Raw genomic sequence first — 110,496 nt, 5'->3', positions numbered from 1 at the left:
ACAAGCAGGCTCCATGCAGGGAGCCTGACGGGGAACTCGATCCCAGGTCTCCAGGATCATGCCCCGGGCCCAAGGCAGGCGCCAAACCGCTGAGCCACCCAGGGATCCCCACCGTGTGCGTGTTTTAAATTGCAGAAATAAGGTCTCCGCCCCGCAGGGAGCGCCCAGGGTCCTGGGTGTCACTTAGTAAACGGGCCCTCCGTGGCTTGGTGCGGCTGCCTCATCACAGAGCACCCAGGGCAGGGGGCGGTAGGAGCAGCGGGCCGCGATCACTGGCGATTCCGGCCGCCTGGGCTCAGCCGGGCTGCAGAGGCTCACCTCACGGCTCGGCCACGCTGCATGGCTGGGCGCAGTGGGAGTCCCTCGGGTGCCCCTCAGGTGCCCCTGGGGTGTGGCTACGGGGAGTGAGTCCCCCCCCACCGTGGCCCCGCAGGCCAGGGCCCACTCACCTGGAAGGGCGATGGCCCAGATTTTCTGGGGACATCGCAGGCTTCCCAACAACCCAGGTGGGCGGAGATGTTAACATGAGGCCAAGAGGACAAAATACGGGGCCATTGTGACAGTGACCTGAAGTCACTGGTTCCTCCTTTATTTTTATATTTTTTTAAGATATTAATTTATTTATTCATGAGACACAGAGAGAGGCAGAGACACAGGCAGAGAGAGAAGCAGGCTCCACGCAGGGACCCCAATGTGGGACTCAATCCCGGGACTCCGGGGTCACACCCTGGGCCGAGGCAGACACTCAGCCCCTGAGCTACCCAAGCACCCGGGAAACAATTTTTTAAAAAGAAGGTTAAAAAAAAAAAAAAGAAAAAGAAAGTTAAGAGGGGGCTCCGGGGCATTCATCTCAGAAACGAAATGTCCTGTCATAGGAAACCTGGTCCCATGTACTCGCAGCAGCTTTACCTGTGGCCGCCGACCGTGGACACAGCTCGGGTGTCCTACAGACCAACCGTCCACGCCACAGGACGCCACTCAGCGGTGGACACTTGTGGGCGCCCTGTCCACACCCTGCCCTGCAGACACGGCAGATCTCCCGGGATCACGTAGGACACAAAGAGGAGACCCCCGAAGGATGTCCCCCGCCAACAGGGGAACATGGGAATGGAGAAGAGGTTAGGGGCGCCAGGCAAGGGTGCAGGGCTGGTGAGGAGGGACACCCCCCCCCATATAATGAAATGGGGAAATGCAGACCAGGAGGGTGCATTGCCTCGGTGTCCATGTGGGAGAGTCGTACAATTTTGCAAGACGTCACTGCAGGGGGAACCCCGGTGAAGTTGCGTATCAGGATTTACTGTGACCTCAGAAACGCCCAGTTAAAGGCTTAAAAGGGATGTTCCAGAAGAGGGGTCCCCGGAGCCCATTGGGCTGGACCGGGTTTCTGGAGCCCCTCCAGGTGCCGGGCTCTGCACTGCGGCTGGGCCTCGGCAGTGCCACGAGCAGCCTGGTCTCCCACGGAAGGGGGCAAACTACCTGGAGAGATGTGAGGGGACGGTGGTGAAGGGGGTTCTCAAAGGGACCTCTGTGCCCTGTGCCAGTAACTGGGAGCCTGACCTCGGTCGGGGGCGAGTCCGGTAAGGCTTCCTGGAGCAGGTGAGTGTGAGAGATGTGAGCGGAGCGTGGAGGTGGAGGGACAGCACAGGGACGGCGGGCACAGGCAGTGCAAAGGCCCTCAGGCAGGCTAGTGCTGGGTTGGAGGAATGAACGGGCAGAAGGCCTGTGGGGCCAGAGGAGCGGGAGGTGGGAGGGCTCTGCAGGGGCGAGTCGGGCCTGTCCTGAGGGTGGTGGGAGCCATGGTGACCTCTAAGCCAGGAGACACGTGGCCCCAGGTAGGGGGAGATTTTTCCAGTTTGTCTCCTGACCACCATCCCCTTACTTTGAGGGCTGCCGGGACCAGGCACCCGCAGGTGCAGTGCACCTGCGAGGGGGTGGGACGCCCCAGGGCCGCCCAACGGGGATGAACCCTGGGGCCCGGCCTGGAGGGAGGGGGCTCATTTCAGTCCCAGGTAAACAATGAAAACGTATTAGTATAAGGAGGTCCCGGGCAATATGCGGGACGCCCCTAAAACCTGGCCGCGAGCCCCGTATTTACGGAGGAATTCTGCGTGGAGCCTCAGCAGGAACGACGGAGGAGAAAATGCACCCCTCGGGCCTCAGTCTCCCCATATGGCCCCGGCAACTCGTTTCCAGGTGACTCGGCGCCACCTGGCGGCCGCTGTGGGAGTCACGGCGCCCCGGGCTCGCCCCCGCCCGGCCTGCAGCCCCGCAGGTGCCCGGCAGGTGGTGCTCGCAGCCCACCAAGGAGTCCGGGGCGGGGGCTCACCTGGACCCCTCCCTGGATCGCGGCCTGGACCTACCTGGAGCCCTACTTGGACCCCAGCCTGGACCCCTACCTGGACCCCTACCTGGGCCCTGGCCTGGACCCCATCTGGACCCCAACATGGACCCTAACTTGACCCCTCCCTGGATCCCTACCTGGACTCCAGTCTGGACCCCAGCCTGCACCCCAACCTGGACCCTAACCTGACCCCTCCCTGGATCCCTACCTGGACTCCAGTCTGGACTCCAGCCTGGACCCCTACCTGACCCCAAACTGGACTTCCCTAGACCCCTACCTGGACCCCAGCCTGGACCCCTACCTGGCCCCCTACCTGGACTGCGGCCTGGACCCCAGCCTGCACCCAAACCTGACCCCTACCTGGACCCAGCCTGGCCCCCTGACCCAACCACATTATGAATTTTCCGGGTCCTCATCACTTTTGTCTCAAGGGATCTTGTCCATTAAAAAATATTAAATGTGACATTTTACAAGTATGTGGATAAACTAGTTCAGGGGCGCCTGGGAGGCTCAGGTCATGATGGGGGTGCCCCCCCGCAACCCCCCGCCCCCCCCCCCCCCCCCCCCCCGGCAACATATCCGTCCATCTCTCACATAAATAAACATCTTTAAAAAAACAAACTACGGGATCCCTGGGTGGCGCAGCGGTTTAGCGCCGCCTTCAGCCCAGGGCGTGATCCTGGAGTCCCAGGATCAAGTCCCACGTCGGGCTCCCTGCATGGAGCCTGCTTCTCCCCCTGCCTGTGGCGCTCTCTCTCTCTCTCTCTCTCTCTCTCTGTGACTGTCATAAAACAACAAAACCACTGCTGTAACTCAGGCTGGATTTAGGATCGTGTGTCTCTTACTAGTATATTCGCTTCTTTCTTTCTATTTTAAAAGTTGCTAAAGTTGCATTTTCGTGGATCTGTGGATCCCGGCTCCAAGGGACCGTCTATCTGGAGCCCTGGTGAGGGTGACAGGGGACCCCCCCCCCCAGGCTGGCTCGGTTTGGGGTTTGGAAATCAAGATGGTGATGGCTCCGTGTGGCCCAGACAAGACACCAATGATCCTGCGGGCGGAGGGAAGGAGCACAGGAGTCACCCCCTCAGCCGGCACTTACCGAGCACCCAGTGTGTGCCGCGCTGCCTGGGCTGGAGCCCGCGCCAAGCACGGTCCAAGCAGGTTAGATGAATAAAGATGTTTGGAAACAAGTGCTTGGATGAAGATAAGACGGGTGACAGGCTGGGGGGCCCCCGTGACCCTGCCAGGTCAGGGAGGGCCCCTCTGAGGAGCTGAGGCCCGCTCGAGAGAGGGCGCAGGCCTCCGGGTGCCCAGGTCGGGGCCTCAGGCAGGGCGGCCGTGGAGCAAGGCCCAGGAGGAGGAGCACCACGGGGGGGGGGGGGGGGGGAGGCGGCAGGGGGTCTGGGTGAATTCTCAAGAGGGTGCCCCCACCCAGCCCCGTGTGGGGAGGCGCCTCCCAAACCCACAGGGGCCCCGCAACACGGGCTGGCCCAGAAACCTTCCAGGACCTGTCTCTGGACCCACTTCCCGGCTTGAGAAACAGCAGGAAGTGGAATCCGTGGCCGGTGGGGGACCTGGGCCTGCTGCCCACCCCGCGGGCCCCCAGGCTGCGCCTCAGGTCCCCCTCCCTCCCTCCTGTGGCTAAAAATAGGATCCCTCTGGCTGGAGGCAGCTGGGAATCCCGCAGCCCCTCACCCTCTGGGCTGGGCACCCTAGGGAAGCCCGGGCAGCAGCTTTCCCCTGGCAGTGGGGGAGGGGCAGCACCCCACCTGCCCCTGCGGGTACCCCCGCCCCCCCTTCTGAACAGAAGGAGGCATAATCCTCAGAACCACGCCACAGGGACTCCTTTCACGGGGGGAAACTGAGGTACGGAGACCCCCCGCCCTCCACGGCTCTAACGGGAGTGGGGCAGGGGGTGCTTTCAGACCCGTTTGGCTCTTCCGAGGGGAAGAGGCTTTCCTGCTCTTTGCAGAGGGGGGCCTGGGGCCGCGGCCCTCTAGGGCCATCTCACCTGGGTCTCTCCAAACTTCGCCTCCCGGGGCAGGTGTCTGCCCCTCCCCCCGGGGGTGGGGGCGGCGAGGCCCGCAGCTGGGACTGGGTGTTTAATCGCCTGCAGGTGGAGGCTCCGCCACCTGCGTGCAGTAGGCTACGGAGGCCCTGGGGCTGGTGGGCAGGACTGCGGCCTGCCGGGTGGGGGAGCCGCCCCGCACCCATCCCCCTGGCTTGGGAATCCCCACCCCCACCCCACCCCCACCCCCCAGAGCAGGAAACCTGCAATTTGCGGGGAGGCTGGATGTCCTGCAAAGGTGTCAGCGCCTCAGGGCACTGGGAGGGGGCTGCGCTCCAGCTCCACCCCAGGGCCCGGGAGAGGTGCCCCCCACGCGGCTCCCCTCGCCCCCCATCTGCGCTGGAGCCTGCGCCCCTGCACTGGGCCCCCAGGGGGCGCTCGGGGCCTCGGGCCCCCCAGCAGGGGCGCGCCCCACTCTGTGCCTCAGCCTTCCTGTCTTTGAAATGGGGGCGTGAAGAGCCGTGGGCACCGCGACGGCCGCCGCAGCTCGGAAGAGGACCAGGACCGTTCTTATTACTACCAGGGACATCAGGTGACCTGTCCTTGGGGGGGGGTGGCAGTCCCGTGGGGGGTCGGGGTCATCGCGATCTCACTGGGAATGTTCCGGGGCGCAGCACGCCCTCCGCCGCCCCGACCCCCCTCGCTCCCCCCTCCCGCCGCCATCCCCTCCCAAGCCGCCCCCCCCACCTGCAGCGCCCCCATCGCACGGCCCTGGCCGCCCTCCCGATCCCCGGGCCTGCGCCCATTTCCCGTCCCTGCAGCTCGAGTCATTACCGGGTGTTTAATCCCCATTTTACAGATGTGGCAACCGAGGCTGCGCTGGGGGTGGGGCGGGTGGAGGGCTAAGTCGCTAGAGCCCCGCGGCTAGAGTAGGGCACAGGGTGAAACTCCGAGCTCGGCAGGGCCAGGCCCATCCTCGGTGGCGGGTGAGGCGGCGGAGGGGTCCCCCACCCGGCCGGGTCCCTCCAGCCCTCCCGCGCCGAGGGCCGCCCCGCTCCCCTCCCCTCCCGTCCCCTCCCCTCCCCCTCGGACGCTCCTGCCGGCCCCTGTGCGCTCGCGGCCTCGGCGCGCACTTTGCCCACCGTCCCTAGGCAGGGGGCGGGGCCTCCCCGTCGCTGTTCCCCTTCCCATTTTATTATTTATTATCATTTAAAGGGGCCGTGACCCGAAAATTTCTGGCCACCGTCTCCCCCTCCCCACGACCCGGGGCTGGCGGCGCGGCCTCGGACCGAGCGCGGGGGCCGAGGGGGCGTCCGGGAGGGGGGAGGGGGCCTCACGAGACCCCTCCCCGCGTCCCGGGCCGCGGCGCTGAATCACCGGCGAGGTATTTGCATCTGAGAGCGATTTGTCACCCGGTGATTTGTCTGCGGGGCGGTGAGCGCGCGGGGGGAGGGGCGGGGCGGGGGAGGCCGCGCGCGGGGAGACTCTTACCAATCGGGTCGGATGGGGGTGTAGACGCGGACTCGGCTGGCGGCTCGGTGAGTCGGCGCGCGGCACAAACCCGGCGGAGCGCGGCTCGGGCCCGGCCGGAGGCCAGCGCGGTCGCGCGGGGCAGGGCAGGGCAGGGCGGGAGGCCGGGCGCGGGGCAGGCGCCCCCCGAGCGGGCCCCGCGGGGTGAGGCCCGGGGCGCGGGGGCCGGGGGCGGCGGGCGAGCGGGGCCGTGCGCCGGGAAGCCCACCCGGGGTCTCCAGAGTGGGGCAGGGCGCGCGGGGGGCGGCCCCGCGGGTCGGGGTCGGGTCGGGTCGGGGTCGGGGTCGGGGTGGCCCTCCTGGCGCCCCCCTCGAGACCCCTCCCGGCTCCGCAGGGCGCGAGGGCGCCGGGGGTCGCGGGCGCGCGCGGGCCCCCCGGGGCGGCAGGAAGTGGCCCCGTGCGCGGGGGGCTGCGCCCCGGCCCTCGTGCGCCTCGGCCCGCGGGGTCCCCGGGGTCCCCAGGGCGCGGGGTGGGGGCGGGGCTGGGGCGCGCTCCCCGCGCGGGCGGCGGAGCCAGGAAGTCCCCCCGGAGCGGACCCGCCGCCCGCGCCCGCGCCGGTGCTGCGGGGATCCCCGGGGAGCCCCCCGCGCCCCGGTGCCCCCGGACACAAAAGCGGGCGCAGGAAGCGCGGGGAGCGCTTTGCCAACCCAACGCTCGGCGCCCGACCCGGGCGGCGGATTTGTCAATAACCTTCCGTTTTGGGTCGCCGGCCGGACGGCGCCCCCCCACCCCACCCCCACCCCACCCCACCCCCACCCCCACCCCATGCAAATCGGTCGCTTTCCAAGAAGCCTTTGAAATCCGGGCTGGGGTTTTTGTCGTCTTATTTCTTCTCTTTCTTCGGTTTTTCTTTTCTCACTTCCTCCGGGCCGCCCCCTCCCGCCCCCAGCCCCCTGCCCAGCGCGCTGCCCCACCCCACCCCCTTCCCTGCCCGAGTGAGGGGCCCCTTTCGCCACCCGCGGGCCCCAGCCTTGCACAACTCTTTAAATAACCGTGTTTTGCAAGGCCCCGGCCGAGCGGGTGACCTCTCTCCGGGAGGCACTGGGGGGAGGGTGTGGCCCCGGGGCCCTCTGGCCCCTGGCGGTCCCCGGCGACCACCCGGCACCCCCCACCCCTGCCTGCTCCCTGCCCGGGAATGCCTCTGCCTTGGGGTTGTCATAAAGTGGGGGTAGGGGCCGAGGACAAAGGGCTCCTGGGGGAGGGGTCTGGAGGGGGGTGGGCGTCGCCAGCTTGGGGTTAATGGCGGCCTGGGGGCCCCAGGCTGGGCCCAGGGGAGCTCTGGGGTTCCCACCTGCCCCCTCCACCAGCCCCAACGTGGAGGCCTGCCCTGCGCCCCTCCCCCACCGGGCGACCCGGAAGGGTCATTAAACCCAGCAGGCCTGGGGGTGGGAGGCTGGGGGGGGAGTGGCTTCCTCTGGCCTCTTCCTTCTGCCCCCCAAAGGGGAGGGGGGACGAGGCCTGGAGCGTTTCCGTGCAGGGGGGGGCTCGTCTTGAAGTTGTCAAATGTGGGGGAGGGGCAGTGGCCCAGACTGGACGGTGGGCCTGAAGTGTCCCCTCAGCACTTCTTGGGGCGGGTGGGGGGTGACCCCCGTCCTGGGAGGGAGGGGAGGCAGGGTGGGGGGCTGGGGGCTGCCCCGCTGCCTCTGAGGACCGACTGCATGGTCACCCCCCAGCACTGTGGGCCCGGAGAGGGTCTTTGTACCCTGAGAGCCCTGCCTCTGCTGGACACCGGGGTCCTCCCCAGACGTGTCCCACCCCCACTTCCCACAGGGGCTGCCCCCGCCCCCCTGCCCTTCCAGCCATCCAGATGGAAGCCCCGGGGTGGTGGGGTCTGGGGAGAAGGCAGCTCCTGGGGCTCTGCCTGGGGAGGTGGGGGGCCCTATGCTGAAGGCTCCCCTGAGGGGGGTCAGTGTCAGCTCAGGGGGTCACCGTGGGGGTCAGGAGGGTGGCCAGCCTGCTGATGGGGCATCCACCAGCTACTCCTGGGGGGTGGGTTCCTGTCTGCCCCAGCAGTAGCTGGGGTCCCTTTGCTGGGTTGGGGCAGCTCCTGTCCCCCCCCCACCCCACCCCCGCCACATCCCAGTGTCCCGTCCCCTTTCCCTGTGATGTGCCATCTGGGGTGTCACGGCCAGGCCTGTTGGGTTCCGCCTGGTTTACTTTACTGTTTTACTGGCGGCCTGGGCGGGTGGGGGTGTGGCCTGGGCTGGGGGGGGGCGGGACGCGTCCTTCTGTCCTGGTGGGGCCCTGCTGCCCCTGAGACCCTGGCCCTCAGGGTTGGTGGTGCTCTGAGGGGACCCCAGGCTGGGGCACAGCTCCTGCACTCTGGGATGTTGGGCCCAGGGGCGTCCCCAGGGGCAGAGGTCATGTGCGGAGGGGAGTGAGGCCGCGACGCCTCCCAGGCCCCAGTTCCCGTCGCAGCCCTGCCTGGAACCCGCTCTGTGCGTCGGCCTCTGACGGCCCATCTGTGGGCCTCAGTTTTTCCTACGTGTAGCATGGGGACCGCCCAGCGCCCCCGTCCCTATGGGGACACGGTGCCTGCCATTGCCGTCACAGGCTTGCTTCACCCCTGCTTGAGCACAGGGGCTGGGTAGGGTCAGGACCCCATCTCCCTTTGGGGCAAAGGCCCAGAGAGGTTGGGGCGCAGGGGTGAGCAGGGTTAGCTGAGGACCTGGATGTGGGGGGCTGGAGGGTCAGTGCAGGGCTGCGGCAGGGGGGTGCGAGCAGCGCCTGGAACTCAGAACCGGAACCCAGAACCCACCTGGTGGCGGGCTGCAGCCAATCGGAGGCCGGGCGCCCGGGCCCCCTGCTCTGTGAAGCAACAATGCAGGGTCTCCGGGGTGTGGGCCGCCCTGCTGTTGGTCTGGGTCGGGACCCCTGGGAGCTCAGGGCAGGCTGACCGCGCTGTGGGGCCTGCTGGAGGGCAGACGGAGGGGGCGGATGGGGACAGCACCGGCTCCCGCCTCCGGGGAGGTGTCCAGGTTTGCCCCCGACGGCAGTGGACGGGAGGGATTTCCCAGAGGCCTGCGTGGGCTGCGCCCCACGGGGAGCCGGGCGGGGTCTGACGGTGTCTCCCGCTGCCCGCAGGCTTCGGCAACCCCGTGGATGAGCCCGCCCGCCGCTGCGAGCCGGCGCCCGGCGTGAGAGGCCGCACCGCTGGCATGCCCTCGGCCTGAGCCCGGCGCCGCCGCCCCCGCCACCCTGCACCGGCCCGGCTCCCCCGAGGCCCCCACGCTGCAGTGCGGCCGGGCCCCCTCCCCGCAGGGGCCGCCCCCGCCGCCCACGTCTGGTGCCCGGGGCGGCCCGGCCCGCAGGGCCATGAAGCTGCAGGCCGTGATGGAGACGCTCCTGCAGCGGCAGCAGCGGGCCCGCCAGGAGCTGGAGGCCCGGCAGCCCCCGGCACCCCCGCCGCCCGCGCCCGCCGAGCTCCCCGCCGGCCCCCCGGCCCGCGCCAGGGCCGCCCCCGACGAGGACAGGGAGCCGGAGAAGGCCCGGATGCAGCGGGCCCAGATGGCCGCCTTGGCCGCGATGCGGGCAGCCGCCGCGGGCCTCGGACCGGCGCCCAGCCCCGGCGGCTCGGAGGACGGGCCCCCCGGCCTGGAGGACGAGGACACGGCCCGGGAAGGCGCTCCGGGCTCACCGGCTGCCGCCGGCCGAGGCAGGGACGCGCCGGGACACGGCGAAGGCGACGGGCACTTTGAGGACGTGGGCTCCGACGGTGACCTGTGAGTCGGGGTCCTAGGGGGCGGCTCTGGGCGCTGACCCCGCCCTCCCGAGGGCCGTGGAGCAGCACGGCCCCTTAGAACTTTCTAGAGGGTGGTGGGCAGGCGAGGGGGTGGTCTGGGTTTCTGGCTTCATTCCGTCCTTAGTGGACGGCCAGGCGTGGCCACGAGCCCTGGTGCCCGGTGGCCCCGGGGAGCCTGCGGGGTGGGCGCTGGCCGGCTCACTGCTGGGCCTCGGGCTGAGAGCTGGCGGGACCCCAGCGGGGTGGTCCTGGGAGGACGTTTAGCCAGCAGAGAAGCGGGCGGTTGTGGGTTGTGATGGAGAAACAGAGAGGTCTGCATGTGTGGGGGTGTCTGGGGCCGCGAACAGCGAGCCTGGCAGCAGGAACAGCTGGTGCAAAGGCCCTGAGGCAGGAACCAGCTAGGCCCCGACTAGGCCCACCAAGGAAGCCTGTGCGGCAGAGGGCAGGGAGGGGTCAGCAGGTGGACGGGGGCTCCGGGCTGCTGGGAGACCGTGTCGAGGGTGGCCCATGTCCCTCACAGCACGTGTTGAGAGGGGGAAACTGAGGCTCTGGCCAGGAGCAGACTCTGCCCCGGGGCTGCAGCCAGCTGGCGCCATCTCCCCTGACCTGTGCCCCTTGCCTGCCCCAGGAAACCCAAATGGGAGGAGGAGGAGGAGGAGGAGGAGGAGCTGGAGGAAGACCTGGAGGAGGACGAGGACGAGGACGAGGAGGAGGAGGACTACGAGGACGAGGAGGGGCTGGGGCCCCTGGGCTCCCCCGGCCTGGGCCCCGCAGCCCTCGTGCCCCGCAGGGCCCCGCCGTCCCAGGCCTTCCGCGGCGACAGTGGGCCGCGGGCGCTGGGGGGCCAGGAGCGTCAGGGAGCCAGCCTGGCCCACACTGGCGGGACAGCCCACGTGGCACCCCCGCTGCAGCCGCCCGACCACGGGGACTGGACGTATGAGGAGCAGTTCAAGCAGGTGTGTGCGCTGTCGGGGGGCGCCCCGCGGAGACGCTGCGCGGGGCAGGAGGCCTGAGTGCCCCAGGGGCGCAGGTGGGGGATGCGAGCCGGGCGGCGAGTTCGGGGGTGCGCGCCGTCTGCGCCTGGAGGACCCAGACCCGCACGACGGGGCTCCAGGCTGGGGAGCTGCCCAGACGGAGGCCACGCGGCCGGACCCGGCTTGGCGTGGGCTGCGGGTGAGCGTGAGGCGCCGCGGGGCGCGAGGGGCAGGGGTGTGGCGAGGGGCAGGGGTGTGGCGGCGCCATCGGAGGTCGTGGAGCAGGGTGGCCTCGGCTTGGTGTGGCTCGGTGCGCCTGCAGGCGGCTCCCGGGGCTGCGGGGGGCGGGGAGGAAGCAGGGCCGTCCCCCGTCCGGGTGCCGTCCCCGCGGGCGGTGCTGTCCCTGCGGGCGGCCGGGGCAGAGGAAGTGGCCGGGCGGGGGACCCTTTGAAGTTGGGCCGAGCCGGGCAGGGCAGATGGAAACCAGATGGCGTCCGGCCGGGCTCACATTCCAGGCTGCGGCCAGCTGGGCCCTGCCCCGACCTCCGGGAGTGGCCGGCGGGGACCCGGCCTCCCCAGCCCCGCGCCCAGCGTCCAGGGCTCCCTGGGCTGCGGACAGGGCTGGGCCGAGAGCCGGGCAGGGGCTGTGGTGCCCCGGGCCAGCCCTGTCGGGGTGGCCGCCTCCCGGAACTGGCTCTGGGCCCCTTGGGGGGCGCTTGAGGCTGCCCGGCGGGGCCTGGGGGCTGGGCTGGGGGCGCAGGACGGAGGGCGCGGGATTCCCCACTCGCCTCGCTTGGGGCACGGCGCCGCGGCCCCGGCAGCCCTGAGAGGTGGGAGCAGGCTGGGAGGACTGGGCTGGCCGCCGGGGGCGGGGGGCGGGGGGGCAGCGCCGAGCTGGCCGGAGGGAGGGACGGCCCTGGTGGCTCGGCTGGGGCGGTGCCAGGGCTGGGTGACAGCCAGCAGACATGGCCTCCTCCGGGCGTGGTGGGCACCCTGCACCCCCTCCTGCTGGACGCTCTGCCCCTGCGTGGGGACCCCGGGCTGAGTGCGGGCGCCCAGACACGGCCCCACCCTGCTCCCTGCCTCAGTGTCCCTCCTCCAGAAGGGGGCACCCGCGGAGCTGGGTCCCCGCTCATCGTACTTTGTGGGTGGGAGACCTGAACCGTGGCACCGAGGGGCGGTCTCCAGTGCCTCGCCCTGCGTGTGGCCCCGGGTCAATGTAGCACGTGGGGCGCGGGGCCAAGTTACAGTGACCAGGTCCCTGAATGTTTACGGGGGGGCCCAGGGTCGCGGGGTCGGAGCTGGTTGGGATCCCTGACCTCCCAGGCCTGCTCTGTGGCTGCAGCTCCTGGGGTCCGGGAGGGTCCGGCCAGGGTCAGGAACCCCTGTGCCGTGGGGTCTTGGGGTCCCCCCAGCACCTCCTGGGGACGTGGCACCCGGCAGCCGCGGGGCAGAGGCATCAGGGACCCGGCTGCAGGGGGCGGTGGGGGCGGCCTCCTGGGTGTGCCACGTGGGTCGCGCGTCGCAGGGGTCGGGGGGGGGGGGGCTGCGCCTGGCACAGAAAGCATCTGGGCAAAGGCCCTGAGGCAGGACTGAGTCGGGCGCGTGTGGAGGCCCGGGGACGGGACGCGGGGGCCCAGGGCCTGTGGGCGGTGGGGGGCCTGCTCTGCGGTGCCCGCGGGATCTCCTTCCTGCCCGCTCGGGGCCGTCCAGCTGCCGTCGCCGCCCCCCCCCCCCCCCCCGCCCAGCTGGCCGAGCACCTGCGTGGCGGCTGTCCACGGGCCCCGTGTTGACTCTGGCGCCTGCCCCGCAGCCTTCCTGGCACGTGGCAGCCCCGCCGGCCGGCCGCCCACTTGGCACCGTCGCTGCCTCTTCCTCCCCAGTCTTGGCAGGGCCCGGGCCCGACTTCCCGCAGACCCCGGTGGCCGGCAGGTTCCGCCGTGGCCCACGGGCCCTGGGCCGGCAGGCTGCTGGCCACGGAAGCTTCCGTGGGTCCCCGGGGACGCGCGCGGACGGAGGCCAACACGCCTGCCGCCTGCAGCCAGCGGGGGCGGTGCTGGGGACCTCGGCCTCCTGGCGTCTGACCTGGCGCCCTGGGGACAGCCCGGTGGCCTCCCGTCACCGCGCCCGGGCTCCAGGGGCGCCGCCGGCCCGCGCGGCCGGGACCTGTGGGATCCTGGGTCTCAGCAGGTCGATGCCGGGAGGGTTTTCAACAGTTTCGTTGGCATCAGACGCACGTGTGCGTAGTTCAGGCGCCGAAGCGGGCGGCTCGGTGGTTTTCACGTCTTCACTGACTTCCGCAGGCGACTCCGGTTTATCTTAGGGCGGTTTTGTCGCCTCAGACGTGAAGCTTTGTGAACGTGCCCATTGCCCATCACCCACCCCCCGGCACCCATGGGCCCCCCACCCTGAGCTCCCGCCCGTCCTGCACGTGTCGCACGCGTGGGCTCACACCCCACAGGGCCTCCTGTGTCGGGTTCCCTCCCTGAGCGCGTGGGCTGGGGTCTGTCCCCGGGTGGCGTGGGCGCTTCGCTCCTGCTCCGGGCGGATGGGCGCGTGGCTATTTACTCACCTGGAGACGACACTTGCTTGTTTACACCCTGGGCGCCGTGAGTCGGTGAGCAGGTGTGCACGCGTCTGCATACACGTGTGTTCTTGGGTCTCGTGGGCCCCTACGCCGGGAGCGGGTCCGCCGGGACGGGCGGTGGCTCCGGGCTTGGCCTCGGGGGGCCCGTCGCCTGCCTGCGTCCCGCGGTGGCCACCCAAGGCTCCCACTCCTCCGCGTCCTCGCCAGCGCTTGTGATCGCGACCGTCCCGCCGTCACGGTGGCACCTCACCGAGGTTTTCGTTTGTGATCGTGTCGGGACGTTTTCCTCATGCCCTTCAAGGTGGCGTCCGTGGCCATGTGCCTCGTGAAGGAGCTCGAGGGCGTGGAGGGGACTGCGGGAAGCGGACCGAGCGAGAGGCCGAGTCCAGGGGCTCCCTCAGGGCGACCACGGGCTCTGCCGCTGCACCCAGGGGCGTGGGAGTCACGGCCGGGATGTGGCCCTGGGGTGCCGAGGGGCAGGCCTGGTGCAGGGACCCGCTGGCTCTAGGGATTGGGGCACGGGGGCCCTTGGCCTCTGGCTGCTTGGTCTGCCGCAAGCCGGTGGGTCCAGGGCCCCGACACGCGGGCGCTTAGCTGGGGACGGTCACCGCGGCCTCCGTCCTTGCGGGGACCCCATCTGGCTCGAGGTGTCGTCTCCCCGCAGCAGCATAGCCCGTGTGGAGGCGACACGGGAGCCTCAGATGCCTTCGCAGCAGGACGCTGGTCCCGTGCGGGGCGTGTTTTGGTCCTTTCAGGGCTGTGGGTGTTTCAGCCACGGGACCAACACAGCTGTGCCTCCTTAAGTCTCCTTTTGATTCCAGAAGTGACGCCGTTGTCACGGGAGGGGAACCCGAGGCGCTGGCCTTCCTCTGGCCGCCTGCGCCCAGGAACGTGCCGGGAGGCGTCGGGGTGCGATGCTCTGGGAGGTGTCACGCCGCGGGTCCGGGTGCCCCCTGCCACCTGGGTTCCCCGCGGGGTGGCCTGCAGCGCGCCCGTCTGTCTCCCCGTTGCCCTGCTGGAAATGACACCACAGTGGACGCCTCTGGGCTCCTGGGGGCTGGGCCCCGGAGGTGGAGGTGGAGGTGGGGGGGAATCGCTGGGGCCCGGGGCTCAGGGCCGGCAGGCGTTCCTTCATCCTCCCTGGAGCCCCCGACGCCCCCAGGCTGCGGACACAGGCACTCCCAGGCCTCAGGGGCCCCGGCTGGGCTGGGGCAAGGAGGCACCGGCTTTGGGGCTGGGGCTTTGCAGGATGTGTAGGAGTGTGCCACACGGTCAGCACGGGCTGACGCCTGCACCCCGGGACAGTGCAGCTGGGACATAAGGGGGGGTCGGGGTGGGCAGACCCGAGGGCAGAGGAAAGCTGGGCTCCGGGGGGGCCTCAGCGGGGTCTGGAGCCGGAGGATGCTTCGGGGCCTGTGACCTGGGCAGGACCAGGGAGGCCGGGGGAAGGGGTTTTCCTGGGGGAAGAGGGTGTTCTGAGCAGAGGGCACGGCCTGGGCACAGGTTCAGAGGTCAGACCTGAGGTCCTGAACCCGGCGACGTGTGTCCCGTGTGCTTGGGCCAGGGGCCAGCTGTGGCGCGGGGCATCCTGCGGGGGCACTTGGGGGACAGGGGTGTTGGGGAGCCCCGGGAACTCCTGCCCGCCCCCCCCCCCGGCAGTGCCCGCCTCATCAAAGCTGCTGCGGCTGCTGGCGCGGAGCCAGAGGGCCGTGGCGGGCTGGGAGGCTGGGAGGGTGCACGGCCGCCAGCCCCTGGCACCATGCCCCCGCCCGTGCCAGCCCTGGGACCGCACTGACTCAGCCGGAAGCACCTTATCTGGCCCCTGCGCCGCCACCAGCCGCCCAGTCACCGCCGCGGGGTCACGGCCGCCGGGGCCTGGCCCCACGCCCACCATCCGCTCCCCACCCGGCGGCTGCTGCCAAGCGCCCGGCCCGCCCCACGCTTTCTAATAACACACGCAGCCGCCGGGGAGGGGTGCCCGCGGGCGGGGCGGCCTCGGTCGTCGGCATCCCGTCGGGGGGCGTGGCTGAGCCACTCGGGCTCCAGGCTGCTGCCACTGCGTGCGGGCGAGGGGGACCCGGGGTGGGCGGGCGCGTGGCCCCGTGTTTCCTGGGGTCTGTGCCCCGCTGGGCCGGGCCGTCCGGGTGTCTGGAGGCTGCGGCCTTCCGTCCTTCCGTCGCCGTAGCAGCCTGTGTGTGCGCCCATGGACGTGTGCACGAGCACCGCGTGTCAGTCCCCACCTCCCGTGGGCGCGTCGGCGTGTGTCCTGGGGCCTGGATGCGAGTGCGTGCCTGGGTGCCCCGCCCCGTGAAGCCTGAGGTCGAGGGGACCCGTCGCCCTCAGCCAGACTCGCCGTGGGGTCCGTGGTTTGCCTGGTTGGCTCCGGGCGAGCTGGGCCTCCGCGCCTGCCCATCCAGGGACCCCGAGGGGCTGCGGGGGAGGGGGAGGGGGCTCTTCCCTCGGGCACCGGGGGTCTGCCGGGGGCGTGCTCTGATCCAGAGGGGCCCTCGGGGACATGCTGGCAGGGCCTGGCCCTGTGCCTCGGTTTCCCTACCTGGGTCAGAGACCCCCACCCTCTGAGTTTCCGGGTTCCTGGGGCCAGCACCCCCACGGCGACGTGTCCGGGCTCCTTCCCATTTTGGACGCGGCCACTGAGCCGGGTTGTGCTCTGTGCTGGGTCAGGGGGCAGCTGGGGCGCGGGTGGGTGGGCACGCGCGGGGGCGGGGCGCGGACCGCCCCTTCTCCAAGCGCCGGGCTGCACGCGGCCAGAGGACAATTGGGGGTCACGGGGTTAAACGGTAACCAGTCTGCCTATTGAAGGCCCAGCGTGGACGCGGCCTTGCCCCGCTGCCCGGGCTGGCAGGGGTCCTGTGGGGCCGGGGGGCATGTGGGGGGCACGGGGGGGCACGGGGGGGCACAGGGGGGACACAGACCTGGCACCGCCCCCCGCCCCGCGGCCCTGCCGGCACCTCACTGCCCGCCCCGACCGGGAGAGCAGGGCACGGAGGACCCAGGCTCCCGGAGGGAAGGTGCCGCGTGCAGGTGTCGTCGTGGGTTCACCGCCGTAGCGCCCTGACCCGATGCAGGTGTCCCCTGAGACACAGGCCGGTGGGCGCAGGACGAGGTGGGGGGTCTGGGACCAGGGACGCGACGGTCCCTCCGAGGGGCAGAAGGGCCCGGCCGTGACCCCCGAGGTGCACCCAGGCCGGGTCCTCTCTGGGCACCGGTGCCCGGCGAGCGGAGCGGCAGACGGGCCGGGCCGGCCCAGGGCGCGGGCGGGTGTCTGGGGCCATTATCTGCCAGCGAGCGAGGGTGTGTCTGTGTTTGTGTGTCTGGCTGGACGGGCGTGTCCATGCTGTGCGGGGACCTCGTCGGGGTGGCCGGGCCGTCATGCCGTGGGGAGGGCCACGCTGCAGGCGAGGCCGGGCGGGCAGGGGCAGCGTGTGTCCAGGCGGAGCGGCCAGGCTGTGTGCCCGCCCCGGGGTGGACGTGGCCCCGGCCGTGTGGAGGTCCAGGTCCGGGGCCCTGTGGGGGTGTCTGCGTGGGGCCTGGGGTCTCGGGGTTTCCCTCCAGGTAGGGCTGTCCATGGGCGTGGGCCTCGCGTGTCCGTCCAGCTGCAGGGGCAGGGAGTGGCTGTGGCCAGGCTGTGGTGTTGGTTCCCCTGCTTGGTGACGCTGCACAGACGTGTCCCCAGGACTCGGCGGGACCTGACCTGGGTCCCCGGGCTCTGGGGGGGTCTCTGGTGGCCCCACACCCCCGTCTGCCCCGCCCGGCCCCCAGCACCCTCTCACCCACCGCTTCTCCCAGCGCCGTGTTCCCGGGGGCAGCAGGTGCCCCCTGCCCGTGCAGCCTGGGGACGGCGCACACGCTCGCCACCGAGTGCCCGATTCCGGGAAGGGAAGTGTTGCCGGAAGCGACTCATTTCCTTGCCCCCCGCCCCCCGGGACTGGAGTGCCCAGCAGAGCCACCAGGGTGGCTGCGGCCGTGCCCCCCCAGCCTGTTTCCCTGCCTGTAAAACTGGGTCACGTCAGAGCGAGCGCTGGCCATTGCCGGCCTTCGTCAGCGCTCCCGGGAGTCGGGGGCCGCTCGTGTGCCCGTGCCCGCGGCTTGGGGTGTGGCCAGGCCTCCCGACAGCGGGCAGGGGTGCAGGCCGGCCCGGGGTGGCTGTGCTGTGACCGGAGAGCCCGGGCAGGTGTCTGCGAGCGTCCCCAGGCCGGGAGGCTGTCCCCGCGCCCCCCAGGCTGCTCGGGGCTCCTGTGGGCGAAGGCGGACGGTCCCTTTCAGAGAAAACCGCACGACGGGATTTAAGTTCCCGGGAGCCAGGCCCCGGCTGCACTTTGTGCGGTGACCCTCGTACCAGATGCCCCCAGGCCGCCACCAACGTTGGATCTGTAATTGCTTGGGTTTTGGGAGAAGGTTCTGGATTTTTTTTAGAATAATTTTAAAAAATATATTTATTTATTTATTTATGAGAGACACAGAGAGAGACAAAGGCAGAGGCAGAGGGAGAAGCAGGCTCCATGCAGGGAGCCCGATGCGGGACTCAATCCCGGGACCCCGGGGTCACGCCCTGAGCCGAGGGCTCACCCGCTGAGCCCCCAGGTGCCCCAGATTCTGGAGTTTTGTCTGTGTGGCCTGAAGCACTTGCCCAGAGGACCCGGGTGCTTGAGGGCGGGGTCGCCCCCAACCCGAGAGGCCCTCGCGGCCTGTCCAGAGGTGCTGGGTCCTGGGTCCCGGGTTCCGGTGTCGCTCTGCAGCCTTAGGTCAGTGCCTCTGTCTCCCGGTGACGTGGCTCCACGGGGACAGTGCTCGTCTGCAGGGGGCCAGGCCTGCGGGCGAGGGGCTCCCACGGCAGATGTGTGGTCCCTGGGCCACTGCTTCCGTGTCCTGCCCTTGTCCTGGGATTGTCCTTCGGCCGCCGGCCTTCCTGGGTGCGCTCTCGGCACTGGACCTGCAGGCCTGGGGTCCTCAGTTTCCCCAGCTGTGACACCACCAGCCCCGTGTGGCCCCGAGGGCGGTCCCCCGAGGTATGTCCTGCACCGCGGGCGCCCTCGCCCACTCCTCGGGGACAATACGGAGCCCTGTCCCACAGGAGGCCGGGGAGGGGACCGCGGTCTGGTGGCGGGCACTTGCCGGGCCCTCGCCGTCATCCGGGAAGCAGCACCTTTAAGCTTCAGCTGCGCGTGGGGCTTTGTGACTCGTTTCTGGAGCTTTTTATTACCCTGTGCCGTGGGCGGCGTGCTGCTGCGTCTTTTCGGGAGGGACCGCGGCCGGCCGGGGGTGCGTGGCCGAGCGGACAGATGTCGCGGCCCTGCCCAGAATCACTTCCCCAATTTCCCGCGAGCCCAGCGGTGCGGCCGCATCTGTGTGGAGGCCGCGCTGACGGGAAGTGACAGGCCGCGGGCCGGGCGGTGCCCAGGGCAGGTGCGCGGGGCCGGCGTGGGCAGCCCGCTCCGTGACCTTCCGTCCCCGCCGCCCGGGCCCGGGGAGGGCGGCCCGCACCCCGTGTCCAGCGCTGGCCCCGCCGCAGGGGCGCCCGCCCCTTTCCGAGCTGCGTCCTGGGAGTTTCCAGGACAGACTTTGTCACCTGCAAACTCCCCGGTGCCCACGGCTCCCAGGCCCGGCGCCCGGCCTCCGCTTCCCGCTCGCCCCAGTGACCCGCACACCGAGGCTCCCCGCCGACGGCAGCCGTCCAGTCCCTGCGCCGCCCTCCCCCGCCTCCCCCCGAGGTGCCCGCTGGGCCTCGTCCATCCGTCCGTCTGTCCATCTGCTCTGAGGTCGCTGTGGGGAGCGGGTGAGAGTGGAGCTTTGCCGTCTGGGGGGCTGTGTGCCCTCGGGGGAGGACCGCGGGCTCCGGGCGTCCGCCTCCCGCCTCGTGTGGCTCTGGGACCGGACGGATAAAGCCCGGGCTGTGGGTGCCCACAAACACCCGCCTCAGTTTCTCCAGGTGCACCGTGGGTGGAGGCCGTGGGGGGTGCCAGCCCGCCCGCCCCGCCCCCGCCCGGCAGCTGTGGGGTTTCTGTGCAGGGGGAAGGCTGGGGTGGCCCCCAGGGACTCTGTGCCCGGCCCACCTGGGGCCCCAGCAACAACGGCCGCGCCTGCTGAGTCATCTCTGTCGGGAGGGGCTCCTGGGGGCTGGGGCGGGGGGGCCGGGGGGCGAGACCCCAGTGAGCCTTGTCTCCTGCCTGCCTCCATGAGTGGCCACCTGCTGTATACCGAGCGCCATGCCCTGCACCCCAGCTGCCGGTGCTGCCCTCGGGGCCTGGTGTGGGTGGGAGATGGCAGGGAAGCAGCCGGCGCAGGACAAGCTCAGGGTCGGCCACCACGTGAGGGTGCGGGGGGGCCTCCCTGGACGGGCTGCCCGGGCCTGGGGTCAGGAGGGGGAGCCCAGCCAGTGCACAGGCCCCGGGGCGAGGCCTGGGGCGCAGCAGAGCGATGCCGGGGAGGATGACCCGGGGGTGCTGGACGGGGAGCAGCCCCCGGGGCCTGCACCCGACGGCAGGACCCTGGGCTGTGTCCTGAGACCAGTAGGAGCCGCGGTCAGCTCTGGGGCAGGAGACACGCGACGGCGTCTGCATGTAGAGATGAAACCTCCTCGGACACCCCCGGGCGGCTGCAGGGCGGACGTGGCGTCTGGTTTACTGTTCTGCTCGCTCTCGGGGCTTTTCACTCGGCTTTCAGGGGTTTCTATGGTGGAGGCAACCCTGGCGCCCATCAGCAGGAGGACGGGCAAACACAACACGTCCCCCACGCACGGCCACATCCCTGGGCCGCCGGCAGGAGCGAGGTGCCCACGCGCCACGCTGGGGACCTACCCCGAGCCCCCGACACTCAGGGAGGGAACCAGACGCAGGAGGCCCCACAGGTGTGAGTCCACGTGTGTGACACGTGCAGGACGGGCTCGTCCACGAGCGGGGAGGGGGTTCGTGGGGGCCGGGCTGGGGGGCTGGGGTTGTTTGCAGTGATGGAATGTTCTGGAATCACACAGGTGGCGGCTGCAGGTCCGCGAACACGCTCAATGCTGCTGAAACGTTCACTTGAAAATGGTGAATTCTGTGTCACGCGACCCTCCCCTCCATGAATAAGTTTTTCTCCCGATCCAGGGGGAAAGTGGGTGGATTTAAAGCCCCGGGTCGCTGGGCAGCCCTGCTCCGAGAGCGTCGGGCCCTGGGCCTTGGACCCGCTGCCCTCCCCCAGGGCTCCTCCGCGCGCCCCCTGCCCGGCCCTCCCGGCTTCGTTGACATCCCCTGATTTTGGTTGGCGTCTCCAGCTGGTCAGGGCAGCGGCCGCCTCCTCCCGGCGGAGCCCTGGACTTTGGAGCCACCCGGGTGGCAGGAGGGGGCCTGAGCAGACACCGTTAAAGGGGCAAAGGTCGTCCTGGGGGCCCCGCAGGCGGGCGCTTGCTTTCCAGTGGGGGCCCTCGGCCTTGGGCCGGACGCGGGGGCCGCTGGGAGCCGCACAGCGGTGCCCGGGGCGGGGGGGCTGGCGGCGTGACCTTCTGGGGGCCCAGTCGTGCCCTCCCCACGTGGACGCGCCGCCGAGCCGGGTCCCTCCGTCGGGGCTGTGCTGGTGGCCGTGGCGCCGCCTCCCGCCGTCCGTGCGGGGGTCTGGGTGGGCTCCGGGCCCGGGTCTGCGTCTCCGCAGGGGGCTGCAGGGTGAGCGCCCCCACCCCACCCTGGCCTGCACCCGACCCGGGCCGCCAGGAGATTGCCCGCGGCCCAGACAAAAATGCTCCTCCCGCCGCAAACAAGAATTTCCTGTTTGCCCTCCTGCTCTGGGAGGGTGGGAGGCGGTTATCTGGCCTCGGCCACTACCTGAGCCTTATCTGCGGCCGCTCACATGGGCTGGGGGGCTGCCCCTCGGGGCGCAGCGGGGGGAGGGGGCGGCCGCCCGAGGGGTCAGGTCCTCGCGGGGGCAGGAGGGCGACGGGACACGGGAGCCGGGGCTGCCGGGCAGGGGACGCGCTCAGGCTGCCGGGAAAGCCCCTGTGGCTGTCAAGTGCGGTGACTGCGGCCTTGGGGTTACCCACTCTGTGCCTCAGTTTCCTTTTCTGTGAAGCGGGAGGCGCTGGCTGGGGGAGGAGCGACACACGTCGGCCCAGCTGTGGCTGTGAGGCCCCTGACGTTGTGCATCGTGCCCGAGGGGCAGAGGGGCCTGCAGGGGCGCCCCCCGGGGCCAGGGAGGGACACGGTTGCCCCCCTGCTCCTGCAGGAAAGCTGGGGCCTCCCACCCAGGCTTGCACGCCCGATGCCCATCCTCGAGGTCCTGTGCCCGTTCCACGGGTGAGCAGACCGGCGTGGCGGCGGCCGGGTGGACGCAGGGCGGGTCGCGCAGGTGGCGGCCTCCAGCCCCCCGGCCTCGCCCAGAGCGGCTGCGCATGACGGATTTGGGACAGGACGAGGGCCCATCCCCGTGGTGCCCCCAGAAGCCTAAAGTGAGCTGAGCGCCACTGCTTTTTCTTTTTTTTTCAAAGATTTTATTCATTTATTCATGACAGACACAGAGTGAGGCAGAGACACGGGCAGAGGGAGCAGCAGGCTCCACGCAGGGAGCCCGGGTCTCCAGGATCAGCCCTGGGCCGAAAGCGGCGCTAAACCCTGGGCCACCGGGGCTCCCATGCTTTTTTTTTTTTTTTTTTTAAGATTTTTTTTTTTTATTTGGGAGACACAGAAAGGGAGAGAGACAGGGAGAGAGACAGAGGGAGAAAGAGGGGGAGATGCAGACGCCCCGAGGAGCAGGGAGCCCGATGCAGGACTCGATCCCAGGACCCCAGGATCATGACCCGAGCCACAGGCAGACGCTCCACCCCTGAGCCCCCAGGCGCCCCGTCCACTCCTTTATTAACCACCTGCTGTGTGCCCAGTTCTAGACGTTGGGAGCGGAGCACATGGAACCTCTGACGTGCTCCTGGGGATCCTGCGGGTCCTGGGGCTCATGGGGGCCCGTGGGCGGGCAGGCCGGTGACCAGGCCGGTGTGTCCACCATGCACGTGAGAAATGGCCCGCCGCCCATGCACAGGTTCCACGCGAGAGCCGTGAGAGCCACGGGGTGGGCGGGGCCGTGACGCCCGCTGGGCAGGTGTGGCGCTCCAGGTGGGAGGGACACCAGGTCCCCCAGAGATGGGGCCGCGGCGCCCGTCAGGTTCTAGAAGCAGAAAGAGGTCTGGGCAGAGGGTCTGACGGGCACAGGTGGGTGCGGGTGGGCATGGGGGGCTGGGGGCGCCTGGTGTCATGAGGTCAGGCAGGAGCCGGAGCAAAAGCCCGTGACTGTGATCGGAGGGCCCCGCACGCAACCCAGGGAAATCAGGCTGCGGGGTCAGGGAGTGGGGTGGCCCGGGGGCGGGGGGCTTCCGGAGGTTTCTGGGTCGCCAGCCTGGGTTCGTGGCTGTGGCAGGCGACCAGTGTCAGCCTGAGAACTCTGGCCGGATGGAGGCCGGGACGACCTGGAGCCCCCAGGGGCAGGACAGCGGCCCGCCGGCCTACGGGGAGTCTGGATGCTGTCCCCCGTGCCCCGGGGCCACTGGCCAGGGCGGGACACCTCCTGCAGGGAAGCGGAACTGAGGGCCGGGGCCCCATAAAGCTGGGGTGGCCTTTACTGCCCGTCTTTGTTGTCGGCTGCCCAGGGCGACAGCCTCCCGGGCCACACAGCCCCCTTTATGGCCTCAGACAATACCCTGCCCCACGGGGCTCTGTCCACCCGCCATTTGGCCGGGGGGTTAACACCTCTGCCCCGAGCCAGGTGCTCCCGCTGCCGGGTCTCCGTCCTGTGCCTCAGTCTCCCCCTGGAACGTCGGGTTCAGGACGCCTCCGGGAGCTCAGGGTGAAGATGTTGTGTTAAAGCACCGACCCGACCCGATAGCAGGAAAGCTGGGGCTGGGGCGGGCACTGAGCCCAGGGAAGGTTCCGGAAGGGTGGACCTCCTCCACTGCCGAGCCCCCCGAGCTGGGATCTCAAGAGAGGCGTTGCCCTGTCAGGGGGGCCTGTGTCCACTGACCCCTGGCGAGTGTCCCGGGGCAGCCGCACGACCACCGCAGGGGGGGGGGGCGAGGGGGCCGTTCCTGGGGCCGCAGGGAGCATCCTCATCCCCTGGTCCTCACGTGGTCCTTGGTGGCTATGTCTCTTCTCCCACAAGGACATGGGTCATCGGGTGGGGGGGGGGGCGCCTGCGAAGACCCCGATTCCAGATAAGGTCTGGGCCCGGGGTCGGGGAGGCGGGCTCCAGGGCACCTGCCGCCTCTGATCCCTCGGCCCAGCCTGGACCCCACTCAAGTCCTGGGGTTCGCCCAACGACTATTTATTAAGCAGCTGCTAGTACTTGACCCCTTCTGGACGCTGGTGACCAATGGCGAGGTCCCTCGCGTTCCGGGGGGCGGGGGGCGTGGTGCTGGACGGGCGGGGGGGCGGGTGGGCCGTGTGGGCAGGAGCAGCCCGGCGCGGGGCAGGGGCGGGTGGACGCCCCCGGGAAGGTCCACCTGCAGGCCACACACCCCGAGGCGGGGGCATCGGGGCCTCCCTGACCACCATAAATCAGCGCAGGAATGCGGCCGGCCAGCCTGGCCGGGGCAGGGCAGGGACAGAGCCCCGACCACCCGGCAGGCCCGCGGCCCCGCTTTGTCTCCAGGCCGCGGGTGGGGGGACCCAGAGCCGCCCCACGGACCCTGCCTCCCTGGGTGTGGGGTCGTGCGGGCGGCAGGAGCCGGGTGTCCGCGTGCTCTTGGGCCCGAACAGCCCGGTGTTTGGTGGTTTCAAGGCCCCCCCCTGCTGCCCATCCTCTAGGCTCCTTCCCCAGGGCTTAATTTAAAGGTTGCTGTTTGCTGCGTGTCCCCCCCTGGCCCCGCCCGCCTGCCCCTGGGAGCTGAGGGTCACTGGGTCGTGGGCCCCCCACCCCCAGAGCAGCGACGGGCCAACCCCAGCCACCGTGCCCAGGGCAGGGGGCCCCACGCGCCCTGGCTCTGGGTTCGTGCCCCCCTCCGGGCCTGTGTCCTCACCCACAGCACGCAGCCCCCTCCCGGGAGCGGGAGCAAGTGTGTGACTCAGGGGACAGCCCCCGCCGCGCCCGCTGCTTGGCAGTTACCTGCCCGGGCGCTGTTTGTCTCTGCTGAGCCCCGTCCCCTGGGTGGCTCCGGGGACCCGTGAACGAGGCCTCGCTCTGGACGGGGTCTCTGCGGACGCCGCTGGCTGGGAGCTCGCAGGCGGTGGCGGGTCCCGCAGGACGGAAGGAAGCGTGCGAGGCGGGGGCGGACGCCGGCCCCAGTGGGGGGAGCGGGGACACCGCCCCGGAGCCCCCGGGAGCTCGGCCCCACGGGCCCTCCAGAGCCGCGGGACAAGAAGGCCGCGTTCCCGTGGCCGCGGTGGTGACGCTCGCGGGGATCCCAGTCGTTGCGGGAGGTGGGGATGGGCTCCCCGGGCTTGGCGGGGCCTCAGCGTCCTCGCTGCCTGTGTGCGGCAGCCCTGCCCTGGGGACACGGCGCCCGCACCCCAGCTCTGGCGCTAACTGCCCCGTCCCCCCGACCCCGCAGCTCTACGAACTGGACGGGGACCCCAAGAGGAAGGAGTTCCTGGACGACCTGTTCAGCTTCATGCAGAAGCGAGGTGAGGCCCGCCCACCTGGTCCCGGTCGGTCCCCGCGGCGGGAGGGCGGGTCCTTGGGTCCCGGCGGTGTCTGCTGCCCAGGCCCAGCTCCAGGGTCCCGAGGGCCGCCCGGACGGCAGGGGCCGCCCTCGTGGCCTAGAGACTGGAGCTCCCGCGGCTGGTGGTGCCACGTGCGGCCCCAGACCCCCTGCGCCCCCTGCGGTCCCCCTCCGGGCGGCTCCCCGACTATGCTGCCTGCTGGGCTGGGTTTATCAAGTGCCACCTCCGGGGCCCCTCGTGCCCTCCATTCCCCTGGGTCTGGGGGTGTCCTGGCGGGGAAACTGAGGCCCAGAGAGGACACCAGGCAGCCGGGAGGGTCCCCACGGCCTCAGCCTGGGCCCAGGGCTGCTGGGGAGCAGAGGGATGGGGGTTCTAGAGGCAGCCACTGCGGGGCGGGGTGGGGGGCTCAACCCTCTGAGCAGAGACGCCCCTCTGGGGGAGTTGCTACAGCTCCCACGGCTCAGGGAAGGAAACTGAGGCCCGGCAAGGGGACGAGTGCTCTGAGCCCTGGAGGCAGGAAGGGGCGGGGCGGCCGGGGTCCACTTGGGGCCACTGCAGGGGCGGCTGCTTTGTCCAGGGCCCCGCCGCCCCGCCCTCTCCAGCCGCCTCTGTAAACACAGGCCCAGCAGCCGGAAAGGAGGGAGATGGAAGGGGAGGGGCGGCCTCGCATTAACCCCTCCCGCGCCGGAGGGGCCCGTGGGGGGGCTTATCGCTGGGAGCACTCGCAGCCCGCGCCTGCTGCCCACCGGGTGCTCGCAGAGATCCGCCCCCACCTCTTTATCGGCCCATCACACCTGCCAGAGCCCCCACCCCCACCCCGCGGGGACACTGAGACCCCAGGCCCGGAGCCCACCCCTCCTGCCCTAGATGGGCGGGTGCGCTAGGGGTTCAGGGGGTAAGGTGAGCTGGGGGGGGTCGGGGGCAGGCACAGCAGCTGGTGACCACTTGGGGCTCTGAGGGTCGGAGGCCAGCCGGGCCGCCCTGGACCGCAGGGAGCACAGACTCCTACACATGCGTCAGAACCCAGCCCCAAGTGCCCCCCTCACTTCTCTCGTCTTGGACCCTCGCTGCCTGTAACTGGCAGCCTGGGGGGGGGGGCTGAATGTCTGTACATGCCCCCACTCCAACCCCCACACCCCAGGTCCTGCGCCCCACAAGCCCTCTTCAGTCCAGAGGGTCAGTACATCTTCCCTCACATCACAAAGGGCCTCCTCCCGTTGGGGGCCTGGAATGTGGGAGGGGTCCCACCGACGCCCCACCCTCCTGCTGTTTCCTTGAAGACCTCCCCACCCTTCCTTATCGCCCGCGGCCCCCGGCCCCCGACCTCCCTCCGCGGTGCCTCTGCTCCCGCCCTGCTCCTTCTGTAAACATCCGACCAGGCCTGGCCGCGGAGCCAGGGCGCGGGGTCCCCGGAGGATCTGTCCTGATGCAGAACCCGCCCCTGTGCCCCCCCACCCCCATGTCGGGTTCCCCGCTCTCCCTCTTGGGCTGACAGACGGGGGTGGGGGTCTGAGGTCCAGCCCCCTCCATCCTCCCAGGTCGTCCTCTGTTAGTGGGGCTTTGAAGCTGGGAAAGGGCAGGAGGTGACACAGACTGTTCACCCTGGGGGAGCAGGTGTCGGGGACCCGGAGGGTGAGGGTTGGGGGCACGGGTGGGTCAGGGGGTACAGGTGGGGTAGGAAGCGGCCCACTGCCCCACTCGCTAAGCTGTAAGGGGGATGACGGAGCTCTGTCCCCACGGCAAAGTGCCCCGGGGACGCGGGCGAGCGAGCAGTTTGGTGACATGGGAGCCGGCGAACAAAGGCTGCTCCGCGTGTCCCCAGGTCGGCAGCCTGTCCCTGGCTCCGTGCCCCCGGGTGAGATGAGCACTGAGCAGATCCCGCTCTCTCGGGGGGGCTCCCAGCTGTAGCTGCAACCCCAGGAGATGCAGGCGACGTCAGGGACGGCGGTGGTTGTCATGACCACGCACTCCTGGCATGGGGGGATGGTGGGGATGCTGCTCAGCCCCCCAGCGCCCAGGACGCCCGTGTCCCTGAGTCGGGAGAGACCATTCTCTGGATGGGCGTGTTGTCTGTGGACTTGGCATCTGCCACCTGTAGGGTTCCGCACCCCCCCCCCCGGGGCAGCTGGCAGCGCCCTCACTCACCCCCGCGCCCTGCCCCTCCCCTGCAGGGACGCCCGTGAACCGCATCCCCATCATGGCCAAGCAGGTGCTCGACCTGTTCATGCTGTACGTGCTGGTGACGGAGAAGGGCGGCCTGGTGGAGGTCATCAACAAGAAGCTGTGGCGCGAGATCACCAAGGGCCTCAACCTGCCCACGTCCATCACCAGCGCTGCCTTCACCCTGCGGACCCAGTGAGTGCCCGCCCTCGGCCCGAGGAGGGGAGGCCACTCTGGGCAGGAAGGACAGGGCGGGTGAGGAGGAGCCTGGGGAGGAGCACAGGGAGGAGCACGGGGAGGAGCATGGAGAGCAGCTCAGGTAGGAGTGTAGGGAGGAGCGTGAGGAGTGCAGGGAGGAGCACGGGGAGGAGCACAGGGAAGTGCAGGGAGGAGTGTGGGGAGGAGTATGGGGAGAAGTGCCCCCAGGACGTTGGGGGGGCTCAAGGAATGAGGACGGGGATTAGTGAGGCGGCCCTGGCGTCGGGGGTGCGTCCTGGGGCCAGATGCTGAGAGGGGGACACGGGGAGCCGGGCGCGGCTGGAGCGCAGACCGCAGGTCTGAGGCCGGGGAACGAAGCCGGCGGCACGCGGTGGGCGGCCCGTGGGGGCCCGGGGGCGCCGGTGCCATCCTGCCCCACCCGCGCAGGTACATGAAGTACCTGTATCCCTACGAGTGTGAGAAGCGCGGCCTGAGCAACCCCAACGAGCTCCAGGCCGCCATCGACAGCAACCGGCGGGAGGGCCGGCGCCAGAGCTTCGGCGGCTCGCTCTTCGCCTACTCGCCGGGCGGCGCCCACGGCATGCTGTCCTCACCCAAGCTGCCCGTGCCCTCCCTGGGCCTCGCCGCCAGCACCAACGGCAGCTCCATCACCCCGGCCCCCAAGATCAAGAAAGGTAAGCGTCGGCCGGGCCCTCTGCCCTGGCGGGGACGCGGGGACGCCTCCGTCTCTCCGGGTACCCGGGGCGACCCCCGCAGACGGGACCAGTTAACCCCACGGCGGGCGCACGCGCTAACCCGCGCCTCCCCTGCCCGAGGGGCTGACACGTCCCCGCCCGCGCCCGCGGCACAGGACAGCCGGTTGCTGTGTCCCTCCCTCCGCTCGCCGTGCAGCAGGTGCCGTCACCGCGCGGTGCGGCCCGTCACACTGACCCTTCGCCCTCCGCGACACTAGTGCTCGCCGCCCCCTCCCGAGCCCAGCTCTCCGGGGCGGCCTGAGTATTCAGGGGGACCCTGCGGCCCAACACTGGTCAGATCGCAGCCCGGCAAGGTCGTCGTAGCGCCTGCTCCTTCGGTGCTCTGGGCCTCGGTTTACCCACCGCACGCCTGGGTTGCTCAGTGATGCCCACGGGTGCTTAGCGGGTGTCCACGGTGCGTGAGGCTCCGCGTTGGAGCCGGGGCGACCGTGGCGGGGAGAGTGAGAGCCGGGTGACCTTGGAGCCGTGCCGGGCCTACGTGGATGGGTCCCCCGGGATCCTGAACAGGCGGCATTGGAGTGTGACCGGGACAGGGCACTTCAGAACCTCCGGCAGGGGGCCCGGTGTGGGTCGGACCCAGGCCACATGGCCAGACGCGCGAGGGGCAGTTGGGGAGGGAAGGCGCAGCGGGTCACGGGTCGCAGTGGGCTGTCGGTTTGCAGGGCCGGGAAGGGTGTGTGGGGCGGGGTCTGGAGCCGGGCTGCCCGGGGCCCTCACCCGTGCCGTGGGGGTCGGGGGCCGGCTCGGCCTTCCTGGGTGGGAGGTGTTGAGTGTGTCACAGGACACGGTGGAGGGATCCCTGGGTGGCGCAGCGGTTTGGCGCCTGCCTTTGGCCCAGGGCGCGATCCTGGAGACCCGGGATCGAATCCCATGTCGGGCTCCCAGTACGTGGAGCCTGCTTCTCCCTCTGCCTGTGTCTCTGCCTCCCTCTCTCTCTGTGACTATCATAAATAAATAAAAATTAAAAAAAAAAAAAACAGTACACGGTGGAGCCCGGATGCTCGGGGTGTCACTGTGTGCGTCCTGTGCCGCCGCGGGCTCGCTGGGTCACAGTTGCCGCCGTGCTGTGTTCTGAGGCTCCTGGGGTGGCCGCGGTTTCTCACACCCCGGGCCTCACGGGGCTTTGCACGCTGGTGCCGTCCCGGGCGCCCCGTGCACGTCCCCGCCTCGGCTTGCAGACAGGGCCCTTCTGGCCACCAACTCCTCTTCTCTCCCGTCCAGAGGAGGACGCCGCCATCCCCATCACCGTCCCCGGCCGCCTGCCCGTGTCCCTGGCGGGTCACCCCGTGGTGGCAGCCCAGGCGGCGGCAGTGCAGGCGGCAGCAGCGCAGGCAGCCGTGGCGGCTCAGGCGGCGGCCCTGGAGCAGCTCCGGGAGAAGCTGGAGTCTGGGGAGCCTCCCGAGAAGAAGATGGCCCTGGTGGCGGACGAGCAGCACCGGCTCATGCAGCGTGCACTGCAGCAGAATTTCTTGGCCATGACGGCCCAGCTGCCTATGAGCATTCGCATCAACAGCCAAGGTACCAACCCAGCGCCCACACCCTCCGCGCCTCCTGCCCGAGTCACGGGTAAGGGCCTCGTAGTCAACCTATGTAAAGAGTGCCTACGAATCAATAAGAAACAAGAGAGATAAACTGGATAGAAGGAGTGGGCCGCTGGGACCCGTAGTGAATTCACCTGGAAGGCCGAGTCAGGCATCCGCGAGCTAGCGAGGGGATAGAGCTCCCCCCCGTCGGAGTTCGGCGATATCGAATCCTGCTCAGGATCTGGGGAAAACGGGCCCCCCGAGTCCTGCCGGCCAGAGAAACACTAATCTCAGGCCCACAGGTTGTTCTTCCGTGGGTTTCTGGAGCACCCACTGTGCGTGCGCGGGGCGGGCGGCAGAGCGGGTCCTCGCACCCGTGGGCTGATGGCGCGGTGCCTCTCGTTCCCGCAGCCTGCGACAGCCGCCAGGACCCCGCGGCGAACCTGGGCAGCCCCAACGGCAGCAACAGTATTAGCATGTCGGTGGAGATTAACGGGATCATGTACACAGGTAGGAGCCTCCGGCCGCGGCCGCGGGCGCTCGGCCCGTCAACGCAGGGCGCCGGGGGGCCCGGGTCGCGCGGGCTCTGCTCCCCGGGAGGCCAGAGAGAGTCGCTGGCGTAGGCGCGTGTGCAGCGGGGCCCTAAGTTAGGGGCCTTTGTTCCGTGGCTGTCCCGCGGCCCCAGGGTTCCTTCTGGTGTGCCGGGCGGGCTCAGCGCTCGGGGCGGCCCGTGGTCCTGGCAGCCACGTGACGTGTGTCTCCCCTGTCCCCGCACTAGGAGTGCTGTTTGCTCAGCCACCCGCACCCGCGCCACCCTCAGCTCCCGGCAAAGGCGGCGGCGGCCGCGGAGGCAGCGGCGGGACCTGCAGCAGCGCGGGCAGCCAGGCCGGGCCGGCGGGGCTGTCCACACCCGCCACGTCTTCTACCTCAAATAACTCATTGCCTTAACCGCACCGCTCCCCACCCGCCCCCGCCGCCCCGGGGAGCCCGCCGGGCTGGGGGGGCGAGGCGGGCCGCAGGGCCGGGCGGCGGAAGACACGGGTGGGGAGGGCAGGGATCCACAAAGGAGCCACAGCTAACGCCAAAAAGAAAAGAAAAAGAAATATATATATACATATATATATATAAAGAAAATTTAATAAAACAGGGGAAAACCAAGGAACACTTGAATTACTCAGGTTCGGACATTGAGAGACGTGGATTGTGAGATCAGCGAAGGAGACCGGAGGAGCGAGGGGCGTGTTTCTGGGGCCGCGGCCCTGCGGGACCAGCTGCCGGGCCGGGGCGTGCGGACCGGTCCCCGTGGAGGCCGATCCTGTTTACCTCATACATCTCTGCACTGTGCGTTTTCATTTTTGTGTTTTCTTTTTTTTTTTTTTCCATTCATCACACACTCACCACACCCAGCTCCTTGTGTTGAATGAACCCCTGAGCCAAGATCAGCTGAAATTTTTTTTTTCTTGTTGCTTTTGAGAACTTTTTTTTTTTTTATTTTTTATAAGGAACAGTGATACTCAAGATCTATAGGGTTTTTAATAAGAGGTTTCGGGGTTTTGTTTTTGTAAATAATCTATTTTATTCTTGGGGGAAGGAATCAAACCTTAGGGAAAGGATATATATATCTATATATTTGCGTTCATTCAGGGAAACTGGACTTGAAAAAGCAAAAAAAAAAAAAAAAAAAAAAGCCGAAAAAGAAAAGTAAGACCCTTTCTATATTTCCCATGACTGATTTGGGTTCCTTTGTGTGTTTCCTGTGGTGTGGTGGGCGGCTGGCAGGCGCAGGCCACGCCGGGCCAGAGCCAGGACAGGTGATGAACTCAGGTGCTATGGGCGGGGCTGGGGGTCGGGATGGGGGTGCAGGCGGGGGCACCTGGGGGGTCTCCCTCACTGTGCTCGTGTGCTGCCCCCCCCAGACTGGAAGTCTTAACGGGAGAGGAGGGGGCTCCACCCGTCGGCCCCAGGCTCCTGTCTCAGGGATGAATGTGGCCTGGGGACGCTCGAGGTTACCCGTGCGGGGGACGCGGGGGACGGGTGAGCCGGGCTTAGCTCAGGGCCAGGTTTTGGGGCCGCGGCATCCCGAACACCCCCCACCCCATCGTCTTCTCCTTAACTGTCTCTTCGTTCTCTCTCGGCCCCGCTTGCTTGGGGCCACAGCTCCCCGCGGTGACCAACTGGACACGGCGCCCGCCCCGCTCGACCCCGCTCAACCCCGCGGTCCTGGTTAGAGGTTGGTGTGAGGGGGACACCGCGGGGCGCCCGGGGGGCTCCTGGCAAGGCCGAGGCGCGGGGGCAGGTGCATGCTGCTGCGCTGCCCTCGCGGGTCCCTGCTCCTCGCCGTGCGGGGGTCCCATGGGGGCTCCGCTGTCCCTGGGGCCAGCCTGCCAGCTCTAATTGGGCCCAGGAGCCCGGCCTCGCTCAGGGGCGGGGGGGCAGTGCCCACCTGGCGGCCTCCCTGCCACCCCCCACGAGGCCGCCTCCTGTCGCCCGGGAGACCTGTGGGGGGAGGGCCCAGGCCCACATCCTTGGGAGGGGGCCCCTCTCTCTGGAATCTCTCAGATCGTGGGCACCCCACAGCCCCCTCCCGGGAGCGGGCGGGAAGGAACGCTGTTTCCTCCCCGCTCTTCCTTCTGGAAGGTTCTGGCCTTCCCTCGCTCACTGCAGCAGCACAATCATTGTGGGGGGGGTCTCCACACAGCGAAGCCCCCCGGGCCTGCTGCCTTCAGGGCTTTCCGGGGCGGGAGTCTGCAGCACGTTTCTTTCTACCTCAGGTCTGACTCGATGCCAAACCCCCGCCCCAGCCCAGGGCGTCCGTGCGCACCGCCCTGCCCAGCCCGTCGGGGTGTCGCGTCCTGGGGGCGCGGGCGTCCCGGCTGGAGCTCAGGGTGTCCTGCCGAGCGGCGATGAGTGTAGGGGCGGCCTCAGTGCCCCCCGCAGCCCCTGCGGCTCCGCCCCCGGGCGTAGGGAAGGGGCGGCCTCTGGGGGCCGTCAGGACCCCCCCTGCAAACTGGGGGATGGGGTCGGGGCGGCCTGTCCGCCCTTGGCTTGTGCGCTGTTCATTCCCAGGCAGGTGGCGCTTTGCAGCACAGCGAGGGCGGGGACCCCAAACTCAGGGTGAAGAGGAGCCCCCGGGGCTCCCCTGCTGGCAACCTTGCTTCCAGAATCTTCCGCGTGACCCCCTGAGCTGGGGGCTGGGCTGTCTGGGGCCGGGCGGCGGGTTAGTGTCCATAGTTCTGCATTTCTACACCACTTTCCCGCTTTTATCACTTTTGCTCACTTTGTCCTCCCCCCTCCACCCCCCTTAATTTTGCTTTTGCATTTTTTTTTTCCTTGGCAAACATGAACTCAGCCTTTCATTCCTGACATGTGAAATTTCAGGTTCTCTGGGGTTTGTCAGACGGCGTGGGTGCTGCGCCGGGACTCAGGTTAACGTGAAAAAAACTTTTAAAATAAAAGGTTTAAACGACTCTACCTCTGGCCGGGCCTGGCCTGTCGCGCCCTGGCCATGGCGGGGCAGCCTGTATCGATTTCAGTTTTTGCAGAACATTCAGGTATTAAAAGGGAAAAAACAAAAAAAACAACAAAAAAAAAGACAAAAGACCTAAAAAAAGAAAACCATAAAAAAAAGGAAGAAAAAAAAGGTGTGTGATTTTGAAATTTAAAAGAACACTGAAAGTTTACATTTTATAACATTATTATGCAGATTGTATTTAAACTTCAGAAATATTTAAGACAATTGTAACCCTGTAAAGCTGATGAGATATTAAAACAAAACACTTCTGACAGAAGAGGCCTCCTGTGGTGGATTTTTGGGGTGTGGGTCCAGGTGGCAGTGGGCACAGGGGCTGACCCCCCCACGCCCCGGGGGACAGGGGCAGGTCTGGGGACATCCGAGGGGTCACCCTGCGGGGCTCTTGGCGTGGATGGGTGCGGCTGGGGATGCCACTCACTCCCCAGACGTGCCCCCGAGTGACCTGGCCGCCCCCAGAGGTCAGTGGTGCCCCAGGGACAGGCCCAATTACAGGGTGTGTGTGGCCATCAGCACCCCTGTGGGGACGGGTGCAAAGTGTCTGTTTTAGGGATTGGAGGGGGACACTGGTGCCAGGGCCCAGGGTGTCCTAGCCTGTCCCCCAGCCCCTCCACAGGGTTTCCTGCCCTGCCGGGTTCTGATGCCCCAGTCACTCCCCAAACCCAAGCCCCAGGGTGTGTGGCTGGGCCCCCCACACCCTGGCTGGGCCTTCCTCGGGGCCTTTGCAGAGCTTCCCACTGCCTGGAACGTCCACGCCCGCCGCCCGGAAAGGCCCTTGTCACCGTGGGAGACACTAAGCCGCACGTGGGCCTCTGCCCTGCGGCCCTGGACGCCCCCCTCGGGCCCCCGCCATCTCCAGAGTCAGGAACCCAGCCCGCGGCCCCCACCAGCCTTCCTGCGGGGCTCTGGCCTTGTCTCCTCAGGATCCCGCAGGTGTAGCAGGTGTACCCCAAGGGAGCGGGACCCCAGGGCCGGGCGCCCCCCGCTGCAGTCGGCGCCCTGTGTGCGCGATTCAGGCCGCGCGAGCGGCGGCTAAGCCACGTGCCCCCGTGCCCCCCGCACACCGGGTGTGCTACGGCTCAAGGTCAGCGTGTGCAGCTGTGCAGGCCCGGCCTCCTGCCCCCTGGCTCCCCGGCGCTCCGGCCTGCACCGGCCGGGGCCAGTCCCGCCCGCCCGCCTGCCTGGCCCTGGGGCTGAGCCGAACCCTGCCCCTCCTGTCCTGCCGGGTCGCTCCCGCTACCGCGGCCCCTGTCACTCACACACACACAGACACACACACACACACACACACACACACACACACACACCCACCGCCTCTCCTGCTCCTGGCCCCAGCCTCCTGGGCGGGGTGGGGGGGGGGGTGGGGGGGTGGGGGGGGTGTCAGAGGAGAGGCAATCCTCCGGCCTCCCAGGGCTCCCCGTCCCCACCCCAAGAGAGAAAAGAAAAATAATTTTGAAAAGGAAAACAAAGCATATTGTATGTGTTGGGGCGACTGGGTGGCTCCCCAGGGGCGGGTATCTCCCTTCCCCTCAGGTCAGGATCTCAGGGTCCTGGGGTGAGCCCCAAGGGCTCGGCAGGGAGCCTGCTTCTCCCTCTGCCCCCACCTCTCCTGCTCATGTGCTCTCGTTCTCAAATAATAAATGAAATCTTTATTTAAAAAAAAAAGGAAGCTTACAGAACAAACTGGGCTTTAAAAACAACAAAAAAACCCAAAGGGCCATCTCTTGCAAACTGGACCGGCCAGTCCACATCTTCATTCCTCCGCAGAGAGGCCCAGAGAGTGGGCAAGAGGCCCCGAGGTCACACAGCCCCAGGGGTAGCGGGTCGGCTGGGCCCCTCCCTGCCCCCTCTGCCCCCCCCCCCCAGCCTGGAGCCGGTGAGGATGCCCCGGAGGCTGGGGGAGGGGGGAGACAGATCCAGATTGGCAGTGAGGGAGCCTGCAGGGAGCCGGGGTCTGGGCAGGCAGTGGGCCTGGGGGGGGCCTTCATGTGACTCACCCCCACCCTCATCCCACCTCTCTGCCCCGGGGAAGAGGCGCCCTGGGCCTGCTCCGCTCTCGGGGGTCCACGCAGTCCACGCACCGCCTGCGAGGTGCTCCATACGGAAGAGCGACAAATGAAGAATGCGGGACTGAGATGGGGGAGGGGCGCCTCAGTTTCCCCAATCCTGCTTCTGCTGCTACAGCCACACCGCCCAGCCCGGGATCTGGGACCAGGAGGTCCCGCAACCGGGTGGTCCCAGACGCCCCGGAAGCTCGGCTGTTGTGCTGCTCTCCTGACATAACTGGTCTGCCCTCATTCCACACTCCCGGGCTGGGGGTGGGGTGACCTCTGACCTCCCGGGAGGAGGGGGAGGAGGCCGGGGCTGCACCCGCGCGCACTGCTAGCGCCCTCTGGGCCTCCAGTTTACCCATTTGCACCACTGGTCACCCCACAACCCCCGCCGGCTGGGCTGGCCCCTGCGCCCTGGTCCTGCAACCCAGGAGCTCGGAGGCCTCAGGCCCCCCGGGGGCGGAGGCGCACCCAGCACCCAGCACCCAGCGCCCAAGCCACGGCTGTGTGCGAGCACGTGTCCCTGCTGCGTGGGGAACCAAGGCCCAGGGCGCCGGGGACCCTGGCCCTGCAGCCAGAGGTGCTCGGTCAAGTCCTGGGGCGGCGTCCGGACGAAAGGCCCAGCCCCGGAGCCGCGCGGCGGGTCAGACCGGGGCGCTGCCCAGACAGGTCCCCGGGATGCCGGCCTCGAAGAGGTGTTTGGGGAACCGAGCCCGGGAAGCGCGGGCGAGTGTCCAGGTGCTGCCCCGCGAGGCCCGGGGCTCCAGGCTCTGCGCATCCTCGGGGCACAGGGTCGGGGCACAGGTCGGGCCAGGGCGGCTGCGGGGGTCTGCACGCCGGGGCCGCCCCAGGATGAAATCAAATCCGGGCTCCTGCATGGGCTCCGCGGCCCCATCCTCCAGGCCGGCCGCCCGGGAGCCCCCGTCGCTGACACCCCCGCCCCCCTGCAAGGCGGGCCCGGGGACCCCCTCCCCCCCTCCCCGCGCTGGGCGCCGCGGCGGCTGCAGAGCCCCTTCCGGGTCCGCCTCCGGGTCGGAGGCTCGCGCCCGCCACCTGCCGGCCGGGGCCGGGGGCGGGGCCAGGGCCTGGACGGGGCGGAGCCAGGGCGGGGGCGGGGCCAGGGCCTGGACGGGGGCGGGGCCAGTGCGGGGGCGGGGCCGGGACCGGCCGCTGCTGCAGCCCCGCCCCGCGCCGGGACCCCGCCCCCCGAGTGAATTCTAACTTTCCCAAGGTCCGCAGCTGGCGCCGCTTTGTTCAAAGCCCGGGCCTGGGCTCCTCCGTGCCCCGGGGGCAGGCGCCGCGCCCACCGACCCCGCCCGGGCGGGCCGCGCACCCCGCTCCCTGGTCGGGGTGCGCACCTCGAGGACCGGGGCCCGGACGACCCGGGCCTGGGAAGCGCCGTCCGCCGGAGGCCCTGCGCCCCGCTCCCCACGGCCCACGCGGAGGAGGCCTGCCCTCGAGCCGCCGCCGCGCGCGCACAGACGAGCCCCGGGCGCCCGCGGCCAGCACGTGGCCAGCGCCCCGCCCGCCGCGCAGGCGCCCTGGAGGCGCGGCGTGGGCGGCGCTCTAGCTGGCGGCGCGGGGGGCCCGTCTCGCTGGCGTGACGCACTTCCGGGGCGGTGGAGGCGGCAAGATGGCGGCTCCCATGGAGGTGGCCGTGTGTACGGACTCGGCGGCCCAGCTGTGGAGCTGCGTGGTGTGGGAGCTGCATTCGGGCGCCAATCTGCTCACGTACCGCGGCGGGCAGGCCGGACCGCGCGGCCTGGCGCTGCTCAATGGCGAGTACCTGCTGGCGGCGCAGCTGGGCAAGAACTACATCAGCGCCTGGGAGCTGCAGCGCAAGGTGCGGCGGCGCGCGCCCGGGCCCGGCTCCGTGGGAGGGCGCGCGGGGCGCCCGAGGGGCCCGGGGAGGGGCGGGGGGGCCGGGGCTCCGTTAGGTTGCGCTGCGCATGCGCGGGGCGGGGGCGCGAGATTCCATTAAAAGGGCAACTTCCGGGGGCGCCTGGGGTCGTGCCCCGGGTCGGGCTCCCCGGTCAGCGGGGCCTCTGCTGCTCCGTCTCCCTCTCCCCTTCCCTCTCTGGCTCACTCTGTGTCTCAAATAAATAAATAGGATGGTTTTTTTTTTTAAATAAAAGACTTCGAAGGATCCTGGGGGCTCAGCGGTTTGGCGCCTGCCTTTGGCCCAGGGCACGGTCCTGGGGCGCCGGGGTCAAGTCCCGCGGGGGGGCTCCCTGCAGGGAGCCTGCTTCTCCCTCTGCCTGTGTCTCTGCCTCTCTCCCCATCATGAATAAATAAATGAATCTTTAAAAAATAAAAGGACTTTGAGCTGGTGGGCTGGGGTCCGAGGGTCTCTTGGTGTTGGAAGGACGTGGAGGGTGGGGAGGCCGCTGGAGACGCTGCCCTTCGCCGTACAGCCCTGGCTTTCCTCCTAGAAACACCCCAGGCCGCGGCCCGTGGGCCGTGGGCCGCTCCAGCCCCGCGCTCAGCCCGCCGCCTGGTGCGCGCAGGGCCGTGGACTCTGCCTTGCGCCCCCCTCGCCCAGAGTAGGCTCCGCTCTGCTCCCGTCCCGCATCTGCAGGCCTGGGGCTGGAGCAGATCCCTCCTCGGCCGCCCCGTCCCACTCCCCTTCCTGGCGCCCTGGGGCTCTCCTCCCCACCGGCCCCCTAGCTCCCTGTTCTGCGGGAGGCTCAGGGCTGCTTATGTCTCTCCAGGACCAGCTCCAGCAGAAGATCATGTGTCCTGGGCCTGTGACCTGTCTGACCACGTCACCCAATGGTCTGTATGTCTTGGCGGGGATCGCGGAGAGCATCTACCTGTGGGAGGTAAGAGAATGTGTAAAACTAAGGTGGTGGCGTCCGGTCTGCCGGTGCTGGGTTGATTAGGCCGTGTTGTCACCTGTCGTGTTTGGGCGGAGAGACCCGCCTCACCTCCCGCAGAGATAGCGCCCGGTTTGGGGCCAGAAGGTGGACGTGTAATCATGCCCCGCTTTTCTGGACCTTGTCCGCAGCGGTGAAACGATCTCTGTCCTTCCCCGGCGTCCTCAGGGGGTCACAGACACGTAGGGGGGCTTGGTTATTCACTCCTGGGGCTTTGAAACCCCATCGTAGGATGCTAAGATTAAGAAGCACTTGCTTTGGTGCAGGGAGGGAAACTGAGGCGGGGGTTCATCAGAGATTGCCCGTCGTGGTAGAAATCCTTGCCTTGGTGCCGCAGGTGTGGCCAGAAATCCGTGTCCCCTGTCCCCACCAGGGGCGTGGTAGGAGTTGGCAGGAGGGGGCTGTTGTCTGGCGCTGGCTCCCTCCGCGCTCTAGGAGCACTCCTGACCCTGTGGGCCGTGACCTCCAGGGGCGCCCCACGGGGCCCACCCTGGGCAGCGGCTCAGGCTGAAGGCCTGACGCAGGTATGAGTCCCTTGACCCGTTCCCTCTGCGTGGAGGCGGACGGGCAGGGAAGCTGAGGCCCTCAGAGCAGGGCCTCGGGGGGGAAGGGCCTGTGTTCCCCCACGTCTTCCTCTTGTGAGGACACGGCTCCCCAGGTTCAGCATGACCTCAGGCTGACCTGGCTAACCTGCAAAGACCCAGCATTCGAGGAAGGCCTGGCCCCAGGAGCTCGGATAAGAGCACGGTTCATCTCACAACAGGAGCGCCCCCCCCCCAGCCCACCCCACCTTCCCGGGGGTGGGATGGGCTCACCTGTCCCCCCCACCTAGGGCCTCCGCCTCCTCTCAGTCCTGCTCACGTGGCGGCATCCGAAGTGACTTCCTGCTCCTGGGTCCCGGGTCCAGCTGGTCCTGAGCAGAGGGAGCCACGCGTTCCTCCCTGGAGGCCATGGTTCCATCACTGTCCCTTCCTGCTCTGGGCAGGGGTCCTCAGGCCACCTGATGCCCAGGACTCAGGGTCACGGTGACTAGATGGGGGGGCAGGAGCTGAAACAGGATCCTCATCCACTTGGGGACTCGGTGGGCAGAGGACGGCCGGGAGGAGGCACAGCTAGCAGCTACCGAGCCTTCATTTCAGACCGCCCTGGGCCATGAACCACTGACCTGTGCCCTCTGCAGGTCTCCACAGGGAACCTTCTGGTCATTCTGAGCCGCCACTACCAGGACGTGTCATGCCTGCAGTTCACGGGGGACAGCAGCCACTTCCTGTCGGGGGGCAAAGACTGTCTGGTGCTGGCGTGGAGCCTGTGCAGGTAGAAGCTTGGGCCTGGTCCAGGTCGGGCTGCGCAGCATGTGGGAAAGGCCAGGCCGGGGCCCCGGGCCGGGAAGGGGCCAGGAGCCAGGTGGGCTGAGAGGGGGCGGGGACCCAGGGAGCCGTCGCAGAGCTTCGGGGGTGGGATGGCCTGGTGGCCATGTGGGGACGAGGGGAGGTGCCCCCCGCCCCTGAGGTCCGGTCCTCCACACAGCGTGCTGCAGGTAGACCCCTCCAGGACCCCGGCCCCCCGGCACGTCTGGTCTCGCCACACCCTCCCCATCACAGACCTGCACTGTGGCTTTGGGGGGCCCCTGGCCCGAGTGGCCACCTCCTCCCTGGACCAGACCGTGAAGGTAGGGCCCCCCCGCACCCCAAGTGGATCCGTGAGTCATGCTGTGGCCGTGGACAGGTTCTTGGCCAGCGTGAGCCGGTGAATCGCCTCCACCCCCAGGCTGGCAGCTGCAGACAGCTCTTAATCCCCCGATGCTTCCGCCTCAAGGACGTCCAGAGGGTGGATGGTGCAGGCCCATGTCGGCTTGGAAATTCCCACTTGGCTGCCTGCGCCTGGCAGCTCCCTGGCCAAACCGCGGGGGATTTGAGGGCACCCGGCCTTGGGGCTTTGCCACCGGCAGGGCCCCCGGCAGGTCACGCGGGGGTTGTGGATGCGACAGCGAGGGTCTGTCCCGGGGAAGGCCCCGAGGGTGGTGGGTGCGGTCCCAGTCCCCCGGGGGCCCAGGGTCTCCTGGTCAGGGCTGCATCTGTCCCACGTGCCCTGGTACCCCCAGCTGTGGGAGGTCTCGTCGGGCGAGCTGCTGCTGTCTGTGCTCTTTGACGTGGGCATCATGGCCGTGACCATGGACCTGGCCGAGCATCACCTGTTCTGCGGCGGCAGCGACGGCTCCATCTTCCAGGTCGACCTTTGCACCTGGGTGAGTGGCTGCGGGCAGCCGGAGGTGGGCAGCACCTGGGCCTGGAGGGCCGCTGGCCGTGGGGCCCCAGCGCTACCCTGGCTCACGGGCCCTCTTGGCCTCCGCAGCCTGGACAGAGAGAGAAGAGCTTCCAGCCCGAGCAGGACAACGGGAAGGTGTTCAGAGGGCACAGGTGCGGGGCTGGGGGGCAGCGGGGCAGCGGGAGGGGCCGTTCTCTCTGTCTTGGCTCGGGGTCACCCGGCCTAACCGGGGCTTGTCCGTCCCAGGAACCAGGTGACTTGTCTGTCCGTGTCTACTGACGGCAGCGTCCTGCTCTCGGGCTCCCACGACGAGACCGTGCGCCTCTGGGACATCCAGAGCAAGCAGTGCATCAGGACGGTGACCCTCAAAGGTGAGGTGCCCAGGTTTGGGGGCCCAGGGCAGCCAGCTCCCCTAAGAGCTCTCGGAAGCGTGTGGCTCGGGCCTGGAGCCGTGAGAAGGACCCGGTCTGGGCGGCTCGGGGGTGGGGGCGCCTGGGTGGCCTGGCTGGGGGGAGGCGGGTCCTGACGGAGCCTGTCCCCCCGCAGGCCCCGTGACCAACGCCTCCATCATGTTGGCGCCCGTCAGCATGCTGAGCTCGGACTTCAGGCCGGGCCTGCCCCTGCCCCATTTCAACAAGCACCTGCTGGGCGCTGAGCACGGGGATGAGCCGCACCGCGGGGGCTTCACGCTGCGCCTGGGCCTCCACCAACAGGTGGGCGCTGCCCCCACACGCAGGGACACCTGCTGGTGCAGCTCCTTACGTCCTGTCGGGGTTGGGGTGGTGCCCTGGGCACCTGAGCTTGGGGCCCTAGGGGATGTGCCATGTGTCCGGCTGCCTCCTGCAGAGTAGCAGGTGGTGCTCATCCCGCTGGCACCCACCCCGGTGCCTCCAGGGGTTACCCGTCTGTCCCCCAGGCCCGGGGCGTCTCTGTGCACGGCCCTCCTGCAGGGAGCCCGACGTCTGGCTCTGCTGAGCACCCGGCTGCCGGCCAAGGGCGCCGTGCCCAGACGCTGTCCAGCAGGAGACAGACAGCGTCCCTGTGCAGCGCGTCCGGCCGTGGGGCTGTGGGGCTGACCGGCTGTCCTTGGTGTCTGGGCGTCCCTCCGGGTCCTGTGCCCACGGTGTGGCCTGGGCCGGGGAGCACACGGGGTGCATTGCTTCTGACCAGGCGTGGTGGGAGCCGCGGTCCCCCTCGGTCGGGTACCAGTGAGGCGCCTGCCCCGCAGCTGCGTGCCCCCGGGGGCCGCCCATCGCTGACGCAGACCCTGTGTGTCGCAGGGCTCGGAGCCCAGCCACCTGGAGCGGGCGGAGCAGCTGCACGCGGTGATGAGCAGCACGATGGAGAAGGTGGGCGGCGGCCGCGCCCTGGACGGGGGTGCGGGGCGCCCTGTCGGGGACCGTGGGGACGGCGGCCCTGGGAGGCTTCCCGGCCGCCTGGCCTCTGAGCCCTGTCCCTCCACAGAGCGTCCTGGGCGGCCAGGACCAGCTGCGGATCCGCGTGGCCGAGCTGGAGGACGAGGTGCACAACCTGCGCAAGGTCAACCGCGACCTCTTCGACTTCTCCACGCGCATCATCACGCGGCCGGCCAAGTGAGCGCCCTGCGCCGGCCCGAGGCCCGCCCCGCGGGCTCGTGTCCTCCAGCTGCTGGGCCGCTGGCCTCTCCTGTGGCCTCTCGGTGCTATTCTTTTTTAACAAAAGAACTAAAGTCCCTGTTGCTCGGGCCTCTGCCGGGGCCGCCCGGGGCCACGCTCACCGGGCCTCGGGCAGGACCTGCCTCGGCAGAACCGCTGGGTCCACTTGTGAACTTGGTGCCCAGAAGGCCCGGTTCTCGGGGTGAGGGGCTGGGCTCTGCCGTGGGGCCAGGCCACACTCGGGCGGCAGCCTCTGAGGTGCAGGCGGAGGCTTCTGGGCGGGGCTGGCTCAGGGACAGCAGCGTGGTCAGGGGTCCCCCAGCCCGGGCCGGGGTCCTCTGGGGGGACCGTGTCCACACCGCCCCCGACAGTGTTCCTTGTTGGCATGACGGCCCGAGGGAGCCCGGCTGTCCCTCCTGCCCTGGGGACGTGGCCTGCAGCCAGCACCTGGAGCCCGGCCCAGACACGTGGGCCCCAAAGCAATCCTCAGAACCTTCCGGAAAGCTGTCCCTGACCGACAGCCTGGCTTAATGATCCAGAAAATCCGTGTGATCTAGCAGGTGACGTCTGGTTGCGGCTGGAGCCGGTCGTCCACGCCGGTCTGTGTTCTGGGGCGACGGGCGCCCTGTCCCCGGGCTCTGTGCCCTGAGGTCCATCTGCCCCACAGCTGAGGGGGTGCCCCATCTGTGCCAAGGGAGGAGTCCTGCTGGCCGCCTGGGGACACCACCGTGACCGCGCAGCCTCACACCCAGGGGCCCAAGGGGAGGGGTCACCACCGGCCTTGGGGTTCCCGCCAGCAGTGCGGCAGGAAGGGGCTCAGCAGGGTTTGCCCGGTGCTGCCATGTGGGGTGGGGTCCTGGGGCACCAGGGTCTACACCCCCTTACCCAGCGTGCAGAGGGTCTGGGAGGCCAGCAGGGCCTTGGGTTTGCCCGGGGCTCCCAGGGACCAAAGGCCCCTCTCCTGTGCCCACCCCTGGACCAGCCCTCGGAGCCCCGGTGCCTGCAGCCAGGCTCCCTCCTGCCTTGTTTGCGACCTCTCATTAAATGTTCTGGAAGGAGCCGTGTTGCTTGTTCTGGGGGTGCTGCTCCCACGGCCCCTCACCCCCCAGGATTCGCGTGGTCGCCGCCCTGGACCCTCAGCTGCCTACCTGCTGGGTCCTGGGATCTGCTGTCGCCCCGCCCCTGCCCAGTGGGTGGACACAGAGGTGACCGGGTGGCCCCTGTTCCCATAGGGCTGGGAGGGAGGGAGGGGGGTTGGGCGGCCGTGGGGCGTCGCTGTGATCTGAGGGCAGCAGGGGACCCCTGGCCGGCCTGGTGCACTGACAGGCAGGTGGTCTCCGCGCCGTGACCGGGGCTGCCCACAAGGTTGCCCCCCTCCGTCTGCGGCCACACCGGGAGAGGTTGGACACGCTGCTGCCGGCCTGCACTCGCTGCACCCGGGGCCCAGACTCAGTTTCCCTGTCAGTGACGGACGCACCCATTCTCCGTCTGCATGGAGCCTTCTGGAACCGGTGCGGGCCCGTGCAGGCCGAGGGTTCTGTCCACGTCCTGTGGAAGCACAACCTGGCCCCACATGGTGGGCGGCAGCGGCCAGAGGGGAAGGTGCCAGCAGCCTGTCCCCGGGGGGTGGGGGGGGCAGAGGGACCGCAGCCTCGTGCACGGGCGGGTGAAGCGTGAGGTGGGGGGGCAGGGGCGGGAGGGACCTCTAGAATAGTCCCCATGTCCCCCAGCACATCCACATCTGGGAACTCCGCCAAAGGAAATGGGAACTCGTGGTTGCTGGGTCACAGCGGCACGAGTGATGCTCACCGGGAGGGGCAGTGCCGGGTGTCCATCCAGGGGAGCGGGTACACGGTGGCCTGTCCACACTCGGGTGCAACCCGGGGTGGGGGGGCGACATCTGCCCCCACGTGGACGGACCCCCGGGCTCAGGGAGGGGACCCAGACCCAGAAGGACGCCTCCCGCAGAACCCCACTCCCAGGAGGTCCCCAGAGGAGGCCCGTCCACAGAGACAGGACCTGGTGGGAGCAGGGGCGGTGGGGGGGTCGGTGTGGGGAGATGGAAGGTTCTGGAGACGGTGGGGGGGTGTGCTCCATGCCCTGAGTCTTAAGACAAAATGTTTTAAATGCACATTGGGGGATCCCTGGGTGGCGCAGCGGTTTGGCGCCTGCCTTTGGCCCAGGGCGCGACCCTGGAGACCCGGGATCGAATCCCACGTCGGGCTCCCGATGCATGGGGCCTGCTTCTCCCCCCACCTGTGTCTCTGCCTCTCTCTCTCTGTGACTATCATAAATTAAAAAAAAAAAAAAAATTTAAATGTGCGTTGGGCCAAACTGGAACGTTGTATTATGTATATTTTACCATGGTTGGGGGAAACCTTCCCCGTGTTCGCTTGTTTACACGGCGGCCCCTCGACGTGGGGACGCGGAGGCGCAGGGCTCGGGGCGGCCCTGCCTTGTCCCGGGAGAGCCCCGGCCTGCCCCCGACGGTGCCGATGCAGGAGCCGTGGCACCTGGTGCGAGTGCGGGGCGCCTCCCAGGACCCACGCGGTGATGTCCCCGAGTGTCCCTGAGCTGTGCGGGTCCAATTCTGAGGGACCTCCCTGCCAGGCGGGATGCGCCCCGGGGTGCCCCTGCCAGGATGAGGACAGTGGCCCCGGCAGGGAGGGCCAGCCCGCTGGGACACCCCCGCCCCCCCGGACGCCCAGCCAGGTGGCTGCACGCTGTGGCCTTGGCAGCCGCCCCGGCGGCAGCTGTCCTGACTCCCGCACACGCTGATCCCGACTGTCCCCGGCCTCTCTGGCGCTGGCTCCAGGGGACGATGACCGGGCGCACGTCCACCGGGCGCCGAGTGCTCCGTGCCAGGGGCACCCCGGGCGGCCGGGGGGAGCGGGGTCCGCGCGGGGCTGCGGCGTGTGTTGAGCGCCCGCTGCATCCCCGGGCGGCAGGAAGCACCGCGGCTGGGCCGGGCCAGGGTGGGGAGTGGCGGGCGGCAGGGCAGGCGGAGGGCGTCCTTGTCCGAGCCCGCAGCGAGCCGCTCCGGAGCGCCTACTGTGTGCGGGCGGCGACGACGGGGACGCCCCCCGCCCTGGCCCTCCCCCGGTGCGCGGGGACGCGGCCGCTGAGAGAGCAAAGGAGCCGGCAAGACTTGGAGGCCGGGGCGCTGCCTGGGGAGGGGGACAAGCGGGCGAGCTTTCCTGCGCAGGGGCATGGGGCGCTGGGTCCCGCAGGGTGAGGAGGAGTTCTCTGCCCCAGGATCCCCGCCTGCAGCGGGAAGGCAGAGCTGGCCACACGTTCCCATCAGGCGTGGTCTGCCTCGGTCTCCCCAGGGAGACCCTAGGTGGGGTGACCACGGGGGCCGACTGAGCTTCCCGGGCCTCAGTTTCCCCGGCGGCAGCGGGCGACGTTCACGGGCTGGGAGGGGCAGGGATGGGCGTGGGGGCTGCTCCTGCCCCCTCATCCCTTGCGGGTGCTCGGTCTGGGCGCTCGGGTGCGCGGGGCGGGGCGGGCCGAGGCCCCACCCACTCCCCGCCCCCGCCCCCGCCCCCGCCCCGGGCCGTGGTCCTCTGGGGGCCGCCGACACCCGGGCTGGGACAGCGAGCGGCGCGCCGGCGGGGACGCCTCCTCCGCGCCGCCGGCCACTTTGGGATGGAGTTGGCGCGGCGGCCGTGGCCGTGGCTGTGGCTGTGGCTGGCGCTGGGGCCGCGGCCCGGGCCCGCGGGGGGCCACCCGCAGCCGTGCGGCGCCCCGGGGGGCTCCGTGCGCCTGGGCGCCCTCCTGCCCCGCGCGCCCGCCGCCCGCGCCCGCGTGCGCGCCGCCCTGTCCCGGGCCGCCCTGGCGCCGCGGCCGCCGCGCAACCTGAGCCTGGAGCTGGTGGCCGCCGCGCCCCCCGCGCGCGACCCCGCGTCGCTGGCCCGCGGGCTGTGCCGGGCGCTGGCGGCCCCGGGCGTGGCGGCCCTGCTGGCCTTCCCCGAGGCGCGGCCCGAGCTGCTGCAGCTGCACTTCCTGGCGGCCGCCGCGGGGACCCCGGTGCTCAGCGTGCTGCGGCGGGAGGCGCGCGCGCCCCTCGGGGACCCGGTACGCGGGGCGCGCGGCGGGCGAGGGGGCCCCGGGGCGCCGCGGGGCGGGGGCCGCGGGCTTCCCGGGACGCCCAGGAGGCCTCGGACCCGGCCGCGCCGACCCCGTCCTGGGCGCTGGCGACGCAGTCTGGCCGCCCTGCCCCTGCGCCTTCGCCGGGGCCATCCCGCGCCCAGCGGGGTCCCCTTCCCGCGCTGGGGCGCTCGAGTTCCCCGGGCAGGGCCGGGGCGGGGAAGGGAAGCAGGTGTCCCTGCGCCACGTGGGGGTGCGAGGGGGCGGGGCGGGGTCTGCGGGGGAGGGTCTTCCCTTCCCTTCCCTTCCCTTCCCCGGAGGGTCAGGCCCCTCCGTCCCGCACCCGCCACGTCTCTGAGGCTTATTCGCTTCTTGGTTGCACCCCTGGGCCTGGATTTGGGCCCGAATACGTAGAATATGGGACAAGGAGGCGACAGGGTGACAGGGCTCTGGGTGCCCCGTGGTGCCCCCCGAAGGACCCCCTGCCCAGGACAGTGAGGGGCCTGGAGGTAGGGATGCGGGGACCGCGGGGCCCCCCGCCCTCCAAATCCACCTTGGAGCCCACAGCCGGGCTCCCCAGCCCGCTGGGCAGAGACGCCGACCCGGACAGGCCTGGGGTCTCCACGCCCCTCCCCTGCCCGCGACCCGGCCGGGAGGACGCGGGCCCAAAGCCGGGCCTGTGGCGCCCTCTGCTGCCGCCCCCGGGAACTAAGCGCCTGCGGTGGGGCCGGTCAGACTCGGGGGCTGACTCCTGCGCACCCCGCCCACCTGAGATGTCCGCTAAGCCATCTCGGCCTCCCCAGGCTAGAAGCAAATCCAAGAGAATTTTCTGGGTTCAGAAAGGCCCCGCAAGGCCCAGGGTTGCCAGGGAAGTCTGAAGAGAGGAGGAGCAACGGGGCTGGGTTTTGCAGGATGTGTAGGAGTTGGCGGGCACACAGGGGAAAGGGATTGTAGCTGGGGAATGCAAAAGTGGGACGCTACCCGGGCGGCCAGAGCCAGGAGGGTCAGCCCTGAAGGTCAGGCCAAGGAGCTGGGCTCGGTGCCGGTGGCAGCGGGGAGACAAAGGGGGTGTAGGGCAGGGAGGGCCGGAGGCCGGCGCGCTGCCCAGTTTTGGAGGTGACATCTCCTCACGGAGCACCTGCTGATGGCGGTGGGAAGGGTGCGGCGGGCCACGGGTCGCCTGCCCTAACTGTGCCCACCCCGTTGCCAGAACCCGTTCCACCTGCAGCTGGACTGGGCCAGCCCCCTGGAGACGCTGCTGGACGTGCTGGTGGCCGTGCTGCACGCGCACGCCTCGGACGCCGTCAGCCTGGCGCTGTGCCGCGTGCGGGACCCCGGCGGCCTGGTGGCGCTCTGGACAGCCCGCGCCGGCCGGGCCCCGGAGCTGGTGCTGGACTTGAGTCGGCCAGACGCGGGCGACGTGGGGCTGCAGGCTCGCCTGGCCCCCCTGGGGGCCCCACCCGGCGGCGCGGCCCCGGCCCCCACGGCCGTGCTCCTGGGCTGCCCCCTGGCCCGCGCCCGGCGGGTGCTGCAGGCCGCGCCCCCCGGGCCCCGCTGGCTGCTGGGCACCCCGCTGAGCGCCGAGGCGCTGCCCACCGAGGGGCTGCCCCCAGGGCTGCTGGCACTGGGCGAGGTGGCGCGCCCCCCACTGGAGGCCGCCGTCCACGACGCCATGGAGCTGGTGGCGCGAGCCCTGAGCAGCGCAGCCCGTGCGGAGCCGGAGCGCAGCCTCCTGTCCACGTCGGGCAACTGCCACGGCCCGCAGCCGGCTGGGCCCGAGTCCCCAGGCCGCCTCCTGGCCCGGTGAGCGTCCCGTGGACTCACGCCTGCCTCCGAGTCCAGACGGGCACCGTTACTGGGCACTTGCTGTATACCGGAGAGCGGGTCGTGTCCCTGAGGTGGAAGCAGAGCCGGAGCCGGGGACTCGGGGGATGGGGCTTCGGGAGCAACACGACGGGCAGGGCAAGGGGACGGGGAGGCTGGCGGGAGCGGCCCGGCTGAGCCCTGGAGGGCGAACGCACCCGGCTGGCGGGGCCGAGGGTGGCGAGGGCTTGCCCAGCGCTCCTCCCCACCCCCTGACCTTTGCCCCCTGCCCCCCAGGTTCCTGGCCAACACGTCCTTTGAGGGCCGCACGGGGCCGGTGTGGGTGAGCGGCTCCTCGCAGGTGCACGTGTCCCGGCGCTTCCGCGTGTGGAGCCTGCGCCGGGACCCGCTGGGTGCCCCCGCCTGGGCCACGGTGGGCAGCTGGCGGGCCGGACGCCTGGAGCCGGAGCCGGGGGGCGCGGCCGCACAGCCCCCGCCCTCCCTGGGGGCCCGGGCCCGGCCCAAGCTGCGCGTGGTGACGCTGGTGGAGCATCCGTTCGTGTTCGCGCGGGAGCCGGATGAGGATGGGCAGTGCCCCGCCGGGCAGCTGTGCCTGGCCCCGGGCACCAACGACTCGGCCGCCCTGGACGCGCTGTTCGCCGCGCTGGCCAACGGCTCCGCGCCCCGCGCGCTGCGCAAGTGCTGCTACGGCTACTGCATCGACCTGCTGGAGCGCCTGGCGGAGGACACGCCGTTCGACTTCGAGCTGTACATCGTGGGCGACGGCAAGTACGGGGCCCTGCGCGACGGCCGCTGGACGGGCCTGGTGGGCGACCTGCTGGCCGGCAGGGCCCACATGGCGGTCACCAGCTTCAGCATCAACTCGGCCCGCTCCCAGGTGCTGGACTTCAGCAGCCCCTTCTTCTCCACCAGCCTGGGCATCATGGTGCGGGCCCGGGACACGGCGTCGCCCATTGGCGCCTTCACGTGGCCGCTGCACTGGTCCATGTGGCTGGGCGTCTTCGCGGCGCTGCACCTCACGGCGCTGTTCCTCACGCTGTACGAGTGGCGCAGCCCCTACGGCCTCACGCCCCGCGGCCGGAACCGCGCCACCGTGTTCTCTTACTCTTCAGCCCTCAACCTCTGCTACGCCATCCTCTTCGGGCGCACAGTGTCCAGCAAGACGCCCAAGTGCCCCACGGGGCGCCTCCTCATGAACCTCTGGGCCATCTTCTGCCTGCTGGTGCTGTCCAGCTACACGGCCAACCTGGCCGCCGTCATGGTCGGGGACAAGACTTTCCTGGAACTGTCGGGAATCCATGACCCCAAGGTGGGCAGCTGCGGGGCCCGGGGCTTCTAGCCGGGGGGTCACCCACCGCCCCAGCTCCCATCCCAAGACGCTGCCGCATGCGGCCTCCTGCTCCCGGAAACACTGAGCGCCTGGAGCGCGTGTGCCAGGTGCCAGGGGCCCAGCTGGGGCCAAACGGGTGCCGATCCCCAAACCGCAGGGGGAGATGTCAGGGATCTAGAGAAGCCGACCAGGTGGGGTGTGAGATGGCTACGGGGTGCCAGGGAGATAATAACAGGGAGCCCGGGGGGGCCGGCTTCTCAAGTGGGAATTCCTGGGGGGGTGACATTCGAAGGACCTCTATGAGGGATGCTGGCAGAGAAGGCACAGCAGGTGCAAGGGCCCGGGGCACAGGCAGCGTGGAGGAGGGGAGGGGGAGGAGGGGACACGCAGGCACACCCGCAGGGTGTCTACACAGAGACAGAACGTCCCCGCCGGCCCACCCGGAGCCCCCGAGGGCTGTGGGCACAGCAGAGATGGCCCCCAGGCTTCCCGTTTCTCTTATTTAATGAAACACTTTCAGTATTCCTGAGCAGGGAGCAAGGAGAGCCGTGAAGGAACCCCCTGTCCCGCTCCAAATCCCCGCCCCAGCCGCGGGATTGCCGGGCATGTCGCCTGGGCGCCCCGGACGCCCTCCCGCCACCGGGGTCCCCTTTCCCAGCCCCGGCCCCCCCGCGTGTTTGAACGTGGGTCCTGACCAGACCCCGCAGGGAGCGGTCCTCCCCGCTCGCGTCTCCGCAGCAGCGCGGCTGCGAGCTCCGTGCGGGAGCGACCCCAGGGCGCGTCACCCAGGCCACAGCCAGCGCGGGCTCGGGCGCTCGCCACCCCCACGTGGCCACCCGAGCTGGTTAACGAGCTCCAAGTGCTGAGCCCGACGACGGCTCGCGTCCAGGGGTCCCCGCCTCGGAAGGTCCTAGACGGTCCTGCTTGAGGCTCCGTCCGCTTGGGGCCTGGAGTCCCGAGGGCGCGGGCGCGGCGGCCGGGGCGAGGACGCGGGAGGCAGGGGCGGGGCCGGGGGGCCGGGGGCCGGGGGCCGGGGCCAGGCCGAGCGCGCCCGCTGACCAGCCGCCCCCGCAGCTGCACCACCCGTCCCAGGGCTTCCGCGTGGGCACCGTGTGGGAGAGCAGCGCCGAGGCCTACATCAAGAAGAGCTTCCCCGACCTGCACGCGCACATGCGGCGCCACAGCGCGCCCACCACGCCCCGCGGCGTCGCCATGCTCACGTGAGCCCGGTGGGGCGGGGCCTGATTGGGCGGGGCCTGCGGAGGGACGCTGGGGGCGGGGTCTGAGCGGGCGGGGCGCCGGGGCGGAGCATTTGCACAAGGCGTGAGCTTCGGGGCGGGACCTGGGGGGCGGGGCCGGCCGGGGCCGGCCAGGACCGGGGGCGGGGTCCTCGGGGGACGCCTGGAGCCGGGGTCTGCGGGGCGCGGCCGCTCATCCCACGGCCCGATCCCCCGCAGGAGCGACCCCCCCAAGCTCAACGCCTTCATCATGGACAAGTCGCTCCTCGACTACGAAGTCTCCATCGACGCGGACTGCAAACTGCTGACCGTGGGCAAGCCTTTCGCCATGGAGGGTGAGGGTCCTTGGGACCCGGGGCCCTGGGGAGGCTCCTCTGGCGCAGGGTCCTGACCCGACTCCTGGCCCCCAGGCTACGGCATCGGACTCCCTCAAAACTCGCCTCTCACCTCCAACCTGTCCGAGTTCATCAGCCGCTACAAGTCCTCCGGTTTCATCGACTTGCTGCACGACAAGTGGTACAAGATGGTGCCTTGTGGGAAGCGCGTCCTTGCCGTGACAGAGGTGGGGGGGCCGGGGCGAGGGCCGGGGCGGGGCGGGCCTGGGGCCCCCGAGCCTGCGCGGGCGTGGGCTGAGGCGCTCTGCGCGGAGCCGAGCCAGCGCACTCCTATTCGCCCACCGAAGCCCAGTTCCCGCGTTGTCTGGGGGACTCCCGGCTCCCAATCACTCGGCGGCCGCAGACCCCCAGCCGGGGCTCCCCGCGAAGGGCTGGTGCCCCCGTGTGCCCGCAGACGCTGCAGGTGGGCATCTACCACTTCTCCGGACTCTTCGTGCTGCTGTGCCTGGGGCTGGGCAGCGCCGTGCTCAGCTCTCTGGGCGAGCACGTGTTCTACCGCCTGGTGCTCCCGCGCATCCGGAGGGGCAACAAGCTGCAGTACTGGCTGCACACGAGCCAGGTGAGGGGCCGAGCGCGCAGGCGGGGGGGGGGGGGGGGGGGGGGCGGCGACCGTGACCCCACGGCCTCTGTCTGCGCGTGTAGAGAATCCACCGCGCCCTGAACACGGAGCCGCCGGAAGGCCAGGAGGAGCCGGAGCCGAGGTAAAGGCCCTGGGGCCCTCCCCACCCCCACAGCTCTGCCGGCAGCCCCCATGCTGCCCTCCCCACGGGGGGCCCCGACCCCGGAGAACGACCAGCCCCGTCCCCCGACATCCGCAGGGCGGAGGAGCGGCAGGACACCCCGGCGGCGCCTGCGGGCCCGGGGAGCTGGACGCGGGCGCGCCGGGCCACGGCGAAGGAGCGGCGCGTGCGGTTCCGACTGGAGCCCACGGTGGCCACGGCGGCGCCGGACGCGCAGGCTGGGCCGCCGGACCGCCCCGTGTGGCTCTGCTCCAACGGCCGCCTGCCGGCTGCGCCGCCCTCGGGCCCTCCGCGGCCCGGCGAGCTGGAGGAGCTGCGGCAGCGCATCGAGGACGCGCGGGAGCGCCTCCGCCAGGCCCTGGTGCGGCGGGGACAGCTGCTGGCCCAGCTGGGGGACGGCCCCGGCGACCCCCGCGACCCGCCCCCGCTGCACGCCGGCTCCGAGGCACCGGAAGAGGCGCGGTGACCCAGCCCGGGCCCCTCCCTGCCCGGCGCAGGACACTGCCCCGCCGCTGTCAACAGTTTATTCTATTTACAAACACAATTTTGTACACTGCAATTAAATAGAATGGAATGAGCGCTCTTCTGCGTTCCTCACCGAGTGATTTAGTTTGGCCACCAGCCCTGTCCCACTCCCACCCCAGCAGGGCTGGACCCCCACGCCCGGCCACCGCATCCCCGAGCCCAAGGCGTGGACTTTGCCCTCCCGGGACCCCAGCCCTGGTACACACACCGGGGGTCAGGGGCCGTGGAAAAGGCACTGAGCATGATGGAGCACCAGCCGAGCGGGCCGGGACAGCGAGGGTGGCCCCCACCGGCGTTCACCTTAGTAGAAACTTATCCGGCTCTGCTGCCAAGGGGCAGCTCACTCCACAGGTTCACCAGCCCTCTCCAGAACCTTCCATGGAGTCCCCACCCCCCCTCTCTTTGGCCTGCCTCGATTTGATTCGCTGGCTGAGGGGGCCCACCACTAACAGCAGGGACAGGCCTCCGGCAGGCCCCACATAAGGGAAGAGGAACCCTCCTCTGGGCCAACCTGATGGACCCCGACACCACCCAAGGCGCTGGCCAGTCCCTAGAACCACCGAGACAGCCTCCCCGACACCCGAGGGCTCCAGCCGGGTCACACCCAGTGGGCCTGCATGGCCAGGGATGGGGTGGTCAGCTGCCCAAGGCTCAGGAACCGACCTCTGGGGGTGGGTCCACTGGGGTTGTGGGTGCAGGACTGGGCCCACTCACCCCGGCAGCTGGGAGCGCTGTGTCATGCGCCAGGGAGTTGCTGGAGGGGGCACTGTCCTGGGGGGCTCGGGGCAACCCCCCACCAGGGCTCAGCGGACCAGCGGGCCGCCGCTCCAGGAGGGAGGCACTGAGGCCAGACAGGAAGGAGGCGTCTGTGATCATGGCGGCCGTCTCTGCCATCCAGCCCAGGTCACCGCTGGCTGCCGCCGCCACTGAAGCCGCCGCAGCCACCAGAGAGCTGGGTGCCTCAGCCACAGGCCCGGGGCCCCCACCAGTGCCCGACAAGCCAGGGCCCAGGGCAGGGGGCTGGCCAGCAGGGTCAGGGATGGCGGCTGGGGCACCCCCATTGTTGTTCAGGTCATCCGGAAGCGCCGTGGGGGCCCCAGGGCCCAGTGGCGGGGTCTGTAGCAGCATCTCCTGGATTCGGATCTGCTGCAGAATGGCAGGCAGCTCGTAGTGGTGGAAGAAGTAGATCATGGAATGCTAGAGGGGGTGGGGGTGGGCTCTGAGTCAGGCCAGCACCCAGAGCCAGAACCCCACTTCCACAGAACCCTCAACAGGCCGGGGCCCAGGTGCACGGTCCCCTTACCTGGATGAAGAGCCAGGAGGTGACCAGGGCCAGGCTGCTGTACTGCCCGTTGAAGCGGTAGTGGTAGGCGTAGAAGGCGAAATGGTACAAGTAGAAGAACCTGCAGGGAGGACAGTGAGGCGCCACCCAAAGCCCCCCCCACCCAGACCCCCACGGACCCTGGTGCTCACCGCAGCCAGTGCCTCTTGCTGGTGTTCGTGTGGCAGCAAATGGCATCGTACTGGTCGGCCAGCCAGACGATGAGGATGATGTAGAAGGCCGTGGTCGTGTCGTTGAAGAACTCCGACATGATGGCCTCCATCCCTGCGGGGAGGCGGGGCCGGTGGGCGGGGCCGCCGGGGGCGGGGCCGCCGGGGGGCGGGGCTGGGGCGGGCAGGTCCCCCGGGGGGCGGGTCCGCCGGGGGCGGGGGGGGGGGGGGGGGGCGTCCTCACCTACAAGGGCCAGGATGACAGTGAGCAGGGGCGCCGCGGGGAAGGCGATGGCCATATTCATCTCCAGCATCTGCAGCAGGTCCACTGCGGGCAGAGAGCGGCGGGCGGGCAGACCGGGTGAGGTGCCCGGCGGCTGGGTGGGGTGGGCAGGGGGCCTCCGGGGCCTGGGGCTGAGCCCACCCCTCCCACCCGGCTGACCGGCCAGCAGGGACACTCACCAATGAAGACAAAAATCTGGTGATGGGAGTATCTGAGCAGCATGGAAACGCTGAGGGTCTGCAAGCGAGGGCCGCAGGATTGCCTCAGGGAGGGGCCTCCAAACCCCGCGCACCCGCCCCCGCCCGCCTGTCCCCGCAGCACTCACGAAGATGACCATGATGACAAAGGCGGCCAGGTAGGACGTGCGCGCCATCCACATGCTCACGAAACGGTAGTGCTCACCGGACACCACGTTGCGCAGGAAGCCTGCTCGGAGGTAGGGGGGAGGCCATGAGCGCCTGCCCAGCCGCTGCCCTGCGCCCAGCCCCCACCTGGTGCTGGGGCCCGCCGAACCCTTGTTCTCCTCGTTCTCCGCCAGGCCCTTGACGCTGGACATGAGAATGTCATCGTAGCCCAGGAACTCGGCCAGCAGCAGGCGGCTGAAGCGGTCCCCGAAGCACTGGTCCCGGGAGGGGTCTGTGGGCAGGCAAATGACAGAGTGGGTGTGTGGCCAGGGCCCCCACCCAAGCAGCACTGTGACCCTCTCACCCCAGGATGCCGAGGAGAGAGGAAGCTTCTGCAGCTGGGAGAGCAGACACAGCCCCCAGACCTGGGACCCCAGTGCTTCCGGGCTACCCCCAGGCAGCCTATCAGGAGACCCTGAGACCCCGGAGAGCCCCACGGCCTCGCTCTGGGGGACACTCACCCAGGGTGACCACCATGACGGGGATGCTGAGCCGCTGCCGCGTGGCCTGTGACAGCCGTAGGAAGCCATACTCCAGGGAGTACTCCACCACATACTCGTCCTGGGGCCATACTGTGGGGACAAGCCCAGTGAGCCTCGGAGCCCTGGCCTAGCCCTGTTCCCTCAGGGGCTGGGTGAGCACTCCTGGTGGCTCCGGGGAGTGAGGGGAGAGGCAGGGCCCACCCATGGCTCAGGGCTTGGGGAGGCTGGTGGAGCACCTGCATCACACAAACCACACGGGACTTTCAGAGCCCCCGTGACCCCTGCCCGCCTCTCACAGATGAGGCTCCCAGAGAAGGAAACCAGTTACTGGGGGCTCCAGGGCATCTGTCACGGCCCCATGTGCTGATGGATGGTGAAACTGAGGCAGAGTGGCCATTCTCCCAGGTCAGCACCGATGGCCACTCAGACCCTTGGGCCCTCTGCACCGGGGTGCGGCCCCAGGTGGTGACCCCGATGTGACCCGCTGCACACACCTGTTCAGCCCGGGAAACGTGCACTTTTTTTGCTTTTTAAGATTTTTGTTTGTTTTTGTTTTTTAAGATTTTTAAGAAATCTCTCTGTCCAGGGGTGCCTGGGTGGCTCACTGGGTGTCTGACCTCAACTCAAATCATGATCTCGGGGTGCTGGGATGGAGCCCTGCATTCCTGTCCAGCTCTGTGCTCAGCAGGGAGTCTCTCTCTCTCCCTCTGCCCTGCCCCCCACTTGTGCACACGCTCTGCTCACTCCCTGGAATATGTACACTGTACAGACACACACGTACACAAATAAAACCTTTAAAAAGTAGAAACAAAGAACAAGACTCGAACTCACAACCTCCAGACGGAGGGTCACCCGCTCCCCTGAATGTGCGGGCCGGGTGCCTGCGGTGTGTACCTCTTGTAGGCGTCTCTGGGAAGGGGAGCTCCTGGCTGTCATTCGGGGCCTCGGCACCGCCCGGTGGCTTCAACACCTTGGGCTCAATGTCCAGCTCGAACTGCGGAGTACAGAGAGGAAGGGGTCAGCTGACTGCAGGGCCCCGCACTCCACCCCCCGCAGCTGTGACCTCCAGCCTCCACGGGGACAGCCTCCACCCAGCTCCTTACACCCCACTCCTTACACCCAAATGCTCCACCCTAACGCCACGCTCCTAAGTGGCCATCTCTAGGGAAGGGTCTGCACCAACCACGGGACCCTCAGCCTCTCGCTGCTTGAGCAAGTCCTTCCCTGCAGACCGTGGGCGCCACACATCCGCCTGACCCCTGCCCGTGCTGGCGGCCACCTGCACGTCTCTGGTGACAGGGCGTTCACCACCCCACAGGTGGCCACCTGTCTAGGACAGGCAAGACCGGCTTCAAGCTCCTAGCAAGCGTCCCCATAAAGGGGCCAATCCCTTTCCAGGAAGGGCTGGGAAACGGCCCAAGGCCCTGACCCTGCCCGCCACAGTCCCCGCCCCAAGACCAGCAGGCCCGGTCGAGCCAGGGGCCTGGCCGGGTGCCGCTCACCTTGATGGAGGTGTTCCCGAACATGTCCACGGCCAGCTCCTCCTCTTCCTCCTCCTCCGGCTCGGGGCTGCCCGGCTCCACGGCCAGGCCGGGGAAGCTGCCGCGACGGCCGCCGTCACAGAACTGCAGGAAAACGGGCGCGCGGCTCGAGTTGTGCTGGACCTCCACACGCAGGATGCCCTCCCGGGGCCACTTGTCCCGCACGTGCTCCAGGCAGTTGATGGGCGAGCGTGAGAAGACGATGTGGATGTAGGCCAGGACGAAGAGCACGAACAGCGCCTGCGGGCGAGAGCCGGTCAGCGCGGAGGCCCAGGCACCCCAGGCCCTGCTCAGGAGGCGCTGTGCCGAGCCCGCTCCCGGGGAGGCCCCGGGAGGGCCCGGAGCCAGTGGGGCGGCCTCTCCCCCGCGTGGGGTCCGGTCAGACGGGCTCGGGCCTGCCCAGCAGCCTCACGCGCTGCCCTGACCTCCCAGCCACACACAGCCTGCCTGGCCCGACCCCTCCTGCGCTGGCAGGGCAACCTGCTGCGTCTCTGGGAGGCAGTGTCCCCATCTGTAAAATAGGGACCGTGCAGCTCTCACCCAGAGTGACCCTGCCCCCGGGGACATGGGGGCGGGGGGCTCCTGGCAAGGGTGGGTGGGGCCAGGGGAGCTGCTCCCCCTACCCCCCCGAGACTTGCCTGCTGTCAGCAGCGTGGAAGGGGGGGGGTGAGCAGCTGCCCTGCGACGCCCCACCCCACCAACAGCACCTTTGCCACCCTGTAGGTGCATCAAAAGGGCCATCCCTCCCCCTGAGCCCCCATCACGGTCTGAGGGTTGCCCTTCTCCGAGGCCTTGGCCAAGGGTCACTCCCCCAGACAGGATGCCGCATCCAGGCATCACACCTGTGTACCCGCCACCACCCCAGCCCTTGGGAAAAGGGCCCAGCTGGCCCGACGTGACGCCCATCACATCACGGTTCTGGGAGAAGTGGGTACAAGGAGCTGGAGACCCCAGGGGCTGCGTCTCCTCAGGCCAGTGCAGCCTCCTACACACCGGCTACTCGCGGCCGCACGGCCAGCAGCAGGGACACCACGGCCCTGTCCCTTCTGTGCTCTGCCACAAGCCCCGTACGTGCTGCCGTGCCATCGTGGACCACGGGCCCTGCGCAGGGCAGACACTGCACACTCTCATCCCAGCCCGGGGGATGCGGGGCCAGGGGACGGAGAAGCTCCGTGTCTGAGCAGGCTGCTGCGATCCGGGCCCAGCTCCACCTGAAGCCAGGGCCCACCCGCTGACTCCAAAGCCTCCTCTCCAGATGCGCCCCTGCGGGACGGTGATGTGGGTGCTACAGACCCCTGAGCAGAGCCCAAGCCACCCTGGAGCCCCAGGTGCTCAGGTCGTGGCAGGTGCTGCAGTGACGAGGGTGCTGGAGCCCATGCCTGGGTGGCAGCGTGGAAGGCCAGCTGGGGCCCCACATGCCTGCAGAGCCTCCCACCGGGCCCCAGCCCCTCTCCCCAACATCGTGTTTGCAGCTTGCCAAGCTGGAGACGGGAGGAACGGGACCCAAGGCAGCCTCAGGAGGCGCCACAGATGTGCCCCGAACTAGGCTGCACTTTCCAGGCCCAGATGTCCACAGATCTGAGAGAGGCCTGACGTGCAGTGTGGCCTGGTGCCAGGGGATGTCCAGGCACTCCCCCCAGGGTCACACACGTGTCTGCCTCCACCCCGGTGTGCAGACGGGGAAACCAAGGCAGAGGCTGCATGGTCAGGACAGGTGGAGCCGGGAATTAAACCCAAAGAACACCCTAGACAGAAGCTGGGTCCCAGAGGGAGGAGAGGACAGCACAGGACACACCTCCAAACGACCGAGTACAGTGTGAGCGACCTATCCTACCGAGGAAGCTCACAGAACTGAGGGGGGCTGGTGGCGCCAATGTGTGTGATCCCCGAGGGGCCTCCAGGGCCGCAGTGTCACCTTGGTGCCCTCTCCAGCAGCTCCGCGAGGGGGTCTCCACACCAGCTTCTTTCTCCTGCCTGAAAGCCCCAAGTCTACTGCCCTCGACTAAGCAGAGAGGTCCCTAGAGACAGGGCCAGGAGCGCCCACCCTACCTGACAAGGCCTTCCTTGGTCTTCCCTCAGTTTCTCCATTAGGAACAGGGGGGCAGACGCAGCTTTGGTGCCTCCAGAAACCTACGACACCCATACCTGTCCAGGCCAGGCAGCAGCCAGCCCTGCATGGGTACCTGCAGCCCCTCAATCTCTACTGCCCCATGTGACCCCATGCCCCCAGCCCCACTGGCCTTGCTGACCTGCAAGCCCCAGTGCCTTTGCACATGCTTCTCTGCTGTCTCCTGAGGCCTGAGGCTGCTGATCTCACACAGACCCTGCCCCACCTGGCCACTCCTGCTCTGCCCTCTGTGCTGTGGAACAGAGGAGGTGTTCACGAACTCCCATTCACAGCAAGGACCCTGGGGCCCTCACATACCTAACACACATCACAGTGACCCCAAGGGTCACCTCCACTCTTCAGAGCGGGGGGAGTGGCGAAGGCACTGAACGTCAGAGCCCCCCTTACCCTACAGGCATCGCTCAGCAGCTGCAGGGTCTAGCTGTCCACGGTTCTGAGTCCAACCTCACAGGTTGGTGCACCTAGTGCGGCTGCTCCATGGCTCGGAGGTCCTGGTCCGCCCTCGATGCCAGGAAAACCAGGAGAGACGGAAGCCAAGGCTGCCAGAATCCGGGCCCCACCCACTGCCTCTCACGGCCCTGGGGGCCCTGGGGGGCTGGGCTGGCTCCTGGCCACGAGCTTAGCTGAACAGGCAGCACAGTAAGAGGCAGCCGTGAGGAAGTCCACGAAGGAACCTCGATCTCCGCACTGAGCTCGGAAACTGGGCAGGCAGGAAGCAAAGGCGTGGAGCTCTCCGGAACTTGCAGTCACCTCACAAATCGGCGGGTCCCAGCCTGCACTGTGCAGATGAGCGACAGGAGCGGCACCAGGGGTCGGGCGGATGCACGAGGTACACGAGGCCTCCAGGCTTTACCCCACAGATCCTGGTGCGGGCACGACAGCCGCCAGGACACCTGACTACGACACCAGGGACGGCTGTACGCCGGGTTGGCCCAAACACACCATCTGCTCCCAAGTCAGGAGGCGGCGGGGCAGAACGGAGGCGACCAGGACCCGCTCCTGGCAGGGGCTGAGCTCCTGATCCTCTGCGGAAGGCAGTGCCCCCTCCACCGGGGGGCGTCGCCCACACGGGGGCTGGGGATGCTCTGGGGGCTCCGCGCAGCATCAGGCAGTCTCGCAGGCCAGGGGACTTCCCATAGACCGGCAGCCCGCGCTGTGGGGTGGCTGTGACTGCGCTCTGTCCACCAGACCCCAAAGTGCCACCGGCTCCTGACAACCTGGTCTGGCCAGGACTCCCAGTGCCCCGAATGCCAGCTTCAGCCCCCTCTGCAGACAAGGAGCCCAAAGGTCACCGGGCATCTCAGCATCCCCCAGCCCTGGTGCCGCAGCACTGATGGAGACGAAGGGCCGGCTGCCCAAGCGGACCACCATTCTGCTCAGGAACCCAGAACCTTCTCTGAGACCCCTCCCCAGGACCTAGGCCGGGGCCAGCCCCCCTGAGCCGCGAGGCTCGGACAGGCCGCCTGCTAAGGCAGCAGAGCTGGCTGCGCCCTGGCCGGGCGTCCTGCCCTAGGTCACGCTCGCGAGGGTCTAAGCGGAGGGGGCGGGGGTGGGAGCCCGGGACTAGGCGCAGGTGAAGGCGGAACCGGAGTGGCTTCCAGCGCACCGAGGGGGGCACGGGGCGTGCCCTGGCAGGGGAGGAAGCCCCGGGGCTCGGGGAAACCCAAGATCTGGGCCCGGGGCGCGCGGCCGGAGGGGAGGCCGGGGCGCGGGCGGACAGCGCGGGGGCAGGGGCCTCCGATCGCAAGGTTAAAGGGCCCGGAGCGGGAGGTCCCGCTGCCTCGGCGGGGGCGGGGTCAGAGGTCGCAGACCCGGGAGAGGGGTCCGGCCGCTGGGGTCAGCGGTCAGGGGTCAGGGGTCAGGGGTCGGGTCCTCGGTCACCTTGAGCAGCACGAAAAACTCGAAGAGACGGCGGAAGGCGGGTGGGAAGAGCCGCGAGTAGGTGACAGCCATCTTGAAGAAGAGCGCGTGGAAGAGCCGGTCGCGCACGTTGATGAGAGGGTTGGGGTTGAGGTTGGGGGTGCGAGGCCCGCGCGCGGGGACCGGGCCGCCGCCGCCGCCGCCGTTGGGCCCGGGCCCCGGGGCCCCGGGCGCCGCGTGCTCCGACATGCCGCCCAGCGTCGCGCCCTAACGGCCCGCGGGTCCCCGAGGGCGCCTCCCGGCCGCCATCGACCGTCCTCGCCGTGGCCGCGCTGCTCACCGACGCCCGGTCGCCGCCGCCGCCGCCATCTTCCGCCTCCGCGGCCTCTGCTGACGCCAGCGAGTCGCCGCGCCGGCAAGAGCGGCTCCCCTGCGCCCGCGGGGAACGCTGGGATGCCGGCGGCCCTCCCGCGGCGGCCCCGCCCTCTCTCCGGGCCAGGGGCGGGGCTGCGTCCGGTCCGGGTGTTTTGCATATCATCCCCCAGAAGCCTTCGCGGCTGCCAAGCCATTCTTGGGGGACAGCATGAGTCCACATTTGAGGGTTTGGGCCCGGCCAGAGACACCCGAAGCAAGCACGACACCAGGAGATACTCATTTACATGGAGGCGTGGGAAAATCGCGGCGAGTGCGGATACACGGGGTGGGCCTAACTGTAAAGTCATTTCAGTTTTGGGCTTTAAATAGCCGTGCGCGAGACCTGGCGTTCGTGCTCGCTTCGGCAGCACATATACTAAAATTGGAACGATACAGAGAAGATTAGCATGGCCCCTGCGCAAGGATGACACGCAAATTCGTGAAGCGTTCCATATTTTTGGCCACGCGAGGGGGGCCTGGCGCCGGGCAGGCGAGGGGGGCCCGCCCCCAGGGGAGCCGAGCTGGGGCCCTGCGCTGACCCACGGGAGGGGGAGGGGCCGGGCCCCTGCTGCACTGCACAGGGGACCCTCCAGCTGTGGCCTCCCGTCCCGGGCATCACCCAGGTCTCACCCGACGCCCTGGGACCCCCCAGCCCCGCATCATTGACACCCCCTGCGGCCCCCCAGGGGTCAGGCCCGGGCGGAGGAGCGGGTTGGCCCGGGCCGGGCGGAAGGCGGCCGCTGACCTCCCGGGCCCCTTGCCGGGTTCCCACGCGAAGCCCAAATTCCTGACATGTTAACACGTGATGACGCGACAGCCTTATCTCAAGGTGCGCTGCCCCGACTGCGTCACTCGGTCACCCTGCTCCGCGCTGGCGGCACATGTAAGGGCGCTCAGGGGCCTTCCAGAAGGGGAGGAGGCCCCGGGGCCCCGGTGTCCCCGCCCCATAAGGTCGCCGGCCAGGTGGGGCGTCGGGACTTGAACCCAGGCTCCCAGTGGGGGCGCTCAGGGCAAGGACTCCCCGAGTTATGTGATTCCCTAAATCTCAGGTCCTCCCTCAGGCCAGCCCCGACATAATAATACGGGAATAATGTCATATATTATAGTGTCCTAATGTCCTAATATCCTAATATCCTAAGCTTCCGGATCCCGGGATTTTGAGTTTTGAGTTTTGGGATGTCTGAGTCTGGATTTCTTGGGTGCCGGGAGGTTGAGTGTCCGGAACCCAGGCCGGGAAACGATCTTCTGTAAAAAGCCCCAAAAGCCAGTTTTCTCGGCCTCGGAGCCCAGGGAGTGTCCGCGGACCAGGGTAACACCCGGCAGCCGTAAATGAACGGACGGGGGGGGCGGGGGACAAAACCTTAATATTATGTGGTTTCCGCGCGCTGCACGAGAGGATTCTTTTCAACCACTTAAAAATGTAAAAAACATCGTGAGCGCAAGGGCCATACCAAAAAAAAAAAAATTTCTGGAATCCGGAACTGGCCCAGGATCCGGAGGAGGCCGCCACCACCGTCACACGGGGCTTGAAGCCTTAGGCCACGTCCCGTGTCCGTGGAGCGCCACGGAGCCGGCCACTGGCAGGTGCTGCGTCCCAGCCTCCCCGAGAGAAGCCCGGCCGGGCCGGGTCGCACCGTTTGCTGCCCGAGGTCGTCCTGCTCCCCGCACCCCGCACCCCGCACCCCGCACCGTGCGCCCACACCGGCAGCCCCGGGTGGACAACGTACCCGAGCAGGAAGCCCCGCGCCTGCCCAGGCCGGTCCCCGCCGCTCTGGGATCCGACCAGGGTCATCCTGAGTCGGGGTGAACTGGCCTAAGGGAAGGAGGCCTTCGCCGCCGCGGACAGCGCGCTGGGAGGGCTGCTGGGGCCGGGCCTCGGGACACGCGGCCGGCCTCGCATCCTCTCCTCCATCCCCGAGTGTCCCTAGAGTCAGGTGGCTGGACAGCCCGAGCACACCCAGGGCCCCACCGGCGGCGGCAGGAGCGCAGGGCGCAGGCTCGGCCATCACCGCCACCGCCTCTGCTGGGCACGGCTCCCCCTGACACTCGGGCCCCGCAGGACCTGTCCCGGGGGCCCCCAAGTCCCAGCGCCCCCCACCTGGACGGCAGCGGCCGGGTGTTCTGCGCTCAGAGCCGCGCCGCCTCATCCGTGACCCCCCGAAATGCACTGGCTCCCCTTCTACAGATAAGGAAACTGAGGCCCAAGGCCCACCCACAGAGGATGCCAGGCAGAGACCCTGTGGGTACCTGGGGAGGGGGACCACGGGGGACCAGGGGACCAGGAGGTGCGCGGCCGGGGAGGGGGCAGGGAGAGTGGCCTGGAGCCCTCACAGGGCCGGCAGCCGCTGGGCAGGGGCCAGACTCCTACACCTGCTGTAAAACCCCACCTCCCGCGCCCCCTCCCGGGACCCCCGCTGCCCCTCCCGCTCCCTGCGCCCTCCTCAGGCTCTCCTGTGTCCTGCACGTGCTCCGGGGCAGGCGTGGGAGTCCGCGCCCAGCCCCGTGTTTCTGGGACCCAGGGGCCGCACCTGAGGTCTCCTGTGAGCCCGCCTGGTGAGGACGTACCGGCCCAGAAGCCGCGTGGGGAAGCATCGGAGGGGGGAGTCGTGGGCATGGATGGATGAATGAGTGAGTTACTAAGTTCATTCATTCATTCATTCATTCATTCTTGTATCTGTGCAAGCCCGCTGCGTTGAGCACCAAATGTGCTCCAAGTGCGTGTACCAAGTGAGCACCAAGTGTGTGCCTGGCCCGGGACCCTGGGCAGCCTCAGCCCCAGGACACCCCTTGACCTCCAGTGTCCCTTCTAGTCGCTCCCATTCCCCAACCCTCCCCCCCGGGGGAGGGGGGAGGGGGACACTCCCACCCGGCCTGTCCCAGGCCCTGTGACCTCCACGTGCTTTCAGCCACCGACAGTGTCTTCAGGTCTTCGCACCTTCGGCTCTGCCAGGAACGCTGTGCTTGTGGGCTGGCGAACTCCTACTCACCCGCTGCAGCCCCAGCGCCAATGCCCCTGGCTGCCCGGCACCACCGCGCTGTGGGAGCTCCCGGCAAGGGGGGACCCGAGGGGTCCTCCTCCGCGCCCCGGCGGGGGGGGTCAGAGACCCGCCCGACAGTGTGCCCTCCCCCATCGCGGCGCAGGGGCGCAGGGGTGAGGCGGGCCGGCCGGGCGGGGCGGGGGTCGGCGGCGAGGGGCTCAGGAAGTCCGGCGGCAGGAATCCGGCGCGGCGCGGCCTTATAAGGGCAAGAGCGCGCGGCCCAATGAGCGGCGGGGGCGTGGCGCCGCCCCGAGCCCCGCCGAGCCCCGTCCGAGCCGCAGCCCCGGCCCGTCCCGTCCCGCCGGCCATGAGCTCGACGCAGTTCAACAAGGGGCCCTCGTACGGGCTGTCGGCCGAGGTCAAGAACCGGGTGAGTGAGGGCGCCGGGGGCGCTCGGCTGCGCAGGGTCCCCGCCGGGCTCCGTGCGCGCTTGGGGAGCCCAAGCAGAGGGGCGCCCCAAGGTCCACCTCCGGCACCTGCGGGCGGGCCCAGGGGGAGGCTGGAGGGGGCTCGCCCTTTGTCCTCACCCGACCTGAGCGGGGTCCCTGGGGTCCCCTGCCCCAGGGTCATCCCAGGGCGCAGGGTTTCTAACCTGGAACCCGGGGAGGGGCTGCAGGAGCCCCGTTGACCTGGCCGAGAGGGGCCGGCCCTGCGGGGGTCACACAGCAGGTCCCTCCGAGGGCCGGCGGCGGGGTGACCCCAGACCCCCGGACACGACCTGGGCCCGTGGCTCACCGCCCTTCCAGCCCCCTCCCTGGCCCCCCCCCCCCCCCCCGTGTCATCCCTGCGGGGCAGATGCCGCCACCGGAATGTGGCCCCCAGGAGCCTGCCTGGGCCTGTTGAGGGCAGAGCCCTGCGGGGGGACAGGCCGCTGCCCCCGCCCCCAGGATCGTGCACAGGAGGGACGGTTGGGGCCTCTGAGCTCCCAGGAGCCCCCCTCCAGCCCTTCTGACGGAAGAGAGAGGCTGAGGCTGGGGAACCACAGCTGGGTCGCCCGGCAAGCTCCAGAACCTTCCGTCAACACGCTCTTCTCCACGCCAGCGATAATTGCGTGGGGTGAACGTTTACCCGCCGGCTGGCAGCTCGGGGCCTGGGGGGCCGCCCCGCCCGACAGCAGGGAAGTCTAAGAGCCCCACGGTGTGTTCACGGGGCGCAGAGATGTCACAGCTGCCCAGGGCCACACAGCCTGCGAGGGGCAGAGTCGGGACGCCCGCCGCAGCCGGCTGCCTCTGAGGGCCACCTGTCCTGGCGGGCAGCCCCCTGCGTCTCCCGCGGGGCAGCAGGAAGTGGGTGGCACCCCAGCCGGGGCGCAGGCGGCTTCCGCAGACGCGGGGTGGGCTGGGGCAAGCTGAGACCTGCTCCGTCTGGGACGTGGAGGTCGGGAGGCTCCCTGCCACTGGCCGTGCCCTGCGGGGCTGGAGGACGGGCAGGGTGGGGGCAGGCCTGCTGGGTCCCTGGGGCCGCACACCCACGCCCTGTCCGCGTCCGGGCTACTTAAGAGGACCTGGAGACCTCTGGAGGCCCCTGCCTGGCCCTGGGTGCCTCCGTTTACCCCTGGCAGCTGGCGGTCCCTGAGCAGTCCCTGGATTTCCTGCTGGCTGGGGGGTGGGGGGGCTCTAGACCTCTGGGAACAGCTGGTCCCGATTTAGCAGGGAGGCAGCAGCTGCATTCCTGGCAGTTTGTGGCCGCGTGGAATGTGCTGAAGGCCGGCTGGACGGCGGGGGGGGGGGGGGGCAGTAGGGGGGACAGCGGTGGGGGGGGGCAGGAAGGCGGTGGTAGCGGCCTTGGCCCAGGACCCCATTCCCTGGGAGCCCTGGGGACCCAGCCCAGCTGTGCAGGTGGCCAGGTGGCCGCACCCGCCGGGCTGCCTCAAGCTCAGCTTCTCACTGTTCCGGGCAGGGCCGCGGGGCTGCGGGAACCGGGAACCGGGAGACGGAGGCCTGGGGGGGGAGGCGGGCGGATCACGTTAGCGGGCCAGCCTCCCCGCCTTTGTCTCCTCCGACTCAGGTCAGCTCAGCCCCATCCCAGGCCCTGGGCTTTCTACGCGGGAACCAACAGGTGGGGCCTCCTAAAGGCCAGGGAAACTGACGGGGAAACTGAGGCACGGGGAGAGGTCATAAGGAAGTTAGGAGCGGAGCTGAGAGTAGGAGTTGGGTCTGCAGGCGGTGGCTCTGGGGTCCTAGTCCCCGGGAGGGGGCGGAAGGACAGCAGGGGAGAGCGTCCGGGACCGGGACCTATGTGGGCCACGGTGCGTGGGTGTGGGCTGATGCGCAGGGAGCCCACTGCCCGGGACAGTCCACAGCTGAATGGGGCCGGACCCGCCCCTTAGCCCCGCTCCGGGCCACCCTGCCTTCCTGGCCCGTGGTGCCCGGAGGGAACGGGTGCGCCCGTGTCTGTGGGTGGGGGCCGTGCCGACGGCGGCCGTGAGCACGGACTGTGCACACCGCACCGAGCCGGGCGGCCAAGTGCACGGGGCGGGTCAGAAGCACGCGGCGTGCGGTGTAAGGACAAGAGCTGGAGGCGGCGGGGCCTCGGGGTCTGAGGAGGGCTTCATGGCCGGGCAGTCAGGGAGGCCCGCTCCAAGGAGGTGACCTCCAGGCTGGACGGCTGACTGCACTCGAGGGACCCAGCTGTGCAAAGGCCCTGGGGCAGCAACTGGTGTGGTCGGTTCAAGAACAGAGAAGGCTTCGGTGGTTCCTCAGTAGGTTAGTTACGGTGCGGCCCAGCTCCTCGCTCTGTTCCCGCAAGAACTGAAACCTTGTGGATGGACGTTCACGGCAGTTCCACTCACAGTAGCCGAAAGGCAGAAACAACCCAGGTGTCCATGGACGAGGGGATAAACACGTGCCCGTCCACGCACGGGCACGCCCCCGGCCGCGAGCAGGAGCGAGGCGCCCACGCCACCCCGGGGACAGACCCGAGCCCCCAACGCTCAGGGAGGGAACCAGACACAGCAGGCCCCATGGGGTGGAGTCCACGCGTGTGACAGGTCCAGGACCGGCTCGTCCACGGACAGGGAGGGGGCTCGGGGGGGTCGGGGGGAAATGAGGGTGATGAGGCCAGGGTTTCCTTTGAGGGTGATGGAATGTTCTGGAACTAGACCAAGGTGATGGTTGCACAACATGGTGAGTGTATTTAAAACCACTGAACTGTTCCCTTTCAAATAGTTAAAATGGGGGCGCTGGGGGCCCAGTCGGTGAAGCGCCCGATCCCGGGGTCCTGGGAGCGAGCGGGGTCTCTCCAGTAAATAAAATCTTTCAAAAAAAAAAAACAGTCAAGGTGGTGAGCGTCACGTGCATCTCACAACAATTTCCGGACGGGACAGGGACGGCGTGCAGGGGTGCCAGGGGCTGAGGGGCCACGGGGCTGTGCTGCCCGCCACTTGGCGCCCCTGCAAGTGGCCGATGGGCAGGAGACGGGGCGCGTCTGCGTGGCGGGGAGGGGGATGTCCACGCCCAGGGTTGTCCCTGTGCCCGACCACGGGAGGAGAGACCACGGGAGGAGAGACGGGGCGGGGTGGGGCGGGGCAGGGCGGTCCCTGGGGCGCGTGGGGTCCCTCGTGCTTGGAGCTCCCCGGGGCTGCCGCTGCCCCGCCTCATCGCGACCCTGTGCCCCCGCTCCATCCAGCTGCTGTCCAAGTATGACCCCCAGAAGGAGGCGGAGCTCCGCAGCTGGATCGAGGGGCTCACGGGCCTCTCCATCGGGCCCGACTTCCAGAAAGGTCTGAAGGACGGAGTCATCTTGTGCACGTGAGTGCTGGCTGCCTGGGGGTCTGCCTGGGGGTCTGCCTGCGGCTCTGCGCGCTGTCCCCGGGACCGGGCTCGGTGTCTCTGGCCTGCGTTGTCCCGCGTGACTGCTTGGCCCAGGCTCCGGGATGGCGAGCATCCTCCCTCCCCGGGGTGGGAGAGCCTCCCCCCCGGGGAAGCCTGCGTTGCAGGGGGACACTGAGGCCCGGGGAGAGGCGGTGGGGCCGCTCGGGAAGGCGTGAGGGCGGCCGAGGGTCGTGGTTGGGTCCCTGAGGGGCCCCTGCGCTGATGGAGCCCCCCCCCCCAGACTCATGAACAAGCTGCAGCCAGGCTCCGTCCCCAAGATCAACCGCTCCCTGCAGAACTGGCACCAGGTGAGGACCGGCGGGCGGGCAGGACGAGGCGGGGCCCGGGGACGCACCGGCCGCAGGCGCCTCACTCCCGTCCCCGCCTCCCCAGCTGGAGAACCTGTCCACCTTCATCAAGGCCATGGTCAGCTACGGCATGAACCCCGTGGACCTGTTCGAGGCCAACGACCTGTTTGAGAGCGGGAACATGACCCAGGTGCAGGTGTCTCTTCTCGCCCTGGCGGGGAAGGTGAGGCCCGGGGCCACGCCGCGGCCCTCGCGGATTCACAGACGCCCGTGGTCCGTTCCCCTGCCGACCCCGCAGAGCACCCAAGGCACCAGGCGCTCGGGACTCGGGGCGAACGGGGCGACACAGCCCACCCACTTACGGGTTCGCCGTTGGAGGGGAGGAAGCAGGCGATGAAGAAATCTGTTAGTTAAAAAAAAAGCTTAATAGTTTAGAGCAGTTTCGGGTTCACAGCAGACTCGAGAGGAAGGTGCCGAGGTCCCCCCGGGGCCTCCGGGCCCCACAGGCGCGCAGCACCCGCCCTCCCTGCCAGAGCGCGCCCGGCGCCGGAATCGGGGAGCCTGGGGGTGCGGCGCCACCAGCCGGAGCCCCGACTTCCCGCCAGGCCTCACCTTCACCCCCCACAGGTGATAGGTCAGTTAGAGCTTGTGAGAAGCAGCCTGAGGAAGGTGAATCCGGCCAACGCGTGGGGTCTGGCGCCCCGGAGGGTTGGAGCAGCTGCTGAACGCGGCCCTCCGGAGCACCGGGGCTGATGCGGGGGCAGGGGCGGCCAGGGAGGGCCACGCTCGGGAGCAGGCGGGTAGCAGGTCGTGATGGAAGGGGGCAGCGGCTGGCTGCCAGGACGCCTCCCAGAATCCCCGTCCCGTGCCGTCCCCTGGGGCGAGGTGGCTGGTGGCAGGTGGGCCGACCCCCAGGGACGCACGGTCTGGGCGGCTGCCCCTCCCCGGTACTCCCAGCACCCCTCCCCTTCAGGCCAAGACGAAGGGGCTGCAGAGTGGCGTGGACATTGGGGTCAAATACTCGGAGAAGCAGGAGCGCAACTTCGACGACGCCACCATGAAGGCGGGCCATTGCGTCATCGGGCTCCAGGTGGGTTCTGGGGGGTGCGGGGGTGGGACCCAGGCCCGGGGCAGGGTCTAGAGGCCTGGGGGCGGCAGCCTGACCTCTCCCGCCTGCCTCCCTGCAGATGGGCACCAACAAATGTGCCAGCCAGTCGGGCATGACGGCCTACGGCACCCGAAGGCATCTGTACGACCCCAAGAACCATATCCTGCCCCCCATGGACCACTCAACCATCAGCCTCCAGATGGGCACAAACAAGTGTGCCAGCCAGGTGGGGCCCCCGGCCCTCCCGCCCCCCAGCCCCGTGGGCATGCTTGGCCCCGTGCCTGCCTCCCGCGGACGGTCCCACTCTGGATTTGTCCCTACCTCGCTGTGCGTCCCCGGGGCAGTCACTGCGGGCCCTCGGAGGACTGCCTAGGGGCCCGTCCACCTCTGACATGTTCACATCCTGTGATTCTCACTTGTCCTGCCACGTTGCAGATCTTGGAACTCCCGGGTGCTTGGGGGCCCTCGGCCCCACCCGGGGAGCTCCCCGGCGGGCAGGGGGAGCTGGACCCAGACGCCGCTGGTTCCCAGGGAGATGCGCTCCGCACGGAGGCAGAGAGGCGAGGGCGTCCGAGCAGGGCTGGCCAGGCCCCGCAGGAGCTTGTGCCCCGTGCAAGGACAGGAGCGGACGGTGTGGGGACTCGGCCTCCACTGCCCCCGTCCCTTCGCAGCCCTGAAGCGCTCTCCTCCCTCCCCAGGTGGGCATGACGGCTCCCGGGACCCGGCGGCACATCTACGACACCAAGCTGGGGACGGACAAGTGCGACAACTCCTCCATGTCCCTGCAGATGGGCTACACTCAGGGCGCCAACCAGAGTGGCCAGGTCTTCGGCTTGGGCCGGCAGATCTACGACCCCAAGTACTGCCCGCAGGGCCCGGTGGCGGATGGGGCTGCAGGGGCTGCAGGCGGCGGCCCAGACCCCGGGGAGGCCCCGGAGTGCACCCCCTACCCGCAGGAGGAGGCCGACTACTGAGGCGCCCTGCGGGGGCCTCCCCACGTCAGTCTGGGCGGTTGCGGGGTTCTTCTGTTTTTCGTCTTGATTTTCTCCTTGTCTGAGCGCTGCCCGCCCAAGGCCTGTGGGGCAGGGGTGAGGGGCACACGGGGGTCTGCCTGCCAAGGTTCCCGCCGCAGATCTCCCAGCAGGCTTTGGGCTGAGCCGTGGGGGTGGGGGGAGAAAGACACCCCGGCAGGCGGGGACCAGCCCTGAATGGTTTCCGGTTGCTTCTCCTTCTCTTCCCTTTTCTCTGATCAGTTTGTGGTTTCTGTACCCGCAGAAGTTTCAGGCAGTTTTAATGAAAGAAAAATGTTTTTTTGCAGGGCAGTGGTGGGGGTGGGGGTGGAAGGAAGGGGAGGGCCGGCCCCGGCCTGAATCACTTGAGGGCTTGTAAGGGACCGGATTTCTCTAGCACTGCCCCCAAGGGGCTGGTGGGGAAACTGAGGCCCGGCAGGACGACAGAGTTCCGAGTGGTTGAGGCAAAGCCACCGGAGCTCCCCCTTCGCCCCACCCCTGCCCCCCTACTTGTCCTCATTCCTCTGCCAAGTACTGCACAGGGACCCCCAGCGGAGGTCCTCCCGGGGGGACTGGCCCCATCCAGCAGCCCAGGGACCAAGAGATAATGTGAAATGTGACTGTGGACCAAAGGCAATAAAAACCTCTTTTTAGGAAGAAACGGCTGGTGGAGTTGGAGTGTGTGTGTGGGGGGGTAGCTTGGATGGGGGGATGGAGGGTTCTGGGGCCCTGGGGTGGGGAGGCCAGCCTCCAGCAGATCCTCACCCACGGCCTGGGAGGAGCTGAGGCCCAGGGCGGCAGGTGAGTGCGGGCCTGACATTCCAGGTGAAGAAGGGATCGGAGCGTCAGGACCTGGGTCCTGGGCCGGGGAAGAGGCTGGACCTCCCGGCTGCTTGGAAAGGAGGTGGGGAGCCCCACTCGCAGCTCCCGTGTGCAGCTGCGCCCGCCTCTGTTTGTGCCACTCCCTGCGCGGGAGCAGACCGGCCGGCGGACTCCTATTCATCCTCGGAGCCCCAACAGCAAGGCCCCGCTCCGGGATCTGCGGGTCCATGCGCTCGGACCCTCCCCACCCCGAGCTTCTGGAACGGGGTCTGGAGGTGACCCCCAAAGTGATGTGACCGTTAGGACAGGAGCTCCCCTTAGAATGCTGGGCCCCTCCCCCTCCGTCGCCTCGCCACTGTAGGGACCAGAGGAGTCCCTGTGGGTCGGGCAAGGGCTGGCCGGTGGAACCGCACTGTGCGGACCGACACACGGGGGTCACCGGGCCGTCGCAGGGTCACGGGGCGAGTCTGGCCAGGAGCGGGGCTCCCCCCGCGGGCAGTGGGAGAAAGGAGCGGCGGCGCTGCGGGCGGGGACACTGCCCGGCCGGCGCGTGAGGGCGGCCACCAGCGCCCCACAGTGACGCAGCAAGAGAGAGCGGTCCCTTTAAGAAACCCGGCTCCGCACGGGCCCGCCCCCCCCCGCGCGCGCGCGGCTCCCGCAGGCCCGGCCTGTGAATGGCGGGGGCGGCGGCCAATAGCAGCGCGAGGGGCGGGGCTTCGGGCCGGGGCACCAGCCTCGGGGGCCGTAGAGCCAGCGCGGGACACGCCTCTTAAAGGGGCCGCAATCCGGGGCGGCTGTCCCGGCGGAGGGAAGGAGGCAAGAGGGGGGCTGGAAAGGTGAGGGGCTCCCGGGGGGCGGGGCGGGGGAGGAGACTCGAGGATTCCCGGGGCGCAGGAGGGCAGCGGGCCCCCTGGGAATGGGCGGGTGAGGGCAGAGCGCAGAACCCCGCTCACCTTCACGGCGGCAGGTGGACCCCGGATCCTGGGGGGGGGGGGGCGGCTCACCTGAGACGGGCCGCCGCCGTGCACCTGCAGCCCCCCGGCCCCAGCTCCCTCCGGATGGAGCAGAGCCCTGCAGTGGAGGTCGGGGGCTCAGTTCCCCCCCTCGCCCGCCTCAGTTTCCCTAGGGTGCAACGATGAAGTAGGGCCGCGCTGGGCAGCTGCAGCCGAGGTCGGCGTCAGGAATCGCTCGTTCCAGGAGCGCGCATCGCCGCGTCGCGTCCTTACGCCCCTTCGGGCTCCCGGGTGGAGTCTGGGGGCGGAAGAGTTGAGACGAGCCCCCCGCCCCCCGAATTACCTGCCAGCCCCGCGGATCCCCGCCCCCCGGGAGCGGCAGCCCAGGCAACCAATCAGGTGCGAGCACGGCGCCGGGCGGGGCTCCCATTGGCCCGCTCCGCCCGGGACCCGAGAGACCCTTTACTCAGCGGCTGCTGTCCGGGGGCGTCCAGAGCCCTGCACCCGGCACCGAGCAGCGAGGGCCAGAGCGGCCAGGGTGCGCCCGCGGGCACAGGCACGTCCTCGGCCCGACCCCGTCGGGGCCCCGTGCGTCCCCACCATGGCCTTCTGGACGCACCTAATGCTGCTGCTTTGGAAGAATTTCCTGTATCGCAGGAGACAGCCGGTAATGCCAGGACTGGGGGCGGGGGGCGGGGCGGAGTGCCCGGCGCCCCCTCGGCCCCCTCGGCCCCCACGGCCCCCCTCTTCTGCCCCTCCCCCAGGTCCAGCTCCTGGTGGAGTTGCTGTGGCCCCTCTTTCTCTTCTTCATCCTGGTGGCCGTCCGCCACTCCCACCCCCCACTGGAGCACCACGAATGTAAGCCCCCCAGGGACGGGGTGGGCGGGGTGGGGGGGCAGTGTCCACCCGTCCACAGGGGCCCAGTGAGCGGCGGAGGGCACAGGCGGGGCACCCAGTGAGTCTGGGCGAGCGCGCTGTCCGGGAGGGGGTGAGCCGGGCGGCATTCAGGCTCCCACCCCCGGCCTCCCCACAGGCCACTTCGCCAACAAGCCGCTGCCCTCGGCCGGCACCGTCCCTTGGCTCCAGGGTCTCGTCTGCACCCTGAACAACACCTGCTTCCCGCAGCCCACGCCCGCCGAGCAGCCCGGCGTCCTCAGCAACTTCAAGGACTCCCTGTGAGCCAGCGGCCGCGGGTGCGGAGGGCCCCCGGGGCTCCGGGGTGTGTGCCGAGCCCCCACCTCCTGCTCCCTCTGTCCCCAGGGTCTCCCGGCTCCTGGCAGATGCCCACACCGTCCTGGGGGGGCCCAGTGCCCGCAGAACGCTGGCCAGCCTGGGAAAGCTGATGCCAACACTGAGCGCCACTAGCAGAGCAGGTGAGGAGGCCCTTTGGCTGGTGCGGGTGGGCTCAGCCTCCATCTGCCCAGCTGTGTAGTGGGCACGGGGTGGGGGCTGCCTCAGGCCTAAGCTTGTCCTTCTCCCAGCCCGGCCTCAATCCAGCGACCCAGCGCAAGACCGACCACCCCCTGAGCTGCTGGGGACACTGCTTGGGAAGGTGAGAAGTCCCCGCCCGCTCCCAGGCCTTTGCCTGGGCTCCCCTTGGTGCCCGAGGGACACTCCTCGTCCTGTCGGGCCCAGACGGACCGTGTCCAGCACGGTGGCGAAGTGTCCAGCCCGAGAGGCCTTGCACGAGCCTTCACTCGTCCTCTGCTGGCGCAGTCCGCACGGGAGGGGGACAAAGTGCTCGAGCCCCTGTGAAGCTCCATCCGGATGGGTACCACCCTGTGGTCTCGCTCCCCAGGAATCCCTGGGGTCTGTGCTGGGCCACGCCCAGGAGTCTGTGGCCGACTTCGTGGAGGCTGCAGAGGACCTGGCCCAGGAGGTAAGAGACCCACTCACCCTCCACCGCAGCCGGGAAGCCCAAAGGGTAGGGCAGCCCGGGCACTTCCCTCGGGGGGCCATCTGAGGGGCAGAAGGACAGAGGGAGAAGGCATGCCTGGCAGGGAGGGCTTCCAGCGTCCTCTGGTGACCCCTCCCCAGCTCCTGGCACTGCCCAGTCTGGTGGAGCTGCGGGCACTGCTGCGAAGACCCCAAGGAGCTGGAGGTCCCCTGGAGGCTGTATCGGAGGCCCTCTGCGGTGCCCGGGGGCCCGGCATCTCAGGGGGGCCCTCCCTCGGCTGGCACGAGGCCGGCCACCTGAAGGAGCTGGTGGGGCAGGAGGCGCTACCCGACAGCGGCCTGAGTGAGTCACGGCCTCCCTTCCCCTTCGGGAACTGGGGCGACGGGCGTGGGGGCGGGCCTCATGGTGCCCCTGCCCCCCAGGCCCGGCCTGCGCTGAGCTCGTGGGGACCCTGGAGACTCACCCGCTGTCCCGCCTGCTCTGGAGGCGCCTGAAGCCGCTGGTGCTGGGGAAGCTGCTGTTCACGCCCGACACGGCGTTCACCAGGCAGCTCATGGCCCAGGTGAGGACGGCCGCCGTCCTGCGTCCCCCCTCGGCCGGGACGCGGTGTGGCCGCAGGGTTTTGAAGGACAGTTTGCGGGATCGCAGGTGGAGGGACAGCACGTCCAGCGCCCCGAGGCACAGATGGAGCAAGACAGGACGGCGGGCGAGGCGGGCGGGGTCCTCAGGAGGAGGGCAGGGTCGCGACGGGGCGTTCATGTGGGCGCCCTCCTCCCACAGGTGAACCGGACCTTCCAGGAGCTGGCTCTGCTGAAGGACATCCCGGAGGCGTGGGCTGCCCTGGGATCCCAGCTCTTCCGCTTCTTGAATGACAGTTCGAACGTGGCCATGCTGCAGGTAGGGTCAGGACGGGGTGGCAGCGGCACCCAGCCTCCCTGGGCGCGTCATCCCTGCGCAGCACACGGGCAGCGGGCAGGGCCGGGCCTCCTGGGCAGGCGTGTGGCGGCGGCTTGTGGCGTCCGGGGGGCGGACAGGCCCCGGGAGAGAAGAGGGCGGACGCGGCCCGGCAGGCATGAAGCAAACCCCCACGTCCCCGCCGCTCCCCAGAAGCTCCTGCAAGCTCAGGACAGAGGAAGGAGGCGGCCTGGGTCCCGAGGCCAGGACCCGGCCAAGGCCCTTCTCACCTTTCTGGACCCCCGTGGGGACGGCTACGGCTGGCGGGACGCCCATGCTGACGTGGGGCACCTGGTGGGCCTGCTGGGCCGCGTGATGGAGGTGAGGTGCCACCCGCCTGGGAGCCCCGTCTGTAGGGTACGTGGGGTGCAACCCGGTCAGCTGGGCGGAGGGGAGCCCCACTGTTGGGCCGCCCAAGGACGGACACAGCCCAGGGCCTGCAGAAGTGTGATGGAGGAGCTGGGCCCCCCTGGGGCCCCGGGTTCCCGTGTAGGACCGGGTGCCTGGGACCCATGCCCAGGCCCTTCCTCAGTGTGTGACCCTGGACAAGCTGGAGGCCGCACCGTCGGAGGCAGCCCTGGTGGCGCGCAGCCTGGAGCTGCTCGCAGAGCGCCGCTTCTGGGCCGGGGTCGTCTTCCTGGGGCCCGAGGACCCTGGGGACCCCGCTGGACCCGGTGGCCCCGGCCACGTGCGCATGAAGATCCGCATGGACATTGATGCTGTCACGAGGACCAACAAGATCAGGGACAGGTGGGGCATCCCGCGTGCGGGGGCTGTGATGCGGGAGCTGCGGTGTGAGGGGTGCGCCCCGGGCTGGGGGCCCACGACGAAGGACCCGGTGGGTGATAGAGGCCGGGCGAGGGCGGAGCCGCCCATGGTGCGCAGGGCCCTCGGCCTCCCGGCGTCTCCCGCAGCCCCGCCCTGCCCCACGCAGGTTCTGGGACCCCGGCCCGGCCGCTGACCCCCTCGCTGACCTGCGCTACGTGTGGGGAGGCTTCGTGTACCTGCAGGACCTGCTGGAGGGCGCGGCTGTGCGCGTGCTGAGCGGCTCCGAGCCCCGGGCCCGCCTGTACCTGCAGCAGATGCCCTACCCCTGCTATGTGGATGATGCGTGAGCGCCGCCTCGCCACCCCCCCCCCAGGGACAGACGTCAGGTGGCCGCGGGCTCGGCCGCTTCCGCGGGTCCACGTGGTCAAGGCTGCGCCGGCGCCGCACCAGGACCAGTCCCTGTGGGAGGAGCGGGGATCCCCGGGGGGCGGGGGCCGGGCGCGGGGCCGTGGCCGTGCTGACACCTGCAGCCCGAGGCCGGAGCGCGGGGCGGCGCACGTCCAGGGGCCCGGTGTCCGGCCGCCGCTCAGCGGCCTCCCCGCCGCAGGTTCCTGCGCGTGCTGGGCCGCTCGCTGCCGCTGTTCCTGACGCTGGCCTGGATCTACTCGGTGGCGCTGGCGGTGAAGGCCGTGGTGCGCGAGAAGGAGACCCGGCTGCGGGCCACCATGCGGGCCATGGGGCTGGGCGCGGCCGTGCTGTGGCTCGGCTGGCTCCTCAGCGGCCTCGGGCCCTTCCTCCTCAGCTCGGCGCTGCTCGTGCTGGTGCTCAAGGTGCTGTGGGGCCTTCCTGGCGCGGGTGGGGCCCCAGGGCGAGCCCGGGCCTCACCGCAGCCGTGGGGGCCCTGCAGCTCGGGGACATCCTCCCCTACAGCCACCCGGCCGTGGTCTTCCTGTTCCTGGCGGCCTTCGCGGTGGCCACCGTGGTGCAGAGCTTCCTCCTGAGCGCCCTCTTCTCCCGCGCCAACCTGGCCGCCGCCTGCGGGGGCCTCGCCTACTTCGTGCTGTACCTGCCCTACGTGCTGTGCGTGGCCTGGCGGGACCAGCTGCCTGCGGGCGGCCTGGTGGCTGCGGTGAGCCCGGGTGGGCCGGGCACGGGGACCCTGAGTGCGTGCGGGGACCCTGGGCCGTGCGCTCGCTGACCCACCTGCCCCCCCACTGCCCCGCAGAGCCTTCTGTCGCCCGTGGCCTTTGGGTTCGGCTGCGAGAGCCTGGCGCTGCTGGAGGAGCAGGGGGAAGGCGCCCAGTGGCACAACATGGGCACCGCGCCCGCCCCCGAGGTCTTCAGCCTGGCGTGGGTCTCGGGCGTCCTGCTGCTGGACGCTGTGCTCTACGGCCTGGCCACGTGGTACCTGGAGGGGGTCTGCCCAGGTGGGCTTGAGTGGAGGGGAGGGACCTCAGCACAGCTGCAGAGGGGAGGCTGGGCGGGGCGGGGGGCGGCCAGCCTCAAGGCACAGGTGGCTGCTGGGGGTGGGGATGGAGGGTCGGGGGCGGCCTGAGGCAGGCGGACGGCGGTCGGGGTCGCGGGCCTGTCCTCCGCCTGGATGCCCGGTCCTGGCATATGGCCAGCCGCTGGCACGCTCCAGGCCGGGGGTCCGAGAGGTGACCGGGCGCCGCTGCCCCCAGGCCAGTACGGGATCCCCAAACCGTGGACCTTCCCCCTTCGGAGGAGCTATTGGCTCGGACCTTGCTCTCCCGTCGCTTCCCCCCCGCCTCCCACCCCGAGGGACCCAGAGGGTGAGGTACAAGGCGGCCTAGCCGCTGCCGCGTCCACGTCCCCCGCGGCCCCCCCGCCCCCCAACCTGCCGGGTCCCCGACTCCGCAGACAGGCTTCAGTGTCCCCCCCGTCCCCCGCAGCGCTCACAGAGGAGGTGCCGCCAGGCCTGACCCCCGGGGTCTCCGTTCGGGGCCTGGAGAAGCGCTTTCCGGGCAACCCGCAGCCGGCCCTGCGCGGGCTCACCCTGGACTTCTACGAGGGCCACGTCACCGCCCTGCTGGGTCACAACGGCGCCGGCAAGACCACCACGCTGTGAGCGGCTGCCCCCTGCTCCCTCCCGGCCTCAGGGAGCGGGACCCCAGGTCGCCCCGGGCACCTGGGAGACAGATACGTGTGTTCTCCGTGCCTCAGTTTCCCTCCTCTGTAAAACGGGGACAAGGTTCACCTTTGGCCTGGGCTCATGAGAGGGGCCTTGTCGGTGCTTCCGCGCCCGCTCTGGGGGTGCGTCTCCTCCCGGGGGCAGCTGCCCTGAGACCCCTTTGTCCCCAGGTCCATACTGAGCGGTCTCTTCCCGCCCACGGGGGGCTCCGCCTACATCCTGGGCCACGACATCCAGTCCAGCCTGGCAGCCGTCCGGCCCCACCTGGGCGTCTGCCCGCAGTACAACGTGCTGTTCGACCTGTGCGTGGGGCTGGGCCTGGGCTGCGCGCGGGGGGTGGGTGTGCGCGGGCTCCACCGGCCGGGTGACCGCCGCGTCCGGCCCTGGCTGCAGGCTGACGGTGGACGAGCACATCTGGTTCTACGGGCGGCTGAAGGGCCTGAGTGCCGCTGCCGTCCGCCGCGAGCAGGCCCGGCTCCTGCAGGACGTGGGGCTCGTCCCCAAGCGCCGTGCACAGACGCGCCACCTGTCTGGTGAGCCGCCCCGAGGAGGGCTGAGGCTGGGCGGGGTGGGGGACTGCGGGGCGGGAGGGCGGGGAAGGGCCCGGCGGGGGGCTGGCTCATGCAGGACGCCCGCCCCGTCCCCACCCAGGTGGGATGCAGAGGAAGCTGTCAGTGGCCATGGCCTTCGTGGGTGGCTCCCGGGTGGTCATCCTGGATGAGCCCACCGCCGGCGTGGATCCTGCGTCCCGCCGCAGCATTTGGGAGCTGCTGCTCAAATACCGGGAAGGTGAGAGTTGGGGGAGGCACGAGGCTCCCCGAGATGCTGCCTCGGGTGCCAGGGAAAGTTTCTGATGATGACGCTCTGAGAAGAGGGTTTTGAGGGATGGATAGGAGCTCGATGTACGGGGTGGCAACTCCCGCTAGTGGCCACGGCTGGGGCAGAGCCCTCATCCCGACGGGATGCGTGGCTTGGTCCCCACGCCCAGGTCGCACGCTGATCCTCTCCACCCACCACCTGGACGAGGCAGAGGTCCTGGGGGACCGTGTGGCCGTGGTGGCGGGAGGCCGCGTGTGCTGCTGCGGTTCCCCGCTCTTCCTGCGCCGTCACCTGGGCTCCGGCTACTACCTGACGCTGGCGAAGGCGCGTCCGTCCCCGGCCGCTGGCGGACAGGTGAGGGCTGAGCCGACCCCCGAGCCCGAGCGCCAGGCTGCAGCTGGGTGGCCGTGACAGCCGTGCCCTCCGCCCGCAGGGGAACGCTGACTCGGAGGCCGCCGCGGGGCCCGGGCGGGAGGCGGAGCAGGCCGGCCAGCGCAGCGCAGCTGGTGAGTGGGGGCAGCGCCCCGAGACACCATACAGGACCCTGGGCCTCCGACCGCACAGAACCCGAATCCCGGCCCTTTCACCCGGCCTGGCTGACGCACCCGCCGACCTGCCGCTGCCTGGGGCCCGCCCTGGGCGCCTCACCCCAGACTCCTGCGCCGGAGCGGGCTCCTCGGGGCCACGCACCCCTGCCCCCAGGACACCGTGTGGCCTGCCCTGCCGGCGCCCTGACCCCTGCCCCCGTCCACCCAGGTGCCGCCCAGCTGCTCTCGTTTGTGCAGCAGCTGGTGCCCGGGGCGCGGCTGGTGGAGGAGCTGCCCCACGAGCTGCTGCTGGTGCTGCCCTACGGGGGCGCCGTGGACGGCAGCTTTGCCAGGCTCTTCCGGGAGATGGACCGGCGGCTGGGGGAGCTGGGGCTGGCCAGCTACGGGATCTCCGACACCAGCCTCGAGGAGGTGCGGCAGGGGAGGGCTGCCTGGAGGAGGGGGCCTGGCGGGGGCAGCCGCAGAGCCAGCGAGGCCTGGGGACCCTTGGTGTCTGCGGGGTGCCTCTCTCCCAGGGGGTCCCCAGCTGAGCCCCTGCCCTGTATCCCCAGATCTTCCTGAAGGTGATGGAGGACCATGCTGTGGACACAGACCTGGAGGGTACGGCCCCAGGTCCCCGGCGCCTTGACCTCTGCCCCTGATTCCCAAACCCATCTGCTGTGACCCTTGACCTCGACCCAGACCCGAGGAGGCCGCACGGAGCCCTTGACCCTGACCCCGACCCCCGCCGGGCCCGCAGGTCATGGCCGCAGGCAGCAGCCCCCGAGCTCAGGCCCAGATAGGACCACACGGCTCAAGACTGTGCCGGAGCCGCAGGCCCAGGAGAACGGGGAGCTCGGTGAGCCGTGCACCCTGACCCGTGCGCCCCCGGGTCCCCCAGAGTGTGGGCGCTGACCCTCCGTCCCCCGCAGCTCTGTCTGCCCCAGAAACACAGGCCCTGCAGGGCTCCAGGCCGCTCGCCGCAGGCCGCCTCCGGGGCTGGCCGCTGACCCGCCAGCAGCTCCGCGCCCTGCTTCTCAAGCGCTTCCTGCTTGCGTGCCGCAGCCGCCGGGGCCTGTTTGCCCAGGTGAGGGGCCCGGTTGGGGTGAGGGTGAGGGTGAGGGTGAGGGTGAGGGGCCCGGGCACCGGGGACTGCGTGGGGACCCGGGCGCCTGGCCTGTGCTCTGGCCACCAGCCCAGGGACCTCAGAAGTGTCCGCACCCTCCGCACCTTCAAGGCGCGCCCCGGGGAGCCCCGGGCGGTTCTAGAGCGGGAGCGGGGAGGGGACCGGCAGCCTGGAGGGCGGCGGGGTGGCTGACGGGCCTGTCCCTCAGATCGTGCTGCCCGCCCTCTTCGTGGGTCTGGCGCTGCTGTTCAGCCTCATCGTGCCGCCCTTCGGACACTACCCGGCTCTGCAGCTCAGGCCCAGCATGTACGGCGCCCAGGTGTCCTTCTTCAGGTGGGTTCGGGGTCGGGAAGGGGCGGCAGGCGGGCGGGCCGGGGGCAGGCCTGACTCTGAGCCGCACCCACAGTGAGGACGCCCCAGGGACCTCGGACCGAGCCCGCCTGCTGGCGATGCTGCTGGAGGAGGCGGGACTGGGGGAGGGGGCGCACCGGCAGGACAGCTCCGCCAGGTGAGGGCCCGCGGCCGACCCTCGTGCCCCCGGGCCCCAGGTTCTCGTCTGGGCCCTGGGCGGCGGGCCTCGCGGGGCTGGAGCTCCCCCACGCCGGCGTGGGAGCTGGGGCGTCCGTCCGCGTGCCAGGGCCTGCGGAAAGCTCGGTGCCTCCCCGCCACAGGACGCCTGGGTGCACACAGCCCGCCGCCTGCCAGTTCTGGGCGCCGGAGGTGCCTGCAGCCGTGGCTGAGGTCTTGGCCAGCGGGAACTGGACGCCCGGGTCGCCGTCCCCCGCCTGCCGCTGCAGCCAGCCCGGAGCGCGGCGCCTGCTGCCCGACTGCCCCGCGGCGGCCGGCGGCCCCCCTCCGCCCCAGGCGCTGGCCGGCTCCGGAGAGGTGGTGCAGAACCTGACGGGCCGCAACCTGTCCGACTTCCTGGTGAAGACCTACCCGCGCCTGGTGCAGCGGGGGTGAGCGCCCTTGGGTCCTGGAGCCTGGAGGAGGCGGGGCGGGGGCGGGGCCTGGGTGCCCCCGATTGCTCTCCTGCCCCGCCTCGTCTTGCCTGTCCCACCCAGCTCGCGGCGTCTCGACCCCGCTCACGTCTCTGTCTCTCCCGCAGCTTGAAGACCAAGAAGTGGGTGAATGAGGTCAGGTGAGGAGGGTTCCACCCCCGCGCCCCCTCCTGCCCGCTCCGGGCTCCGGGCTCCCCCCAGGCTCCCTGGCCCTCACTGGCTGTCCCCTGACCGCCCCCTGCCCTGCAGGTATGGGGGCTTCTCCTTGGGGGGCCGAGACCCAGGCCTGCCCTCAGGGCAGGAGGTCAGCCGCTCGGTGGAGGAGCTGCGGGCACTGCTGAGCCCCCCGCCCGGCGGGGCCCTAGACCGCATCCTGAACAACCTCACAGCCTGGGCTCGCAGCCTGGATGCCGAGGACAGCCTCAAGGTGGGAGCTGGGGGAGCGGGCAGGGGCCTGGGGGGCGGTCCACCCCAGCGCCCTGACCGCTCGGCTCTGACCCCACCCTAGATCTGGTTCAACAACAAGGGCTGGCACGCCATGGTGGCCTTTGTCAACAGAGCCAACAACGCGCTCCTACACACCCGCCTGCCCCCGGGCCCTCCCCGCCGTGCCCACAGCATCACCACGCTCAACCACCCACTGAATCTCACCAAGGAGCAGCTGTCGGAGGCGGCGCTGTGAGTCACTCTGTCCCGCATGTGGGCCCAGCCCTGCCGCAGCCTCTGGGTCATTTGGGGCGCGGGGGCACTCTAGCTGTGTCCATGCACAGGAACCACCCCCTCTGCTCCCCAGGTCTGGGGACTGGGACTGGGCCGGGCTCAGTGGGTTACAGGCTCGCCCTGCAGCCCAGGCGCCCCAGCCCTAAATAGCTCCACCCATCTCCCCGGCCAGCGGCAGGCAGCCAGGCTATGGATCCTCGCCCCGTCGGTGGTGGGCGGGGTTCTCTGGACAGCTCTGCCCCTCACCCACAGGATGGCCTCCTCGGTGGACGTGCTGGTGTCCATCTGTGTGGTCTTCGCCATGTCTTTTGTCCCAGCCAGCTTCACCCTCGTGCTCATTGAGGAGCGTGTCACCAGGGCGAAACACCTGCAGTTTATGGGGGGCCTGCCTCCCACTCTCTACTGGCTCAGCAACTTTCTGTGGGACATGGTGCGGGGCATGCTTGGCGGGCGGAGGTCCAGCCGCCTCTCACCACCTCCCCTTTCTGGCCCCTTCTGATCAGACGTTTGTCCAGCATGGCCCGAGTGGAGTCCTGGGGGACGGTGGGAGACTTTATGTCCTGCTCCCTCCCACACGGGGCGAGGGGGTGTGTTGGGACGGGGCACAGGTGTGAGGATGGCAGTTCCCACCCGTGCAAACCGACGGCGGTAATTACCATCTCCAACGCAGTGTAACTACTTGGTGTCAGCGTGCATCGTGGTGCTCATCTTCCTGGCCTTCCAGCAGAAGGCGTACGTGGCCCCCGCCAACCTGCCCGCCCTCCTGCTGCTGCTGCTGCTCTACGGGTGAGGCCTCCCTGGCTGCTCAGGGCCCGTTCTTCCTGACCCCCCCCACCCCAGCCCCGAATACCGGGACTCCTCCAGCTCATAGCTCTGATGGGATCCCAAGTGTGACCTAACTTAGGGATGCGCAGCGGTGGCCTTAAAAGCTCATCTCTCCCTGGGGCGGGGGTGGGGGCGCCCGGCAGGCGGCAGGAGCTGTGCATGCTCCGGACCTCGGGGTTGGGGGCTCAAGCCCCACACTGGGGGGTAGAGTTTACATAAAACAACATTAAAAACCTCGTCCTGTCTTGACTTATGAGAAGAGGGCTGTGGCAAGGATGAGGGGAGGGGGGGTCTGGGCTACTCACTGGGTGTCCGGTGGTCACCCCGCGACCCACTGCCCCCCAGCTGGTCCATCACGCCACTCATGTACCCGGCCTCCTTCGTCTTCTCCGTGCCCAGCACGGCCTACGTGGTGCTTACCTGCGTCAACCTGTTTGTTGGCATCAATGGCAGCATGGCCACCTTCGTGCTCGAGCTGTTCTCTGACAAGGTGTGGTCCCCTGCAGGCCGGGGCTCGGGCTGCGCTGGCCTCAGCCCCGGCCCCTGACCCACCTCCCCTCACTGTGTCTGGCCCTGAGCAGAAGCTGCAGGACGTGAGTCGGGTCCTGAAGCAGGTCTTCCTTGTCTTCCCCCACTTCTGCTTGGGTCGGGGGCTCATCGACATGGTGCGGAACCAGGCCATGGCTGACGCCTTTGAGCGCTTAGGTGAGAACTTCACTCTAGGTGGGGAAGTGCCAGCCACGTCCTTTACGCAGGGTGGGGACAAACAGCAGCCCCCAGGAAGAGAACTAGAGGTCTTAGGTGGCCCCCATGCTTGGGTCGACTGAGAAGCCAGCACAGCAGCCAGAGAGACTAATTCATTTTTTAAAGATTTTTTTTTTTAATTTATTTATTCTTGAGAGATAGAAGGAGAGACAGAGCCAGAGACACAGGCAGAGCCAGAGCCAGAGGGAGAAGCAGGCTCCATGCACCAGGAGCCCGACGTGGGATTCGATCCCGGGTCTGCAGGATCGTGCCCTGGGCCAAAGGCAGGCGCCAAACCGCTGCGCCACCCAGGGATCCCTAATTCATTTTTTAAAGATTTTATTTATTTATTCATGAGAGACCAGAGAGAGAGAGAGAGAGAGGCAGAGGCAGAGACACAGGCAGAGGGAGAAGCAGGCTCCATGCAGGGAGCCTGACATGGGACTTGATCCTGGGTCTTCAAGTTTACGCCCTGGGGTGAAGGCGGCGCTAAACCGCTGGGCCAGTGGGGCTGCCCTAGAGAGGGTAATTCTGTATGGGGTCCTATCACAAGAGATCTAAGGCCCTAAAGGGAGATGGTGATACTACTGTTTTCTATACCAATTAGAGCTTGGTTGAGTGGCCCACCCAGTTCTCGGTCCTTTTGTTTAAAAGCCCAAGGTGACCTGGATTGGGGGGGGGGTGGACAGAAATCAAGCACACCCCTACTTCCCATGACCCAGGTCCTCCTTCCTGTCTCCACAGGAGACGGGCAGTTCCAGTCACCCCTGCGCTGGGAGGTGGTCGGCAAGAACCTCGTGTGCATGGCGGTGCAGGGGCCACTCTTCCTCCTCTTCACGCTCCTGTTGCAGCACTGCAACCGCCTCCTGCCACAGTCAGTGGGGACAGGGTAGGGGTGCGAGGGGCTGGGGCTGGCCTTGGGCTCACCCATATGTGTGTCCTCAGACCCCGGCTGAGGTCGCTGCCCCCCCTGGGGGAGGAAGATGAGGACGTGGCCCGAGAGCGGGAACGGGTGGTGCACAGGGCCACCCAGGAGGACGTGCTGGTGCTGAGAGACCTGACCAAGGTGGGTGCAGGGTGGTGGTGCAGAGCCCTAGGCAGCCCCCCGTCCCCCCGTCCTCAGGGACCTGAACTCCTCCCAGGTGTACCACGGGCAGAGGACACCGGCTGTCGACCGCCTGTGCCTGGGGATCCCTCCTGGTGAGGTGAGTCCAGGGCGGGGCCCCGGTGCGGGGGCATGGGAGGTGCCTTCCTGCGTGCCCACTGCCCTTCCCTCAGCACCTGCTGCGCGCACCTGCCGCCCCTCGTCGAACAGCTCCCTGGCCCCCGCTTACCGTCTATTGAGTGACTCCTGACTGGTGACATTTGAGCTCCTATTTTGTCCCAGGAAGCACCTACTGCGTGCTTGCGCTCGTTGAGCCCCCGCCGTGTGCGGCCCCTACTGAGATCAAGCGCGTTGTTACCGAGCACCCGTGGGGGGGCCACACATGTGCCAGGAACCTTACCAAGCGCCTACTGTGTTGTGTGCCACCGTTGGAGAACCAGTTGTATCATTGAGCCCCCTTCTGTGGACATCTGTATACGTTTGTCGGGCATCAACAGTACCTACTGGGCGCCTGTTGTATACACCCCTCCCTTGAGCGCTGGCCCACAGCTGGTACTTCTCGGGCACGTGCCCCAAAGCAGTTCACGTTCACACAACTACTATGTGCAGCTGTGTTGGCTGTGTGCTCTGAACCCGCCACCTCCCGGGGCTGGTGCACACCTGGAGACATGTGCAGTGTTAGCGTGAGCTGCTGTCACTTTGTCAAGCACCGCCCGTGAGCTCCCGCTCTCTCCACGCTGGGCTGACTGCACCCAGCCTGGGTGCTCGGGTGCTTCCGGGAGGCATCCAGCGATCGCAGGGCCCGCGGCGCATGGAGCACTGCTGCATGCGATCTTGGAGACACCCACCGGGTGCCAGCATGGGAGACGCGTGTGTCGCGTGTGCCGATGAGCATCCCCTGCTCAGTGTTGCGCTCCACCTGCCTGCACCCCCGGTATTGAGCGGGGTGCGGGCCAGAGACCGCGCTGAGGGCCATCTGTGGGGCCCCCGCAGTGTTTCGGGCTGCTGGGAGTGAACGGAGCAGGGAAGACGTCCACATTTCGCATGGTGACTGGGGACATGCTGCCCAGCGGTGGTGAGGCCGTGCTGGCAGGTCACAGGTGAGGGCTGGGGCGGGCGTGGGGCTGGCCTCTCCCCGGCGAGCTCGGCTCGGCCTGGCCCTGAGCCCTGCCCTCTCTCACCACAGCAGTCGGGGTGGGGGGCCCAGGCCCGCCCTTGCCGCCCAGCGCGGGGGCCTAGCCGAGGCCCTGAGCCCCTCCCCGTCCCCGTCCCCTTCCCTGTCCCCAGCGTGGCCCGGGAGCCGGCCGCCGCGCACCGCCACATGGGCTACTGCCCGCAGTCGGACGCTGTCTTCGAGCTGCTGACCGGACGGGAGCACCTGGAGCTGTTCGCGCGCCTGCGCGGCGTCCCCGAGGCTCAGGTCGCCCAGGTGACCCCCCACCCAGCCCCGCAGCCCGCCCTGAGCCCACCTGCAGCGCACCTGCGCGCCCCCAGCGCCCACACTGCGGCTCCCGCACAGGCTGGAGCCGCCCCCCGCCCCCCGCCCCTCCCGGCCGCGGCCCCCCTCCCCCTGGGAGCGCAGCTGTCCCGTCCGGCCAGGTCCCGCCCCTCGTTCATCCTGGCCCCGCCCCTTGGCTGACCACCCCCACCTTCGCCCCTGCCCCGCTCGCTCCGCCCCCCCAGATGGCGAGCTGGGGCCTGGCACACCTGGGGCTCGGCCAGTGCGCGGACCGACCCGCGGGCACCTACAGTGGCGGCAACAAGAGGAAGCTGGCGACGGCGGTGGCGCTGGTGGGGGACCCGGCTGTGGTCTTCCTGGTGCGCGGGGGCGGCGCGGGGCGGGGCCTGGGAGGCCGGGGCGGGGCCAGGACCCCCAACCAACCCGGCCCCGCCCGCGCCCCCAAGGACGAGCCGACCACTGGCATGGACCCCAGCTCCCGGCGCTTTCTCTGGAACAGGCTCCTGGCCGTGGTGCGGGAGGGCCGCTCCGTGGTGCTCACGTCGCACAGGTGGGCCCCGAGCCCGGGCTGCGCGGCGGGGCGGGGGCTGCGCGGGGCGGGGGGGCCTGGGCCCGCGGAGGCTCAGAGCCCGGGGACGCAGGCCCTGGGGTGGCCCGACCTGGGGGTGGGGGGTCGCCGGGACCCGATACCGGCCTTCCCGGCAGAGGTCCGGGTGGGCGGGCGGTGTCCAGGGTGGAGGGTGGGGGTCCGCGCCCGCGGGGCGGGGGGCAGGGCGGCGCCCCCGGAGGGACTGACGCGAGCCCCGGCAGCATGGAGGAGTGCGAGGCCCTGTGCACGCGCCTGGCCATCCTGGTGGACGGGCGGTTCCGCTGTCTGGGCAGCGCGCAGCACCTGAAGAGCAGGTGAGGGGCGCGGGGGGCGCGGGGGCCCGAGGAGGGCGGGGCGGGGGCCCGAGGAGGGCGGCCCGGCCCGGCCCCGAGCGAGCGCGCAGCCCTGTCCCCCCAGGTTCGGAGCGGGCCACACGCTGACCCTGCGGGTGCCCCCCGCGCGGGCCGACTCGGCCGTGGCCTTCGTGGGGGCGGCGTTCCCGGGGGCCGAGCTGCGCGGGGCGCACGGCAGCCGCCTGCGCTTCCAGCTGCCGCCGGGAGGGCGCTGCGCCCTGTCCCGCGTCTTCGGGGAGCTGGCGGCGCGCGGGGCGGAGCTGGGCGTGGAGCACTTCTCCGTGAGCCGGACGGCGCTGGAGGAGGTGCTGGAGGAGGGGCGCGGCGCGGGGCGCGGGGGGCGGGGGGCGGGGGGCGGGCGCCCCGCGCTGACGGCCCCTCCGCCCGCCGCAGGTGTTCCTGGACTTCGCTGCGGCGCAGGGGCAGCGCGAGGCGGACACTCAGGACGCGGGGGCGGGCACGGACCCCGGCCCGGAGCCCTGCGCGGAGCCCTGCGCGGCCGAGTCGGCGCTCTGAGCCCCCCCCACCCGGGCCGGGCGCTGCGCGGGCGGGAGGGGCCGTTGTCCCGGAGGAAATAAAGAGATCTCGGCGCGTGCAACTGCGTGTGCGTGTGCGTGTGCGTGGGCCGGCGGCGCGGGTTCGCAACGGCTCTCCTCGCGGGCCGCCCTGGGCCTTGGGGCCCGCTGGAGCCCAGCTGCGGGGCCTCCGTGGTGGCCGGGAGCCTGCTGGCGGCGGCCCCTCAGCACCCACGTGGGTCTGCAGGTGAGGGCCGTGCCCGCGAGTGCCTGGCCGTGAAGTGGGCACGAGCGCGAGGCCTGGAGATGTTCTGGGCGGCCTGGAGGAGCCCCGGGGTGGCCCAGACCTCGGGCCTCCTGGCTGGGCGCAGGCCCCAGAGCCCTGCGTGCTGGGCAAAGGGTCCTCGAGGGCCCGCTGGGCTGGGTCTGCAGGTGGACCCGGGCCTGGGGGGCCCGGGGCGCCGCACACCGCTGCCCTGTGCCCTGCAGATGCGCCCCTCCCGGCAGGCTCAGCGGGGGCGTCAGGGAGGGTGAGGGCTGGGGCCTGGGGGGCGCGGAGGCGAGGCCCCAGGTCTGGCTGCGCATGTTTCCCACAGCGTCCTGTCAGTGGTGGGTCTGCGTGTGCTCCTGGACTGTGGGAACAGGGGCCCTGCTGTGCCCAGGGCCTTGCCATGCGCCCCGGGAGGGAGGACGGGGCTGGACGGCAGGAGGCTGCGCCCCGGGTCTGAGACAGAGGCCCTGGCTCGTCCCTTCCGTCTGTGAGTTTCGTGGCGGCGACACCTGCCCGAGTCCACGCGTGTCGCCGTGCACGCGTGTGTGCACACTCCCAGCTGCATCCAGTGTGCCGGACTGAGGGTCTGCATCCCCGCCGCCTGCCTCAGTGTCACCTGCCGCCGTGTGCCCGCCCCGCGTGCCAGGCCAGCAGTGCCAGGCCCGGGCACCCCCGCCAGCACACACACCCTGAAAGTGGAAGCTGGGGGTGGGCTCTGGGACCCCACCGTGAAGCCCACTGCGTGGAGGGGCAGGCTGCGGCCGGGGCGGGTGGGGGGCAGGCCTGCGTCACCGGCACTGCCTCGGGAGGCCTTTTCCTGTGGGGGGGAGGGCCCGCCAATGAGGGCCGGGCCTGTCACGTGGGGCTGACAGCTGGGGAGGGGGTGGCCGGCGACAATGTGGCCCTGGAGCAGGCGGTGCTGAGAGCTCAGCAGCGGGACCCCCGCCTGCCCGACCCCAGCCCGCCTCCCCCGGCCCAGGCCCCACCATGTTCTCCAGGAAGAAGCGGGAGCTCATGAAAACCCCTTCCATCTCGAAAAAGAACCGGGCGGGAAGCCCCAGCCCACAGCCCTTGGGGGTGAGTGAGCCTCTCCGGGGAGTGCAGCGCGGGCGGGGGCCTGGGCGTGACAGCGGGCGCCAGGGCCCAGGGGTGCGCCGTGCGCCTGCCGCCAAGGGCCCAGCAGCTCCATGCGGGGCCGCTGGCGGGGGGCTCCCACCAGCTACAGCCCCTGCCGGGCTGGACGGCACGGAGCCCGCAGGTCAGGCCAGGACCCCGGCGTTCGGCTCACGGTAGGAGCCCTCTGCTTGCCCCGAGCGCCTGGCCGAGGGGCCGGGGGGCGGGCGGGAGGGTGCCCGGGCTGGGGCGCCGCAGGGCAGGGCTCAGGGGACCTGGGGCCAGGGTGCCGTCGGGTGTGACAGCTACAGCACAGCTTCGGGGCCGAAGGTTGACAGGGCAGCAGGGCACGACACGGGACCTGTGGGTGTGGGGCCTGGAGTTTGAGAAGCTTTGGGGGTGCTCGAGGACTTCAGGGTCCCCAGGACTCTCGGGGGCACGGGAGTCGACAGAGGTATCTTCGCCTGCGAGGAGGTGTGCCTGCAGCAACCTGGAGGGGGCTGCAGGGCCGAGGACCCCCGGGACCCTCCCCACCCCACCAGGAAGTGGGGTGCCCCTCCCCCACGCCCTCACAGGCCCCACCCCTGGCTGTGGTTTGGGCAGAGACCGTTGTTTGTGAAAGCTCTGGGGAAGAGGATGTTGGGTAACAGGTGTGGGCGGGGCAGGGCACCAAATCTCGGCCCCCTGACCTCTGGCCTTTGGTCCCCGTGGGGTCCGCGGGAGACCCTGCAGAGCCCCCCTGGCCGTGGGGAAGCCGAGGCAGCGCGGGGCCGGGTACCTGGCTACCGGCTCGCCCGTCCTCCCCAGGAGCTGCCCAGGAAGGATGGGGCCGACGCGGCGTCCCCCGGGGCCAGCGCGGAGCCGCCGAGCGCCGCCGCCAACGCCAAGGCCACGGGCACGCTCAAGCGGCCCACGAGCCTGAGCCGCCATGCGAGCGCCGCGGGCTTCCCGCTGCCCGGGGCCGGCTCCTGGACGCTGGGCCGGGGCCACCGCAGCCCGCTGGCCACTGCCAGCCCCGCCGAGCTCCCCGGCGACGCGCCCGGGCCCGACTCCGGGGAGGACATCTCCCAGCTGCTGGCGGACGTGGGCCGCCTGGCCAAGAGCCTCGAGAAGCTCAGGGACTATGTCCTGCGTGACGGTGAGAAGCGCGGGGACCGGAGCCTGGGGGGCGGGGCCACACACTGCCCCTCTGACCCCGTGGGCGGCCGGGGCCGGGGGCGGGGGGGGGGGGGGGCGACGCTGCTGCGGCCAGGCCCTTGGGGGTGCGTCCAGCAGGAGGCCGCAGCGCAGGGACGTCACGGGGGCCCAGAGGCACACACGGAGATGCCCCTGGGTCCAGGTTTCGGGGCGTCCCCGGTGTCCTCGTGAGGCCAGTGGGCAGCCCCGGAGGGCGTCGGGGCAGAGGTGGGGCCAGGTCCGCCTGCTGAGGCTGAGGCCGCAGAAGCCCGGGAGGCCGCGGCGTGTGCCGGCTGCCGTGACGGCTTTGGGACGGCTTTGGGGCGGCGGTTCCGTTTTCTCCTCGTGTGGCGCTGACAGCCGCTTCCTGCCGGGTTATTTTCATCTGCTTCCTGTTTGTCCCTGGCACCTCGTGCGCGGCCTGCTGCCCGCTCCCCCGAGGCCGCACCCCAGCACCCAGCCCGCACCCCGACCTGCTGCCCCCAGGGCCCCCCGGGTCGGAGGGGCCCCAGCCGGGCTGGGCGCTCGGCCCCCAGTGGCCTGGCCCCACGGCGGGGTGGGGGCCCCCCAGGGTTATCTGGCCCGGGCGGGGGCCACAGCCGCTTCCTGGGGAAACGCGCTAATCTCGGTTCCTTTCCGATCCCCTCGCTTCCTTGGAGGCCAGGCCTGGGTGGGCTGCGCCCCGGGGCGTGTGCAGGGGGCTGGGGCGCGGCGGGCCCTCCTGCCCCTGGGCCACCTGGAGGGGAGGATGTGGGTTGAGCGCGGGGCTTCCTCTGCTGGGCCCCTCCCCGGGCCTCAGGTGTCTCATTTGCGGCCTGGGCAGGTGGGCGTGGAGGGCCGAGGCCCGCCGTCCTGGGGTCTCCCCGGGGGCCTCAGGGCTCTCAGGCCACGCTGCGCTCTGGAGCACCGGCCGTCAGCGGGGAGTCGGGGCGCGGGCGAGGCTGGCCCCCAGCTGGCCGTCCATCCCTCCCCTTCCCTCCCCTTCCCTCCCCGCGTTCCTACCACGCTTGCTGCTTCGCGCTGTCTCCTTAGGGCGGGTGACGGGCACCCCGCTGGCTGAGTCGGAGGCGCCTGTGTTTCTTGATCTCAGGGTTGTGAGTTCCAGCCCTGCACCGGGTGTGGACGTCACTTAAGCGTAAAGTCTTAGGGAAAAAAATAGTGTCTGTGCAGAGCATTTAAGGCCCCGTTCCAAGACACAGATGTGACCTCAGCCCTGCTTCGCTCTAGCACCTTCTATGGCTCCCCACTGCCCTGGAGACAAGGCCGAGCCGGGCCCTCCAGACGAGTTCTTGTGCCTTCTGAGCCAGTGTACATGGGAAAGCTTTCCATCTTTTTTTTCATATTTGAGAAATGATGGGTGTGCCTCAGTTTCCCCATCTGCAAAACAGGGATGATGGCGGAAGGGGCCTCTGGGGGCCTCTGGGGGCCGCTGCCAGTGGGAAGTAGATGACCGCAGCAGGCAGGGCAGGCGGAGGGCTGGCCAGAGCCTTGAGCGGTCAGGGCCACGGCGGGAAAGGGCCGGGGGGCTGCGTGGAGGAGGGAGGCACCAGGGCGGCCACCTGAAGCGCAGGTGTGTGCTGTCTGGATGACCCAGAAGGTGTCGTGAGCTAAGGGGCTGCGTCCACCACGGCCTGGGCCTCAGCGGGGGCCCACAGTGACCGGCCCGGTCCGCCTCTGCCTCGGTCTCCCCGCCGGGGAGGGGCGGGCGGCTGCCCGGGCCGGGCGCTCCCTCCCGCTCACGGCGCCCTGCCCGGCAGAGCTGCTGGAGGCCCGCCGGGGGCTGGCCCACGAGTGCCTGGGCGAGGTCCTCCGCGTGATGCGCCAGATCATCAACAAGTACCCGCTGCTGAACACCATGGAGACGCTCACGGCCGCCGGCACCCTCATTGCCAGGATCAGAGGTCAGCGGGGGGCCGGGAGGGCTTCCTGGAGGAAGGGACCCTTGGAGGGTGTTTGGAGGGCCCGCGGCAATCTGACAGGCACCCCTGCCGTGGCGCTGCCCCTGGCGGACGGCGCCCCCAGTGACGGCGCGGGGTGACCAGCGGCCCCTCGCCCCTGCGCCCGCCCCAGGCTTCCATTACGAGTGCAGCAACAACGAGGCCGACAAGGAGGAGTTCGAGAAGGCCCTGGAGACCATGGCCGTGTCCTTCGGTAACACGTGAGTGCTGCGGGGCGCAGGGGGCCGGGGGGCCGGGGGCGGGGGCGGGCCCCGGGTCTCCCAGCCTGACCCCTCCCCGCCCTGCAGCGTGTCCGAGTACCTCATGGGGGAAGTGGACAGCACGACTCTCCTGTCCGTGCCCCCCGGGGACCCCAGCCAGGTGAGCACGGGGCAGCCCCGCGTCCTGCGCCGGGGTGGGTGGGCCTCACGCGGGGCCTCACCTGAGTCTGCCCTGCAGACCGTGGAGCACCAGTACGGGCCGGCGGCGGAGGGGGCCGATGCCAGCGCCGAAGACGGTGACGCGGGTGAGCGTCTCCTCGGCCGATGGCGGGCCGTGGGGGGGGTCGGCGGGCAGGAGGCGGGGCTGGGGCGCCGGGCCGGGCTAAGCGGGTGCCCCGCAGGCTGCCTGCCCTCCGAGGAGGTGGACATGCTGCTGCAGCGCTGCGAGGGGGGCGTGGACGCCGCCCTGCAGTACGCCAAGAACGTGGCCAAGTACATGAAGGACCTCACCGGCTACCTGGAGAAGCGCATGGCGCTGGGTAGGCGGGGCCCCTGGGGGTTTCTAGGGGGGCCCGGCCCCCCACCCCTGCACTCACACGGCTCCCTGCCTACCCGCAGACATGGACTTTGTCAAAGGCCTGCAGAAGATCATGCACAACTACCGGCACAGCGTCACGCAGGAGGTGGGGGCCCGGGGGGGATGCCTAGGGCCGCTGAGGGAGTGGGGGCTGCGCAGCCCGCAGGCCACCCCCTGACGGCCGGCCCCGCCCCACAGCCCCACATGCCCCTGCAGTCCATCTACTCCCTGGCCCTGGACCAGGACCTGGAGTTCGGCCAAGGCTTGATGCAGGCAGTGGCCACGCTGCAGAACCAGACCTTCGTGCAGGTGGGCTGCGCCGGCGGGGGGCGGGGGCGGGGGCGGCGGGCTGCGCGGGGCGTCCCCGGCTCACGGCCTGTGCCCCCAGCCCCTGAACGTGAGGCGGCTTGAGCACGAGAAGCGCAGGAAGGAGATTAAGGAGTCGTGGCACCGCGCCCAGAGGAAGCTGGTACGCAGGCGGCGGGGGCGCGGGGGGCGCTGTGGCCTCCTGTGCCCACCCCGGGCCGAGGTGCCCAGCTGTGCAGGAAGGGGTGCGCACATGCGCGTCCCGCCCCCCGCCGTAGCTCAGAGGGTCTGGGTTGGGGGAGGCAGGTTCTCGCAGGCCGCCCGCGGGCGCCAGGTTCCCTCGCGTTGCTCCTTCCCGGTTCCAAAGCTCCGCTGGCAGGGCCTGCGGTGAAGGGGCTCCGCCCCGGCCCTCCGTCCCCGGCCCTCCCGGCAGCCTCCGTCTGTGCACGCGGGGCTGGCAGCGTTGGCGCTTCTGCTCCAGCCTCGTGCCGCGGCCTCGTCCCTGTCTGTGGGCTCCGGGTGCTCAGCTGTGGAGGCCGCTTGGCCCGTTTCACTAGATCCTGCCCGTGGACATTTTGCTCGCTGCTGGGTCCGTGGTGTTCTCCAACACGTGCCCAAAGCGGGCTGGCTGGGGGGGCGGTGAGAGCCCGAGAGCCTCTCCTGAGCTGCTGCCGCTTCCATTCTCCAAACCCTCATTTCCTGTCCTTTGCTCACTGCGGATTGGCCGTGGCCTATTCCTTATTGATTTGCGAGAGCTCTTGACATATGAGAGAACCACCCTCACTGATGTGATCTATAGACCACCCCCCACCCCGGGTTTAGTTTTGACTTTTGATTTTACCTGTGGCCTGTTTAGCTGGATAGAAAGCTGTGAGCGGCAGCTGGAGCCTTTCTCATGGTTCCTGGGTTTCCTGTCCTGCGTAGGCCTCCCCACACCGAGTGTTTTCAAATACTCTGCCTGTCTTGTCGCACAAGCTCGTTTATGTTTGAGCGTCTGACGCGGTCTGTCGGCTGCAAGGTGTGGCCCCCAGGAGGCCCCCTGGTTTCTGACCAAGTGCTCTTCCTGCCACCCCTGAGGGTGCCTGGCTTCCTGCTGGGGCGGCCGCGCCGTTCTGTGCGAGGGGAAGTGAGAGACGGAAGCGTGGCTGCCAGTCTGGGTGGGGGGCGGGCGCCGGGGGCTGGAATGGTCCCCCCAGGGCCCTGCTGCAGGGGTGCCCGCCTCCTCTCCCGCTGTCACCCCAACGGACGGGCTGTGAACTGAGACGCGCGGGAGGCTGAGCTGCGAGCTCCGTGTTGGGGGGCGGGTGTCAGGATGTGGCGGGAGCCCCGGCCCGGCCCAGGATGGCTCTGGACTGGCGTCCCCACCTCCACGCTCGCAGCAAGAGGCTGAGTCCAACCTGCGCAAGGCCAAGCAGGGCTACACGCAGCGCTGTGAGGACCACACCAAGGCCCGCCTCCTGGCAGTCAAGGCCGAGGAGGAGCAGGCGGTCACGGGGCCCGGGGCTGCTGCCTCCAAGACCCTGGACAAGCGGCGGCGTCTGGAGGAGGAGGCCAAGAACAAGGTTCGCGCCATGGGGGGGGTCGGGCAGGGCCAGCCCAGGGGCCGCGGCTCCCACCGCGCGGGGCGCATCCTGCACCAGGGCCTTCCTGCCGCCCCGCTCTCCTGGCGGCGCCGCGCCGACGCGTCCCTGTGCACCCCGGCCCGTCCAGGCGGAGGAAGCCATGGCCACCTACCGGACGTGTGTGGCCGACGCCAAGACGCAGAAGCAGGAGCTGGAGGACACCAAGGTGACGGTGCTGCGGCAGATCCAGGAGGTCATCCGGCAGAGCGACCAGACCATCAAGTCGGTGCGCTCCCCACGTTCCCATGGCTGGCTGCGCCCCCGGGCCCCGACCGCGGCGGGGCTCACACGCGGCACCCCCCCGCAGGCCACCATCTCCTACTACCAGATGATGCACATGCAGACGGCCCCGCTGCCCGTGCACTTCCAGATGCTGTGCGAGAGCAGCAAGCTGTACGACCCGGGCCAGCAGTACGCCTACCACGTGGGCCAGCTGCAGCGCGGCGAGGAGCCCGACGTGCGCTACGACTTTGAGCCCTACGCCTCCATGAACACCTGGTACGGCCTCCCGCTCGCGCCTGGGGCGGCGGGGCAGCCCCCTGCCGAGGCTTCCGTACCTGCCTGTCCCACCAGGTCCCCCGTCATGCGCACGCGGAAGGGCAGCTTCGTCGGCGACGCTGCGGCGACAGAGGCCACGGGCAGCCCCGAGAAGGACGGTGGGCCCAGTGACGGGGCGCTGGCCAAGGAGCGCAGGGGTGAGTGCCGGGCAGGGGTGCGGGGTGGACGTGGCCTCCCCATAGCCCCTCGCCCCACTGGAGACGCCCCGTTCCGCAGGAGGGCGCGGACACCAGGTGCACAAGTCGTGGCCCACCACCATGTCAGACTCGGACGGCAGCCTGGACCCCAGCCCCGGCTCGGGTGAGCGTGGCCCCCTGGGCACGCGCGTCCAGCAGGGTGAGCCCTCTGGGGAGGGTCCGGCCGCCTGACGCCCGTTTCCCACTCAGGGGACTTTAAGAAGCGGGAGCGGATGTCGTCCAGCGGCACCATGTCGTCCAGCGAGGAGCTGGTGGAGCCGGAGGGCAGCGCGGGGGCGGCCGCCTTCGAGCAGGGTGAGGGCCCGACCGCCGCGGGGGAGGGGGTGCTGGGAGCCCAGCCAGCAGGCCTCGGCCTGACCGCCCGGCCCCCCGCAGCCGACCTCAACGGCATGAGCCCCGAGCTGCCGGTGGCCTTGCCCAGCGGGCCCTTCCGCCACGTGGGGCTGTCCAAGGCCGCCCGCACCCACCGGCTGCGGAAGCTCCGCACGCCCGCCAAGTGCAGGGAGTGCAACAGCTACGTGTACTTCCAGGGCGCCGAGTGCGAGGAGGTGAGGAGGGCTCCGGGCGGCGGGCGGGGGGCACAGGGCCCGGGCGGGTGTCGGGGCGGAGGCCTGGGGCGTGGGCCCGCGGCCGTGGCGGGGAGCGGGGGCTCACGGGCGCCCGCCGGCCGCAGTGCTGCCTGGCCTGCCACAAGAAGTGCCTGGAGACGCTGGCCATCCAGTGCGGCCACAAGAAGCTCCAGGGCCGCCTGCAGCTCTTCGGCCAGGACTTCGGCCCGGCGGCCCGGAGCACCCCCGACGGCGTGCCCTTCATCATCAAGAAGTGCGTCTGCGAGATCGAGCAGCGGGCGCTGCACACCAAGGTGAGCGCCGCGGGGGCGGGGGGCAGGCGCGGTGGGGGGGGCCCAGGCTGACCGCGGCCCCCGCAGGGCATCTACCGCGTCAACGGGGTGAAGACGCGCGTGGAGAAGCTGTGCCAGGCGTTCGAGAACGGCAAGGAGCTGGTGGAGCTGTCACAGGCGTTGCCCCACGACATCAGCAACGTCCTCAAACTCTACCTGCGGCAGGTGGGGCCGGCGGGCTGGGGCTGGGAGCAGGGAGCCGGGCCGGGGTGGGGGACGCCGACCCCACGCGACCTGTCCCCCCGCAGCTGCCCGAACCGCTCATCTCCTTCCGCCTGTACCATGAGCTCGTGGGGCTGGCCAAGGACAGCCTGAAGGCGGAGGCCGAGGCCAAGGCAGCGACCCGGGGCCGAGCGGACCCCGCCCAGAGCGAGGCTGCGGCTGTGGCCATGGCGGGCCGGCTGCGGGAGCTGCTGCGGGACCTGCCCCCCGAGAACCGGGCCACTCTGCAGTACTTGCTGCGGCACCTGCGCAGGTGAGGGCCGGCGCGGCGGGATCAGGGCTGGAGGCCTGGGGGGGCCGAGGGGCCTCCCATGGCTGCCTGTGTCCGTGTGACCCTAGGATCGTGGAGGTGGAGCAGGACAACAAGATGACTCCGGGGAACCTGGGCATTGTGTTTGGGCCCACGCTGCTGCGGCCAAGGCCCACCGAGGCCACCGTGTCCCTGTCCTCCCTGGTCGACTACCCCCACCAGGCCCGGGTCGTGGAGACCCTCATCGCCCACTATGGCCTGGTCTTCGACGACGGGCCCGAGGTGAGGGCGGTGCTGGGCCCCAGGGCTGCCCACTCCGAGGAGGGGGGCGGGCTCTGTGAGTGCCTTGGGGGCAACAACGACGGAGACAGGAAACCCCGGTGAGGCTCGCTTTCGGCGGCGTGGTCAGCAGGGGGCCCAGAGGTATCTTACAAGCAAAGAACTGACTCTGGGGGCTCACGCGGGTGCAAAGGCCCTGTGGCCCGCCTCCCGAGCTGCCCTGGAGCCCACGAGCGCCCTGCTGCCCAGCTGGCTCCACTGCGCTCCTCACCTGGCTGCTCCTCCACAAGCTCTGCTTGCTTGGCCTCCGAGCATCTCGCTGTCATGCTCATGTCCCTCTGCTGGGGCCTGCGGGTGCGCAGGGACGGCAGACACGCTGGCGGCCACACGGCAGGACCCGAGCCTTGTGGGCCGCAGCCTGCTGCCCAGAGGGACAAGCTCAGCCCATATGCACAGGACGCAGTGTCACCACACATGCAGCTGCAGGGGGTGCTGACAAGTTTTAGGCCCTTTTTTTCGTATTATTCTGCCCATAACGCACATCACGAGGCTTCTATCGGCCTCTGAGAGCGAGCGGCAGAGGCCGAGGGAGAGGCAGAGTCCCTGTGGTGCAGGGAGCCCGAAGCAGGGGACTCGATCCCAGGCTCCCAGGATCCTGAGAGGAGCCGGCGGCGGCTGCTTCACCAACCGAGCCTTGCGGGCGCCCAGCGTTGTTAGTTTTTAGTCTATTTACGAGACGGAGAGCAGAGCCGGGGATGGCCGGGACCCCGGGCCCCGCCTGAGCCACGCTCCCCCTGCAGGAAGCGTACGTGCAACGGGCCGAGGCGGCACAGACGCCCCACCCGGAGGCGAGCGCAGGGACCGGCTTCCCACTGCAGGAGAAGGCCGCCGAAGGGGGCCCAGGTGAGCGGTGGGGACGGCGCGGCGGCACAGGGCCGTGTCAGGTGCCTGGACGCTGCGTGGCCTGTGGGGTTTCCTCCGACGGAGGCTGGCCTGCCCGACCCGTGCCAGCAGCGGCAGAGAAGCTGGAGGGGTTTGTGGACGCCACAGCGGGTGGGGACCCGGACCACGGCAACAGCCCTCTGCTGCGGGTGGGTGGTCCCAGGGGGCAGCTGGGCCTGGGGAGGGTGACAGCGTGTCAGGCCGTGGACCCCAGGACCCCGAGGTCTCGACACGTCTGTCCACCCTGCCTCATAAGCCAACTTCCTTGACTTCGCAGAATCCCAGGTGGCCTCCAACGACTCGGACTCTGAGGTGGAGGAGACCTCAGACCTGTTGGCGGCAGCGGCCAGGGGCGCCGCACACCGCCTCAGTCTCCTGGAGAAGCAGGGCAGCGAGACCAGCGCGGAGGAGGGCCAGGGCAGCCGCAGCGGCAGCGAGGAGCGGCTGGAGGCCGCGGCTGGCGCTGATGGGGACGGGGACGGGGACGGGGAGGGCCTGGCCCAGCAGCTCTCGGAGTACAACGCCAACCAGTGCAACAACGTGGCCGAGGTCCGGCTTCCCACCATGAGGCTCTGCGCTGGGCAGGTGGCAGCAGGCAGCGGGCAGGACAGACAGCTGGAGTTTGTCTAGCTGGGGCGCTGGGCAGGCCAGGCCAGGGGCCGAGGGCCGGGTGCCGGCTGTGCCTGGCTCCCGTCCCCGTGCATGACCAGTCACTGTGAGCCCAGTGCAGGGAGGGGGTTTCTGGCTGCCTTTTCCAGAAGATTCCAGGAGCAAGGAGCAAGCCCAAGGCCTGCCCCGTGTTTGCCTGCATGCCAGGGAGTCCTCCTCTCCAGTGGTTTCAGCCGTGTGGACAGAGGAGCCATGTAGGCCCCGCTGAGTGGCCGGGTCCGCGGGGCCAGCCTGGAGGCCAGACAGCAGGGGCCAGATGGCAGCACTGGGAAGTCCCCAGCGGCCCTGGGAACCCGAGTTGGGGCCCCTGGGGTATAGGCACATGGGGGGGTGGGCTCTGTCTTGGGTCACAATGTACATTCTACACAGATGCATTGATTTTGCTTAAAATAAAATTTTTAACCTGAACCCATCTTGTCTTCAAGGGCGGGATGGGGATGCAGAGGCCCGTCATCGCGATCTCCTCAGCTTCTCGCGGGAGCCCCCTTAGGTGTGTGGGCCCAGGCGGCCCAGGAGGCCGGCCGGGCATGCAGACATCAAAGCAGCACTTGGTAGAAACCTAGAGCCCTGCGCTGCTCCTTGAAACCGTCCAGATGACAGGCTGTCCGGGGCGGCAACCAGCCCTGTGTGGCTGCAGAGCCCTGGAAATGTGGCCCATGTGCCTGAGCAACCCAAGTGCGAATCTCATTTACACCAAACAGCCTCAGAGCTGTGGCCAAGCAAGCAAACCTGAGCCAGGAGCAGGCGAGGACCCTCCCCAATGCCTTACGCCCTCACCGCAGCTGGACTGGTCATGGAGACCCAGGGACAGCTCGGCAGCGGAAGACCCAAGTTTTCATCCGCTGGGGAACGCGGGGTGAAGTCCCAGCCATCAGGCCAAGAGCAGCTGGGGAGAGGGCGCCCGTCATAGCACTCTGCACAGCTAGCTCACCCCCGCACTGCCCCGCGGCAGCTGAGAAGGATCCAGAAAAGGTCACCGAGCCATCAAACAGCAGCCTGACGCGAAGGGCACAGAGCCGTGCCCACTGGCTCACGTGTGCCTGCGCCCCCGCTGCCTTAAGTGCCGCAGGGGCCATCTGGCCCGGAGCTGGAAGTACCCATCGTCTGCCCCTCGCGATCAAGTCGGCCGGCCTGATACACATTTAAAAAAGTCCCAAGAACGAACGGATGGAACTGTTCTGTGCTCAGCCGGGCAGCGGGCCACGAAGGCGGCCCCCTGCAGCCGGGCTGGCCCCGCACACCAGGGGCCTCTAGTTCACCGACTGGGGCCAGCTGCAGGCCAGGCCCCACCAGGCTCACAGCATGTCACAGGGGCCTGGGGCCCCCCCGCCTCAATCCACGGTACCCACGGAGGAGGTGCCCCTTCCAGAAAGCCTAAGGCAGGCGTCAGACCACCACCCAACCTGGCCAACCGCGGGGGCCCGGAACAGGCGGCGCTCAGCGAGAGGCCAGCTCTGGTCCCCACGTAGCAAAGGGGTGAGTTCCCAAAGGAAAGCCAGGTGCTGCTGGGGGCGGGCGGGGACAGAGGCGCAGGCTGACGGCCGTTGCGGAGGGAAAGCAAACCCGACCTAAGGCAAAGGGGGAATCCTTGAACCGATCCACAGTCCGCCCTGAAGAACAGCCAAGGCTCACGTCACACCACCCAGACCCCACGTGGCGTGCCAGCCCCTCTGCCGCAGTGACACGCGGTCTCTCTCACACGCAGAGAGCACGCGTAGCTTCCTTCACTTACAAACAAAACACGCTTCAAACCCCACCCTGCGGGGAGGACACCGATAACCAACATGCTTTTCCTTACTGCGGTTGAGACGTACAGAATATTTACCGTCTCTGTGCAGCTCAGGGCACAAAGCATTCACCCCGCCCTGTACCCCCCCACCCGCCAACCCGTCTCCAGAACCTTCCACCTCCCCACAGAGGCCCCGTCCCCAGGAAGCACTGACCCCACGCCCCCTGCCCCAGCCCCCTGCCCCAGCCCCCGCTCCCACCACCTCCTGTCTCCGTGGACGGGCTGCCTCTGGGGACCTCCTGGGAGTGGGATCTGTCCTGTCTGTATTTTGGCCAAGGGGGGGAGCAGGGGACATGTGCACCACTGCTAGAGACACCACCAAGGAGAACGTTTAACACCTGGGTGGCTCCACAGGAGGGGGGCCCTGAAGCAGCCTCCTCCCCGCGCACTGACCCAGGACGACCCGCAGGCTGCTCAAGAGAGTATCGGGATCTGTGTCTGCCTGAGAGCGACGTGCAGCGGCTCACACAGGCCCAGGAGTCAGCCCCAGACTTGAAGGCAAAGTGTCAACACAGCAAACTTACGAACAGATACATAAAAAATCTAAAACGTGTAGCACACTTCCGCCAAGTGTCACGTGATAAGGGGCCTGCACGCCTACGTGTGGACGCGAGCCGGGGGCACGGAGCCGGCGGCCCGACTACACGCCTCGCGAGGGCTCCGAGCAAACCTTTCTCCAGATGACAAGCCAGTGGCCTCTGAGCACATGAGCGCTGCTCACGCTGTTAGTCACCGGGGAAGAGTCACAAGGACAGGGAGGCTGCAGCCTGCCCCAGAGGCCGGCAGCGAGCGCAGCCAGGGTGAGGGAACAAGACGCACGGCTGCCGTCAAGCCCAACAGCCGGTGGTTTCTCCACCAGCGGGCAACCAGCTTCCGTGCAACCCCGCAATTCTACAGCTAGATACACCCCGGAAAAAAATAAAAACACACCTCCACACAAAACTTGCCTGTGAACACCCACGGCAACGTTATCCACGACTGCTGGCGACTGGACGAGCCCAGTGTCCACTGGAGGGTAAACGGGTACGCAAGCGTGTGCACCCACAGCTGGAGCTACAGGGCGTCCCCCAGATGGGCACGTCCCGGCCCCAAGCAGGAGCAAGGCCCCCCCTACACGCTGCCCGGGGGACGGACCCTGAGTCCCCGACGCTCAGGGAAGGAACCAGACACAGGAGGCCCCGTGGGGTGGGAGTCCACGCGTGTGACACGTGCAGGATGGGCTCGTCCACGCACGGGGAGGGGGCTGGGGAGGAGCAGAGGGGCTGGGGGGAGGCTGCTGATGGGGCCAGGGTTGCTTCTGGGGGGACGACGATCCCTAGAGCCCTAGAACAGGTGGTGCTGAAGAGCCACAGGTGGTGCGCCACGCGGCTCGCCAGTCGCAGCTCAGCTAATCGGCAACACGCACGTGAACCCCGACCCCGGACCAGGAAGGCTTCCTTCTGAAATCAGATACAACCCGGGAAACCGGGTAACCTGACCCCAAACGCTGATGCGGGAACGGGGCCAGGAGAGCCGCGGGCAAGCCTGGCAGCGCCGCCGCCTCACCTGCCTCCCCACCCCGAGGCCTCCCAGGCACGAGACGAAACGCAGCCGTCGCAGGGAGCAGGTGCCACGGAACGAGGGGGCGGCCCAGGGTCGAGCGCCTAGAGTGAGGCCACTCACCGCAAGGCTTGTTTCTGCACACAGGCCGCTTTGTTTACTCAAACACCTTTAATTTTTAAAAACTCCCAACATCAAATAGCGACTGGCTCCCTGCTGCGGGGGGTGTGCTCACAGACAGAGGCCTCAGGGCCACCCACGGGGCACGGTGACAGCACAGTGCCGGGCAGCCAGAAACCTGACCCAGGACCGCTGTCACCGGCTGCCTGTGGGCCTCCGTGGCCTCCCGTCCCTCCCCCGGAGGCAGCTCGTGCCAGGTCCAGCGAGGGCTCAGCACCCAGAAGCAGCAGTGAGGTTCCTGAGGGCCGTGGCTCCCACAGGGCAGGCCAGCCACCCGGCGCGCAGCATGGGGATGGTGGCCACAGGCCCCATTGGTCTCTGGGCTGCCGGGCGGGCGGGAGCGGCACAACCAGGCGTCACGTCTGTGCTGCGATCCAAAACCAGCCGAGTGCGAAGTGGGGCCACTTCTGCGCCTCCCGGAAGGTGACAGACTGAAAGGAACAGGAAGAAAAGGCTCACTGCCAGGACAGACACAGGCCCTCCTGCACCCCCGCGGCCACAGGGCGCAGCTCACCTGAGCCAGCTGCTACTGCACCAGCCGGTAGGTGATGTACCTGCCCGCGGTCTCACTGGGCCGGATGATCTTTACCACCTGCGAATGTGCAGGGGGTGGCTGGAGTAGGGGCTCACAGCAGGGCCCAAGCAAAGAGCTCACAGGACTGAGGGCCGCGGTTCTATGGGAGCCGGGGTGGACCTTCTCACCTGCCCTCGCTTTATCCCAAAGTAGCGTGCCACGGGGTCTCCTGCCTGGATCCTGGGCAGCTGGTTCTCTCGGAGTTTGCTGAGACGCTCAGTCAGGGAAAAAACGGGGGGGGGGGGGGGGGGGGGGGGGAGCGCAGAGCCTGGGGGTGGGGGAATGGGGTCCCAGGGGATGGGCTGAAGGATACTATCGGGCCAGCAGCTCTGTCACCTCTTCCTTGGTCATAACGACGTGCTCTGGAACTAGCTGTCGAGAGGGGAAACTGAGTCTGTGGGTGTGACAGGCGCCACGGTGCCCCCACACGGGAAAGGGGAGCAGAGAGCCACAAGCTGTTTCCTTGGAATCAACCATCCACCCAAGGGTCCCAGCTGCCACCCCACCCTGTTCCTGACTCCACGCCTGGGGGAAGGGGCTATGGCCTGCAGGTGCCTGGGGGTATAACCTGGGGAGTGCAGGGGCCCTTGGACAGACCCCACCCCCTGCCCCCCAGCTGCCTGACTGCACGCCTGGCAAGTGCCCAGGGCCTCACTGAGACTCTGGCTCTGCTTCCTCCTCCCCACAAAGGAGGAGCAGCGGCACCTGGTGCGTCCCCAGGCCCTCCCCGTGCTCGGGCAGGTGCCACCTCACCAGCCGTCCAGCCTCCCCTCCCGCAGACCCCCACTAAGGCCCTCACCTCGTGCTCCGTGATGTTGATGAGTAGCTCCTGCTGCAGAAACTGCTCCAGGATGTACTTGGGGGCCATGTCAACCAGGGACTAGAAAAGAGGCTGACCCTCACGCACAGCCAAGGGCCAAGATGCCGCCACCCCATCTCTCCCAGGGGCTGAGGGCAGGTGGGAGCCAAAGGGGGTTCCCACGTGTCAAGTCAGTGAGGCTCCTCTGGGAAGAAGAGACCACCCGACCCAAACTGTGACACCTAACAAAGTGCTCCCGCAATTGTCCCTGTGCTGGTGTGACGTAGAGGACCCTGCTGGGACGAGCGCACAGAGCTGGCCCTCCGCCCCAAACAGCAGCCCCTCCTCGGACCTGTTCACCCACAGGAATGCTGGCACCCATGCAGGGCACCTCCCGGCTCTGGCTTCTCCCCACACGGGAAAGCCGCTCCTTCTCAGATCCCCAGATCCTAGGGCCCTTGAGGACGTGTGGCCAACACAAGCAGCGTGCCCACCTGCTTGGCGGAGGGGGTCATGCCCTGCTGCACCACGATGAGGGCCCGGGTGATGTTCTCCTCCTGCATCCGCTGGCAATACACCTTGATGGTCTTGATTCCCACTTTAGGCTCCTCTGGGGACAGAACACACGGAGGTCTACACTGCAAGAGCCCCTCCTGCCCCATGGGCCCTGCTCACTCACCTGCTCGTTCACTTCCACCCTGCTGGGCTCGCGGGCTCCAGCTCGACCTTGCCAAAGTGTAGCAGTGCCTCTCTGGACCAGCCCCCCCTTTCTAGGGCCCCAGGGAACCTACCAGGGTGCCAGTCCTCCCCCCCATCCACCGTGGAGCTGAGGGGTGTCCTGCATCTACCCACTTGATGGATCCCTCCCTGGAAGCTGAATCTGGGGATCTACGTGGTCTGATGTCTGGATATCCTCAGATGAAGCAGCTGACCTGAGGGACCAAACCCCCTCCCTGCACGGCCAGGGTGGGAACCCTCACGCTCACCACAGTACAGGGGCCAAGACCTGCTGGACCCTCTGAGCCTGGTGGAAGGTGAGCAACTGGGTGCCTGCTGCCAGGACATGTGCGTGCGGTGCAGCACATCTGCCCCGTCATAGCACTCCCTCGGACCCTTGCTCACCTGACAGGCAGCGTCAGGGACTGAGCTGTGTCCCCCGGAATCCCCGTGTTACAATCCTAACCCCCGGGACCTCAGGTGCAACCATACTTAGAACTGAGATCTTTAAAGGGATTACACCAGATCGTCAGGGTGGGCCTCAGTCAGACACGACAGCACAGACACACAGAGGGACAATCTCGGGAGCTCATGGAGAAGACGGCCGCCTGCACGCCAGGGAGAGGCCTCGGGGGGACCCAGCCCTGTGCACACCCTGGTCTCAGACATCTTGTCTGCAGCCCCGGAAGAGGTCAGGCTGCTGCTGAAGCCGCCCGGTCTGCGGCGCCCAATCGCGGGGGGTCCAGGTGGACCAGCACGGCCGCTCAGTCCCGTCCTGTGGCCCACTGGAGCACAGGGGCGCCCCGGGCCCACTCCAGGGAGGGCCCTGCCACAGGCCGACCCACACACGGGGACGCTCGCTGTTTGCACGAGCACCAGGGGAGTCCCTCCTGCAAAGGTTTCCGCCGCCCCTGCTTCTGGGCAGGGGGCTGGGGCCCCCGGGAGGCCTGTGACAATCCAGCTGCACTGAACAGTCAGCAGGGACCAGAACCCAGGACTCCGATCAGCTCCCCGTGGCACCGTCCACAGCAGGCTGGGCACCCGGGAGGGCGGGTGTAGACACCGGCTCACGCAGCTGCCACGGCCGCCCCTGGATGGCTGCACTAGGGCTGCGGACTCCTAGGGATCACGCAGACACCCAGGGCCCACGCGACCCTCACCTGGAAAGAAGACAAACATCTGGTCGGTGGGGTCGTCGTTGTGGGCCACCAGCACCGTGAGGTCCGTGCGCCGGGGCCGCCCCTCGCTCGGCTTGTCCCCAAACTGGGCCTTGAACTCCTCCAGCGTCTGGTCCAGCTCATCCTGCGTCACCAGGTAGCCGCGGTCGTGGCACAGCTGCAGGGAGAACCAGCCGGGTGACCCCCGGGCAGAGGGCAGGGCGGGAGGGGCGCGGGCGGATGACGTCACCGCGGAGGACGGACAGGGCCGCGGCCCCGGCGCCGCCGAGCGCGTGGGGACCGGAGAGGAAGGGGCCGCAGAGGCCGGGACGCACCCGCCGAACTCCGAGCTGCGCCCGCCGCCGCTCTGACCGCGCGGGCTCACCTGCATGATGGTCTTGCGGATCTTCCACAGCCGGTACGTCTCCTCCTCGTCGTCCATGGCGGCCGCCGCTCGCAACCCGCACGCCTGAGCCCGCGGCGGGGACCCGCGCTGACTGCGCCTGCGCCGAGCCCTGGCCAAGCCCCCCGGCCGCCCGGCGCGGGGCTGCCCACAGCGAACGCCGGACTCCAGAGACCTTCGCGGGCGGCAGCGCCGAGGGCAGCCCGGGCCTTCTGCGAGCGGCGGTGGGCGGAGCCAGAGCCGAGCGAACGGGACCGCCCACTCTCGCCTCGGAAGTTCTCGCGGGGTTTCGGCCGCGGGGCCTATCGGGAGTTGTGGTTTCCGCGCGATGCGCGTGTGGGTGGGGAATTTGGAATGCGGAAGGGCGGAGGCGAGGTGTGGGCGGGGAAACTGAGGCCACGGTGGGGTCGGCGGTCGGCTCGCCTCCCCGGGGCGGCCGGGCACGTCGTCAGGCCCCCCTCCAGGTATGCATCCCGCTGCTGGGCGTCGCCGCCGCCTTACTGCGCAGCAGCCTCGGGTCGCCCGGGTGGCTCCGTGGCTGAGCGTCCGCTCGGGGTGTGATCCCCGCATCGTGGGCTCGAGTCCCGCATCGGGTCCCGCAGGAGCCTGCCTCTCCCCCAGCGTTTCTCAGGAGTAAATAGTCTTTAAAAAAAAAAAAAAAAAAAGAGGCAGCCCGGGTGGCTCAGCGGTTTAGCACCGCCTGCAGCCCAGGGCGTGACCCTGGAGACCTGGAGTCCCACGTCGGGCTCCCTGCGTGGAGCCTGCTTCTCCCTCTGCCTGTGTCTCTGCCTCTCTCTCTCTCTCTCTGTCTCTCGAGAATTAAAAAAAGAAGAAGTCTAAGCAGCGGAGCCCCCCAGGCACCCCCTCCGCAGCCAGTTTCTTATCTGCCGTCTACACCCGTTTCTCCCTGGTCTGTCCGCCCTGGGCCGGCAGCTCCGCTCCTCCTTCCTGCCTCTTCTCCACATCCTGTCCATCCTGTCCGACTGCAAACCCTCCACCTTCAGAACTGCAGGCGCCGACGTGAGCCCCCATCTGTGGCCAGGTGGCCCTCTCCCTCCTCTCCCCCTCCCCCATCTCTCAGCTGAAATGCAGCAACAGCAAAGGAAAACCCGGGCTTTTGAAGGCAATCAACGAGGCCTCCCAGGTTTGCCCCAGGTTTGCCCCATGACAGCCTCTGACCTCCCCTCCCCTCCCCCCCAGGCCTCCTGCAGCCAACGCAGCAGGCAAAGTGCAGCCCCAGGGCCTTTGCACACATTGTACCCTCTGGCGGATACGCCCTTCTTCTGACATTCCTACTGCTGCTCCCTCTCCTTTGACCTCTTGCTGCCACCTCTCTCGCTCTCTGCCTTCCCTGAGTACCTTGATTGTTTTTTTTTTCTTTTTAAAGATTTTATTTATTTATTCTGAGAGACACAGAGAGGCAGAGACACGGGCAGAGGGAGAAGCAGGCTCCACGCAGGGAGCCCGACGTGGGACTCGATCCGGGGTCTCAAGAATCACACCCTGGGCCAAAGGCAGGTGCTCAACCACTGAGCCACCTGGGCGTCCCGAGTCCCCTGTTTGAAACCAAAAACCTCCCATCTACGTCTTCCATCACGCTGTCACCTTCTAACGTCATTGTTTGTTGTGTTCACGGTTTCTATGCTCCGTCTCCCTGGGACGGAGGGGACTTGGCCCGTTTCCTTCACCGTGTCTGGGGACGCATCCCCGAGCAGGAGGTTCCTGCCGGCCTCCACTGGGGCGCGCCGACGGGGCTGGGGCTGCAGGCAGGGGCCGGTGGGCGCAGCGGGCAGGACGGTGCACACACTCGCCGCGCCCAGGAGCAGTGCCAAGCCCCTTGCAAGCACGGCCGTCCCTTTAGGGCTTCAGCTCACCCTCTGAAGCCGGGGCACTCCATTTCCATTGTACAGAAGGGGAAATAAGGCTCGTAGGCATTTTAAAAAACATTTTACTTATTCCTGAGAGACACGGAGAGAGAGAGGCAGAGACACAGGCAGAGGAAGAAGCAGGCTCCCTGCGGGGACCCCAATGCTAGACTCGATCCCGGGACCACAGGGTCACACCCTGGGCCGAAGGCAGACGCCCCACCATGGAGCCACCCAGGTGCCCCTCGGCTTCTGACTCTTGATTTTGGCTGGAGTCATGGTCTCAGGGGCAGGGATTGAGCCCCAAGCCGAGTCGGGCTCCCCACTCAGTGAGGAGTCTGCTTAGGATTCTCCCTCCCTCTCTCTCTGCACCTCCCCCCACTCGGCCATGCAGTCTCTCTCTGAAATAAATAATCTGAAATAAAATCTTAAGAAAGGCAGCCCCGGTGGCTCAGTAGTTTAGCACTGACATGGGCCCAGGGCGTGGTCCTGGAGACCCTGGGTCGAGTCCCACGTTGGGCTTCCTGTGTGGAGCCTGCTTCTCCCTCTGCCTCCCTGTGTGTGTGTGTGTGTGTGTGTGTGTGTGTGTGTGTGTGAGGAATAAATAAATAAAATCTTTAAAGACAAAATACATAATATTTTTTTAAAGAAGAAAAAAAGAGAGTCACTCCAGGAGCACGTGGCTGGCTCAGTTGATGGCACGTGAGTCCCAGCCCCACACTGGGTGTGGAGATTACTTTAAAAGTAAGTTAAAATTAAAACCAAGAGAAAGAATGAAGCGGTTCCTGTCGACCTGAGGAGAAATGTGGAGGAGACAGCGGGGTACGGGTCCGGAATCCAGGGCAAGGTCCAAGTAGAGACAGGCACGTGGGAGTCATTGGAGACTGGAGCCTGGATGAGGTCACCAAACAGCCCCGAACCCTTGCCAAGATTCAGAGGCCGAGAGGAGGGGAGGGCACAGACCCCGAAGCAGCGGCCAATCCTGCTGTGTGAACCGAGGCCCATGACTCGACCTCGTGCCTAAGGGCCTCCTTTCCCCCTGCCTTACAGAACAGGGACAAGCACAGCACCCACTTCACGGGGGACTTGGCTAACGACGGCAGCACCCGGTGCCAGCAGTGTTACAGGAGTGCTCCTTGGGTAGAAGAAAGGGCGCAGGAGGTGCCAGGTGCTCTGGAACAGGGTGAAGAACGTGTCTGGAGGAGGAGGAGGAGGAGGAGGAGGGAGACAGCGATCACCAAAGCCACCAAACAGCGAGTCTGAGCAGACCTGAAGACTCGGCGGGCTTTAGCCAAGCAGACACTGTTGGTTACCCTGAGGAGGGCGGGTCAAGAGGGCGCCTGGCCCGGGTGGGATTTGTGGGAAGAAAGGAGTTGGAGATGTGGCCATGACGCCAAGGGGAGAGGGGGCCAAAGGACAGGGAGGGGGCTAGGAGCAGACTTTAGGATGGGAGAAGCAGCTGGAATGAGGAGCAAATCTGAGCAAGGAGAGTGGGTGGGATTGCTGGGGCCGGGTGGGGGAGGCTGGGCCCAAGAAGGGTTGGCCTGGATGGTTCCCCGAGAGGGTCAGGTATGGTTGCCAAGTAGATACAGCAATGGGGGTGTGGACAGTAGGTAGACCTGCTGTTAGACGGGAAGAGAGGAGACAGGGCTCAGGGGAGCAAGTGGGCCTGAGGACCCCAGAGAGGCTGGCAAGGCCTGAGCACAATTCCAGTGACTCGAGTCCAGTGACTGTGCCCTCAGCAGCAGGACACAGAGACACAGAGTGGCGACCTGCTCCCTCGCACCCCTCACCATGCTGTACCACATGGCAGGGCCCGAGGCCCAGAAATCCCGCCACCGTCCGTACACTCGTGGGTGAGGATGTAAAACAGAGCAGAAGCTATGGAAAGAGTCTGGCCGCTCCTCCAACAGTTAAGCATGACTCACCATTTGACCCAGTGACTCCACTCCTAGGGGCATACCAAGGAGCAATGAAAACATGTGCCCACACAGAAACTTGTACAGCACCACAAGGCAAAAGGTGGAAACCACCAAATATCCATCAATGTAGGAACAGAGAGACACAGTGTGTCCGTCCGCACACGGGAACTTACTTGGTGGCAAACAGGAGTGAAGCACTGACATATGCTGTCCTGGGGAAGGATCCTAAACACACTCACTCAAGGAGCGAACCAGACACAAAAGGCCACGAAGTGTGTGATTCCACATGTGTGAAACACCCAGAACAGGCTCATCCATGGACATGAAGGGGGCTTGTGGTCGTTAGGAGCTTGGAGAGGAGGATGGTGTGATGGCTAATAGGGGAGGCTTCTGGAAAGTTCTGGAATTACTTAGAGGTGATGGTTGTACATTTTATTTTATTTTTATTTAGTTTTTTTAAGATAGACTCCACCCTGGGGAGCCCAATACAGGGTTTGAACTCATGACCCTGAGATCAAGACCTAAACTGAGATCAAGGGTTGGGACACTGAACCGACTGAGCCACCCAGGCGCCTCGATGTTTTAAATATACTACAACAACAACAAAAAAAACCCACTGTACCCTTTAAGATGGATAAATAGCAAATTTTATGTTAGGCAGATTGTTTCTCTCCACTTTGAAAACGCCTATAGCCGGTGGACAGCTCAGCCTCCTCACTGGGGACACACGGGCCGCCACCCGGAAGCCTTCCTGGAGCCCTGAGACTTCCCCTGCACTCCGCTGCCCCTGCAAAACGCAGTCTCACCGGCCAAAGCGCAGACCCCTGCCACAGCCTGGGGCTCAGCAGCTCGGGCCTCAGGACTGGGCGGGGGCCCACAAGGGCGCGGCCCGGGCTGTTTTTCTGGCCCCCCTGAAACCACCACGTCGGGGCCAGCTTTGCACAGAGGTCACGACTGCAGCAACCTTGGAAACCGCAGCGTTCCCCAGCCGGGCAGGCTCCCCCGCCAAGCGCAGGGCCGGGGGGGGGGGGGGGGGGGGGGGGGGGCGGGGGGGGCGGGGGGGGGATGGGGGCCATGGGGCCTCCAGGCAGAAGAGGCGGCCGGCCGAGACCGTGGGGGCCCTGTCCGAGGGGTGAC

The 110,496-nt window shown here is 69.0% G+C and overlaps 8 protein-coding genes and 1 non-coding gene across 22 annotated transcripts; 7 read left to right on the top strand and 2 right to left on the bottom strand.

Moving 5' to 3' along the window:
* The first annotated feature begins 5,612 nt into the window (after positions 1–5,612).
* ARID3A (AT-rich interaction domain 3A) lies at positions 5,613–33,257 on the top strand. 3 transcript variants are annotated; one of them, XM_072722059.1, is made up of 9 exons: positions 5,613–5,733; positions 8,964–9,601; positions 10,250–10,577; positions 24,701–24,773; positions 26,984–27,167; positions 27,618–27,865; positions 29,168–29,464; positions 29,881–29,979; positions 30,248–33,257. In XM_072722059.1, the coding sequence occupies exons 2-9, from the start codon at positions 9,195–9,197 to the stop codon at positions 30,415–30,417; spliced, it is 1,806 nt and encodes a 601-aa protein (XP_072578160.1). In that variant the 5' UTR covers positions 5,613–5,733; positions 8,964–9,194; the 3' UTR covers positions 30,418–33,257. The 3 variants fall into 3 exon arrangements, with proteins under 3 accessions (XP_072578160.1, XP_072578161.1, XP_072578159.1); XM_072722060.1 differs by lacking the exon at positions 5,613–5,733 and adding an exon at positions 5,811–5,887; XM_072722058.1 differs by lacking the exon at positions 5,613–5,733 and adding an exon at positions 5,910–6,023.
* A 3,126-nt stretch (positions 33,258–36,383) lies between these two features.
* WDR18 (WD repeat domain 18) lies at positions 36,384–42,882 on the top strand. Of its 2 annotated transcripts, none has more exons than XM_072722057.1 (10): positions 36,384–36,892; positions 37,761–37,871; positions 39,106–39,239; positions 39,453–39,594; positions 40,027–40,170; positions 40,278–40,342; positions 40,437–40,561; positions 40,737–40,903; positions 41,419–41,539; positions 41,655–42,882. In XM_072722057.1, exons 1-10 carry the CDS (start codon positions 36,683–36,685, stop codon positions 42,353–42,355), a joined length of 1,920 nt encoding a protein of 639 aa, XP_072578158.1. In that variant the 5' UTR covers positions 36,384–36,682; the 3' UTR covers positions 42,356–42,882. The 2 variants fall into 2 exon arrangements, with proteins under 2 accessions (XP_072578158.1, XP_025874991.1); XM_026019206.2 differs by having other exon boundaries at positions 36,567–36,892; positions 41,471–41,539.
* A 2,371-nt stretch (positions 42,883–45,253) lies between these two features.
* On the top strand, positions 45,254–51,926 carry GRIN3B (glutamate ionotropic receptor NMDA type subunit 3B). Its single transcript, XM_072722148.1, has 9 exons — positions 45,254–45,901; positions 47,124–47,716; positions 48,014–49,046; positions 50,142–50,287; positions 50,525–50,640; positions 50,716–50,867; positions 51,095–51,259; positions 51,343–51,401; positions 51,519–51,926. Exons 1-9 carry the CDS (start codon positions 45,254–45,256, stop codon positions 51,904–51,906), a joined length of 3,300 nt encoding a protein of 1,099 aa, XP_072578249.1. The 3' UTR covers positions 51,907–51,926.
* Positions 51,927–51,950: 24 nt separating this feature from the next.
* Positions 51,951–60,552, bottom strand: TMEM259 (transmembrane protein 259). 2 transcript variants are annotated; one of them, XM_072722054.1, is made up of 11 exons: positions 60,176–60,552; positions 56,128–56,406; positions 55,457–55,619; positions 54,605–54,715; positions 54,253–54,375; positions 54,065–54,165; positions 53,919–53,976; positions 53,701–53,784; positions 53,439–53,571; positions 53,269–53,368; positions 51,951–53,162 (listed from the first exon to the last, which is right to left on the bottom strand). In XM_072722054.1, exons 1-11 carry the CDS (start codon positions 60,401–60,403, stop codon positions 52,617–52,619), a joined length of 1,926 nt encoding a protein of 641 aa, XP_072578155.1. In that variant the 5' UTR covers positions 60,404–60,552; the 3' UTR covers positions 51,951–52,616. The 2 variants fall into 2 exon arrangements, with proteins under 2 accessions (XP_072578155.1, XP_072578156.1); XM_072722055.1 differs by having other exon boundaries at positions 55,520–55,619; positions 60,176–60,550.
* Positions 60,553–60,920: 368 nt separating this feature from the next.
* On the top strand, positions 60,921–61,027 carry LOC112935651 (U6 spliceosomal RNA). The gene has a single exon (XR_003238200.1). It is a non-coding gene; the product is annotated as a U6 spliceosomal RNA (small nuclear RNA).
* A 2,819-nt stretch (positions 61,028–63,846) lies between these two features.
* CNN2 (calponin 2) lies at positions 63,847–70,505 on the top strand. The gene is made up of 7 exons (XM_072722053.1): positions 63,847–63,976; positions 67,234–67,355; positions 67,660–67,726; positions 67,812–67,949; positions 68,700–68,816; positions 68,914–69,060; positions 69,533–70,505. Exons 1-7 carry the CDS (start codon positions 63,914–63,916, stop codon positions 69,806–69,808), a joined length of 930 nt encoding a protein of 309 aa, XP_072578154.1. The 5' UTR covers positions 63,847–63,913; the 3' UTR covers positions 69,809–70,505.
* Positions 70,506–71,417: 912 nt separating this feature from the next.
* ABCA7 (ATP binding cassette subfamily A member 7) lies at positions 71,418–87,256 on the top strand. 6 transcript variants are annotated; one of them, XM_072722043.1, is made up of 47 exons: positions 71,418–71,502; positions 71,784–72,286; positions 72,384–72,477; positions 72,653–72,794; positions 72,880–72,992; positions 73,101–73,171; positions 73,418–73,498; positions 73,657–73,858; positions 73,939–74,078; positions 74,297–74,413; positions 74,624–74,791; positions 75,003–75,220; positions 75,405–75,581; positions 75,846–76,068; positions 76,146–76,367; positions 76,464–76,665; positions 76,921–77,031; positions 77,152–77,323; positions 77,561–77,692; positions 77,784–77,923; positions 78,042–78,179; positions 78,379–78,563; positions 78,643–78,715; positions 78,966–79,168; positions 79,309–79,357; positions 79,497–79,595; positions 79,669–79,823; positions 80,071–80,195; positions 80,269–80,370; positions 80,534–80,821; positions 80,971–81,003; positions 81,113–81,290; positions 81,372–81,541; positions 81,836–82,013; positions 82,254–82,369; positions 82,754–82,898; positions 82,990–83,113; positions 83,897–84,026; positions 84,098–84,218; positions 84,295–84,357; positions 85,251–85,357; positions 85,545–85,686; positions 85,941–86,075; positions 86,163–86,266; positions 86,527–86,619; positions 86,723–86,963; positions 87,052–87,256. In XM_072722043.1, the coding sequence occupies exons 2-47, from the start codon at positions 72,221–72,223 to the stop codon at positions 87,172–87,174; spliced, it is 6,411 nt and encodes a 2,136-aa protein (XP_072578144.1). In that variant the 5' UTR covers positions 71,418–71,502; positions 71,784–72,220; the 3' UTR covers positions 87,175–87,256. The 6 variants fall into 6 exon arrangements, with proteins under 6 accessions (XP_072578144.1, XP_072578142.1, XP_072578143.1 ...); XM_072722041.1 differs by lacking the exon at positions 71,418–71,502 and having other exon boundaries at positions 71,931–72,286; positions 74,627–74,791; XM_072722042.1 differs by lacking the exon at positions 71,418–71,502 and having other exon boundaries at positions 71,931–72,286; positions 85,941–86,048.
* A 1,057-nt stretch (positions 87,257–88,313) lies between these two features.
* On the top strand, positions 88,314–98,822 carry ARHGAP45 (Rho GTPase activating protein 45). 5 transcript variants are annotated; one of them, XM_072722051.1, is made up of 23 exons: positions 88,317–88,521; positions 89,365–89,695; positions 91,491–91,634; positions 91,804–91,891; positions 91,979–92,051; positions 92,130–92,196; positions 92,293–92,430; positions 92,510–92,574; positions 92,667–92,777; positions 92,857–92,937; positions 94,154–94,336; positions 94,485–94,622; positions 94,704–94,894; positions 94,970–95,091; positions 95,171–95,254; positions 95,341–95,445; positions 95,527–95,699; positions 95,825–96,013; positions 96,080–96,217; positions 96,301–96,527; positions 96,614–96,806; positions 97,604–97,706; positions 98,023–98,822. In XM_072722051.1, exons 1-23 carry the CDS (start codon positions 88,432–88,434, stop codon positions 98,373–98,375), a joined length of 3,387 nt encoding a protein of 1,128 aa, XP_072578152.1. In that variant the 5' UTR covers positions 88,317–88,431; the 3' UTR covers positions 98,376–98,822. The 5 variants fall into 5 exon arrangements, with proteins under 5 accessions (XP_072578153.1, XP_072578152.1, XP_072578151.1 ...); XM_072722050.1 differs by lacking the exon at positions 88,317–88,521 and adding an exon at positions 88,562–88,733; XM_072722052.1 differs by having other exon boundaries at positions 88,314–88,521; positions 94,704–95,091.
* A 3,072-nt stretch (positions 98,823–101,894) lies between these two features.
* On the bottom strand, positions 101,895–105,712 carry POLR2E (RNA polymerase II, I and III subunit E). Its single transcript, XM_026019209.2, has 8 exons — positions 105,555–105,712; positions 105,173–105,347; positions 103,790–103,905; positions 103,296–103,376; positions 102,810–102,868; positions 102,625–102,703; positions 102,437–102,514; positions 101,895–102,353 (listed from the first exon to the last, which is right to left on the bottom strand). The coding sequence occupies exons 1-7, from the start codon at positions 105,609–105,611 to the stop codon at positions 102,449–102,451; spliced, it is 633 nt and encodes a 210-aa protein (XP_025874994.1). The 5' UTR covers positions 105,612–105,712; the 3' UTR covers positions 101,895–102,353; positions 102,437–102,448.
* Between the last annotated feature and the right edge of the window lie 4,784 nt (positions 105,713–110,496).

Source organism: Vulpes vulpes, chromosome 9 (assembly GCF_048418805.1).
Source record: "Vulpes vulpes isolate BD-2025 chromosome 9, VulVul3, whole genome shotgun sequence".
NCBI classification, from domain to species: Eukaryota; Metazoa; Chordata; class Mammalia; order Carnivora; family Canidae; genus Vulpes; species Vulpes vulpes.
The sequence above is the reverse complement of the archived record's forward strand: the minus strand, read 5'-3'. Positions and strand labels throughout refer to the sequence as shown.

Bases quoted from the DNA above. Each gene is read 5' to 3' on its own strand.
- POLR2E (XM_026019209.2), bottom strand. From the start codon at position 105,611: ATGGACGACGAGGAGGAGACGTACCGGCTGTGGAAGATCCGCAAGACC. The intron at 105,348-105,554 runs GTGAGCCCGCGC...TTCTCCCTGCAG, and splicing joins TCCGCAAGACCATCATGCAG to CTGTGCCACGACCGCGGCTA. The intron at 103,377-103,789 runs GTGGGCACGCTG...CCTCTTTTCTAG, and splicing joins TGACCCCCTCCGCCAAGCAG to TCCCTGGTTGACATGGCCCC.
- ARHGAP45 (XM_072722048.1), top strand. From the start codon at position 88,632: ATGCGGGGCCGCTGGCGGGGGGCTCCCACCAGCTACAGCCCCTGCCGG. The intron at 89,696-91,490 runs GTGAGAAGCGCG...CCTGCCCGGCAG, and splicing joins GGACTATGTCCTGCGTGACG to AGCTGCTGGAGGCCCGCCGG. The intron at 95,446-95,526 runs GTGAGGGCCCGA...GGCCCCCCGCAG, and splicing joins GGCGGCCGCCTTCGAGCAGG to CCGACCTCAACGGCATGAGC.
- ABCA7 (XM_072722043.1), top strand. From the start codon at position 72,221: ATGGCCTTCTGGACGCACCTAATGCTGCTGCTTTGGAAGAATTTCCTG. The intron at 81,004-81,112 runs GTGAGGAGGGTT...CCTGCCCTGCAG, and splicing joins AAGTGGGTGAATGAGGTCAG to GTATGGGGGCTTCTCCTTGG. The intron at 83,114-83,896 runs GTGAGAACTTCA...CTGTCTCCACAG, and splicing joins TGACGCCTTTGAGCGCTTAG to GAGACGGGCAGTTCCAGTCA.
- TMEM259 (XM_072722054.1), bottom strand. From the start codon at position 60,403: ATGTCGGAGCACGCGGCGCCCGGGGCCCCGGGGCCCGGGCCCAACGGC. The intron at 56,407-60,175 runs GTGACCGAGGAC...TCTCGCCCGCAG, and splicing joins AGTTTTTCGTGCTGCTCAAG to GCGCTGTTCGTGCTCTTCGT. The intron at 53,785-53,918 runs GTGAGTGTCCCT...CTCTGCCCGCAG, and splicing joins CCAGATTTTTGTCTTCATTG to TGGACCTGCTGCAGATGCTG.
- CNN2 (XM_072722053.1), top strand. From the start codon at position 63,914: ATGAGCTCGACGCAGTTCAACAAGGGGCCCTCGTACGGGCTGTCGGCC. The intron at 63,977-67,233 runs GTGAGTGAGGGC...CGCTCCATCCAG, and splicing joins CGGCCGAGGTCAAGAACCGG to CTGCTGTCCAAGTATGACCC. The intron at 69,061-69,532 runs GTGGGGCCCCCG...CTCCCTCCCCAG, and splicing joins CAAACAAGTGTGCCAGCCAG to GTGGGCATGACGGCTCCCGG.
- ARID3A (XM_072722059.1), top strand. From the start codon at position 9,195: ATGAAGCTGCAGGCCGTGATGGAGACGCTCCTGCAGCGGCAGCAGCGG. The intron at 9,602-10,249 runs GTGAGTCGGGGT...TGCCTGCCCCAG, and splicing joins GTGGGCTCCGACGGTGACCT to GAAACCCAAATGGGAGGAGG. The intron at 24,774-26,983 runs GTGAGGCCCGCC...CCTCCCCTGCAG, and splicing joins CAGCTTCATGCAGAAGCGAG to GGACGCCCGTGAACCGCATC.
- GRIN3B (XM_072722148.1), top strand. From the start codon at position 45,254: ATGGGCGTGGGGGCTGCTCCTGCCCCCTCATCCCTTGCGGGTGCTCGG. The intron at 45,902-47,123 runs GTACGCGGGGCG...CCCCGTTGCCAG, and splicing joins GCGCGCCCCTCGGGGACCCG to AACCCGTTCCACCTGCAGCT. The intron at 51,260-51,342 runs GTGAGGGGCCGA...CTGCGCGTGTAG, and splicing joins ACTGGCTGCACACGAGCCAG to AGAATCCACCGCGCCCTGAA.
- WDR18 (XM_072722057.1), top strand. From the start codon at position 36,683: ATGGCGGCTCCCATGGAGGTGGCCGTGTGTACGGACTCGGCGGCCCAG. The intron at 39,240-39,452 runs GTAGAAGCTTGG...TCCTCCACACAG, and splicing joins CTGGCGTGGAGCCTGTGCAG to CGTGCTGCAGGTAGACCCCT. The intron at 40,171-40,277 runs GTGAGTGGCTGC...TGGCCTCCGCAG, and splicing joins AGGTCGACCTTTGCACCTGG to CCTGGACAGAGAGAGAAGAG.